We start from the raw sequence: 144,179 nt of genomic DNA, 5'->3' as shown, positions 1-144,179 counted from the left end.
GATGGATTCACAGAATAATCCCATGCCTCATGTTTTGGGTTATTAATTTAATGATTTCAGTGACTCCCTAGCAGCTATACAATCTTTTGAAAAAGTCTAATCACGTCAATCATGTCAAAAATTCAATTGTGTCACCCCCACAACATTTGCTCTTCTTTTTTTAGTATAAATATGTGTACTTGTCTATAGTGTTCTCATATTAGATTGGATATTTTCAAGCCAATCTTTGTAATGTCTGAACATGGCTTGTAAAATAATGCCCCTTCTTATAATATTCTAAATGAATATGGAGTTATTAGTGCAGTGAGTTCCTTTAGACAGCAGTGGGAGCTTTAGAGTCAGACTATTGACAGCAGAGTCTGTTTTCCACTTTTCATATTAAAACTGACTCAGATACAGCATGCTCATGTGGGTCTTCATAGCGGACCTGAAAATTGTTCATTTTATGTGATCAGACTATTTAGAGATGATGGTTAAAATCTATTTCAGAAATTCTCAAGTGTGTGTGTGTGTTTGGGGGGAGGGGGAGGGGGAGGGGGGCATGGATAAAACAACTAGACGTCAACAATCTGATGAGGAAAGTCAACCCTTGGCTTTTGACATTGGTTTTAGGCTTTACTACCACATTGTTTGGGGATCCACAGATCCCACTGCCATAAGTACAAAAATAATATTTAAGATTGCAAAATCAATTTTTTGTCCTTTAAAACGGTATGTACTGTATGTTATCCTTTATTGACATTAACTAATTATCTCGAGTCGATTAGATGCCAGAGAGGTATAACTCCTTAGACCACTTGTAAAAAAAAATATTATAAAACTCCAACAATAGAAATCCAAAATAGACTACTGACAAGTGTGTTTGTGCACACACCTATTTGGGATTTGGGAGGGGGAGTGCTACGCGAAAAGTATTGATGGGGAGCATCTATATGTATATATATAACTATATATAAGAAAACAAGTGCTGGGGTCCCTGAGACCCTGAAGAGACCTAACATGTATTTTTTTTGCAGCAGACAAACATGTCATTTAAAAAAGAAAACATCTGAAAATTAAGTTGATAAAGCAATGTTATGCATGTTTTTTTTAGCTGTAAAGAAAGCCACATCAGCAGTGTGGCCCGCATGCTTCCACATTGGAATGCATCAAAATATCATTACATCAGCTGCATTGAGGGTATTAAAATTAAAGAAATATTTGACTGATAAAAGAAGTGTCCTAAATACATTTAGTAATAAATTGGGCTATGGTCTTGTTGCTAATGTTAATGCCAGACGATCTGGTGGACACTATGAGGGCAGCTCAGTCGCCTCACCTGCAAAACTCATGATTACCTTAACTACCCCCAAACCCATCACTCCACCTCACCTCCACCTACCTGCCCCAAACCTAATTCAAGCGTTCCCTCTCTGAACTCCAGCAGGGGTCCATCGACTTATTGCATTATGTACTATTAAACAAACTTGGACTTCTTAAGAGCAGAGTTAGACTTCAGAGGCTGTGTGGCATGTTTATAGGGATGGACTGTATAGTATACACAGATTTCTCATTTCTCTCGGTGACCTTGGGCACAGTGACATGTACGGTTTTGAGGCTTTGATTTGCCACGTTGAGGTGTTGCGGTAAAGGTGCAATGCAAGATAATTTTGGCATTTTTTCCCTCCTGGGAGCATAGAGAAGTAAGAAATACAGCAGTTCATACTCCGGAGATTACAGGTAATATGGCACACAACCTTCATAAACATTCTTGACCCAGCCTGATGATGGAGATATTGCTCCAGGAGAGACTTTTCACACTTTGATTTGCCTAAAATGAGATGGAGAAGTCAGTGATCAGACTCTTTGAGGTTCCTCACAGAGAAGCCAGCACTGGCTGTATATCTCTCAGCGTTGCACACATGCTATGACAACCAGGTGAGCAAGAAGCAGACTCCTGCAAACAAATAGAGAAAAATATCCTCAAAGAGATGATATTGATGTATTATTCATGTCAGAAAAAAAAATACTAAAATGATCCATCTCAAGTCATTGAAGCCAGGTGATAATCCATGCTTGTGGGGGCAGCCCTGGGCGAATTAGGGATGAGGAAACCATTGTACATCCCTCTAAGGTCAATATGGTTGAACCTGGTGATACATATGTATGTTAATTTGCCTAATCTCACTTCTACAAATGTCTTACAGGCACATAAAGGGTTTAACACTAAGACATAATGATATCAGGGCATCAGATGGGGGGCTTATGAAAACATGAGGCAGCCATAGCTTTAAATCTTTGTATCGGCTGTCAATATAGCCACAGTTCGTCTTTGTTTATCTACAATATTCTTATAGCACACATAATATTGGGAAAGTGATATTGGGCATTTTATTTGCACATTCAACTATTTAAACAATATGAATTAAGGTTTAATTAAAACCACTTAACAGTGTTACCATTTCAGAACCGAACTTGCCTGTTTGTTCTGAATTAAACTTCCATGAATAAAATATGCAACAACTGCTTCAGCAGGTGGACCAGCCTTTATCTCAACACTCTTACTAAATCTACTAAATATATATATACTCTCTATCTTCAACACTCTCAAAATGCCACGGTAAAGGCTTTGTAACTGACGCAGGGCTGCTACCACAGCCCCTTAAGTAGTCTGAATAAGTGTGTTAAATGAAATAAAGTCTTAATTTAATCAGAACAACCACTTGAGTTTATCCAGTTTTTGGCCAAGTGATCACATTGCACAGCAACTTCACAGCTTTTCATATCAAGATGCTAATGGCCATGCAGCAATTTATTCCCATCAGTTCAGCCACATAAAACTTTTTTTTTTACTTTATTGTATAAGATGAGACAACAAAAGCCAAACATGACTTCTGTTTAGGGTATTCATTTGATTTGGTTTTAATAAAATATTTTCTATGATAATCACAAAATGACGTTAGCTATAATGGTATCCTGGGAAACATGTTTTTATTTCCCCTCATTTATGGAGAATCTTGGAATCAAGAGTGAAAGACATTTTGTAAGAAAAAGTTTTCTCCCACTTATTTCCATAGTTGCATCTCCACCTTTCCCATTCAGTTCCCGTCTTCAGAGAAAAAAACACAGGCTATCTATTCAAAAGGCATTTAGTCCATTTCTTTCTTGGCCGGTAAACCTATTCATCAATTGTTCTGGCTTGTAGATTGCATTCTAATGCTAATCTGGCGTGTTAAATATCTTTTTGTTCCCCTTTCACCGTTTTGTCATTCAGTTTATCCAGTTTTGGCCACCCATTTTATTTATTTATGCGCCTGCTTCTATTCATGCGCTCATGTATTTTTTATTATGTTGTTTCACTGTCATGCAGTGTCAACTCACTCTATTCAATGTGGGCTACTTGAAGGGCTTGGGGGGACAAAGCGTGTACACATTGCAGTGCTATTCACTCCGGCCAGCTGGATCGGCTGAAAAAAACCTTGTGAAAAGAAATCCTCCACAACGGACACAGAAGAAGTGCACAATGCTAACAGTTTTCCAAATACCACTGATTGCTTTCATCACAATGAGGGAAAGCAGCCGCTTTTGCTGAGCTCCACTTCAACAAACAACACTCTCACAAAACCTCCCAACCCACGTTTTGTTCCCAGACAAAACCTCCTCGACCGTCTAAACGCTCCCAGAGTTGGGAAAAAAAGTTCTTTCAGCATTCTTCCCTTTTTCCTCAAGAAAAAATATAATAAAAAGGCCAAAGAAAGAGAAAGAAATGGCCACTGAACTCATAATGCAAGTTCTTTTACTGACTTAACGACCTTCTCTGTATTTTGATCAGACAGCTACTAGCTTGCCCTTTCATGACACCTAAAATCATTTAGAAATTACATCTATACGCCTTGTTATTTAAATTACACATTATTCTAATCTATTTCATTTTTTGGCAAAAATAACAACCATAGCACTGTTAATAATAAAAAACATGAAATTTAAAAAAAAGGTACAGGCCTGACCTCAAAGTCACTCAGAACCAACAAAATCTGGTGTCACAAATCACGGGAATTTTCCTTTGAATGTGCTGAGTGTAAATGCCACCAGTTTCAAGACTGTACACGAAAACACAAGGTCACTTGGCCCGTTATTTTCGAGGCCAAGAAGGAAGTTCCGTGGAGAGGAGTGATCGGGGTGTTACAATGGAGAACATAGTGGTGAAAGAGTTTAATTAACCGTGACGGAGATAATTATCCCTGGACTGTCCAAATTAGTTTTGCATAATCGCCCTGATCCTTATGAATTAATCTCTCAGTATGGCATAGGAGGGGCAGTTTGCTTAAATAACATACATTACACGTTAGAGATCTAGTATCAATTAACATTTTGTCCACCCAATAACATACACACACCCTACACACACCGCACTGTAGTGCACGTGAGAGCATACACCCTTAAGACAGTGTGTCCCTTTTCATTTACACTATATTAAATGCACTTTTCTTTTTAAACTTGGGAGCGCACACACTCGGCTCAGTTGTTTTAAAAAGCCTCAAAGACATGCCAATGCTGCGGCCTAAAAGCTGTTCCCTTTTTTGTCCCCTGCATGGGAAAAGAAAGCTCAGAGTACCACACAGTTTTATCTTCTTTCCTATTCACGATTAAAATTGTGATAAATAAGGTTTTGGCTCTTGATTACAATGGGCTGATTTAGATTTCCCCCAGTGGTGCCATTCAAAGCGCGGACAAAAGCGGCCTTTGGAGGATACCTTACACTTCACCTGGACTGAGGAGCAGGAAAGGAAAAAGATAACAATCTTGTTCATCTCATCAAGAACTGCAGCCGCGATTCCCTTCCGTTTAATCCGAATACGCTTTATTGTAGTCCTTTGCTCAACAAGTGAACAGTAGCAATAGATTGAAGTACATAACGGAGGTTAAAGAAAACACAAAACATACAAATTCCATAAGAGTTAGTTAAAAACGTTTTTTTTCTGCTGCACATGATAGGAGGAGTGGGAGGGTGAGGGATCAACAAATGATAAAACCCCGTGAATAAACTTCTGCATTTAAACTGAAACTTGTTTTTACTGCTGGGAGGGAAAATACGGTTTGATGAAACAAACCCCGAAAGTTGCAAAGTACTGAAATTGAACATCACCTTCAAAATAAATTACATCCTCTACGTTTCATGTGCAAATATTACAGAACTAGTCTTGTCCTTTTTAAAATTGCCTGGGTCACCATAGATTCCACTAAACAATAAATATTACAGACATCTATAAAACGGTTTAAAAACTCAAAATATACACCGGATTTCTAGGGAAATACGTAGGTTCCTGGCCCTATCTCAAACACTAAGCCTATAACGGCAAATAAACTAGAATCATTTTTATCTGTACACATTTACAGTCAGTTCAAGAGGGGAGAAATGTTGAGACAGTAGCCTAATTCTGTTATTAATATGCTCTTTGTATATGCTGCCCTTGATTCCAACAGGTGCAAGATAGAAATCGAATAGTGTACCTTTCAAAAGTGGTTTTCACAAGAGCAAACTACTCGGATACCCTTTTCCTCTCAAATTTGTGCATTTCCGCCATCCTTTAGTCCTTTCCCTCTGGGCTGTGAGAGGTGATGGCTGAGTAATAATAGATTAGAGAGTTCTCTAAATAAGCATTACCTTAGATAAAGGTATTAATCAATATACATACACATGTGATATCTGAGACGACGAGCACTTCATCACATGTACAAGTTTGTGCATGCATAATAAAACTCTTGCATGAATAGCTTTTTTTGTTTTTGTTTTCACATTTCATTTTCGTATTAGTCCAAAGTGGGCCTATCATAATGCTGCCGCATATGCAGGGTATGGTTCAAGTTGAGGTTTTCCCATCCCGGGGAGCAGGATGTATGCTAAGGGCGGCTGGAGTCCTGCTGAGGGCCAGCCAGTACAGTTACAAGGGATCATGTAGCCTGGGTTTCCCGGGGACGGATGTGAGTGAGTGTGGGCGTGCGTCCCGCCACCTACACCGCCAGTCCCGGTGAAAGCCGTGGCGCCTCCCGGCGGGTAGCCCAACGGGGACGCGTATGGAAAAGAAGGTGGGGAAAGCTCAGTCATCTTGGATCCTAGGTCGAAAAAGGAATAGGGGTTCGTAGACATGGCCGGGTTGAAGAATACCCTCGCCGCTGCGGCCGCTGCAGCCGCTGCTGCCTTATCAGGGTTTCCCATGATGGACTCGGAAAGTGCTCCTGCAGAAAGCCCGTTAACTTTGAGTGCGTCGTGCTCCCCGAGATTGTATGGCACAGGGAAAGAAAACTTATCTTTTTTCATCAGAGTCTTGGGCTTCCGCCTCGGTCTGTATTTATAGTCTGGGTGTTCCTTCATGTGCATCGCTCGCAGTCGTTTGGCTTCGTCAATGAATGGCCTTTTCTCAGACTCGGTGAGAAGTTTCCACTCCGCTCCCAATCGCTTGCTGATCTCGGAGTTGTGCATTTTCGGGTTCTCCTGAGCCATCTTTCTGCGCTGGGCTCTGGACCAAACCATGAAAGCATTCATCGGGCGTTTAACGTGATCCATTGGTTTAGACATGTTGGCACAAACTCTCTGGAAAAAGAATATGTAAGGGGAAAAAATAAGCATTAGTAGCCTATAAATATCTTGCTAAATCACACACAGGACTCCTTTAAAAGTTTAACAATTACAGTTACATTTATTTTAAGATCACAACTGCAGCTCGTGTTGTTTTGGCTACTTACCTAAGACTTCAGTTCTTCATCCCACCGTTGAGGATCTTCCGTAAAGTACAAGTGGCAGCGTCCTTATGAGTGCTCAACTTATGTTTTCTGCTTCATATTGGCATCCATTAGTGATACGCCTTTAGCAAAGAGGAGAGGTAAAAAAAAAAAAGTACGCTGTCTTGTTTTCCTCGTGTCGCCGGAGACTGTCAACCACCACTCAGCTGCAGCGTTTACGCAAGTGAATGAGAACTCCCGCTTGCCCCATGTGAAATACAGGATTGTGTGGCAGGTAGTGAAAGTGCCACTGGCGCATGCGCGGTTGTGCCGAACACGCAGACTACTCCTGAAAAAAGCCCACCCTGTTTGAAGGGAAAGCGCGTTTCCTATTATATATATCTTTATTTATTCCATGAGTTTTTTTGTTTTTTTTTTTTATTCAGAGCGGTGACCTCGGTGTTGTTCGGACTCTTTAGCTTCATATTCATTCTATTCATTCCAATGACCAACTTGTCAGGTCGGAATTTAGTTCAATTAAATTAATTAACTTCTTTAGGCTACTTCAGCGAGGGATGTAGCCTACCTGGAATACCTGAGGATGGCAGCGTGTACGAGCCCCTCACTAGCGCACTGACAGATGAAAGTGACAGCAGCACACAGGTGCATGTTGATGAAGTTCAGTCTCAACTTGCATTGAACCGGAGAGCTTAATAAAAAAAAAATACACGCACAAGCTCACCCTTATTTAAAACACGCCTATTCGCCTCTTCCTCTCTGTTTCGTTTGTTTAATTGACAATCAGAACAGCTTGAATCTGCTTGTGTATCACTCCACTTTTCTCACCTTTCATCCTCGCCAGTGTCTCTCCGCCTGCCCCTTCCCTTCCCCATGGGTGGCACTGGCATTGAAAAGTAGTGTGTAAGACGACAAGAGGTAAAGAATGTCTTCTTTAATTTTCTGATATTGTGGCATTTTGTCGTAAATACGCAAATGCCGAGGAGGTCTGAAGTGTTTCTAATCGCGCTTGGTGAAATTAATTACTTTTCTGAAATCCCCCTTTTCACTTTCACTTCAAAGGACTTTCCCAAGGGCAGCGAATCGACAACTGAAATTAGGTTGTCGAATATTCAACTAAGCAATTACAGTTATCTGCAGGACTTGTTGAGTAAATTGCAGGTTTAAGTGGTTTGTTCTCGCACCTTCTCCGTTGTACATAATTATATATGTACAAAAAGAGGAAATAGAGAAGGGCTGTATCGAACAATATTATAAATGACGAATTAGGCTGTAGGTCGAGCGTTTAAATTAGGATATAAATGGATGTCAAATTCAATTCACTAGGCTGTTGTTCTCTTTGAACGGTTACGCCTAATATGAGGGTAGTTTACACAATATATAATGTGGAATTTATATTAGTATTATTGTTATTATTAGTTAATACAAATATTGGACTTATAATTACTTTTTATATAAATAATGTGTCGGCAGATTATTGAACGGATGAAAGTTGAGTGATGACGCTGACCTATCCCAAAGTGATGCGTGATTTACAAGAGACAGCGCCCTTTTTGATTGCTGCATGTTGAGCCTGAGATTTTTTTTTTTTTCTGTTAACAAGGATTAGGGTTGTTTTATTGCAGCGGAGAAATAGCTCACTGAGGGATCGCTCTTTTGTCTCAAGGAAGAAACCTGACAAGGTGAGGATGATGCGCGCCAAGAGGACCAGATGAGAGACAAACCTGCTGCCTAAACTGAGTCGCAGCATCTCTCAACACCGTGCGCCCCTTTTGTCGGCTTGTCATTCACCTCGATAACATTACTGCAATGAAGCGCTCCACTCACTCGGCAGGAGCATGTGCCTCTCATGACACAAACGGGGGAAAATTGCTATGAATTATATGAATAAGTTACGGTGGAAAGTTCTTATCGGGAGTTGACAGTTATAGAGGTGTGCAATTCAGTGTCTGCACACATGCGTGCATTTCAGTGGCCCCCTGGAGATTTCATAGTTTCTTATTTCTCTCTGCAGTTTTTTTATTTTATTATTTAAATTTTATAATTTTGTTTAGGATTGTTTCACAATGTAGAGAAACGCTGCCCTGTTCCTAAAGCATGGTCACTGTTTTTTAATAACATGTGTTGGAGGATTTCAGATTATGGCAGGGCCTAGTTGAGCCTGCATTAATGGGAGCAGGCGCAGCCATCCAGCATGTTTTCACCTGATCAAAATGCCAAGATTCCTTGTATGTATTTCACAAAACAGCCTATTATTTTTTGCATACTGACACAACATTAATTCATTCAATTTAGGAATTTAATGAATATCTGATTTGAAAAAACAAAACAAAAAAAACACCAACAACAACCCAGTCTGTGTTTCCCCCACATCTTTTACCTCTGCCTGGGTCCTGGAAATAACACTTAAATAATTCAAGATGAGTTAGTGAGAGTGGGAGAATTACCTGCCGATAAAGCCCGGGTCCAGCCTCTGAGACGGAGCCAGCACTCCCACCTCACAGCACACTGATGATAAGACTGAAAAGAAAAATATCATGCAAATAGAAGGCAGACAGCAGCAACAACAAGCCCATGGGGACATTTCCCTACCCGGAGAGGAGAGATCGCACACAGTTCACTCTAAAGTGCTAAAGCCATCACTCTGAAATAGGAGCCCCTGGAGGTGCAAGAATCTTCATGATAGCACCAAACAGTTTATTCTGCTCAACACTCCACTAACTCTGGGGAGAAAGCACAACAAATTATAAAGCGAGTTGATGAGGATCCCGGGATAATCCCAGTTTGCATAAAGAGGCCTAATCTATAAACAATATTGTAAGATGTGTACTTTGCCTTCTTTTTTCTTTTGAAAGTGTTTACTGATATTCTCCCAAAGTGGCACCATTGGAGGTGGAGGGAGGGGAAGCAAGTCTTACAAATAAATAGATTTGAAGATAACACAAGTTGACCTCTTGTTATCAGATGGTTTGTTTTTTTGACTGGAAAAAAGTGAACAGGGTAAACAACAATCTTCAAACAGAAGAGAGTAGTATTTACAGCCACATGAAAGTTTCCTCATTATCGGGGAGGTTTGAAGAAAGGGAGAGGGAGGGATCCTGATTGTGTACCTGATGTGGTTTCTTTCTGCTTGTCTGATCACAGCTCTGCCTGGATCTTCCCCTTTCTTCTCAGCTATAGAGCTGCTCCCATGCAGGCCGGGGCCAAGAAAGAAGCAATAAATGCACCTCACAGTAAAAGGTAGTCATCTCATTTTCCTCTGTGTTGTGAGGATTTTCATTAATCCTTATATGAACACGCCAACTGCTCCACTTTTTACAGCTGATTTTCAGATTAAGGATTTATACCGCAGATAAACAGCACAAATGTGGACCAAAATATTTCATTAGTTTTGCTAAAAACCTATTTAAAAGCATGACTGATATTATAATACTGAAGCTTTAAGGATGGAGAAATATAATATTGTTTCAAACATAATTCCTGTGTATTTTCCTGTAACTCTTTTCATCATGTAGCCTATTTCTATTAATCATTGGCTGAAATAAATTCCAATTGCGCCAGATTTAGACAAAGGTATTCATATCAAAGGCATTTCTGAACAACAAAATCAAAAAAATGTAAATACATTTTCCAGCTAAGCAAACATGTTACATACACTAAAGGACAACAGTGTTTCCCACATGATGTGGAGAGTATTGAAAGTCAATCTGTCATTATCAGACGCCATTAGCTCTAGAATCTTATCTTAAGAGAGCCTCTGATTAAGTGTTAATGACAAACAGTTTAGTGTTGTAAGGGATCCAATTGATTACTATTTAAAGATGATTGCATTTAGATTAGAAGTCATTTTGTCTAATGAGGTTTCTTTACAGCTCCTACAATAAGTAGAAAATATGCTTAAGTGCAAGGCAATATAATGATCGGATTGGTAAAGAGACAATGCTGACTTCAGCATCACTTCAAATGAGTCACACAGAACGCCTGAATAAATACATAATTAATGTGAATAAAGTTAATATTTTTTTGTGGTTTAAATATGTGACCTATTTTGAACATTGTGTTCTCAAAATATATTCAATAAGTGCCAAATTAGTTGTGCAGTTCTTTAATCATTCTAATTATACAGTCTTTATTGCTCCTTAGGGCAGACTTTCGTGTCTTTGTCTCAGTGGGAATTATTTTGGTGAAGAACCAAAATATTTACTCAACCACAACCTAAATATTATGCATATCAAGAGGAATTGAGAAATAATCCCCTCATAGAGCACAGTATTAACTTAATCACATTAGTGAAAATACTATTGATAGTGGTCATGATCCCTAGTGAGGGAATCTGTAATTCACAATAAAACAGCCATACAAGATAGAGCACACTGTGTGTGCATGTGCGTGTGTGTGTGTGTATTAAAGACCTGGGAGTAAAACAGGCAAATGGCCCTGAGGACTGACTGAATCTGTGCATGAGTGTGTGTAAATGCTTGAATGATGGTAAAGAGAGAGGAAAGAGGAGTGATTGTCAGTCCAATCTTCGAGGACCTGAACTGACACATACAACAAACTTTGAAAGCACATTATGGAAGGAGAATGGCTACACAGAAGATGTGGAGTCCGCAAGGTTGATAAGACCTTCATCTTTAAGCTGCCGCTTGTCAAAGTATTATATGTAATCTCACACTGCAGAATATCTCCACGCCCTGAGGGGCAAACAAAATAGCAGCGGCAATCAAACGACTTCCTGGATCATTAAAAAACGGCCTATCCTACCCTTTGTAAAAAGTCAGATTTTTGAACTCTGATTACTGCTACCCCCCACAGGGTGTATGTTTAGCTTAAACCTTCCACATATTCTCTGTTGCAGAGCCCTGTGGTTCAAATCCGCAGATACTTGTTTCCCTCCAGGCACTGAGATGACTTTTCCCATGATAGACTATTTTGAACCATTTAGCGGATACATTATCGCTGGCCTTTCTTCCTCATTATATTCCCCTTATCGCCACAGCATCGCTGCAAAGCCCCAAATAGAGAGTTGTAATTACCCAGACTGCCACCTGATAGCAGCCCTTCTATCAGGTTTATCACTCCAGGTCCTGCTAACTCATCATAGGGACAGAGGGAAGAAAAGGCCTGCTTGTGGCACAGCCCGCCACAGATAGCTCATCTCTCAGATACATTCATAGTTCCAGTTGGGATCACAGAAAAACTGATGCACCAAGGCAATTTTTTTATCCACCGCTTCCCGTCAACCCGACAAAGACTGCTCTCTCTCAGTCCCCTCCTAGTCTCTCACTCTTTATGTGGAAGCTGAATTGAAGCCGCTCCGCAAACAAAAAGTGATCCAATCTCCTTGAACCCGTGGCATGCTATTTGGGCTCTCATAGTGTGCTGCCGTCCTTCAGAGCAAAACAAAAATCCAGAGGCTGACTTGTTCTTTAACACTGCACGCAGCATCAAACACACTCGTGTAAAAATTAACAGTATAGTGCTGCCAGCTTATTAACCACCTTTGACCCTTATTGGAAGGTTGCCTGATGTTATGAATAGGAAATGAAGAACTGAATCTAAGGATTTGTGTTCATCTAGGTTGAATGAACAGAAGGTGAAAACATTAAATGAAAGTTGAGGTTAAAGGTCAAGATGTATTCAAATACATACCCTTTTCAAAACACAGGTTTATTTTTGTTCAAATCATTGTCTGTCCTCAAAGTCTAGCCAAAAGTGATTTCTGAAAAACAGACTACATAAAATTACAGCAGAGAAAGTTAAAAAAAAACAAACAAACAAACAAAAACCCCCCAGATGATTTAATTAAGCTTCATCAGAACACTGACCTTGACAGCGGGGCTAAACGATACTGTAAATAAATACTTATTTTTTAGGAAACATTATTTTTAAGTATTTGACTGCTTTAAGTGTTCTAAGGAATTTGGGTAATTTGAGTTTAAGTCTTATTGAGTTATGTTAAAAACAAATTAGTGTCCATATATTTTTTTGTTACATTAAATAAAATGTTTGTGTACATATGTGTCTTTGTCTTGCAAAGTTCTTAATTACCTGCTCATGTTGGCATAAAGACAAAGACAGAAAGAGAATCAAGCTGGAAAAGTTCTTGATGATTACCCCCATTTTGCCAGTTGGATATTATTATCTAAGTGTATTATTGTCTGCCAATTAAGGGTGCGTGTTTGCATTTGTATGACACACTCACCTCCCTGCATCTCGTCCTGGCGCGTATTGAGCGTGCAGCCGTGGTCTTCCCTATCACTTGTAACAATGAAAGAGCCTTTGTGTGTGTACTCATCAGTATGTCAAAGAAGCAGCCTGAGTGACTGTGACCTCCATCAAATGGGAAAATAGTGAGCATGCATTGGAGGTCTATGGTTCCCATGGCCTGAGTGCCTTCTGACGGAGGCAGCCTAACACAGCCTGAAAGGACAAATCAATCTTATTTGAGTAGATTAAGTGACCAAGATAATAACCATGTCATTGAGAGAGAGAAAAAGAGTCCCACTTTTCAAAGAGAGAAATAACCGAGTTTCTTGCAGCTCATTGTTGCAGCTGAATGTCTCGTCTTTGTAGGTGAGCCCTTCATAGCGGCGCTATCTGACATACCTCAGGGACAAAACATGTGGCCATTCCAACAGCTGGAGTTCATTATCCTAGACACTTTACACTGAAAAAGATTGGAGACATTTGCACTGCATTTTGTCATTTGTATTCGAACATGTGGGCTGTGTATGTGTGTGTGTGTGTGTGCGTGTGTGCGTGTGTGCGCGTTTCCTAAGCACTGGCTTGAATGACAATATGATCAATGGGAGGGCAAGTGTCCTGTCAGCACGTTGGGGTGGGGTGGGGTGAGAAGTGACAGTGGCTGTCTCAGGTGATCTCATTATTTGATGGACACAGCAGTGGCAAGGCCACATTCATACTAGTCTCTCTCGTGTTGCTCGCTTAATCAGGCCATTACTCATGCAGAGCAGCGGAGGCACTTATAGGAAATATTGATCATATTTTGACTGAGTATTCTCCCCTCCCCATAATCGCCGATTCTGTGCACACCGCACATGCGACAACATCATTAGATGCCATTGCAGAGGAGTTGCACTTATCAGTATTCCAAAGCAGGCAGTCTGTGTTTGCGTGTTAAGATGTTTGCCTAATGATTTTAACTAATCTGTTTATTTCCAATGTTTATCTAAACAGCCTGTGAGGGGAGGGATAGTAAAGCAAGGAACATGGCTTTTCAAAATCAAAGACTTCAAAGCACTAATCGCTTGCGTGAAGATTAATGAATTACTCTTACGATACTCCTCTCAGTCTTCACTCGAGCGTTTTTTTTTTATGTTTGGCTAAAGTCAATACCCATGCAGAGCTACACTCTGAATAGATAGCTAACCCAAAGGCCAGGACCCTGTGTGAGTCAGATCTTTGTCCCATGGGACGTTTGCTAAAGATGCTGTGACACGCCTAAAGAGCAAAGCCCCAGCAGGGGCCCCGAGGGCTGTTTGCATTTGGCAGCACAAGCCAAAAGTATTTTCTCTGTCCAAATTAAGACTCGCCAAGGGTCAAGTGAAATCAATATGTTAATCCATAAATTGTCCAGTGTGATAATTACTAAGAGGAACAGTAATTACAAAAGACATTAATTTACCTCTTAGATTTTGTGCCAGGGGAGAGTTTCACCCAGCCTTGATTCATCTGGAGGCACAATTCACAGAGGAAGCGTCCCTTTTTTTAAAAGCAGTGGTCGATTCTTTTAAGGAACAGTAGGTGCACACAAGCTCCCGGTCAAAGCACTTTTGGATATGCTAAAGGATTGTTTGAAGGTTTTCAAAACCCCTGTGTAGTCAGCTCCAGGGTTCTTACATTGATCAGTCAGTGATGACAAAGGTTTCACAACACACACACTTGTTCCCTCCGACAATGTGTCCTGGACATTAGCATAATAATAATATAAAAAATCTATATGGGCTGTTAAGGGATAAAACCTTAATGTCCTCCGCTAAAGACACATGGCGCGGCACACAAAAGCCAACCTGCTATAATAGGGCGACAACCTGTATACATTTTGATCTTTTTCTTCCCAGCCACTTTGAGGCATGGCACAAACATTGTACAGGCATTCTGTTCTAAACCCCAGGTTGCAGCTGGTCTGCCACTTGCTGTGCACTGCCAAGTGCAAGAAATGGGTCTCTTTTATCAGGATGGAGCAAATCTGGGCTAATGTGTCTGGTAGAGAGTGTCCCAGGGAGCCTCACTCTCTCATTCTTTGGCCATTCTTTCCACTTTTCTCCTCTTCTGCTTTTGGGATAATTGCAGTTTAATTGGGTGACAAGAAATGAAAACTGTGTCCACATTATCTAGGATTATCTCTTTTTCCTCCAGCCTGCCATCAATTCAAAGAAGCCCATTTATCAGCACAGGGAAGCTGATGCTTGGTCAGCGGAGGAGAAGCTTTGAGCACCAGTTAGCAAAATGAAGAGAGAAAGGGGCTGGGAGCAATGGGAGGGGGCTGACAGCTAAGAAAAATACTCTTTGTATCTTATCATAACTGTACATTCATCTTCAAGATGCATATCTTTTGTGCACTCTAAATCAATAAAAATAAAATAATATTATTCTAAATAATTAAATCTCCCAAAAAAGAAAGAGAACCAGTATTAGTCCTGCCATTGTCAGTTCTCCAACTTAAATTCAACAGCAATAGTGTGCAGCTTTGAATTCTTTTATCTGGAGTTTTATCCAGAAACACATCACATCACTTACACAACCTGGACAAAACCTGTAAAGTCTCCCAGTACAGTGGCTTGGATGCAGCTTTGGAACTAGATGAATCTGCAAGCTCATGTTTTATTTGCTCTGGCAGGTGTGTCTGATCCCCCTCCCATTTAGACAGATCAGCCGACCTGGCTCTGGTCGGACAAATCACAACAGTTCTAAGTCTAACAGTCTATCTATCTTGATATGGTGACTGTACGCAGGAGTGCCATTGAGGCATTTTTGTAAACAACCAAGATGGCTGCCACTGATGTGGCTTTTGTTGAATCCGCTATAGTGTCAGCATTAAACGAACTGGACCCCTGGATTCTGATGGCAAAAATGGCAACACTTGTTCACAGACACATCGATGCTACACCACCTACAACTACTACGCTGTAGTCAGTTAAAATTTTTCACTAAGTGCTACATTACTCGTTTTGTGGCTCTGATTAGGTGTAGGTCTATCCAATTGCATCCAGAGGCATTTCTGTCTGTGCCCGATGATAACACCCCTTGGAAATCGAAAATGAACAGACTAATTTGCATTTGGTCTGGCGATGTCAGGCTAGCTTGGATGCGCTTTATAGCCAGCTTCATTCATTTCCTCAGCATTCTTGAATTCTGCACGGCAAGGTTATAAACATTGAGTAATACTCAGGCCAGCCGTAGCTCACATTCCTTTTTGTTTGAGCTACTCAACCTTAAAAGCCTCTTTCAGGGTGCATGAATGAACTTCATTTTCTCTGAGAACTTTGCTCTGATAGATGAAAAAAGGAAGGTTGTTTAGAGACAGAAGGAAGGACAATGGGGGAAAAATGAAAGCTTTCAGATTCCATTATGAGCACTGCCCTCTATTCTTTTCAGCTGTTTATACTGTACATTTTCCTCACAATAATCCCCTTTGCCTTAATATGTTTCCCCATCGTTCAAGCACAATTCTAAATGGCCCTTGCATCAGGGTTATGGTAATACAGTAACTGGAAAAATGAGAGGCAATGTGGGGGTGGATCAGAAAACGGCTTCATTAATACTTTGCTAGCCTTTGCACAGAAGTACATGAGAGAAAAGAGACCTTGCCAGTGCACTACATACTGAACGTACCTATTCAGTCTCAGGTGCAACATTTAAGATGGCCTGATCATTTGGTGGAAAGAGCAGGCTTTGTGTAGCAGTAAAGCATGAAAATCTGCTGTACAATGACCGAGTGCCTTCCACTCTGAATGCAACAGGGGACCTACTCTAAACACAATACGTTTGAAGGTTCCAAGATGTTTTGTCTGCTCTTTGGAGTGTGTGAATGTGTGTCTGCGTGCAAATGCATGGGTTGCACATAGGGGGTAGATAAAATAATTTAAACATTAAAAATTGACATATAAAATAAACTTAGCCTTGCTCAGCGTCTGGAATGCATTAAAGTATCAAATTTGATAAAAGCATCAAAACATTGATACAAAATTGTGTAATATTAGCGTGAATACCAATTAGCATTATTTGTCAAACCCAAACAGATCCATCATAGGTTTTGTAATCATTTTTCACACACTTTTCTCTTCTTATATTATATAATTAAGCAGTTTTTTGACCAGTGCATTCACATTTGGGCAAAGGATTTGGTCTCTTAAGGGCTTAGGGTTAGCTGTGTGAAAAGTGCTACTTGCTTCTGTGGACCTCTGTTCTAATAAATTCTGCAGGGTCGCAGGTTCGATTCCAGCACAGACCACTGTCAAAAGCAACCTGGTCTCATGGGATAAGTGCCCCTGAGGAAGGACCTTAATCCTGCTGCTCCACGGGTGCTGCACAGTAGCTGCTCCTATTTAGGATGGGTTAAATGCAGACAACTAATTTTGCGTGTGTACTGTGTATAACTGTACTTGACAATAAACTTCTTCTTAGCAATAATGTGTGATTTAGTGTCTTCTAGCCTCAAGTACATTTTAAGCAGGTGTTTGCATTACTTAGTCTATTACTTTGTCTTAGCAAAGATTAGCAATGTACATGTCATGCTGCCTTGCTGGAATTTTTATTGTAATTTTGCAATTTCAGATATTATTTCTGCCTGAAGATATATCTGAGATCTACTCAGCACAATTCAAAAGAACACAGTAATAGTTTTAGGCTACAAAATCTTTTCAACTTCAACTGGCAAACTGACAGATAAGATCAAGTTGTCTGAGAGGTGTTGAGAGGTGACAGTTGGCATTTGCTGAATCAGTCAGCCACCCTTAAGGAAATCTACATAAGTGGTTATGCCTCTTTGCTTACTCTATGATTCTATAATTACTTCTATGAGATTTTAATGAATAGGATGTACCTTTTCATACCTGTGATTATACCTGCTGGCTTATAGGACTGATACCTGGTTCAGAATCAGGGCTATGCAGGAATATGGCTGTAGTGAATGGCTGCCACATTCATCCAGGCAGTGTTAATCATTTTTACGCAGGGCAGCAGTATAAAATTGCTAAAGGAGAATTGCTTCAGCCTGGTCAGTGCAGAGAGCAGTTTGTCTAATCAGAGTGCAAATAAGGTTTGATCACTGTCCAGCATAATCTGGCCCACAAGCAGCATTTACAGCACTAAATCAAGCGTTGGGGAAGCTGCAGGTGCTGCCTCACAGACAGGCCTCCCCCTGGGGGCCCTGTGCTGGGGAATAAACAGCAAATAAATGGCAGTGCTGGGAGAGCGATGAGCTGATTAACTCACTGCAGGGCAGTTTCTCATTATCCCCTTAACCCAGACGGAGACCTACCCAATCTTACACCCTGTCTCACTTACAGTAGGGCGCTGTCCTGCGTCAGCCTGGCTGACATTGTCTGGGTTATGCTTTCAGTGAGATACATACAGTCTGTGTAGATGATTTATAAAAAAGTGAGAATGTGTGTGTGTGTGTGTGTGTGTGTGTGTGTGTGTGTGTGTGTGTGTGTGTGTGTGTGTGTGTGTGTGTGTGTGTGTGTGTGTGTGTGTGTGTTTTGTGTGGTCCATCTCTGGGGAGACTGCTAATGTGTCAGCTCCATGGCTCATTTCTTTCAATTACAGCGGCTGGACTAGGAGAGCCCACCAGCGGTCCACTGACAGCTCCATATGGGTCCCATCACCGCTTATCACAGGCCACTCGTGGATAATTCATTTACCCTTCAATGAATATGACATATTACCATCAACAAAGCGGTTATATATCACACAATTCACACATTGTTAATTAAGAGCAGGTTATCGTGACTGTCATTTTAGATGCAAAATTATTCTATTCAAACAGAGGTGGGATTATTTAACTGAGCCTTTTATAATTTACCATAAAACATGAAAATAATGGTATTTTGAAATAATTGCGTTCTAGTATGAAGTTTACTTTACATAAGTGAAAACTTCCTAAATAAAAGGAGCTGCATTCAAATAAAGAAAAGTCTCTTTTTGACGGTCGCTGGCACTCCACAGAAAAAAAAAGTTTTTTTTCTTTATAAAATGTTGATTTAGCATGTCACCTGAATATAAAGCATCCTCAGACATACTTTGAAATGAGCTGCACTGTTTTCCATTGTGCCTTCCCTCTGTGGATTCAAAGCGAATTAATTAACATGATACAGAAATAGGTAGAATGCAAATGTTGGAGCACTCACTTTATGCCTGGGTGTCCTTTTGTTCCCCTTTATTGTACCAAATTATTTAATTGGGTCTCTCTGATTGTGCGCAGACACAGGAAGGAACACAGGCCATTGTTAGCTTCCATACAAGCCACAATACAGTATCAAATTCAATTCCCATCAAAACGGCAGGCTGCTGTAGAGCCCACAGCGGCCCCGGAGATTAATGAAGATCTGCATCAAGGCAAAGCGCTGGTCTGAGATGGGAGATTTCTCCCAAATAAAAGACCCCTTCACCAAGAACAAAGGGAGCCCTGAAAAGCAACGGGATGTTCTGAGAGGGTGAAATAAATCAAAACAAAGACAAGAGTTTGGAGTGGGTAGGGGGAAAGCTCTGAAATAGACCAATATTTTTTGAACATTTGATTTACTTAATTCAACAAGTCGAAATACTCAATAAAAGCCAGGTGTTTCTATAGGAGATAAAATAAATACAAATACTAATACTTCACTATTCATTTATTTCACAGGCATTAACAGAATGATGTATTTAAATCCTATACAAACAGCACAAAAGGAACGATTTCAGAAATATTTTGGAGCACAATCGTCTGTAAAATTAAACTTCAGTTTTAAATGACAAGTATGTGTGAGTATGTAAGTATGAATAGGTTGTGGAGAAAAACATGATGTCTGAAGAATTAAAAAGTCATGGTTCACCTTGATAGCCGTCTGTTCATCAAAGCGTGAGGGACAAACAGCGGAGTGAAAGCAATGACTGACAGGGTCTGAAGTGAATTAATACACGGCATTTCTCTGTTTTGTTCTTTCAAATAACATTCATTGGAAGAGAGACACACTTCAACTGTATTCTGAGTATGAATGGATTTCTTCTCTTCCCTCGCTTTGTATGAACTGCAACAACTGGATGACTTGTTCTCTGAATGCAGCATGTCGACAGGTGGGCTCTTTCAACACAGCTAGCACACAACACTTGTTTTGTTTTTGCCTGAGAGATTCCAGACTCCATGTTGGACTCTCATCATCTTTTCAGCTGTCTGATAACCACAAATAGGAGATGTTTTTCAGGGCAAACATATTCAATTTCCTAACTGATTTTTTATCTGCAGTATGTGCACTCAAAGCACTTAGGCAAACAGTGTTTTTTAAAACAACAAATTATACATATCTAATTATAATATAATAACTAATTCTGCACTATACAGCTGAATTTGGTGCCATTATTCCAAAAGAGACACCACAAAGGAAAGATTTTAAGTTTTTGGTCAGTGCCACTGTACTCCACTCTTTCACATGCTGCACATGGTGTGGCCCAGCCAGCCATATTTACTTCATTTCCCCCGATTCATAGATGCTGCTCGCTGGACCAGAACATTCCAGCTGCCACCTCAACATCTCATTATTTTTTTTGAAATATCAAGCTTGTATCTTCTTGATAAATAATTCGCAGGAGTATAATGTATCAGACTAAAACATATTTTCAGGGGGGCACGGAGGTTAAAGTGCCAATCTCACCTTTTTAATTTTTTTTCGCCCCGAAGACAGAGATTTCCATATATAGAGTGACCATGGTTTGTGTTGAACATGAGCAATCGGGATGAAGCGGACGGCGACACATATTGCTGTCAGAGATTGGAAATGAGGCCTGCTAACCTGTAGGCAGCCTCCCCAGACCAATCAGCTTTACACATTGCCAATGCATTTGCCGCCTCTAAAAAGAATTGTGACTGTGAAGTTTTTATCGGAGTAGTTGACAAACATTACTCTTTAATGCAGTTTTGTAGAAATGCATTCTTATCCCTCTTGGAAGGCATTTATCTACTTGAAACCTGCAAAATGGTTGCCACAGGGAAGGATTTCTTTTAATAGACTACAATAGGCTCAGTATGGGACACATTCTGATTTTTGTGATAGATAGGGGGCCCAGCCATATATTCATGGGAAATTGTTTATCTTCAAGCGGGAGGAGTGAAAGGCATTTTCACAATAGCATTTCAACTCTGAAATGATTCTTTTGACTCATAAATTGTTCTGTAGAAGACAGGTGCTTTCCATAAAAAATATCAATCTGCAAAAAGAGATGTCACAAAACATGAATACAAAGCACCCTGACGGGGGGGGGGGTATGTACAGTACATATAGCAAAAAAACACGTATGCACACTTTTATCATTTATATATTCTCTATAATTTATACACACAAATATACTGTATAATAATGTTTCTGATATTATAATTAAATGGATGTCTTATTTAGTTGGAAAATGCAGAAGAAAAAGAGCCCTCTGTGGGAGGTAAACGTCCCACGACGTCCGCTATTCAGACGGAGCTACATTGTGCTGCGGTGCAGTCTTTCAGGCCTTCGTGTGGCCGAGGCTTTTTTCTTGTGAGGTCCTTGTGGCGCTTGGGCAGGGCCTTTCCCTGGCCTGTCTCTGAAACAGAAGCCAGCAGCCAGGCGACACAATGTAAGCGCAGGGCCTGAAGACGGGGGGTGGGGGGGGGGCCTTGTGCACTCTTAACGCCACTTTCAGGAAGCGGGGACAATAAATCAATAGACTGTCCCTCTCCAGTAGGGGCCAAATGTAAACAAATTGAAAAGGACGGAGAACAAAACAGATTGGTGGCTGAAACAGACATACTCAATAGGGGTACTGCTACAAATGAAATGCCTTTGTGGTTGTTTCCTTCCAGCCTTCACCATGATGTGTGCCATTCTCTGCAAAATGACACGTGACAGCAAGTGTAACCAACTTCCAATTTTGACTAGAAAAACAACAGGTGCAAAGAATCTTACAGAACACCTTATATTTTGCATATTCTAGTCTCAGCACATGCGTCAAAATGAACATCTGCAATGCAATGTGAAGTATTCAACGTTGCAGGTACTCCACTTTGTCAGCGCACTTCTTCTCAGAGACCTATGTCGATGAGCCAAAGCAACATCTTACACCATATAACATACAGCGCTCAAGGGCACAAGCACAGAACTCTGTGCATGTCAGAGCTGCATGCCACAAGTTAAATTAATGAATCTTTAAAAGGTTTAGGTTTTTTTAATGAGAGAATCTGTTGTAGCTTTTTATCAAGCCTCTTCATATTTCACTGAGGTGGAATGGTGCACCACATTTGCGAAGCAGAACTAATGCTATATAAATCTCAAGTAATAAGCAGGCCCTGGGGACATCATCCAAATGAAGATTTTACACCAATTTAAACCTGCCTGAAATTTGATTCCTGCCTTAAGTGCATTTGTTTAACAGGTGCTGGAGATGCAAGCGTTTCCCTCCAAAGTGTCGCTACGTCTTCTTTATTAATTTCTGGATTGCAAATGGGCGGGGGAGTATGAAGAGAAAGGGGAGTTGACAAACACTAATCAAAGGTTCAGAGTGGGCTGATTCTACCATAGAACCAATGTACTTTTGCTTCATTTGCAAACTAATGATTTTAAACCCCCACAATCTGTTTGAGGTCAGCTCCTGTGTATTTTGGATACGCTTGACTATTAACATCACTGAAAGCTTCAGATGTGTCAAGCCTGCTCCCCCTCCAGTGATAGTCACCTACTTTAATTTCCCTGCAGGCCTCAGAGGGGGATGAATTCAACTAAAATCACAAGCTGTTTTGTTGGCAATCCTTTGTGGCCTATAATGAATCTAATGAATATAAAGAGAGGAGAAGGGAGGGAGGGGGGAAAGGGATGGAGGCGAATACATTTCAACCACGCTGTGTTGCTTTTACTTGACGATTTGTGACCCTTAACAATGGGACAATGGCGAGTGTTTTTGTATCCTTAATTTGCCTTTGTGTTTCAGCTTCATCTCTTTCAGCGACCATACATTGAAAGTCGTCAGTTGAAGAATAACTGCTGACTCCACGGTCCGTCAGACAAAGAGGAGGTTTTAAGATGAATCCCTAACTATCAGCCAGCCAGAGAAGCAGAAAGAGAAAGGGGCTCAGAGACAACAACAGGCAAGTCAAAGGTAGAATTAGCCTGGGTTCCCAAACAGGCCTAAGCACTTCCTCTCTCGTCTAAACACACGACAAACAGCGGTTTCCACATTTTAAAAGCTGCTGAACATTTGTACTCGCCCCCTAAAGAGGCTCATCTGATAAGAGCAGAGGCTAGTGAAGGTAGAGGCCCGGTGGAGTTGTGGTGCTGCTGTTAACGCTGGCTTGTTTCTGATTTCACAGGCCCCTCAGGTGGCAGGATCATATTAACAGTCTTGTTGTTCTCAACTCCCACCTACATTCAGGTCAGGACTTAAAGTTAGAGGCACTTTAACTAATGTTTCTTAACACTTGGATCTATTCAACAAATATTCAAAGTAAATATAGAGAAAAAAGCACTAATCACAACTCAAACAATGCAAAATGACCACAGCCAAACTAATGCCATACTAAACATCTTGACATGAACTTTTAAGTGCCATAGTGTACGCTGGGTAGATGATAAAAAAGTTCTGTGTCACTGGTCCATGCCGGTATGCTCCCCAGTCCCTGTAATGATTTCTATTCATAAACATGCAGTGTGCTATCCTCCACCTGGCAGCTGCCTCTGTGCATATGAGATTACTATTATGCATCTTCCAATCCCAAGGATAAACATCTCTCCACTTTTGAAGTTTGCAAGCATGAGGCATATTTTAGAACCATACGACTTAAGCATCCCTTCAGGTATCACTTGCAATCTTTTCTCATTCTATATACATTGTTCAACTTTAATGGGTATCTAATTTGTGTTATCAGCTTACAGGGCAGTAAGTAATAATTTGCATGGCTGCCCTAAGCAAATATGCTTCCATAAGCATCCCATAGTATAGACACTAGAATGGATTAACCTCCATATTGGCTATGCCCCGATGGTCAATGCTTTTTTAGAAATAAGTAGAACAGATAGTTTAGTTTGGTGGAAATCATGCTGTAAAAAATAAAAAAAACTGTCTGGATTTACCACAAAATATTTCTACCTTCAGATGCGCATTGGATAAAACCCTTGAACCCACAGCAACTGTGATATGACAGACAAGAAGCCTTACTGGAACAAAAAAATAACATGGGTTTGTACTTATCTTATTTCAACTGTATTGTCATAAGTGGCCCCTTGTCCTCCTGTAAATCCAGTTGCCATCTATCCTGGCTCACAATAACACCGACTGAGTATGTGTGGCCTTTCTTTGCTATTATCTATGGATCTTAGTAGGTACCCAGGCATTTTCAAGCTGCCATATTCTTGCCTACACAGTGTGATAACAAGGCCGGGCAGAATGAAGGTCAGCGTGATTTTAGAATGTCACCTTTACACAGTAGAGGCTATCAGCGCTGACAGTAGATTCACCAACAGTCCCTAAGACACAGAGAAAAGCTCAGAGAAGCCCATTGAACTTGTCTGAGAGCTCTTTCCCCCCTGACAAGTCCCTTGCGTGGATGACAGCTCTCTCTAGCTCGAGTGGATTTCAAATGCCAGTTGCACTCCGACGTAAACCCCCGTATCGATACCGGTGGGAGTAAAGATCCTCAGTCCAGGGCCGCAATTAATCAACATTTGAAATTAGCCTGCACATGTGTACTGCGTGTTCACGGTGGCACTACAGGGTAAATGGGGATACATCTAGGAGAGCAGCTTGATATTCTACTGGCTTGCATCAGGCATGTGTGTTACGCTTGTTAGCTTAGTAGACAGTTAATTGCCATGGTGGGTGGTTAGAGTGCTAGGAGCCTGATCTTAGGAATATGTCATATTTGTTAATCGGACATGCAGATGCAAATAATGTGTGACAGACTGTGACCAACACTACCGGAACATAAATACTGTTAACTTCAGAAGTGTTCTTGGCTCTGAAATATAACTGCATAAAGGCTATAAAGACAACCCACTGTTTATCTATTTATTTATTTTGTTTAGCTATTTCTGTTCATGGGCCAATATGACAAAAGAAGTGTGATCACAAAAAAAAAATCCCACTGGAATAGTAGCGTGCCAGATTATGCTTTGTTGTGGGCTCTGTGTACTACAATCCCACGCTAGTTGGGAATTGTTGGCCTGATTACATTAGCTGGTACTAAGAATTCATGTAAACCAAGTGAAATCTGAACTGAGTGCAACATGGGGGGGGGGGCACAACCTGCACAACACTAATTCATATTCCTAGAAGAATTTGTAATTTGCAAAACATATCCGATATTTGACAGGAGGGCACAGCCTCTTTAAATCTATGCTATTCAATCTTGCATACAGTTTGAAAAGCTCGTCCATAAAGATTGATTAAAGTTGTAAAGATTTTGCATCAAAGGGGTTCTGATTAAAGCTATCTGCCACGGAGACGCTACTCTTTTGCATCAGTCCTGTAATCTCTCTTACTTGCTGAAATTGTTGTTAATGCAGAAATAATATCAATGCAAACTATATAAATAACTATGGTGTGAGAAGCTGGAGCAATGTCACTTAATCAATGAAAACAAATCATGTACACCTTGCTATGATTATCTGGAGCAGTGTGAATATTAATGTCTCAGCCTAAATCAATGATGGGGTTGCATATATTGCCTCCTGTGTTTACTCATGGTTAAGGCATTTCTTTCTTTTATATTTCTGCTGCATCCCTGAGAGCGATCAATGAAGTACTAAATAGAGATACGATACCAGCTATTATAGTAATTCACCAACAGTAACAAAACGCTAGTGATTCTATTATTGTAAACTATAAAGATGGGATGTTCAAATTTCAATTAACTTTGGTTTTTATTTGCTGATATTAATTAAGAGGGCTTGCACAAGGATACAAAAGAGACAGGTTTATTGTCTCAGATTATTCTCATGAAAGTAGCATTAGTATGTAGCACAACGCTACCTAATTAACTGGCATGGGAGGCAAGACATTACACTGGGAACCTTTTGATTTGTGGGAGGTAATAGCATTGGGCAAGAAACAGATTTTTTATTTCATTATTTGATAAGAGGGCCTTTAATGAAAATATCAGCCCAGGAGCAACGCAAGTCAACATCACTACTTTGGTGTGAAAAAAAAAAAAAAACTTGCTTCAAGGACTGTTGTTGCAGGCAATGAATTACCTCATGACTACAGTTCATTAAATAAAATGTGAAACACACCTGGTGGGCTAATGGAGGTCAAATGTACAAGCAGCAGCATGAGCGTAAGGGGATGTGGCAATCAAAGACAAAGCAACATCTAGCCTCTCTCTGACAGGTTAATGAAATGCCTGCTGCTAAGTGTTCGTGTCGTGAGACTCTGCTCAGTCACAGTGAAGCTTCCCCTGCAGTCTGGAGGCAGCAATGTGACAGTGTTGTATCAGTGTCACTGAGAGCAATCATAACATTCCTTTCCTCCGAGTCCAAAGGTTGTTTTAAATTCCCTTGGCAGTAGATTGCTTTAGGGGGTCAAACACACCAAATCTCAGAACAATAACAGGCCAACTATCAGTTACATCACTCACCTGTAATCATTGGCCGGCATTAAAAGCATCTTTTTTTCTGTTCTGCATACTTGACTGTGAATGCTTTTGAAATGAGGATAATGTAATCTGTGCCGCAGATATCTTCTGCTTTTGTGCATCTATCCAAGAAGTGAATGGTTAGGCCTATCAGTTACTCTCTGGAGGTGGTGTATACGCTCTCTAGCACAATGCTACAAACAGATGAAGGCTATAATATGCTGCACATTCCTGCTATCTCCATTTTCAGGGTTATTTTGTTTTGTTTTGGAAATACATTTTAGGTGCTGCCAACTTTTGTTTTTCTAGGGGAAGAGGTAGAAGCTTATTTTCTTAATCACACTTAACTCACTTTAAGAAAGAACATTCTCCAAGTGCTCTGGCAGCAGCCCCAAGATAACTGAACAGTTAAGGTGTCTTCCAAGAGGAACAGCAAATAGTGAAATATAAAACCTGATGGGTCACAACTACAATGTCTGCAAATAAACCGAACAAAATGCATAGTTAGCATGGCTTTGCTTCTTGTCTTTTACAAATCAGCGTAATCAATAAAGTTGTAGTAAACCCATGGTGTAACAACAGAAAGTCGTGTTAGAGTAACTGATGGGAGTCATGAGACATAAAATTTCCATTACAAGATATATCATTTTGACATTATCTTCAAGATTTAAAAGTTTTTATTCTCTGACCGTGATGTGCGTCAGATTATCCACCTGGCTGTCTATCTGTATTACCCTTCATTTTCACACTGACAGTTTGAAGAATAAAGACACAGGGTTTAAATACATCTCCCCACTGAAATTCTTCACCAGATGTGCCACAGATAGTGTCAGTCAACTTTACTATGTATTTATTGGAAAAAAAAGGAATGATCTTTACAGATTATGATTTAACATCAGCTTTGCGGTTAAGTTTAACTCTCTTTTTCCAAACTTTCTTTAATTATTACATTTCCTTGGGAAAAGAGACCCATAAAATACCTTTAAATGTTAAATTAGAGAGAAATATAAAACAATGGGACTACAAGTTTACATGTACTAAGCAGAGGAAGAAGCCATTTGAATAATTATAGAGGGACATGAAATGGGCCAGTTATTATTCTTTGTTCCACTTTATCAGGCATCTCCAGCATTGTCCATTGGGAGTTAACTTTTAGACTGTTTACTGGCTCAAAGGCCAGGCATGCATCTGAAGCCACATAGGCAAGATAATGTATCCCAGGCTACAAAAGCAGGCAAATCACTGTGCATTAAGACTGGGCACACAATAGACAACAATGGCTTGCATAAACACTATTTAGAACTATTCACATGGCATTGAAGAGATGGGCGTCGACTCACTATTGCTGCAAAGCCGGCGCATTGTGCGGAGGTGAAAAGAAGTCTAATGAACAGGAAGCCTTATTTGAGGGAGCTGACAGTAACCATACAACAGCCGCATTGTGCGCTTGCCACCAACCCTGTGGGTCTCTACATTAGGAGAAATGATGAGAAAGTAACCCGAAAAGACACAGTGGGCCCTTGGACCCACGTAAATGCAACCAGACAATAATGGGGGACACAGGCTGTCCCCACCTTTACCCAAAGCTGCACGTTTACATGCACAGAACATCAACCGCTCTCATGGCCAAGGATAAAAGCCCCCTGGCCAGATGGAACTTTGAAGTACATTTGGGTTAGTTTACCACCAAAGACTGCAATTTTAGCGCAGCAGCAGTTAAAATATATGTCATACATTTTAAATTATATCAAACTCTCCAGGGGAAAGTTAGAAACTCTTGAGTTTGGTGCACTAGGCCTCCTCCTCCTCCTCAAACGCACACACACACATGCACACGCACACACACACACACACACACACACCTTCACACTCAACATTATTCCCCCTGCCTCAAGCTTCATCAATCTTCTACAAAGGGATGACATCACCAATAAGCATAGCCTTTTATACCTTTAAGCAATAAGCCTTATTTACTGATGAGATAAGCCTCTGCTATTGTCTAGCCCTCCACTTTTCTTCTTTCTCTCGCAGTTGAAGAATCAAACAGCACTTTTGGAAGGTGACAGAGCATGCCCGGGATTTAAGGCTAAACATGCAAAGAGCTTTCCTATTTGGTGGCCTTTCAAAGGGCCACATTAGCCCATTTAGTTCAAAGCAGTAGGGACAGGTAAAATAACAAAAAACAGGCACTTTGTCCATTTTTTTTTTAAGTTTTGTTTTCAATAAATGAGACGTTACTATTGAGGATTGCAAAACAATTAATATATATAGATTATCTTGTGTCATTTTCTGTGCAAATGTGTATTAAAAACTTAAAAACTTGAGTGAAACTATCCACCGAATGTAAAACATACTCACACACAGTTTAAAAAACAAACCACAGCCTGGAGAGTTTACAAACCATAATCATCCATTACATGCGTGACCTATAATTACTGTTTGTAGCAGTATTAGTCGGCCAGTTCAGGGTGGTCACTAAACTGCTGAGGCACCATGATACAGTGTGGCTTATCAAACTTCACGTGTGCAAGCTTGGAAGAACTACTTGCCATTAATGATGATGCAAAAAGAGAAACTGCTAGTTTTCAGCCTTCTAATAAGTTGGAAACAACATTTGGTAGTTCTCATTTTTCTACTTTCACAAAGTCTGTCACAGGAAAAACTAGGTCTAACTAGGTTGTTGCGGCAATCTAGAAAATATAGCATCAACGAATTGAGAACCTATTTTTACCAAGATAAAAAGCCATTTTCTAACACACTACATCCAGTGTCACCACATGTATCTTAAAAACGTGCCATTTGGTGTTTGTTTTTCTTAGCGCTACACAGAGTCATGTCAGGTCTTGGGAACTTGTCAGATATTCAGTTTGTAGTCACTTTAGAAAGGCTGAGCGCAGAGTCTCTGGGGAATCGCTCCAGTCTCCCCATCTCCCCCACCCCATGTCACCAGCCAGGAACAAAGCCGCCATAGTCAATTCTCCTAATTTCACTGCAGCCTGTCGAAATCCTGTTCTCCTTTTCTCCTACTCTTCAACAAGTACTTTATGCCGGGATCAGTCAGGTCTGAGTCGTCCACAAAAACCTGAGGCTCTCGCTTCATCGTCTTTCAGCACCGAGTCTGACACTCCCCAACTCCCTGCCATTCAGGCGCCTGCACCATGCAATTTGTTTCCATTTGTCAAACAGCAGTATCCATCACAAAAGAAAATGCTGGCATAACAGAAAGTTTGTGAAAAAACATTGTTTCCTCAACCCAAAATGGCCTTCAGACTACTTGTTTATTGGCCCATAACAAAACAACCTTAAACAATTTACACCACTTTCAGCTGTTATAGATACTTGTTACATTATTCGTCTCTCAACTGACAATAAAACATCTTTAACTGCATAAAACATGCATCACATCCTCAAATCAGCACCAACGTATCACTTCTCTCTCAAAGTGTGGATGGGCTAAATGCTACAGTGTGAATTCATCATTTCATTCACTGCCAACACATTGTGCTGATTCTTATTTTGTGTTTTATTTCTTTGGGATTAAACTTCATTGTGTAGACAAGCAGGTTTCTCAGACATTTATTTATTAAAGCTATATCAGCACTATGTTGATGGCATTGCTATTTGCACACCTATTCAGATATGTCTTAAAATGGTGCTATTATTGGGCAACGTAGGAAGGTATCTGGTTAATAATACTTATTGTGCAAACTTTGTTGTCACCATTCTTGTGTTGGCTGTTATCGAGGGAAGAGCAGAGAGGATATGTGCTGACTCTGATGTAGATAGTGCCATGAGTATTCCTATTGTGGCAGCTGCCGTGTGGTGCAGTCCCTGATAGGGTTTCGAATGCTGTCAATGCTGTGTCAGGTGCATTAGCACCTCAGAGACCCATGATGCTCCAGCTGCTATGTGCCTGTGTCTCCCTGGGCCCTGGCCGCCAGCCTGACACCCGACACAAAGTAATCACAGATCACAGCGTTTAATCACTGAAACAAGCACTCCAGAGGACCCCACTGTCAATATCCCACTCTCTCATTATCTGTTTGGATTGCACATCCACACTGTCAGATAAACAGAGTGGAAAATTAAGATTAAAAATATGGTAATTTCATTTCAGGCAGCAGGCTCCTCTCACTGGCCCATTATGCTATTGATTACCTCTGAATTCAATTTCTCTTTTCAATGTAAACTTTAATCTATTCGCAAGCCAACAATTCAACTCCCAAGGGGCTATTTGAGAGTAAGTAACCATTTAATATGACACTGGCTGAAGATTCACTGGCTTTAATGAATTGTGTAAATCACTCAGCTCTTAAAGGAACTGATGTCCAAATCTGGGCCTGGTTAAATAGTGTCTTTTATACCAAGCTAAGTGTTTACCGACAGCCATCTTTGAATGTGTAATCACCGGCTCTGCTCTTGTCTGTATGAAGGCATATTAAACTGCTCTTTTCTAATTGCACTGGGGATGACAAAATTACATTTTAATTGGAACTTAATCGTGATATTGCACTGCCGACATGTTAAAATAACAAGAGCAAATAGCTACACCACTTTACCACCATGAAACTTGACTCACTTTACTCACCAAAATAATCACTAGGTTGTTTTCTTTAACCACTTACCAATTTGTCGCATCTTGGTTAAGACTAGTTGTAACCACTGACCTGAAGCAAACACACCATTCAGACATCTGAATATAGGATGAGCAACAGTGGGAAATGGTTAGTGACTCAGTGTAACATAAGACAAGACAATGTTTCAAACGCAAAATGAAGACAGTACTAACACACTCGATCAATACTGTTTTATTGTATGTTATTTGAATTTCATTTGCTGTAAATTATAAGTGATCATTTGTATCACCTATTTATGCCTAAACAACTACTAAGTGCATACTCCATGAAATATTACCTTTAACAAAACTGTTATAAACCCATACACAAAGATATATAAAATACTGTAAATGGTTACATAGCTATAAATAGTCATTCTAAATTTAATATTATTGCCAAAGTAAAAAGTGCTACTTTTCAAAGTAATAACAGCCCATTTATCTAAACAGTAAAGAGAGAAAGTTGATATTACACTGGAAAACACTGTTCAGAGGCCATAAACTTTAAACTTCTGTCCCATGTTTCTTGGTGTTAGTCACCGCCGGTACATGGCCTGATACATTTAAACTTTACTGTTGTTTCCTGACAAGAGCTGAGGTAGACATAAAACCACTATCATCAAAGTGCTAGAAGACTACTCAATGAAAACAGTGCAATTACAAAAAAAAAAAAATAAATCAATAGTCTGATTAAGGCACAATAATTACTGAAAGCGCTGGTGTCTGCTCTCAGGTTCTCCTTGTCTTTTCAAGCATTTTCCAAATAATAAAAAGACCACAGTCCTACAAAACAATGTTTGCCTTAAGAGAATAATTTAAGCCACCAATAATTTATTGCACCAGGATTAACACATCTGAGCACCCGTGCAGGATTGAAGCTACCCAAGAGGCCGGAACACACATACATAATCATAGCAGGGTGTAATCAATAAACAGCCATGCAGTAATATGCTGTCAATAAAGGCACATCCTGCCTCAGATACTTGCCTCTTTTCTGTTCCAGACCAAAGCACTATCACTATCCAAGGCAGTACATACTATGCTAGGGGCCTGCTGGGAATCTAAAGACATTTTAATTCACAGTAAGGATTCTAAGTATATCTGGCAAAAGATTTGGTCAGTGATGGCAAACGTGAGGGCCACAGCGACTCTCCAAACTGTCAAAGAGACGTCTCAAAGATGACACAGATGTCCTTGGCACAGTGCACTTCTGTCACTCGCTTTTTGTTCATGTAAACCTGGAAGCGTATCAGGGAAGCAGTGTCACAGAATACAAGCACATAGTCCAATCTAAGCTACGATCTGTTAAGGTCTGATTTATGACAGATCCAGTCAGAGCTAGGTGAAGGGATTTGTCACCCGCTGAAGCATGCAAAAGTGGCTTATTTAAGCCTTATAAGCAACTGTGAAATTCAAGGGAAAAATGTATAATCACTGAAATGATTAGTTTAATTTAAGTTCATTTTTACCTGTGTGTCTGCTCAAAGTACCTACAAAATGCTTGATTTCTTAATACAAAGAGGCTCTGACAGACATACGATTTCAGTAGCAGAAAGTTGGTGAAAAAGAGGCAAAACAGGTGAAAACAGGTTGGCCTCAGAATGAAATATACTGTCTACTCTGGGATTCACTTTCAACATGGACAAAGGAGCTAGAGGTTGATATCAGATTATTGAATGTATTTAAACCTTGACTGACAACTATAGAAACTTGACACACAACATGTGGACCATCTCAGTATTTAATAAGTGGTGCTAGACAGTTATGGATGCTGCAGCAATCTGATCTAAGGAGAGCACCCTACAATAAAGAAAGGAAAACGTAAGGGCTTGAACAATGTCACTACCAATCCGCCAGTGTGCAGGGTAAGACGATACCAAATAATACCACAGTGTGCTGAGTCTTTGAAATCAGTATTTTACTCATTTCACTCCTCTGGCTGAGGAGATACAGTTCTGCTGATAAATTTGTGCGAGGGACAGAGAGAAAATGAAATGATGCCTACTTTTTCTTATTTCACAAAGACCTGTTTGAAGTTGCAATATGGTATCTGTAGTCCCAGACAGATGCACATAAAATGGAATTGAACAATGAATAGCCGACTCTTATCTGTTCAGTGTCTGAAGGGGAAATACATCACAAATGAATTTTTACAGGGAAAAAATATGGACATTCTCTATTACAGTAATCCCCATAGAAAGTTTATCCCAAATCGCGATGAAGTTAAACCCAATATTTCCAAATAGATATAGTGCAAAGAACGTTGCTTTTCTAGAATCATCTCTAAAATGATCTCAAAATTACATTATTGAAATAAGATTATACAGAGAGTTTCTTTGATAAAATCAGAGGATGTTAATCTACAAAAGGGACAATTTCTCTCTTGAAATTAATGTTATGGTGTTGCAATGCTCCAAGTAGGCACTTTAAATTAAAATGGTAATCAAGTGTCTTTGCATTGTCAGGGCTATGCACATCTCCTCTTGCTTAACTGTATTATTTTGGAGGTGAGCAATAGAGTCTGGGATTAGTGTGCCACGACAGGACTCTATTAAGTGACAGCCTTGTCCTGGGACAAAGGTGGGTGTGGTTACCTGTTTGGCTGTGTGCAGCAGCGAGGCGGCCTCAGCTCTACCTGTCTGTTGGACCATCTGGTAAAAGAGCCCGTCCTGGTTCTGGAGCAGCACATATGGCTGATCATACTCCTGGATCCTTCCGGCAGCCAGAACCTGCAATCACACATACAATGCAGGGTGTGTGTGTTTGTGTGTGTGCCACCGCCTGTATACTTTACTTTGGGGAAAACTGACATTTCAGCTGTTTCACTGCTGAGTGATGCTTGCAGACAGTGCAAGATGAATGGGGAAACAGTAGCTCTCTGCACAAATGGAACCATCCATTTTACATGACTCATGCAACAGCAAACACAGGCGCCTGTTTCTGCTCGACAGGGCCCCGGACAATGACCGTAGCCTGTTAGCAGTGTGAAAGTCTAGTTCGCTGACTCTGACAGACTGAAGATCAGTGATTTATCCATGTATTTATCCTGGAATTTCAGCAGCTCAGGGGTGGTCCTCAGTCAAATCCAACAATCGCACCTTTAAGATGCTCTAGAAAATTACCATAATTTCTGTGTCATCACATGCTATATAAACCACACAACGAATAGTGCCAATTCAAGCAGTTTGGAAAAGACTACAATTATATTACAGACAAATTTTAACAAGCTCAATCCCTTTACAGCGGTAATGAGCAGTTTGTTATCGCTAAAGCCCAGTTACAGGGAGTGTTTAGTATGAAAGGGAGACTTCTGCAGTTGCTGTCATAATTAAGGAGTTCAGGAGCAGGATACTAGGAGACGTTTGCATCTTAGAAAACATTCTGCATGTAAAAATGGCACGGCTTAAGATTTGGACATGGCAGTTCAGGTGGGCCCCAATTTAGTTCTCCAGGAGTGCAAAACAAACCGGGGGCATTTAACACAAGTGTAGGTGTGAAACAGTCCCCGCTGCGTGATATTTGGCTTTTATCAGCAACCCTCTCAGTGACCGAGCAGCCACCAGGTCGTGCACTGTCCTCCACAGACGCTTGACAAACGCTGCCACAAATGGCACTAATTGGCACCTCTGCAGGCAGTAGCAGGAAAGGGCCAAAGATCAAGGGGCACGAGCGCAGGCTCAATGAGAGGGAATGCTGTGAGGGAGAAATCAGCCCAGCTGTTGCAAAATAGGGCAAGTGAATTAAAACTGTGAAAAATATTGTACAGTAGGCTCCTTGCAAAGAAGAAAGAGAAAGATTTATTTGGAAGCTCTGAATCTCAGGTGTGTTTGATTGATTGGTGTTAGTGAATATGAAGTACATGTTTTTGCAGGCTACTTCACTTTATACCTCAAATACTGTACACAAAAAGAGCTGAATAGACTGTAGCTGATGAAGAAAGGAGGAGGGTTTCTTAAAGTTTGTGATGGGACAATACAAAATGTTAGGACTAAAATCGCTGAACTTCTAGCAGGTTATTGTTTGCTCAACCCCATTAAATTAGTGGTCTCATTTAAATTACTGACTGAAGTGCTGGACAACGGACATTTACTGCGTTTTTACTTACCAGTATTCTGTCACAGTCAATGATAGTGTTGAGCCTGTGAGCAATGGTGAGGACTGTACACTCTTGAAACTTGTGCCGGATAGTCTGCTGGATGAGGCTGTCAGTTCTAAAGGAGCAGGGAACACAACACCTCAGCACAAAAAAACTCTCTTCCTATAGACCCTTGGGCAGGGATTTTACTTGACACAGAACAATGGCTCATCAGCAGAGGTATGTGCAGTAGTAGGAAAAAAAACCAAAGGATTGCACAGATCCTTAAAGGGAAAGTCAGTGATTCTGGAGAAAGACTGTTGATACAGCCAAACAATACACCCCTTCCTTCAGTGCTCCGTCAGAAGCTCCGCCCCCCCAAATTCATCAAGAGCATTGCCAAGGTAACAACATTAACAACTTGGCTAGCTGACCAAAAGATAAATATGTTGGAATCCAGATCATCTTCTACGGGAGGGAAAGTTAGCCTCAATACGGAGATGCAATTTTTATAGCTATGAAAATACAGGTGGCATATGTTTCTCGTAGTACTGCAGGCCTGCCAACACTCCACTTTTTACCCGGGTTTGACAATTACAATTTTAACCCATCAGCCACCGCAACCTGGCAACTCACAACCCGATTCAAGTGACACGTGCACAGCTGCTCTCTGCCGGACAGACAGGCAATCTAACTAAACGTTAGGTTTAGGTTTCAAAATATCAGGACAGGATTTATATCATATATACATTTATATCTGCTAGTCAACAGAGAACTGTTGACTGTTGTCATGCTAATAGTGTAATTGTTTTGGCACTATTAGCTTTTGATTATTTATTGGTTTTGTGCAGTGATGCTCTGATCTATCGGCCATTCTGTGTAGTAGACATACATACTTGTTTTAGGAATATTTTCAGTTTGAATTACAATTCTGGAGTGGTACAACAATCTTATTAAACCCAGATAAAAAATCTGGAGTAGCACTAGTTTACAGAAAACGAGCCACATGTGCAAAGGACTGTTCAAATATTGATGCAAAATATCATACATTTACATAAAATATTTTACTTGTAGACTCAAGTGTCTCCTGACCTTGGGTCCACATTGGCTGTGGCCTCATCAATGATAAGGATGCGGTTTTTCCGGAGGATGGCCCTGGCCAGACACACAAGTTGCCTCTGGCCCACGCTGAAGTTAGAGCCTGACTCAGTCAGCACCGTATCCAGCTTATTGGGCAGGTCCTCCACCACGGCCTTCATCTGCACCTGCAGAGAGGGAGAGCAGAGCCCCAACCCTTCATTACTCCTGCATAAAGGCTTCCTGTGGGGATGTCTTTAAAGAGCTATCCAAACACACCCATTAACCGCCTGGCACAATGCAGGGCCAGGTCCACTGATGACCTTGGCCAGTGCTCTCTTGTGGCCAGCCTCTAGCTTTAATCCAGGCCACCAAACCCATTCAGAGGCAGGACCAGGAGCTGAAGCCCTTCACTGTGGGGGGAGCCTTCATCCTGGTTGGCCTGACTGCCCAAACACATCTCCCCCAGCAATTTCAATGGTTCCCAGTTACAAGCCGCACATTGAGCTGGGCCCCATGGCCCTAATGGGATTTCCCCCCATGACTTGTGGCGAGCAGGGAGGCTGAATGGCAGCATTGTACAGGGGGACAGAGGGATCCCCCCCTGGGCCGGGCGAGGGGGAATCATTCAGAGCCACGCTGGAGTACCTCTTGGAGTGCATTCCACAGGTCCTCGTCTGTGTGCTGCCTGAAAGGGTCCAGATTCTTCCTCATGGTGCCCGTGAAGAGAACTGGGTCCTGTGGATAGATGGATATAGAAAGAGAAGGCCGTGGCCAGTTAAGATAATGACAAGGGGGAAGATGTATGAAAGGGTTAAGACAAGCTTTATAGAGCACTGCTAGGCTATGTTTGAGTGGAAGATGTCCACAAAGGGCTTGCTACACTCAGGAGCTCTATTCAATGCACTGGCCAACTATGCTTCAATAAGTTGATCTTTTTACTTAGAAAACCAGAGCTTGTGCACTGGTGTTGGTGAAGAATAATAACAAAATGTCTGCCAAAAGTAACAGCTTTAGCTGTCAAACGGGGTTATCACATCAATTGATTACCCTCATGAAAGGACAGCCTCAGATCTCAGACAGCTAGGATGTCCAAGATATGTATTTATGGTGAGCCACACACCTGTAACAAGGTTCAGCCACACAGCCATCTTTAAGTGAGTAAATAAAGCTCTTTATTATAGTGCAGAGGAACGAGCCCGCAAGTCCACAGGCACTGTTCCAACATGCCACTCTGTTTGTGGTGAACCTGATAAACAGGAGCAAGCCGGCATCTCTTCGTGTCAGGTCAGATATTTATTCATAAATCCTGCTCCAACGTTTAAGTGATTTACTGAATGCTTACCAGGACTCTCCCGGGTCGTTATAAAGAGACTGTCCTGCCTCTCATGGCACAGACCTGCTGTAGATAAGACTTTAATATGGCATCATTTCCGCGTTGTTTTATCAGTAAACAAATACAGCTGCGCTTTCTTTTGAAACGTAACACTGAATTTATGACACATAAATAGGTATAATGTGCATTTGGAAAAAGCTTTAATGAGATGTGACAGTCTATCACAACAATGGAGGTGGCACAGAGCGGCAAGCAACTGTCCATAACAAAAACTGATAGACTTCCAGTCAAGGCAGTTTGATAACTCCAGTTTACTCGAGATATGAATCTAACCTCAAATCAGATAGGAAATGTTCACTTGGCAACTGTGAGATTAGACCAGGAGCCAGAGTAAAATACACAATGGTTCTAAAAGGCTAAAAGTGTCCTGGGTTAAGGTTACAGAACTACAAGTCTGAATGTGACTCACTATCCACGCCTTCATCTCTGCTCTGTTACAGGCCAGCTTCAAAACCAGTGCTTTGAGAGCAACACATGCACTCATGTGTGTCAGCACACAGATTTGTACAGTGTACACATACAGCACACGCCCCTCAAATACAAAATCATGTCTCAACAAACCTTCATGTAGGTCAGAAAACTCAGGACTAACTGCTCAATTTTCATCCAGAAAAAAATAAAGCTTCCAGGACTTCATCCCTGCTACCTGTACCTTAGAAAATGTTCCACCTCTTTACTTCCAATGAGCTTTTCCTTCTGTCACCAAAATACCACCTTGTCATTAAGCCAGCTGAAGTCCCAATTCAAACTAGTTTTATGACACACTTTAATTGAGGATTCAATGTTAGGTCAAAAAACTGCTTTCAAGCACAGCTTTCCATAGACCGATTATGTGCTCCACCAATTCTAAGCCCTCTGTTTGCCACAAAATTCATTTTTTACTAAGTCATTCCTGAGAATTCAATAGAAACAGAAATGGATCCTTTTTTAATGCCATATGCTAATAAAAGCTTATCATAATCAAATCTGTGGGTGGCAAAATATGAAACTCCTCACTGGCAATGTATAGTATACATATCACACTCTCAAAATTCCACATGAAAAGGTAAGGCAACTAGCAATTTATATCAAGATTTTTTTCCATGTGAAAGGCTGACTGAATATCACTTTATCTCTGACATCTAGCAGAAAAATAAAAAGGCTTTCAGATGAATATGTGTAAATCCAAGAGACTCCTCGCTATACAAGTTTGTGAAACTAAGAGCATGATACAGAGAAACTCTACTCGTCTGAATGCTGGTAAGACTTCATGACTATGATGAAAATGCCATCCAGTATATGATACAAATGGGTGTGCAGTTAAAGTTCTGACTCCTAACCTGCCACTTTGTGCAAGTCTCCCCTCTAGGAGAGACAGAAAGAGTAAACAAAATCACATCAAACACACATCACATCCATCTCAAACTAGTTTGGACAAGGAAGTAAAACTTTATCTGAAGTAGTAGCACTGCCAGAAACCTATCAAATCCATAGAAAAGCATTAATGAAACTGTTTTTGGGCATCTTGGCTGCACCCTAGAAATGTTTGAGACTTGGGCAAAGTGATGGAGTACAAGGGGACTCTGGCTGTGAGGATGGGGGAGACTTCTTCTATAAGCAGCTTTCCCATGTTTGGGGGGTAGAGGGCTAATCCTCTGTCAGGGATGGGGAACTGCTCTCTTCACAGTACAGGCCGTGGGAGTCTTCTCCCCTCCCTCCACTCTGCTGACACTCACCCGCAGGCTGGCATTTTCTTAATGCCGTATCAGTTTCAACAAGCGGAAATAAAGTTAAACTGTCTCAAGGCATCCGTTTGTCTCACTTTCAGAAATCCCCTGGGAGATGACTGTAATTCTCCTCACTTGTTTTAGCTTTTTAAAAGCCAGGCGTATAAAAAAGCACGTAGGTTTTCTTTACCAGTGTTCATCTGCCATTACTCAATCATAAGGAATCAAATAACCTCACAGACACTATCGAAAGCAAAAGTCCAGCAGTTTTAGAAAAGGACTGAGAGCAGAACATTAAAAGCAGCATAATATCAACTGAAAGTTGAATTGCTGTGTAAGTTCTAATATATCTAATATATTTGCTAATTTCATTCAAATTTTTCTATTAGTTACTGTATGCAGTTTCAAGTGCCAAGACACAACAGCTGAAAGTGAGGGTAATTTAAAAAGGGCACCTGTGGGATGATGGACATTTTCTGGCGCAGGGTGTGCAGACCAATCTCCGAAGTCAGAAAACCATCAATCATTATTCTTCCCTCAGGTTCTGCCAGCCGGAACAAGGCCGAGATCAGAGAGCTTTTACCAGCACCAGTACGTCCAACGATACCAACCTACAGTGGAGAGATGAGAACTATTTTAATACCTGTAAAATTCCACAAAAAAAGAGTAAATGTTATCATGCTCCTTAATCATACTAGTATTTACTGTGTCATGTCACTGAGGGAACATGTCATATGGCTAAGGATAACAAATCACTATTTTTGACAGTATAGTTACATGACTTTGGCAGATATTGGAGAAAATGCCTGTTTATTTTAATGTTTTAAGATAAACATACTATTGTATCTTGATTGTATCATTAAATAAGCATATTCACATGGCATCAAGTGAACCCATGTCACTTTATTTATGAACTGTATCATTTTGTGTTGGACCTTTTGCTTGTTTATGATTCAAGGCAGCTATTTTAAGTGTGCTATATTTTATAAAAGTGCTCAATTCATAGTCCAACAGTTTCACACATTGCATATGCCAATGTCTGTAGGTTGAATTTTTGGTAACCATATTACTCTAGTGCTATGATAACAGGTGAAGCCATTAAACAAGGCTCTATAAGCTCCACAGGCTTAACCACCCATCTTTTTGTATCTTTGTATTTCATGTACAGCACAAGCCACCCAATCAGGATGTAAGAGTACTAAAGCAGCGTTCGGCCCGACAGTAGCCCTGCATGAAAAAATGCAGCCCTGTCATTCATTCAAAAACGTTCTTATTTTTACATTCAAACATTTGCTAATTAGTACTAAAAACAAAATATAGCTGAGGTTGCTGGGAATGTCATAAGTTGGCCAGTGTCCCCCCAGTAAGACCTGTGCATAACTGAATCATGCCATGTACCGCTTTGTTAAACACACAGACCTCATATTAAACACATAAGGCCCTTTTTAAACGATCTCATGGTCTGAAGTGCATGGACCATATGCATTTTGCTAGTTAAACAGCACCTTATCTGGGCACAGAGCATGGCACAACAGGGGTTGTATTTAGTCTCTTAATTAATCATAGGTGTGTTTTGTAACACATCTATGATTTTTTGTAATATGAATTAAAGTGTCATCTCACAATCCTTTGTATCCATAGGTACCTCCAGTAGATGGCGGTCAGCGTTTTCCCACTGAAGCTATGCAATGTACTGTTCTGGACAGAGTCAGCAGCAAAAAGTATTTTAGCCACCTTAAAGAAGGCCTACCTGTTTTGCTTTTGCGCCCAGATTATGCAGATTATGCCTTGGCTCAAAGAGAGAGTTACTGTTAGAGTGCTGTTTCAGTACACCCAAGTGTTGGTGCCTCATTCAGACAAACCCCATTCTGTACATCTAATAATGTGTTAAGTTATTTTAAATCCTGGATCATTGAACTTGATCCTTTCTTTCCCTCCACCTAAACGGGCAAAGAGAAAAAATTGCATTGTTCCATCCTCTCTGTGGCATGTTATGAAGCACACACAGTGGTTCTTTTTTATGCAAGCAGTATTGTTGGTAAACCCCCGGCTAAACAAAAGGTGGCAATGTAATGTCAGCGTGTGGCACCAGCAGCCCAGTTCAGTGGAACAAGTACTGATTTGCCTGGTGGTTCCACTGTTGACACCATTTCCATTTGGTTCCAGACAATCAATTAATCTTGTATCGTGCCTAACTTTAGTGGATCATAACATATCGGGTATGAAATTAATGTGCAGATGCTCCAGTTCAAGATGAGGCCAACTTTTCTTTGTTATGCACCGCTACCGCCCGGTTAAGAGAAGTGAGAGGTCAGCAGTCAATGGCGGTATAAAACAGAGCAGTCACTAAAATACGTTTTCAAAAATTGTAAATAGCTGCAACCACAAAAGGACCTTGAGCATACAGTCATAGATGTGCACAGAAAATATTAGGCTGATGGGTACTATGCGAGATTAGCTGCGGACAGATATACACACACACACACACAAACACATGATCCCCTCCAGGCTTACACCTGGTGGAGATAACAAACTGAGAGAGAACTGTCCACTGGGCTGTAACGGTTCCCACTAAAAGGGCCTCGAGAAACACATGCGATTATCACAGAAAGGACACACCACTGGACCACGCACCACTGGATGTCTTCACCTGGTCCTTGTAGGAAACATCTCAGAAAAGAAAACAATCTTTCCCCAAACCCCTTGTGTCAAGAGGATGTCACTGACACATTTACTGTAACAGTAGAATATGACAGACCTCTCTTCTGCAGAAGCTGCAGCAAAGAGTGCACAGACATGATTAAACTGCTGACAGAACCAGCACCCTCCTTGTAAAATAGAAATGTGGATGCATGCAATGAAAAGGCTACACCACTGTGCCAAAGAAATCCTAGACACACAAGCCTGTGGCTCTCATGATCCAGACATAGGCATCCCACTAGGAGGAAGGGGCTTCCTATCATACCATGAACTCCAACTGGGCTTGCATTGGATCCTCTCATGTCACAGCGGACATGACACATGGACCCCAGGAAAAGCTACCTGATCTACCTAGCCACAACTCCAACTCTGGCTACTCAACACAAAATGAGGAGTGGTCAAGAGACTGTTCATTTGTGAGAGAAAAAAAGTTGCTCATGTGGGAGCAAGGGCAGGCAGTAAGAGTATGATCCTTGCCCACCACATACTGGTTAATACTGACAGTGGATCTTGGGACATACCAAGCAAAGAATTTTGCTCTTTCAACATAAGGATGTTAAGATTGCTGTAAAGATATTTGCAGACTTTTGAGGAGATTACTAGAAAAATCCATCTGCCTTTTACAAGTCTTCATCCCTGAACGATATTGGTCCTTTAAGCACCTTCCAAAATGATCTATGTGGGAATCAAAAAAACGCCCACACACACACACACACACACACACACACACACACACACACATGCTGCCAGCTGCTTTTACTTTTCATTGCACGCTTTAACAAAATATCAGTGCAACCTGCAAAGCGTGCTCTGTCTAATCGGGCCCTTACACCACACTACTTCCCGATGTAAATGAAGGTTATTTTAATTTGAGCAAACTCAAAATAACTGTCTCATAATGCACTAGGAAGTGGTCAGCGTGGATCAGTCACACTTTCTTTAGCTTTTACTAATCAAACTATAAGAAAAAAAGCTTATCACATTACCTTTCCTATCTTATTTCAGAAAAAACACAATGATGTCAAAATTAATAATATTGTGCAGTTACAGTTTAACTATAGCATAAGGAAAGGTAAAAGTGAGGAGTGCATTATCATTGATCTTGGAGATAAGTAACATGCCATTACAATGGAAGGTAAACTGTGGTGTTGTAGTGAGTGGTGTGTTTTGATATGACTATGTGCAGTAGTGAGGGCCAGGGTGAATGGATCTTGTTCTGCAAGTGGTGGGTGCAGGTTTCCTTGTGAAAGGGTGTCAGGGAAACTGTCGGGATGCACAAAGCCTTTCACCCCCATGGCATGTGGCAAGGATCCCTCCCATGGGCTGTCAGAGTCAGGGCGTCTACACTTATCAACCCATCCATTGTGAAATCAGCCGCCCTGGCCAACCATAGCCATGCAAAATACACCTTCTGCATTAAACACAATTTCAATCATCCTCAACCATCTCACTCTGTTTTCCTCCCTTTCTTCCCTCGCCCCTCTCCCTCGGCCTCTCCCTCTCTTTATAGTGAATAAACAGTTGTCACCGTCAGGTAGCTCAAAATGCAAATTGGGCACAAATGGATCCACTTGAACAGTCTTAATTACATGGTATGTATTCCATGAATCACAAATGGTATAGTGCTGAAGATTCAGCAGCACAATATGGTGTCCCTTCAATAATTGATTTGAGAATAATGCCACATAAAAAAGAATCACATCACACCTTCTACACTAGCTGCATATTAACCTATGTCATGGGCTGTGCACCAGTGGGCATGCACAGGTGGGAATAAAGACAAGAACCTTTTCTCTGGATTTGAAGACAACAGTCAGGTTCTTTAGGACCAAACGCTCACTGGCACTGTAAGAGAAGTTGACTCTGTCGAAGGTGATGGAGCCTGTCTTGGGCCAATCATGCGGAGGCTGTTTGTCCGTCTCCCACAGTGCTTCACTCTCCAGCTCTGCATACTCAACCACTCTCTCCACTGATGTCATCTACAAAAGACAAGGCAATTTTTCCATGGACCATGTAGATGTGTACAATACTAATGTGAAGACAGATTTCGGATTTAAGAATGTTGCTATTTTGATCACTTGAAAAACAATTGAAAATGGCAGCACTACAGCTTCAGTAAAAAGTTAATTGAACACACATTAACAAGTGGATTAATGTTTTAGATTAGTACTCCAGCAATTTACTACTTTTATTTTATATTTTCTTTTACAATGTATGCACTTCCAGTCCTACAATACTCATTGAAATTGACTAAAATTTCAGAGAATAAATCATGATAGTGCTTAGTGATGTCCAATCACAATAAAGTGTTCAAATGTAAACGTTCTCACCATGTTCTCGATCTCTGCACTCTGTCTGACGCCCCACTGGAACATGCCTGTAAGTGTCACAGCATAAGATAGAGCCAGACCCACTGCACCTGGCTCAAGTCCTGTAAATACATACAGTCACACATTCATGAGTTTACCATCATGGTTTCACGAATGATGTCTCACATGTCAATAACGCGTCTCATGTTTAACCCAAAGGCCATACAGTACCATCCCTGAGGTAAAGGCAGCCAAAAGCAGTAATGGTGACAAAAACCGAGCAAATTCCATCAAGACGCACCGCAAACCAGCGAGAAGTGGTCAGGAATAAGAACCAGGCCGCTGTTAACAAACACAAACACACAGATTAAATAATACATCTTATTGCTGATAATACATTTTTTAACAACATTAGTCTGGATGGCTTTGGATGGGTATGATGGTTCATATCCTTAAGTGAAATTTATTTTTATTCTCACCTGAATGAAGGTCTTGATATTCATCAAACATTTGCTGAAACCTCTGCTGAACCTTGAAGGCACGGATGGTTCTCAGGCCTTGAAGCGAGGAAGAAAGGTGGGAGAATACGGGACTCCGAGCTAAAAGAAATATAAAACATATTTTTTAGCATTTGAACAAACGTGCATCTGTAAAATCAGCCATCCATGCATTTAACACTCCAATGACATTTTTCAACCCAAATGCATTCCTTACTCTTATACTGAGGACAGTTTTGAAGACTTTTAACCACATTTTTAATGTGAACATAGTTTCAGAATATAAGAAACCACAAGGAACTTTCATTTTGTGTTGAATTTGGCGGTCCCTGTGGACAAAAGCAGTAGTGTTTCCACCGGCTTGTAAAGATCTTGATCTGAGTGTGCATTTGTTTTGGAAGAGAGTGAAAGAAAGATTACATTTACATTTATACATTTAGCTGACACTTTTGTCTAAAGCGACTTACAATTATGCATAAAAATGCACTATGCATAAAAATTACTGGTTTTAGTAGATCTTAGTGCTGCATTTCATATCATTGTCCATCATATCCTAATACAGAGACTGGAACATTTCATTGGCATTAAAGGAACCGCTCTAAGCTGGTTTAGGTCTGTTGTACATGTTAACGATGAGTCCTCCATGCACGCCAAAGTTAGTCATGGAGTTCCTCAAGGATCTGTGCTCGGACCAATCCTCTTCACTTTATATACTGTATGCTTCCTTTAGGCAATATTATCAGGAAACACTCCATAAACTTTCATTGTTATGCAGATGATACTCAGTTATATCTATCGATCAAGCCAGATGAAACTCATCAGTTAGCTAAACTTCAAATGTGCCTTCAGGATGTTAAAACCTGGATGACCTGTAATTTTCTAATGTTAAACTCTTGTTGTTCTAGGGCCCAAGTACCGCGATGATGCATTATCTAAAGATATACTGTAGTTTCTCTGGATGGCATCGCCCTGGCCTTCAGCACCACTGTGAGGAATCTTGGAGTTATCTTTGATCAGGACATGTCCTTTAAGTCTCACATTAAGCAAATTTCAAGGACCGCCTTTTTTCACCTACGTAATATTGCAAAAATCAGGAACATCCTGTCTAAAAATGATGCAGAAAAACTAGTCCATACAGGCTGGATTACTGCAATTCCTTATTATCAGGCTGCTCGACAAAAGTCCATTAAGACTCTTCAGCTGATCCAGAATGCTGCAGTACGTGTTCTGACAGGAACCAGGAAAAGAGATCACATTTCTCCTGTCTTAGCTTCTCTGCATTGGTTTCCGGTAAAATCCAGAATAGAATTTAAAATCATTTTTCTCACCTACAAATCTCTGAATGGTCAGGCACCATCTTATCTTAAAGAGCTCATAGTACCTTACAGCAGGGTTACTTGTGGTTCCTAGAGTCTCCAAAAGTAGACTAGGAGCCAGAGCGTTCAGCTATCAAGCTCCTCTCCTGTAGAACCAGGTTCCAGTTTGGGTTCAGGAGGCAGACACCATCTCCACATTTAAGAGTAGGTTTAAGACTTTCCTCTTTGATAAAGCTTATAGTTAGGGCTGGCTCAGGTGAGTCCTGAACCATCCCTTAGTTATGCTGCTATAGGCCTAGACTGCCGGGGAATTTCCCATGATGCACTGAGCTCCTCTCTCCTCTTTCTCTCCCTATGTATGCAACCTCATCCCATTAACACATGTTACTAACTCGACTTCTTCCCTTTCCCGTAGTCTTGTGCTTTCTCGTCCCTCTACTCTCTCCTCCTATCACTTTCTGCAGGTGTTTCTGGCTCTGGAGCTGTGGAGTCTGGATCTGTGGTTGCGAGTCACCTCCTACCTTCATGTTCCTGCTCGACAACCTCTGTACCAATTATTGTTACTAGTCCTATTGTTATTATAATCATTAACATTACGATTATTATCAAACACTACTGTAAATATCTGTACCATTTTTCAATCAGGCTATAGCAACATTACCTTTACTGTCCTGACTGTCCTGACCTCTGTGTGTATATTGTGTAGGCTGCCTCCCTCCCCTCTCTCTCTCTCTCCTTCCATCCCCATCCCTCTTTCTCTCTGTTCCTCTCTTGCCCCCCCCCCCTCTCTCTCTTTCTCACCCCCAACCGGTCAAGGCAGATGGCCGCCCACTCTGAACCATGGTTTCTGTCTCTTAAAAGGAAGTTTTTCCTTGCCTCTGTCGCCTAATGCTTGCTCTTGGTGGGAACTGTTGGGTTTCTGTAAATATCATCACAGAGTACGGTGTAGACCTACTCTTTTATGACAAGCGCTCAGAGATAACTGTTGTTGTGATTTGCCACTATATAAATAAAATTGAAGTGAACAACTGCTATACATGTCAGAGGTCGCACGCCTCTGGAGCAACTAGTGTCTTGCTCAGAGACACAACGGTAGATGGGTCACAGTGGGGAATTGAACCCGGGTCTCTCACACCAAAGGCATGTGTCTTATCCATTGCGCCATCACCACCCCTCACTAATTTTAATATAATTTTTTGTTTTTTTTAAAACACAGCTGTTTGCATGATGCATAGCAATGAGGTCATGTCATCTATTTGTGGTTATGTTAGATTAACAACTGTAATATGATGATGGTGAAACAAATAAAACGCTTTTTTAGTACTGTTTATACTCCTAGGTTATATGTAAGCCTACAACTTACAGATTTGGTTGCTCATTAATAGTAATTTTTTTTGACAAAGCTCAAGTTATTAACAATCCCTACTAATGTTCTGTCTTCATAATGATGAGCCAACAGCAAGATATAGCTCATTAGCGAGGCTAAAAATGTTACATTATAATCCAGTTGTATTATAATAATGTCCACTGTGACCTATACCTCCATGGACTGTACACAGCCAAATTAAATAGTCATATTACATACCTGTGTAAAAGGAAGAGAGAGAATTCAGGGATGGTTTTGAATCCTTTCAAATTCTCTCCATCTGTTGAATGACCAACGGTGACTCGTGTTTTTGCCCTTGCTCTATCACTGTCCCTCTTTTGGCTTTTTTTTCTGTCTTCTGTCAATTCTCTTTGCTGATCCTGCTGCAGTATCAGCCATAACCACAAAGTATAACATCCAAAATTCTTGAAAGAGGAAGAAAGGAAGAAGAAAATTGTCCTCCTGCTTCCTGCTAACGTACAGCTCCAAACAGCCAGTCTTCCATCCGATGGTTTCGTTTTCTTATGTAGGTGTGACTGTAGGTTTTCTACTCAATATATGTACTTACAGCCAAAGAAAAAGTGATTTGGTAATCAATAGTGTCATTTGTATGTAGACTGCATCATACAGAGATTTAATATGTACCTGGCGCAAAACAGTTTGATTTAGGGAAAGGTTGCAAATGAGTGGTCTTTTGTTTCTGTTTGTTAGGCTTACAAAACCAAAGGCAAAACCTAAATGTTTCCTCTGAGCTTTTTAATAGAACTTTTGTTCTTTAAGATGATGGAACCTGTTGGCCAATGTGCATTTGGGCTCTCAGTCCAGAATAAAATAGATGAACTAAAGCCTGCAATGGCCTAGTCATGCCCACTTGGCATTTTTCCCTTTGTATGTGATGTCATGAACGCCCGTCTCTTGAGGAAACTGCGTGTGGCCGAGCCATAGGCCAACGCCACCTTTAGCCTTTATGCTAATGACCATGGCTTTCTTCAATGGTCTATTAGCATTCCTGTGGTCTGCTTTTGTCTCTTACCACAAATGGACATGCCCAACCCACCAAAGCCAAAAAAAATTTACTGGTAGACTCTAGGCGCTTGATGTCCCTGGAGGTCTGCAGGAAGTAGCATCGCAGACACAGGAAGACAGCAACAAGGGGAACAACGGGAATAAGGATCCAGGGTATGATGATGGCAGCTACTGCAATCACTCCAGTGACTTGAAGAAATACCTGGGATAGGAAGAGAAATGTGAGCAGAATTTAACCAAATAGCAACACAGTCAAAAGCTCCACTGCTACCGTGTGGGCTACCACTGGGGCAGCGAGGCCTATTTCTTAAGGCCAAACAAGAGAAACTCTTTCAGTCGTATTTGTGTGAGACCATCACGGACATACAGAAAGGTAACAGCAGGTTATGGGACTGAGGTTATGTGACTCACAGCGTGAAAGGAAAACGATCACAGCGCTAATTCTCACTTAGTAGCAGGTGAGAATTTACCACTTGGCCACTGCCGCTCATATCCCTGGCTCTCTAGGGCTTTCCCTTCAACACTTCTGGCCTGTATGCCTGCCTGGCAGAGCAGCCAGCCAACAGCCATGGCCACAGTGACTGGCAGAGGGCTCTGGGAACCACACTGTGGGTGTCTGATACATCACACTCAAACCACACAGCCCTCAACAACACAGTGACTCATCAGCCGTGCTAATGCCTCTGTGACACATCTAGACCAGGATACCAGAGCTGCCTAAACAGGATTGGAGGCAATGAGTCTGACAACACCAAAGCACCCACACCTGCACTGGGTGTAGAAAATGAAGTAAGCATCTGATAAAGTATTATTGTGATTATTAATATTAAAGTTAAAATGCTTTTACCATAGCCCATCTGTGGTGGTTATTATCAAGTACTCTAGTACTGTACTCAGCCACCAACCAAATTCTGGAGAAATTATTTCCATTTTATACTTCTACCTAACTACATTTCAGCAGCAAACTTTGCACTTTTTACTTTGCAGATTAAGATGTTAATTTACAACATATATGATTTACCTATAACATGTGATGATTTGTTATAGACTAAACTGCCAAACAGTATATTAAGTATTAGCTCCACCTTAACCAGCTACAACATTAAAATGCTGCTGTGTGTTGTGTTATGCATAGTAGTTTGTGACAGTAATCCAATAATATTTTATATATAATAACTGAAAAGGAGCTATCCTGCATTAAAAATAAACACTTTTATTTTGAACATTTATTGTACATAACATTTCTTGACTTCAACAAAATTTTAAATGCCAGAAGGACTTAAACGTATAACAGTGTAAATGTACGCTTTTATTAATTAATTCAAGAATTGTACTTATCATTTTAGTTGTGTGTACGTTACTTACGTATTTCCATTTCATACTACTTTATACGACAATTCAGGGAAATTCTGTACTTTTTAATCCGCTACATTTATTTGACAGCTCTAGTTGCTAGTTATTTTTCAGATAAAGTAAAAGACAATATAATGCTAAATATTAAAGCAATGGCTCCTAACCTTTTTGGTTTGTGGCCCCTTACCAAAAAGCAGTTGGAGTTCCTTGTCATGTTTCACATCTCTGAGTTGTTAGTGCTTCCAGATCTCTCTCTATATATCGCTTCACTACACTGGCTCCCAGTATGTTTTAGAATTGACTTTAAAATTTTATTGATCACTTTTAAAGCTCTTCATGGTCTCTCGCCTTGTTATATTTCTGACCTTTTAGTCCCATACACACCAGCACGCACCTTGAGATCCTCGGGCAGAGGTCTGTTGTCTGTTCCAGAGTCTCGACTGAAAACTAAAGGGGACAGAGCGTTTTCTGTCAGGGCCCCGAGGCTCTGGAACAGCCTGCCCGAGGAAATCAGGTCGGCTGAGTCAGTGAACTCTTTTAAGTCCCTTCTTAAAACATACTTTTATAAGAGAGCCTTTCCCGATCTTATTTGACTTTATTTTATCCCTTTTATTTTATTCTATTTTACTTATTTCATATTTATCTTAAACGTGTATTTTAGTCTTTTCAATGTTTTCTTGCTTTTATCTTGTATTGTTTTTGTATTATTGTCTTTTGGGTATTATTGTCTTTACACTTGTTAAAGCACTTTGTAACTTGTTTTTGAAAAGTGCTCTACAAATAAAGATTATTATTATATTATAATCTCTCTCTCTCTCTCTAGATAGACAGACAGACAGACATATTATATAGATAATTTTACTTTTGATACTTGATACCAAGTACATTTTGCTGATAATAATTTTATACTTTTACTCCAGTAGGATTTTGAATGGTGCACTGCGTTTACTGTGTGATATTGATACTTTTAGTTTAGTAAATGATGTAAATACTTTTTCCACCACTGAATATGAGAGAGACCATTTCTTCTTAACTGAAAGGTATACTGTGTTACATATTTCATATTCGATTGATAGCTGATAAAACTGAAACCTCCTACCCTGAAATTAGACACATCCCAAGAGATGAATCCTAAGACGTGGAGATTAGGATCGTACTGTTACCTTCAGTGGTCTCAGACTAGCCCAGAGAGATGAAAATTTAATTTAGCACCTTAATTACGGATGTTATCTGGCACTTAAGCACACATTTAAGCATGATCACTTTCAGTGTAGTTTTATGATGAAAAGCTACTCAATTCCATTTGCAGTTCAGATAAGAGGGTATTACTAGTCTAACCATTTGCTGTAGTGGAGCCTACACAATCAAACAGTGAGAGGAAGCTACTGAGCACAACTGATCCCAAGAATTTCACAGTACATAAGTTTCAATCTTAGCCTTGATGGAAGGCTACCAGACTGCAAAGTGAGATGGTGGCACATGAGCCATTACTGCATGTTATCCAGCCTTCCCTAGAGGGGATCAAATATTAACTGAACAAATGTCTTATCATACATACTGTTTTTCTTTCACTCTCCACCTGCTGATTGGCGACACAGTGACACCGCTCATTCAGGTTTGCAGATTGGTTAATTTAAATTATAATTGGGCCAATTTCAGGCGGGGGGCCACGAGGGTCCGAGACGGGCTTATCTGTCAGTGGGGTCATCTGAGGGGAAGGAGGAGGAGGAACAGGAACTATTAGATAGGAGTCTTGCCTCCTCCTGCTCCCCAAGGTCCGCTGTCGCCAATGCCCCGTTTGATGTGATCCATTTTCCTGGTCTGGAGCTTATCATGTCCGCATCAGGAACACCGTGGCCCCCACCCACACTAACACAGATGACTCAGATACGTGATCCCACAAGCATACACCTCACCCCCCCAGACCACATCCATATCTCCTATGAAACCACACAGGAACAGAAACCTCCCAAAGCCACATCCCGCTGCACATAAAAGTGGATAAAAGGATGAAAGGTTTTGTATACAAACAGTTTAAATAAAGAATTACCGCTAATTGCTCTTTAGCAAGAAAAGAAAGCTACCGCACGCATGTGATTCAGTCATTCAAGCAAACTGGGGGCACTGCTGTGTCCAAAGACCATTGAGATCTCTGCTGACCCTAATTGCTTTATTTTCTCAATGATTCCATCAGCTCTTTGATGTCCAAATAAATGTAGAAAATTGAAGTTAATTGCTATATTTGTGTTCAGCAATGATAGCGACTGTTGTTCCGCAGCAGAAAATAAACACTTGCCTTTAATTAAACATCCCTGCGGACACAATGAATCAGTACGCTTTTTAATACAACCCCTTTTTCATCCTCCCTTTATTTACTGACAGTGCGCAATATTTGCCAGTGGGAAAAAAAGTGCAAACAAAACAGGAAATGAGGGGAAAGCATGGCAAAGAAAATTCCTCAAAAGAAGCCCTCTGTCATCGCTGGAATTTTGTTACACTCCACACTTTTCCGTGACAGTGTGGCACAATAAGTTGCAAGGGTCAGTGGTACTGAAACAAAACAGGGCTGTTCCACTTGGGCTCTGGAACAATAGCAGTGACCCAATCCATTCTACTCTGCCTTTGGGATTATTTTAGCATTAAATGCCCAGATGCTGTGGCCTTTCTTTGGGAGAAATGACTGTGGACACCTCCTTCACATTTTCCCTTTCTGGGCCATTTTCACTTCATAAAGCTGCAGTCAATGTGTTTTGTGTGAGGTGAGGAGGGTCTGACACATACTGTGGTGGTCTCAGTCGCTGTCTACATTGGTGGCTCAAGTAGTCCTAGGATTAGGCTTTTGTGTGCTGTGAAAAGGTAAAAGAAGTCACTTATTTGGGCTCAGTCAAGCTGCTGATTTCCAACCCCATTTTGGAAATAAGAGAAAGGCTCTGAAATGCGGTCTCTCTCTCTTTCTCTCTCTCTCTCTCTACTATAAATCACTTGTGTCCAGCAAATTAATTCATTCAGTCATTGCTCCTTTCTTTTCCTCTTGAAAAACATTTTCAAATGTGTAAGAAAACAGCAATTCACAAATACAAAAGTCACTCACAGAAGGTACAGAATTTATTATCTGCGTCATATTGACATGAGGGGAGAATCTGGATTAGATTGGGACTTTGTTGTGTAAGTTCCCAGGCTAAAAGAACCGCTGGCTCTGGTCTGTATGTCTGAGTCAGAGCAGCTGAGGTGCTGGACCGCAGCATCATGGGAGACCACACATACACACACTGGAAGCTTTTGCTGGCCGATGCTCGCCATCAAATGACCATGTGTGGTATTGCTGAGTGGCCAGTTAAGCACACCCATAAGCACACACAATGTTGTTTTCTTGTGTTTTGGTTTATTTTTACATTCATTTGACAAATATGTAATTAAAAACAAGTAGTATAGCCGATCACCTTTCTGTCACTTGTATTTTCACACCTTGTGTAAGAAGACAATGGCACGCTCATAAAACAATGCTCACGAGGAATTTATGGTACAGCCTATATACTTCCACGCAGGATCCTGTGTTTCTCAGGATAACCTGTGTAACGCCTGGAGCCACTGCATTCTTCACTTCTTCTATCACCAGTGAGGTGAAGAAGCAGAGAAAGCCAGTGAAATCCCATCCTACAGCATTCACAGTTACGTCAGCAGTTCTCATATCCCACAAAGCCACTGAAAAGGCCTGACACACAATGTGCCACAATATACAGACTCACACAACGAACCACCCGCCAGTGTTTTTAGACAATAGCCATCTTTACTCTGTGTTTGCGTGTGTCTTCTGTGCTTGGTTTCTGTCTGCACACTGCACACATGCAGTTTTTTCATACACGCTCTCAAACTATTTTCTTTCTCTCTCTTTCTCCAGATGACTGTAGGGTTTACTGCTCTAATTTATGAGCCACTGTTTATATGCCATTAACATTGGTGAGACCAGGCTAAGTCACACTTAAATGAAAGTAATTGTCAGCTGGTGTCCTAGCGTGCACATGCTGACAAACTGAATTTGCATGGATGGTGAAGAAGACCTGTGAATCTAACTATGGACCCCACAGTTAGTGGTGTGACTTGGTCAACAGCCTTCACACGAAATCCTCCAATGAAAGACCCCTGTACTCACCCCTTATTATCTTGCCCTCCTCCTCTGCCCCTTCTGAGAAAATAGAGGCAACTCCGGATTTAAAGGTCAAGTCTACACAAAAGCCGACAGTCCCCAAAGCCTGAGGTGTTTTTAATTGACATTTCTGTCTTTGTCCCCTGACCATAAAGAGCAGAGAGAAAAGCCTATTTCCCAATACACTAAATTACTACTAAATGAGACCTGTGAAAAAATAGGGCTCTGGGGTCTAACCAGGTTCCCCCAGTTTGAGGGAATCCCCTTGTTAGGCGGGTATAGGGGCAGTGCTGAGGGGCTGTGAAGTGCTTACTCCACCATAAAGGGGGAGGCTCTGGTCCAAATCCCCGCACAGAAGCAGCCTCTCCCCATAGAGAGAGATAAACCAGTTAGGGCATTGTTTATGAAGTTTCACTTTATTCCCCCCTGACAGCCATTTAAACAATGACTATGGGGAAATGTCCCTCTGCGAATGAGCAACAATAGTCAGGATCAGCAGCTTTTCTGGGCCGCTAATACTTTGATAAAAAGAGTGAAAATCTTCCTTCCTGAAAGCATTAAAGACTGCCCCATGAAAGACACCTGCAAACAAGAGCAGCAAAGCTGCACAAACCAGTGTTTTGTTCATAGGTTGCCACCTTTGTCTACTATCACAATCACTTCCCACTATCTGCTGCAACAGAAGACAGACAGAAACAATGTGGACATGATATATCCAGTCTTATTTTGACAGTTTACTCTTCAGTTATTAAATGCTATTTTTCACTGCAATAGAGAAACATCGTTTAAATAGTAGTGTGTCTTGTATTTCATTATAACACATGTAATAACTAATATGGGTTATTGGACGAAAAGTCATACATGAAGTACAGTGAGTTCTAGTCTACTTTCACATTTCAGTTGGACCTATGGGCCTTCTGCAAAGTTATTATTTTACTCCAGCCATTATTCACCTTATTATAAAAATGAGGGAAACTAAAGCAGACAAAAAGCTTTTGTGCGTATGATCTTTTGTGCTTTCAGCATTTAAGATGGCTTTTGTCTACTGTGAGATGGGTATCTGCCACAAACATCACTCAGGCATTGTGGAGGGGGGATTCGTTTTCAGTGCGCCTTTGTTCTATTCTTTGGCCCTAACCAAAGAGCCACGCCTGCTCCTCTACCTCGAATTGTGCAGCGAACATTCCCTTCTTTGTGGCGCTAGGTGCATGAGCTGGCTCATCTCCGCAGGCTTTCGTGGGAGATGGCTGTCGCGGTGGCAAGGTGGCATTTGGTAACCCAACCTGGTTATGCACTAGGGTGGCCCTTGGCTACCAGGCCTATAAGACTGTAGAGCATTAGGTGAATTGCGCTGAGAGGGGCAAGTCCTACTCTGGATCTGTTCCAACTGACCTGTCCCCTTCCCCCTCTACCACACTTCCAGCTCTACTCCTGCAAACACATCCTACGCCTGCTGCTCACACTTCTTCTCTTTGCCACTCAACACATCATCCTTGTCACCCCCTCCCTCACTTCCCCACTGTTTTCCTCCACATCGGACCCATCATCCTGTGGCCTTTATTTCCTCTCTGGTACCTTTCTCTCTCTCCCAATCAGTGGCTTAGTCTCCATACACATTCTCTGAAGATGCCGCTTCTGTTGTGTCACACTGAGGGAGCCACGCCCTCAGCCTATGTGCACACTTTTATTAAATCTGTGCAGGCGCTGGGCTGCGCTGGCGGGTAATCCTACAGTAATTGTTTCCAGATTAGGGGACCCGGACCACAAAGCAGGTTTAGCCAGGCATGAAATGGCCTTCCCATGCTGCAGCGCCAGCGACCAAACCTGCCGAGGTGAGACTCACCTGGATAAAGTCCACAAACGTCCATGGGAGCAGAGAGTCCAGGTAACCGATGTCCTTTGAAAACCTGTTGAGGATTCTTCCTGGGAAACAACACAACACAAAAGAAAAAAAGATTAAATGACATTAGAGTAGATAGAATCACACAATTGACAGCAGAATTTCATTTTACTGGTTATAAAGATGTTAGGTGTATAAAGTGGGCAATCAGAATAAATATAGTAGGTAGGTGAAAAAATGTGATGTGTAATTATATACTGTGAGAGAACACCTGGAGTATATATCATGTCATGTAATTTGCAGATCTAACCTAAAATAGTCCTATATGACATCTGGAAGAACAAATCCAAGTAAAATGCTTCCATAAAAAAAAAAAAACATTTGTTTGTTTCAGTACCCTTTAGTCTCACTAGACTATTGAGCAACTGTTACCAAAGTCCCCTCCAATTTAATAGGAAAGAGCTTATACATTGAGTTTGTATCTGATGAAAAACACAGGCGTATCTAGATTAAACAATGAATCATTATTTGTCTAGCATTTCATAAAGACTGCCCTGCTCTTGGCTGAATACGTGAGGGAACCTTTTGTTTGGAAACAAAAGGGCAACAGAAGCTGCGTACCTGCCTTTATGTTCTGACTGGCAGTGTCAGTGACGTTAATTGAGTTGCCTCCAATCTGCTCAGGTGTTCATTATTTTGGCTGGTGCTCTGCAGGTGGTGTGGCAGCCGTTTATTGTGACTCTTTTAGTAACTTTGCTCCACTATTTTGATCCCACAGCACATAAGATTATACTCCAGCTGCTTTCACACACTGTTTACTGCAGGGTCAGTGATAGTAAATCCCCAAACTACACTACCTGAAGGCAAGCAAGACAGAAAGGCTTTCTCTATCTCTGTCCCTGAAGGAAGCCCTTAGACTCAGAGGCAAACAAAAAGTACCAGAGCAGTGCCAGCACTACTAGGACTGGGCTCAAGTTAAAAGACACGACAAAGCTGAGGATCTGTTGTGTGTTAGTCTTGTGTAGTGTATTTTTCCCTGTCAAAGCTCCTTCAAAATAGTTTCATTATGTTTCATACTGTACTTAAGCAATCCATTGTCTACTCTCAGGGTGACACATCACTAAGCAAACAATATCTGTCTAAGGAGAATGTAAATAAAGCAGCACTCACATATTTAGGGTACAACCTCTGATAAAGTGAAACTAACTGTGCAAGCATGCAGGTGAGTATATCTAGGCTCACAGAATAGGCCATGAAGACAGGGTGGGACTTGGTACGGGACCGAGAAAGGGAACGGATGAGCGGCACATTGGCAGAATGTGGAGGCATGGTAGAGCCGTGGCACCACTGACCTAAAAGTTGCTTCCCAGCCTCCCAGTCAGTCCTACGGAGGTGGGCCCTGTAATCACCTCTCTCCACGGCCGTAAGCAGCTTACAGCTTTATCCAAAATGCCGCTCCCGCCTAAAAACATGCATGCAGACGAGGCCGGGCTCCCCATAACAGCCATTGCATAAACCCAGCCAGAGCATTATTCCCCGCAACAACCCAGCAATGCTCCAAATCAGTACTGATTCAAAGTCAAGTGGCGTAAGCATGTTGTACACTTGGAGGCAGACTAATCTTATTCACAGTGTGAGTGCCCCTTTAGCATACAGACATCCCGAGGGGAGGGTTCAAGCAAGGGGGTAGAGCTGCTACTATACTACTGTAGAATATTGCTGCTTTAGTCTGGGAATGGGGGGAGTACTTGTCAAACTGTGTTTGTGGACGATCCAATACTATTTTATGTAATTTTACTGTCTAAGCCATAGATGACCTAAATTCATGCATATCTGACAAACAATGCCAATAAGAAAAGGATAGGTTTCTCTGGGTTACATCATCCCATGGTTAGAGGGTGTTAGAGCAGAGAACATCAGTCAGCTATCAGCTGTTCGACAAGCGGCTCAGTTAACAGAGAGTTTCAGAGGGGATAAAGTAAAGACCCTTCTCCATCCTGAGCAGACTATAGAGGGGATACATTACAGTGATGCAGTTACACAAAGACATTCACTGCATGGAAATGCCTATGAGGTAAGATCGGCATGGGACAATAGCTTCAATCACTATGGGTGGTTGTCAACAATATCACCTATTGTGTAGAGAGGGGTATAGACGTTTCAGGATATCAGCAGCATTAGTATCAAACAATTTCTCATGGTTTAAGACTCCAGGGGTGATTTGCACCACTTTTTCAGGCTCAGGAAATATCAAGGCCTCCCAACCAAGGTGGCCCCTTAGGTGGAGATATTAGGTGAGCAGGGCCCCCAATCACACTTAAAGAAATGGAACAGTGGGGTCCGGCTAGAGCAGAGCGTGTGGCAAATCGCTGTTCCCTGTAAACATCAAGATAAGGGGACAACTCAGAGCCGCTCCATGTGTGGGCCCCGATGCAGTTGGAGGGGCCTTTCAGTGAGGCAAGTGCGATAATGAAGGAATACTGGGGAGGGGGCTGCCAAGGCTGGAGGTGGCACAGCTCACCTGCACTTCCATGAAGGGCCCAGGGGCCTGGGGCAGCCTCCCACCGCCGGCACCTTGCTGCCAATACTAATACATTCTAAATCCATTCTCTTCGCTCACACCGCCAGGCTCCTGCAATCTCCTCTCCTTCCCTTTCATGCAATTAAATAGTGGAAGTGCAGAGCGAGGGGGAGCCCTATCAGCCATACTGCACACACACACGGCTCCATCTCCACATTCAATTTACACACCTCGATATCATCATCCTCTCTGCAGTACTTCCTCCACTTCGCTCTCAACACTTGCATCCCAGACCTGAAATACAGACATTAAAAACATTGCCTCTGTAGACACAATTAGAATCTCACATCACTCACTACAGAAGATCTAATGTTCCCTGCGCCAACAGCAACTGAGTGACACCTAGCAATGAGATGGCCCACTATGCCGATGTGAAAGGGGGACGGTAGAAGTGTGTGTGTGTGTGTGTGTGTGTGTGTGTGTGTGTGTGTGTGTGTGTGTGTGTGTGTGTGTGTGTGTGTGTGTGTGTGTGTTTTGACTGAAACTCCACTCCTTGACTGTGCTGATGAGCTGAAGCCCTGGCCTGCAGTCTCTGAGGGGATTAGCCCACTCAATGACACTAAATTACAGGGATCAACATCAGCTCAACACATCCACCGCTGTCTGTGCTGCTCTAACTGGATCACATTTGGATGAACAGCTGTTTCTGTACATCTTGCTAAAACTGAGCAACATGAATGTATTAAGTTATATAAATAAATATAATAGGGGAAATTGCAGTATGTAGTGTTATCAACATTATCTAGATATCTCCAAACTTATCATATAGTATTGTTAGAAAAGGTAAAGGTTTTAATCACCAAAAGCCCCAACTTGGAAATCAACTATTTCCACACAGCACAAAAGATAACACAGACACATGATTCAAACGGCGCAGAGGCATTCAGTGACTGATACGGAAGAGCTACAATGCCTCTCCATCAATCATAATTCACCACTGCTGTACTCTATTGTTATAAACCACATTCATAGAATAACAAATAAGACCTTTGTGCAGTGACGCTTGAAATGGTAACCTTTAACTCCATGGACAGCTATCAAACACTAAGGTCTGTTCAGCAGCAGCGTACCTATCACTTACACATGTAAACAGTTGTCAAATCCTTAACAACACACAGGTGCACATTTACAAATGACACATTTATTTGACAGATGTGGAAGCACCTGTGACGGAAGTGTCAGCTATTTTATAAAGACAAAGAAAAATATTTTAGACATAAGGAAAACGTGAAAAAAGAAACAAAAAAGAAAATTGAGGGAACCCGTCAGATTCGACAGTCGCTGTCTTTGTGCTGGTCTTTCCTGTTTCTGTTTCACTCAGGTCAATGAAAACATAGAGAGCAGGATAAGAAAAACTATGTAAATAAGTGAAACTTATTTATATTGTGTAAATGTTCATGTTCAATCTACTGTTGACCGGACAAAGGAGAAAAGGTCTCGGAGACAGTTGTCTATAAATCCAGTCAGACACACAGTGTTGTTTGCCAGCCTAGAGGCCAAGCTGTAATGAGTGGACTGGTCATACAATGGTTACTGATAGCAGCACAACAGCAATCAGATAGCAGTGTCTGTTAAGCCTCTCCTTTGCTGCGCTATTAAACAGATTATTACATTATTCAAAGTGTTTGTCCTCCTCCCATGCGTAGATTACCAAGCAAGGCACACCCAGATAAGCCATCAGGTAGTCCAATACGTAACACAACGGCAGTAGTAAAAACAAAAGCCAAAGATTAAGACCTTTGGTGTTTGCTCCAAACACAGCTTTGCAAAGGAAAGCTTTGTCGCTGCACCCACCTCTAATGCCAGAAGAAACCGCAAGCTCCTGAACACCCTCAAATCATATTTAGACTTGTGTTACCAGCTTATTATGACTCATTATACAGATACAAGTTCCCTTCTTGTTGAGAATTCCCACCCGAGCTGATTGTGTTGTACATGCATGTCACTATGAAGAGATTAGGCTGAGTAATTATCTGCTGACAGGTTAACAATGCTCCAGAAAAATTAAAGTTATCAAAGTGGGCCACTTGACAGTTGACTTTGGATATGAATGACAGATTGTAGTGACATTACTTCACCTAATTAAAAAGGGATCTTTGCTTACACCACAAAATCAGAGAGATAAAATAAAGTTTAAATAATTCTGCAAATTATTTAAACAAATCTTAATAAAAACACTCTGTTTTATTGGTTTCTATTTAAACAGGTGGTGCAAAAACACGGCAGAAGAAAATCCAGCAGCCCTCTATGAGTAAAGTCAGACATATTTGGAGTGTTTGCTCACTTTTAAAATCATGTCCATCTGCCCTCTCCATTGACCCAGCAGCTGAAGCCTACAAGACTAATGAAATAATCAAAGATTTCTGATACAGCGCACAAGACAAATACATCTGTATTTACACAGCTCTCTAGTCCAAACACAACACTGTCCAAGATCTAGTGCAAACAGTATTTATTTAGCATGATTGTTTGCTTTTTGTTCGGGCTCACAATAGGAAAGATAGCACTCTCTTTACTCATTTTTAAATACATTATGGCTATATGTTAAGTCATATCACCAAGGTTTCTTGGCTGAATTAGCCTCTTGGTTACACATGCTTTACTTCCCAGCAGCAACTTTTACAATGCCAGCTCGTTCACAGTGAGATATTAAACACAATAAATCCCACAAACAGAAAACCTACTTAAAGCTTGTATGACTACACATACAATCTTTATATTATAGTTCATATTAGATGTTGTGATTCATATTTATCAGTTCTGTATTCGATTTAAAGAGTAAATAACAAAATACAATAATCATCATATAATAAATCATAATAAAATTATTTAAATTTTATATGAACATTTTGTATATTTGGAAATGTAAGTTATTATCTTATATAGAACTTGATAGCGATGACAAACTATGGAGTTTAGGGGCAAATGGTTGTTTGTAAAGTAGATCGACTTACATGACAAAGTAGGTAACAGTCTGCTCTCTAGTGGTGAGATGTTAGAACAATAACCTCTAGAGCAGGTCCAACTGGATGTTAACATCTCATAATCATCTCATCACTCCTGTATCACCTTGACCATGCTATAAATAAGTTATTAGTTATGAGTGATTTTAATGAGAACTTGATTGGGAGGTGAGCCACTTACCAATTGGACTGATATCGAAAAAGTGTACCGGGGTCCGGAGGATGGCATTAAACATGCTGTTGTGTAGGGTTTGAGCCGAGCTCACCAGGACATTAAAGAAGACCAAGCTGCGAAGGAAGCCAAACACTACTGAAGTGGCTGTTAAACCTGAAAAAAGCACAGGAAAAAAACACATCAACACACTACAATGCTATCCATGTGCCTGTTCCAAGGTTAGCTATGCATTTAAGGCGTCATTATTAAGCATGCTGTATGACACAAAAAACAGATATTCCACTTCAGCTTTTCCTTCAATCTTGTTTTTTTGTCTTGAATGCTATCACTTTGAATACAAAGTCTGAAGGAGTAAAGAGGCTGGGAGTCACAGGGAGACAGTCAGAGCAATCCAACAGCAGAGAACAAGAAAATCACTGCTATCTCCCTGTACAGCTGAGGCCCATGTACACATACACTGGGCCTTGAAGGCCTTGGGCCACAGCCAAAGAACTGTGGATCTGTTCACTGAATGGCTGGCGTATTCAGAGCCTCAGCTGTACACAAAAAGCAACGTGCGCTCAGTGAGCTTCACCTGCGTAAACACCTAGGTACAGGTCAAGGTCCAGCTGCCGAGGGATGCTGCCATTGAGGTGCTCTGTCACATTGACGTGATTCTGTTCAGAGGCCCTGCAAATCAGCCACAAAAGAACCACAAATCCACAAGGACAAATAAACACAACGAAGAAAGAAAGCTGCAACATGAAGGCACTATACAAAACACATTCCTCCTATCCTGAAGCACAAGGTCAGTTTCAACAAGTGACCGATAATGCCAAGAAAAACAGTTTGGTTCAGTCGTTTTCTATTAAATCATGAACCATTTCCAGTACGACAACCACTGTCAGTTTGGCTTACAAAACCTGCTATTCCCCATTTTCTGCCTGCATTCATGTTTTTCACCGGATGCAAAAGAAACAAAATCTCACCAGCAAGCAAGCCACCAGTCCTGGAGCACAAACGTAATCTAAACAAACATAAAGACAAGCAAATACAGAAAACAATTATTAAAATAATGCCACAAATAACTACTTATGACAGCGATCCAATTATTCTTCCAATTATTACATCATTTGATTTTTTATAACATTCTCTTGAGATAAATGATGTGGGGTATTTTACTAAACTTATAGATAGAAAATGCACATCAAATGAATTGAAGAAATTGACTCACATGTGCTAGGGCATTGAGTAAAATGAGGATCAAGAGGACCAGGAAGTTGGCGCCTGCCCTGAAATACTTCACATACATATGCAGGCCGACGTTTCCTTCTGAGCGGCTTTCCTCCTCCATTGGTTGCACTACCTACAGACAGACACTAGTGTAAATGCCAGCCATCCAGCAACGCCTCATTCAGATCAGGCTGTAATGAGCAGCAGGGAAAAAGTGAGTACTTTCTGCCCTCTATTGGCTGGTAGAATGCACAACAAGCCTTTTTCCCATAATGAGGTTAGACACATGCTTAAAGACAAGTTTTAGTAATGTTTCAAATATGCCTACCACTGCAAGTGGCTCTGCTCCCTCAAACAAAGAGTACCGAGAGGAGGAGAGGGAGGACATAGAGGACAGTGAGTTGTCAGAGAGCGTATGGGGGCAGCGGGAGACAGACCCAGGGATGGGTGTCGTGCCCTGCATATCCTCCTCCTGGCCCTCCTTCTCCTTAAGCAGGGAGGTGAAGTCTAGTCCAGAGCCCTGCAACTCACTGTAGGTCCCACATGCCACCATCTGACCCTGACAATGACAGAAATGAGATGCAGAACACTGTCATGGGAATTTCAGCATCTGTAAATGACATGATAGTTAGGCAGAAGAACATGTGCCGCTGCCATTAGTACCTATGAAAGGAACACTGCCATACTTTTAAACTCTCCCCGAAACACAAATTCCTCGAATGTGTTTCACACAGAATGTTCTTTAATGTCTTCAACCATGTTGGAAGAGGAGCAGAATTGTGGAAGATAGCAATGGTTGAGATATGAAAAATATTCAAGTAATACATAAGTGTCACATTATATTATAAATTACTAGTCGACATATAAAAGTTAAGTCCTGCGCTTGTCCTGTACTGTGCACAGTGTGGCGTTTTTAATGTTACATTTTTACAGATTAAAGCTGTGATAAAAGCTGAAACTTTAGCCAAAATGAATGTTTGTGAGAGCAACAAGCAATTCTTTTTCAGTAAACAAGCTCTGAAAACTTACTATACAATGCCTGTCCAGCACCAAACGACAGATAAACAAAGTTGTGCCGAAAGGTGGTAAAGGTGGAAACAATTGGTAAAGTTATTGTTGTTTCCTTACATGCGAACTCTTACAAAAATAAATATAAACACACATGTGCACACACACACCTCCTTCAAGACAATGATTTGATCTGCAGCCTTCAGATACTGTAGCTGATGAGTAACCAGAATACGAGGCTTCTTCCTCAAAAGTCCACAAATGCACCTGAAGAAAACAAATATTTTTTACGCACAAATGAAATGCTAACATAATAAATAACGCGTAATTAACTGATCTGCACTTTCCACTAGATTTTGTCATGGAAAACAATGGTGAGATGTTAATAACAATACAATAATAAAGACTTACTCTTCAAAGAGGTGCCTTCCCACTTCAGCATCCACGGCGCTGAGTGGGTCATCCAGCAAGTAGATATCTGCATCCCGATACACTGCTCTAAAAAATGCACACAAATGGAGGTTATCTCTGTCACTGCCACCAAAGTAAAAAGTAAATTACTGTATTAGTTATCCAGCACACCTTGCTAAGCTGACCCTTGCTTTCTGTCCTCCACTTAGGTTGGCCCCTCTGTCCCCGACCATTGTCAAGTCACCACCTGGCAAAAGGTCCATGTCCTGAATAGGGTCCAAATGCAACCTTTACCATTGACATTTCCAATGACATGTCTCACTGTGAGGTAGATGATCTAAAATATTTTTTTTAATACTAGACTACCCAGCATCATGTGATAATAAAGAATGTGACTACTTGTGATTCTCACTCTCTTGAGGGCGCAGGCTCTCAGGACTCTATCATACTTCTGAGGGTTGAGCTCTTTGCCAAAAAGGATGTTGCTTCGAATCGTACCAGGTAAAATCCAGGGCTGCTGAGAAGTGTATGTCAGCTCTCCTTTGACCTTGACCACACCACTTGACTGACTCAGTTCTCCTAGGATGGCACTGAGGAGTGAGGACTGACATGTACAAACATAGAACAAAAAGGTTTAAAGAACAATTTTGAAATTTTGGGAAATATGATTAATATCACTTACTTGCTGAGAGTTACATGAGAATATGGATACCACTGGAACAGAGTACGGAGCTTGAGCCAAGAGGCAATTAGCTTAGCCTAGCATAAAGACTAATGTTTGCAAAGAAATTACAGCAAATAACTCCCAGGAAAACGACATATTGCTGTTTCTGTTTGTGTGGGAATTAAACAAACTACATACAACATGTTAATTAGGAAGCGTTAGAGGTGCTGTTAGGTTGCATTGCTCCATACTTACCACAAAGACACAAGAGAGATATCGATCATCTCATCTTACTCTTGACAGGAAAGCTAATTAGTATATTTCTCAAAAGACAATTAATTAATGGCATTTCACTCAACTAAAAATAAATAAAGAAGGCAAATTTCTGCTGCCTGCATATAAGCTAACTATCCAGCTGCTAGCAGCCCATTGGCTTTAACAGGAATAGCACTATTATAATACTACAACCAGATTAATTAAAGGTAAATGTAAGGAATCTTGATATTTCATGTCTCCACTGTCAGTCAATTTAATGGCCCCAATGAATTTATTATATATAATAATGTGCAACGGTTTTAGGCCGGTGTGGTACAAGTGTACCTAGACGAAATGCGTTTTTGAAGAAATATTTATTTGATTTAGATTTTTCCTTTGTTCACTCACTTTGTATTTTGTTTACTGATAAACAATCTATTAACATGTCTATTTTTGAAAGCATTCTTACTTTACAGCATTTTTCACACCGCCCTAAGAGGTTTGCACTGTACTGTATTTTATAACTATTTTGAATTACTTAACATGTCTTAGGTTTATAATCATCTATAAACCTGAGACTAGAGAACAGACCTGACCTTTCCAGCTCCAACAGGTCCAATTATGGCCAGGAGCTGCTCTGGCCTCACGGTAAAAGACACGTTCTGTAAAGTTGGAGTCTCTAGCATCTGTAAGGAAAAGTAAGTGAAATGAAACACTGCCATGTAGTAACTATTCAGTAAGTCTTGTAATGTCTGGTTTACTTATATTGCTCAAAATCAAACCAGAGTATAATTTGAAAGAGACCCCTTTTACCGAAACTAATTCTCACCTTATCCCAGTAGCATATTAAATCCTGAATATTCACCATACAGTCCTTCTCTGTTACAGTAAGCCCCTGATGCTCAGGAGCAACTTCATCCAGCAGAAGAAAATTCTTACAAGAAGAAACACATTCACAGTTTAAGTTTCCATATAGTCATCAAAACACACTGGTTTTAAATATGGCCTCTGTCTATGGTGTATTTACTTTAATCCTTCTTGTGCTGATGAGAGACTCAGAGACCTTCTCTATGGCAAGGGGAAAGAAGAGTGTGATGGTGAGTCTGACCGCACCGTAGAGGGAAACTGCCATAAACACTCTGCTAGCACTCAACGTGTTTCCTGTCAGAACGTAGATACAGACGGTGATGAAGATGATGATCTTGCTGGCGACAAAGAAAGACGCCATGTTCAAGCCACGCAGGTAGGAGCTTTTCATGATCTTGGAGATTTCCATTCTGCACAATAGCAAGACATGTCATCAGTAAATTCTGTTTTGCATACATTTTTGGCAGAATACAGAAGCATTTGTTCTTTCTATTTGTTATCTAATGGGATATTACAAAAATGTCTATGAAATTTTGTCAAGTTTTAGTAATAGTATTCTGTGCTGCAGATATAAGAGATGTTAAAGTTATTGAACATAAACTTCTGTACTTACTGTATGAAAAAAGTCTGGATAACATCATCATACTCTTGTATCATAACTTTATCATTTTATCCAAAATTGCAACATGACATGAGCAGGAACTGATCTACCTTCTGACCTCATCCACCAATGCAGCGAAAGGCTTCTCCCACCCATACATCTTTATAACGCGGATCCCAGCGATGACTTCATTCATAGTGCGTATTCTATCATCTGTTAAGACTGCTGTTTCGGCCCTAAAACAGCAGACGCAAATTGCAGTAGTGGTACCAGTGCAACACACAACAGAAACCTTTCATAAGTGGAGACAACTGTTATTAATATTTGATAAATCTGGAGAATGACTACAAACCTGAGACGAGAGAACAAGCGTCCGAACATAGTCTGTATTGGCATCAGGATAAAGAAGACGACCATTCCCGCAAGGCATGATGGGCCAATCACATACATCAACAATATTATTACAGTGGCTGCTTGTAGAGGACCAATCCACAAGAAATGCAAATATAAGGTGACCTGTAGGAAAACAATGAAGAGGAAAGAATACCTGAGGTGTGGTCTGTGTTATTGAATAAATAAGTCACACGTAAAAATACCAATTTCCCCACGGGGACAGATAAAAATGATTGATTGATTGTTTGAATGATCCGTTGACTGAAATATCATACAAACATAGACCCTTTCAGCTAATTACCTCATCAAATTTGTTGACATCATTGGACAAGAGGTTTACAATTTGTCCTGTGGTAGTTTTGGTCAGTGCTTCGCTGTTAAGACAAAGAGCCTTTGCAGAACAAAAATGTTAAATCAAGTCATACAAATCACAGAACTATGACAGAAGATGACATTTATACAGATGTCTGATAAGACTGACCTTCCGATAGATCATGTGGCACATGGCCACGCGAATCTTCATGCCTGCTCGCTGGACATGGTAGAAATAGAGATGATGAAGGACGGCCAGGCAAATGGTTGACAGGGAGATGGCTGCGGCATAGCTGTAGGCCTCATAGACCGCAGCTGTGTTGGTGGGGTCATAACTCTCAAAGTACTCAATTATCTTTCCAAGTAGCACCGGCTGAATGACTTTGATGACTTCCTGATGGAAAATTAGATGTAGAGATGAGAAGTGGATCTGCTCCATTAAAACAAAGCTTAATTCTTAATGCAGCATTGTTCTCTGTAGACATTTGGCGTCACTGTGAGATTCCGCTTTACCTCTATAAAGATGTATATTCCAATGAGTGAGTATGATCTCCAATAGCACTGAACAAGAACTTTGGCAAGTCCAGGGGGGCGCAGATCTTTTGCTGCCTTTTGAACCTCTCTGTTCCAATACCTTTCAAAAGTAGAAAGAAAAGCAAAAGTTTCTCCCAGTCAGTAATCTACAATTAAGCACTGTTACTCACAACAATACTCATAACAAATGTTGTTATGAGTCTGCAGTTCTCCTCCCCGACCCCTTGTGTTCATGCTCTCTTCCCTCCCTGTGTCTCCTGTTAGTCTGTCTGTCTCTCTGTGTTGTCTGGGTGGGGTCTCACTCTGGGCCTGGCTCTCCACCTGCACACCTGATCCGCATTCCACTAATCAAGACACTGCAGTATATCAACCCGGTTCTTCACCTCACTCGTTGCCAGATCGTCAGCTTACCTCAGTGGTATTTGCGCTGCGGGCTACAAGTCTCGAGTTGTATATTCTGTTTGTTTCTTGTGAGTTCAACTTACCTTGTCTCTCTGTGCTCAGGATCACTGCCTGCCTGGAGATTCTGCCACTGCCTCACCCAGCTCCCTGCCTGCCTGGAAATCCTGCCCCTGCCTCGCTCAACTCACTGCCCGCCTGGAAATCCACTCGCTGGTCTCCATTCCCTGGTCTGCCCTCTGCTCCACTCTCACACCCTGTTTTACAATAAACTTTAAATTCCTGGATTTAAACCTGCCCCGAGTCCACTCTGGAGTCCGTTCACCTAGTCTGCCATAACAACTGTTCCTCAAAAGAAATCACAAGAAAAATTCAGTTCTATATATTTTAAGAAGAATAATCCATTCTTATCATATTTGGCTTGTGTGGACGTTAATTGACCAAGTATGCAGTATACAGATTTTTTGTGTGTGGCTGTTTCCACACGATGGAGTGTTTACTGAGGTACTGTAATCAATTATCTGTAGCATTGCATCATAATCACAAAATAATGAGATTCTCTATTTTGAGCATTGGACTGAATGCTAACCGGATATGAATCACAAAGAAAGAGCTTTGCTTTGTTGCCCATCTCTCTCTCAGTTTAATGCAAGCAAACCCCACATTTTCTGCAGCTACAGTATCTAACTATTGGTATGTGCCATTTTGAATGTTGATCACTCCTCAACTAGCCAGGTCAAATCTTTCTGGGATAGAACCCTGGCCATGTACGCGGGGGAGGTGCTGACATTTTCACCACGTCACACAGAACAGTATCATCTGTCAGCAACAGAGATGCCCATAATGTCACTAAACTGGGCATCCCAACAGTCCCTTAGTATCCTGTCTAAAAAACATAACAGGAGACGGCCTAAAGGTATATTTATGTTATAGTCGAGTACTCACAGTGAAATAAAGCTTGCCTTTATGCCAAGAAAGAAAATTAGCAGACCCTATTAGATGTAGTGGGATTAGTGTAAGGGGAGGAGCCTGCTCTCATGTGATAGTACTGTCTATATATAGGTGGGCTCACATCCAAGCTCAAAGTCAACTCAGACACCAAACTCCCTCAAAGGGGGTGGTCTATCTAGACTGAGAGGTGCAGTGTAAAGGGACAGGACGGGAGTCTATGGTTGGCTACTACACACTTACTTGGATTTTCTCCCAGTGGGGAAGGGGGTCATTTCAATATGATTGCTGCTTATTATGAGAATAGAGCTCTGCCTGTTGTTTGTCCTATAGTACTTTTGAGTACATGGTAGTTTATTAGTTATTATACAGCACAAGGCAGCATAACAAAACAAATTTTGTAGTTCCTTCATGCTACACACACAACATATTAAGTGTAGGCCTATATTAAAATATGGTAACATTTAAAATAAAATAAAACAGTTTATACAGTTATTTACATAGGCTGGGTGAATGTAGACAGCAGCCACCAGATGATAATATGAAAGTTTCATCTTCACAATGAACAATCTGACATTTGGAATTCCATCTTGACTGCGTTTGAGTCCACTTCCTCTCATCTTGCGCTCACAGCTCGGAACATGGACCGAGTGCTTGACACGGGATGTTGATGGTGCAGGTCTCTGTAACGATGTGGGCACAACAGTCTCTGAATTCTGTTATCTGGTCAGTATGAGTCCCATTTTGTCCAGACCGGATCTCTAGGAGCAGAATTAAATCCAAGCTGGGCCAGCATGGCTCCTCTCCTGGCTCTCGAGTACTATCCCTTGCTCAAATGGTGGATCAGGCCTTGGAGAATTCCCCAAACTGTGTATCATTACACTTCAGGGGTACTTCAATCGCAATGACTATAAACCTTGAAGTTGCATGGATGTGAAGAATAAGAATGGCGCCTCTGATCTAAACCTGAGCAATGTGATGCTGGACATTTTTTGAAACTAGAAATCAGGGAAAATAATGCAAACAAGCTAAAGAGGTCTTCAGGGCGTTCAGCCCTGCTGCTGACTCAGTTTGAACGCTGCATTGATGCTTGAAAGGTTGAATTTCAGTAAAATACATAAGATATGACTGTGGAGTGGGAGACTCGTGGAATCTAAGCCTATTTATATTGGTAGCGACTTCAGACTGTGGGAGAATTGCTGTGGATAAGCCTTTACTAATACATTATTCAGTGTCTTACCATTGCAGCTCCTCCCCAAGTCTATCGGATCCGTCCTCTGGGAGAATTTCATACATGTCATCTTCCTGCAACTTCCTCTTGTACCCGATTCTGAACAAGGGATTCAGCCAACTAGAGAAAAAGCGTATAAAAGCACGTTCAGTAGTTGAAAATAATAAATAATTATTGAAATTATCTCCAAAATGTCAACTTCTAAGAAACTATGAAAATCTTGTTTATTGAGAAAGCATGGAAAACCCCAACAAAAACAACAATTCATCAGTCCAGCTGCATGAGCTGCAACACTTGTTTTGTTAAGATATCATTTAGAGTAATATTTTTCCTACTATAGCAAACTGCATGAGTGTATTACTTTTTCTCATGTTCTTTACTTAAACACCTAATAATTCTTGATAAATTGCTATACAAATAAAGTTATTACTATAGTTTAATTTCAGTAGGCCTAAACGTTTAAACAGTTGTAATGGAGCACTGCTACTTATACCTTACTATTGGAAGAACAGTAACTTACTATTTGAAGTTCCTTCGCCATGCTCTTCATGCAAATCTACAATTAAACTGCAACTCTAGCTATTGTGATATAAGACTGCAAGAATCAACTTGTACCAAAAAGGCTGAGCTCTCTCTTCTACTTTTGAGCAGTGTGGTTTATGTTTATACATGAAAAGGATGCTCATGCAGCTTCCTGCTATCGCATCACGGGGGGGGGGGGCGGGGGGGGGGGGGCCGGGACAGCCTGTCTGGTCTTGAGTGGCCACAGACAGTCACACAAGAGAGCTCTCCGTTCAATTAATGTCAAACACGGCTGTCGCTGTGAGGCCAGTTTTCTTACCAGAAGAAAATCTTGGAGAGAAGATTAGCTGAAGCCGACGGATTATCCTGCGCCTCCTTCCGCAGAGGTTCCATGCCCCCCAACAGTAAAAGGTACCTGAGGACTTTCTCCGCGGGCTATGTGGCAGAGGGATATCGATAAAGACTCAGAGGAGAGAGAAGAGCTGCAGCAAACTCCAGTGTATGTCAATAACGACATTCAAAACAGGATTACTACAGAACACGCGCAGCCGGTGTCAGGTGAGCTGGACATTCCGTAACCCCGCCCACCGCCTGGGGATTGGCTGACAGAAGTCTCAATCTCTTCATGAACTTCATGTCATGACCTCTGTGGCGTCTGACCCAAACAATCATTATTTACATCATCTTTAATGTGTACTGTGAGTGGGGAACTCATTAACACTAAAATGTATTTAAATAGCCTATCAAAAGTAAAAGTAGGGTATTCATGCAGTATTGACCCTTATATTGTTTATGATTATACAGTATTATGTTAAATGTCAGGGACCAAACAGACAAGCAATGAGGAGAACAGGAGTTTTTTGAAAAACAGGGTTTTTTATTTACCCCCAAAAAGTTGAACAATAGAAACCAAAAACTTAACATCTAGGCCTATAAAAGAGGTCAACAAAACATAACTATACACAAAACAGGATATGAACTGAACAAACTGACCTAACTGAATGAGACACAAGGGAACATATATAGTGGCTTGGCGAAACCAATTTACACAAACAAAATGGACGACAAATACAACAACTACAAAGTAAAACAAACTAAACCCAAAATCCCCCTCCAATATGGCAGCCCATGGTACGGCTTGATTGGCAGGCCACTGGATAAAACAGTCCTCCACCCTTAGCCACACCTTTCTTCCCCCAGGACAGACTTCTCACCAACATTGTACCAAAAAAACAATGATTAATAGAACAGAAAATGTTTAGGCTACATAACCATACAATGTGAAAATGTGTGCACTCCATTTAAACAGTGTATGGCTAAAGAAAATAAATGTATATTATACCTGAAATAAACTATGTGATCTGTGTTTTGAAATCATGAATTGTGTGTGGTGTGGCTAACTGCAAAAATAACTTAACTTGTGTACTTAAAACATGGCTTGTGTGCGGTATTACCATTGCTGGCTGTTAACCTGTGTGGCTTAGGCCATCACACACACACCCCTTCAGGACTCTCGCTGGAACTGCGAGAGAGGTAGTCAGCTGTGTTGTTATCCTTGCCAGGGATGTGCTTGATGATGAAGCAGAAAGGTTGTAGTGCCAGATACCACCGAGTAATCCGGCCATTGGTGTCCTTCATTCTTTCCATCCACTGAAGAGCTTTGTGGTCTGTCTCAAGGATGAATTCTCTGCCCAGGAGGTAATAACGGAAGGAGTCAAGAGCCCACTTGATAGCCAGTCCCTCCTTTTCCACCGTTGAATACCTAACCTCTCGGGGGAATATTTTCCGGCTGATGTAGGCAACTGGATGGCGGTCGGCTGGTGGTCCCTGGAGAAGCACCGCCCCCAGACCCCTGTCGGAAGCATATGTTTGCAGAATAAAATCATCATCAAAGTTTGGGCTGTAGAAAACTGGTTCCTTACTTAGTGATTGCTGGATGTCCTGGAAAGCCGCCACCGCCTCTTCTGTCCACCGGATCTGATTGGGACACCGAGATCCTGTCATGTCTGTGAGAAGAGCTGCCCTGGCAGAGAACTGTGGGATGAAGCGGTGATAGAAGCCTGCCATGCCCAAGAAAGACCGAAGTTGCTTCCTTGTGTGTTGCAACGAACATGACTATAGCCTGGATCTTATTGACTTGCGGCCTTATCACCCCATTTCCGATGATGAGGCCCAGGTACTCTGTCTCTGCAGCGGCGAAGACACACTTGGAAGAATTTGTGGTCAGCCCGGCAGAGTGGAGACGATCCAAGACAGCATGCAGATGTTCCAAGTGCTCCTCCCAGGTGGTACTGTTAATGACAATGTCATCCAGATATGCAGCAGCAAAATCAGTGAAACCACACAATACCTGGTCCATGAGCCTCTGGAAGGTGGCTGGAGCCCCATGCAAACCAAATGGCATGACCGTAAACTGGAAGAGACCCCATGGAGTCCTGAAGGCTAGCTGTCAGCTCCCTTGATCGCTTAGTGAGTGGAACCTGCCAGTAACCCTTACACAGATCTGTTGTGGTCAAGCACTATAGGCTACTACTAAATATAAAAATATATACTATTAGATTCGTAATTATCTATACATTCACTTGAGAGCAATTGAAACTATTTAAATGCTATTTAAAACAATTAATTTCATCTGTAGATGAATGAGCCAACAAAGTTCTGTTTAAACACATAAATGAAAGCTTCACATGGTTTTCATATACCTTTTCTTTTTTTTTCTTCTTTTTGACTGTTTTAGCATTGTTTTGTGTAAAATGCACTGAATCCCACTTCCACTTAACAACAAATTGTTGGAAAACTTTGATGATTTTGAGATTTTCTTCATACACTGCATCATACTGTAGCCCCTACACATTTTCTGTGTTAAACAAACAGTACATATAATACTGAATGTTTATACCTGCTTGTTAGTATTTTTAAAAATGAATTTAAAAATAATACAAAAAAGTGGCAAACTGCCGCCAGATGTGCAATCTTTCTAACAGTGTCAAGTTTCAAATTCACACTGCAGCTGATTCAGTTCTCATCTCTTTTTATAAATGGCTTAATTTTCTCTAAATGTACCATTTTTTTAAGAAAAAAAACACACTCTATGGGATGAGAACAAACTACATGTCCACATATGAGCTGACGATGATTAGTCATTAATTTTCTAAATTGTGTCCAAAAATAGATGAACCAGTAGCTGAACTGTCACATTTCTTCTTGTTTTAGAATTACTTATTACTCCTTTATTATTGTTAATGTTAACATAATACTTGGCCTTATTTTTAGACCAAAATGTGAAGGCACAAAAGGAGTATTTCAAATACTGCTGCTTACCAACATGGAACATGACTAACTGCCAGCTCGTGCTTTCTTTTTACTTTCAGACACTTCCACCCCTACTCAGGCAAGATGTCCTATCTGTAAATCATCTCTGTGAAACACATCTACAGTGTAAATAACCTGCCTAAAATGATTTTATGTCTTCTCATTTTCTTGAATATTTCTTGATATTTTCTGTTCAAGATTCTGGCTCACGTTTTGTGTAATCCTTTGCTGGAAATGTCAAACTGAGCACTTCTTAGTCACAGGCGCTTCTGAGGACAAGTGGAGAGGAAGTAAACAAAGACTAGTAGGCAGAAAGAGACCAGTAAAGAAGAAAATAATAGACTCCATTCAATTCAAATCATGATGTTTTGTGAACCCTTTATCACCCACATTTTATCTATTGTAGTTGCATTATTAGCATTTTGCTTGCGTAAATTTTTGGCTATGCACCACCTGTTTCCAGTGCTATTGTTTTTATCCATGTGTTGACCAGTTATTTTTTATTAGCATGTCATTTCATGGCTAGATTTTGTCACTAACTCATGTTATTTTGTTTACTTTTCTGGTCATTTTCCCATTTGCTAAACATATTTCATCTTGCCACAGTATTTAAAGCAGAATGGGTAGATACAATACAAAACATTATTTTCTCTATAAATGTACATAATTTAGAAACATGTTGTAATAAGTTACAGTTTTAAAAAAAAGTTTTTAAATGCAGTGCTTTGAGATTTTCAGCTTCATCTGATGGTGGCAGCAGTGTGTTGACAGACACGTTACATCCACTAGATGGGGCTCTAATTCACACTATAAAAGCTTAATAAATTCCTTGTTTGGATGTGATCTCCCTCTTGTTTACTTTTGTCTATGTTGCCCCAAATTTTTATTTATTTATTCTGTTTTCACTTAATCAACACGTTACAATGTAACAATGATGATGAAAGTTTGTTTGCCCTACCTGGCATCAGAGCGAGTGACATGCTGTTAATAAGTTATCTAAATCCTGCTTTTATAGGTTACTAGGAAGTTGAAGCATTGTTGTTGTTTAGGTGGCAGTGCAAGGTGACAGATAGAAGGTGACACATTCACCACTACATTACTGTATTTTTTTCTGCCAATACTGTAAAATACTGTACATATCCATGCCCCTTATATTCATATTTTAGATTTCTCTAATTTTAGATATTTCTGATTCTGATTATCTGTTCTGTATCTGTTGTTTCTCAATACTGTTTTCTTGAAACTGAAACAAATACTTGAGTAGTGAGTAACTTGAGAAAGTTACTCCCAAGTCTTTTATTTGATTTGGCTGTGACTGGAATAATTTCAGCTACTGATGGTCTTCCTCAGGTAAAAGTAAAGAAGCGAACATACACTTGTATTTATTTATTTATTTATATGTTCAAGTCACCATCTCCTTTTTAGATAACCTGCCACATATACAGTGCACCAGTTTTAGTTTTTTTATTACACCCAGTATGTAGCTCTCAAGTGTGATTTCAAAATGCTACATTATAGTCTGTTAAGTATGTCAATAAGTAAATATTGTTGTCTCATATGGGCTGTAAGATTATTATTTAGCAAACAAATCAATTTAGGACATAATGCTTTAATGTTTCATAATTTAATGCCTATTGAATACAAGTGTGTTCACTTCTTCACTTTCACCTGAGGAAGATCATCTGTAGTTGAAACATTATCAGTCACATCCACATGAAATAAAATAAGTTTGTCTTTTTTTATGTGTGCATAATTTGGTCTCACTTCATCAGGCTGCACCAATGAGCATGACTAGTTAAATGCACACTCCTCATACACTGTTAGCTTGAATATTTACATTATGGCAGAAAGCAGGAGTAGGCTAGTATTTCTGAAGCATTAATTACTGTGTGTAGCTATGTATTAATAAACATATTAACATTAACACAGCAGACACTGCTCTCTGTCAGCTCAGTGTCAGCACAGTTCTCTGATGTACTGACTTCACAGCAGTAGCCCGCTGTGCTGTGCACTAAACTTTTATCTGTAAATATCAGCTTTCAGTGTTTTTTGAAAGCCATACTACCATGTTTTAGCTTCTGCAATCATTCTGCTCTGAAATGATTCATGTGGATGCTTGACTGCGGCAGGATAAGAAAGCACTGGCAGACTTGGGATCACCTGACCACCTACCTCTTAACAGATCATGCATGAAATAGTATGCTAAATAAGAGTAGCAGGATTAATGTATCCAAATCTAACAGAATAAAAATAATGATGTTTCTCTAAAATTAACTCAGGTAAGTACAAATTTAATGCATTAAAACTACTCTGACAAGTACAATTTACTCAAAAAAGTTGCTTGAGTACATGTAATTGAGTAAATGTAACTTGTTACTACCCACCTCTGGCTAAAGTTTAGTTTGCAATTTATATATGGTTCATACAATAACCATAAAATACTGTATGTTTGATGCACGGTTAGTTTAATCTACCCCGGAGCAGGAACGCCAGAGACCACTAACAATACATTAACAATGTAACACAGCTCAGAATAAATACAATGCATTTCAAACATACAGTAAGTGCATTCACTTTTACTTAAGTAAAAATTTTAAATCCAAAAATACCACTTTTAGCAAAGTCTTTTTCTATTATGGTATCACTTCTTAACCAAATCATTAAAGTATTACACTTCACACCCATCACATTGTACTTTGAATATGCCCACTCATAATATGAACACATACACAAACACAGGGCAACAGTAAATGTGCCTACAGCTGCTTTAATTTTAAACATCACTTTCTACATCCACAACTTTCAGTCCCCTCAGACCCCATCATCTATGACTGGGAGTCACAGTGACTTGTACTGGGGTGAGAGGGTGCAACATGTTACAACAGACCATTGGCCACTTTAGGACCAAACTCCTCCCTACAGAATATAACAGTCCGCAACACATTAACTATCAATCACAGCCTATCCATTGAACTTACCAGTGCAGTGTCTTGCTACATTTTAGTATAGAAGTGTGGAGGTGTCCTTTCTGCAGCATGAGCAGCATGGTTCAGGAGATCTTGGCCTTCGTTTTAACCACTTCGGGGTGGGTGCTGGTGTCTTCCACCTTGCCGACAGAGTACTGGAAGGTGTCTTCAATTGATGGATCAGTCATCACCACAGTTACCTTCTGGTCCAATCTGTGGAAGACATGTGTCACTGATTCAACTGGAGTCACCAGCTGCAAAGAGTTTCCCTCGTTGCTGGCATTGGATGGTCAGCTCTTTTTTCCCTTCTTCCTGGATGCTTGGTTTTTCTGCCTTTGACCTTTTTCATGGTTCTGGTCAATCATGTTGAGTTTATCTTATGTTTTGTGTTTGTTTTTCAATGAAAGAGCACATGTTAATGAATTTTAGTTTTAGCCTGTTTTAGACTAGGGTTGTGTCATCCTGAGTTTGTAAGAGCCTTATAAGTGTTCAACCTTAGCTCCTGTCTCTTTTGCTAAATTCAAATTGAAGCTGCAGCTACTTAGAACTAAAAGATATCTTACAGCCTAATGTAAGTCTTCAAGGAACAACTCATTTACCTCCAAATATGTCAATGTTTAGCCTCAGTTCTTGGAGCTTGAAAGTGATAAAGGGGATTTACTGGGAACCTCAGGCAGTTTCTCCCACAGCTGACTAGTTTCAGTGGTTAACTACCAAGGTAATATTTGCCTCAAAAAAAAAAAAAGGTTTCCCACCAAGACAATCACCACTGAGAACAATTATGGTCACTTATGACAAATTGTATTTCTTGCTTAATGTGTAAATTTGTCACAAGCTCAATAACTCATTGACCTTCCGGTGTGCAGATGTAAGAGAAAAACCACAGAATGGAGCCACAGAACGTAACACTCTTTTGACTGCATGTAAGCTGACCTCTATTTTATGTTTGTAGGCTACATCCAAGCATGCAGGGGACTGATGATTGCAGCCGTTTGTCTGGGGTTTTTCGGTTCTATAGTTGCCCTTGTTGGAATGAAATGCACCAAAATTGGAGGAACTGACAAAAATAAAGCCAACATTGCCTGCTTTGCCGGTGTCATTTTCATTCTTAGTGGTAAGTATAGATGAAGTGTATGTGTAACATCTGTGTAATTATCTGTGTGATCTAATTAGATTCCATTTTTTTCTTGTTCTTCTCAGGCATCTGCTCACTCTCATCGTGCTCCCTCTATGCACACCGGATAACATCAGAATTTTTCGACCCAATGTTTTTAGCACAGAAGTAAGAACTGTGTGACTGAAGAGGCACAGTGTTTTAATGTAACTCAACTAATTAAGATTTGTTTTTAATTTTTTTTTTAAATTTTAAACTATTGGCTTTATCTGCAGGTTTGAACTGGGAGCTGCTCTCTTTATTGGCTGGGCAGGTTCTATACTCTGTTTGCTTGGAGGCATCATGTTTTGTTTCTCCATCGCAGATTCTTTTACCAAAAGGTTTGTATGAGTAACACATAGTATGTTATACAGAAGATACATGTTGTAAATAGGCCAACCTGCTGTATGAATCAATTTTGTTGACTCATATAGGTATTTGATTTGTGAAGATGAACATGTGTTCTGTCTTTTTTTTACAGCCACAGTCAGGCAAACTATATCTACAAAGGTGCTGCTTCGCATTCTCATATCTCCTCCTACCCGAGAGGGCAGGCAAAGTCTGTAAACCAGAGGCCGCCTCCAGACTACAACAACTCCTCCAGGACGCAGCACTTTGATAAGAATGCATATGTGTGAGGGATGTCAATATAAAACACTTTCAGTTGAGGCCACTGGTGAGTCTTAAAACATATACTGTATACTAAGCCTAAAAGATATAGCACACTGTATAAAACTTGGAGGTTTCTGTTTAACAGCAGCAGAAGTTTCTGATGTTGATCTGTGGCTCACCAGGAATTAAAATTTACATGTGTCTTCCAGGGGTACAAATTTAAAGTTGTATGACACAGTTTACTCTCTGATCTTGGGGAATTATATTTTCTGTAAAGCAGACAACTTCTGTTTGTGTGTTATACATATTAATGTTCATGGGATGTTGGGATTAATTTAATAAACAGAAAATTTAAACATGAAAAAATAAAACATTTGGTCCAAAATGGACTTTTCTAAAAGATCTTTTTGCATGTGTAATATTGTGCAAGAAGTTTTAGTTGTATTTTTAACTGTAAGTAACCTGCATATGTTGTCAAACACAGATTCTCTTGTTTTCCATAACACAGCCATTAACTATGACTTTGTAATAAGCAAACTCGAAGAAGGTCAAAAAAGGGTGCATCCTTCTGTAAGTAGTGAAATGTGTGGCGTATGATGACAAGGCTCTGTTTTTTTAAGCAGAGTATATGACTAGAAATAAAACAGATGAAAACGTTTGCAATTCAGCCGATTGCGTTTTGCTTGTTTTGTCAGCAGATGATGTCATATCTGCTCCTCGGTGGTCACAGCAGGTCTGAAGAGGGCAGCAGTTTTGGGTTGTGATCCCTTAAGAAAATCAGTGAGAGTCAGCTTTTTCACTTTAGTGGTACTTCAGCCTTTTAATACGTTACGGTTGACAAAAATAATGGTCTGTACTTGTACACCTTTACAGTCTTTCTGAACACTCAAAAGCTTTTACACTAAATCGCGTTCACCCCATTCACACGCTTAGGTGCCTCTGCCCTCACTAACAGAAATATACATTCACACACCAATGGCACAGCCATCAGGAGCGAATTGAGGTTCAGTATCTTGCCCAAGGATACTTCAACATGCAGAAGGGGGGAGCCAGGGATTGAACCACCGACCTTCTGACAAGTGGATGACCTCTCATCCACCGGAGTCACAGCCACCCACAATATGTATTTACTTTAACTGTAAATATAGATTAAATTAATATTTGCAAGATACTAGTGGATTCACAAGGGATGGAAACCTGAAAAGGTGGGCAGAGGTAGTGTGGGTGGCACACTCCAGAAAGTTTACAGTAAACATATCACACAATTGCACTGAGCCCTCATCAACACTAATGGCACACGGCACAGACACAGTCATCCTTGTCCACATTAAACAAGAAATGACTCATCATCCTGCTTACCACTGAGTAGACGTTTAGTGTGTTTTGTGCTTCTACCTGGTTTCCTTTAGTGATTTCAGAAATGAATAACCGTCTCATCCAAATATCTGGCTTCTTGATTTCATCACTGGGGTGGGTGTTTGTGATGTGCACCTTGGCCATGGACAACTGGAGGGTCGCCCAAATAGGAGGAGAAGGAGGCTCCTTTATCATCAAAGTGGCCTGGCAATGGTCCAACCTGTGGAAGGACTGTTTTACCGACTCCGCATCTATCACTAACTGCAGATATTTCCCTGTGATCTGGAGAATCACTCGTAAGTGCTCCACATGTACATACCTCAGCAATGATGTCTCTAATACTGACTCTGTTAGCCTTTTACTCTGAATGAACAGAAAGATTTTCAGTCCTGTAATTCAACAGGTAAGAGACAAGTGTTCACAGTGACACAGAGTTTACACCAGTGCATAAAGTGTGATTATGTAACATAATCTTTGTTTTAGAAATTAAAAAAACTCAAAATCATGAGCAATAAAATGCCCCCTTGTTAATTTCAATACACTCTAACTGGTCAGTAGCTTTTGGTTGCTAATATTAGCTAACTTTAGGTAGATACTGTCATGTAAGTAAAATTACTGGGTCAGTTAGTTGATTTTATTATTCTTCTTTAACATTATCCCATTATTGTCACTTCCCGTGGCCACAGTGAAAAGAGCAAACGCCACACTGACTCACTTTAAGGTGCGAGGAGAACCCAATAAAATGAAGATTTGAGAAACATTCTGTGTTTTATTGCAATTTAACCAGAGTTGATAGGAGAGGTTTGGTGTGCTCACACAAAAAACATAAAGTGACCAACTTAGCATTAAAAGTAAATTAGGTAATAATATTAAATAATTAAAAAAAGCATTCACATGGGGATGCTATGACCAGCTCTGTATACCATTGTATACATGTCCGTACAGTGTTTTACAGACAGGAATAATAATAGCAGCACATTGATGATTTAAATCTTTGTTACTGCTTTGTCAAAAAGGAGAAAACAACTCAATAAATATTGACTTCTACAGAAAACACCATACTACATCAATAAATACTACATCAAGGCATTAGAATGTATTACATTTCAATATACTTTATACTCCATAACCTGAATCTAATGCCTTGATGTACAGTTACTGTGCATGTTAAGGTTTTCCACTCTGAATTAATGAAACATGTGAAGTCTTGTGGTTCAACAGGTAGAGTGAGAGTGTGGTCAAGTAGACCAAAATAAATTATCGACAAGCAAAAAGCAAAATATATTGAATACTGGAAAGAAACGACCCAAACAAAAAATAAATTACAATGTTATCTGACCCTTCAAAGAGAATTCACACTGGCAAATTACCTAAACTAAGAAAAGTGTTGACTACATACAGACTGAGTCTGGCCATAAAAGGGTCAGACAGAGCTGCCTATCAGAAGAGGAGAGACTCTGCTCCCTGCACTTTCTAACCTCATGTCCTTAAAGTAAAACCTTAAGAGAAAAAAACACTTCCCAAATGTACTCCCAATTCAAATTCAAATCAGACACACAGAAACTCCCCATACTACCATGTTTAGCTTAACCAAATGCCAAATCATGGCAGCAAAATATATCACTTCATGCCATGAACTGAGGAGAACCAGGGGAAACACAGACTAGAGTAATAAATAAATTAAATCATTCTACTGTAACATTATTTTTATTGTTTGCTATTCTGGTAATTGTTCCTTGGAAAAATGCTACTGCTTGTCAAAAAGCAAGGCATATTTTCAATACAAGATACATTTTGTGTTCAGTTAGTTTTATTTATTTTAAAATGTAATTTTATTGTTTATAAGATGTATATACATTTTTATTGTTTAAATGTGAATTTTGTTGTTTGTATGTGAATTTTTGACACCAGAGCTTAACCTGTGAAGACACTAAAAGGGTGGACACAACAAAACAAGTTTTTTATAGGTTACTGTTCGTTATTACAACTTTGTCAAAAGGGTGACTAATAGACTACATAGACTATAATCTATAGAGACTATCATTTTTGAAGCTGTAGCCTACTTTATATTTTTGTGTTGCCTCGCATTACATTGTAAGTTTTGACTTCACTCAGATCAGCTTCTTTTCTTTCTGAGACAAACCAAAAGCTGTCCAAGAAATTGATTTTTTTCTGTTGAGAAGGTTCTTTTTTTTCTAGCCTGAACTATTTTTTTTATATTTCTATATATTTCTTTCTGTTACTCGCAGCTTACCTCCAGGGAGTACAAGGATTGCTATTAGGTGGGATAACTCTTGGATTCTTTGGTGTAGTACTTTGCTTTGTTGGGATGGAGTGCACTTACATTGGTGGTGCTGATAAAACCAAGGACAAAGTCCTTTTTGCAGGAGCAGTGTTTCATTGCGCTGGAGGTGAGTACAGAGCACACACGGGTTTGTCTCTGTAAATGACAAAATGTTTTGCCCTCATTATTTCTTGGTATCAATGGAAAAACCTCTGCACAGGTGTGTCAGATGTGTCTGGCTACTGCTTGTACTACAACTCAATTGTCAGAACAACCTTTACTCAAACTGCAGGACAAGGAATATTACGGTACATTTTGCCTCACTGATCTACATCACCATGTAGTTTAAATCTGATATATTTAAAGTATGTATGATGTGTCATTTCTAATTACATTTTAATTTATTCCAGATATGAACTAGGACCTCCCATATTTGTAGGATTGGTGGGATGTCTTTTCATCCTTTTAGGGGCTGTGCTTTACACTGTGACGGTCTACCAAGTAATCTGCCCTGAAAGGTATTCAAATTCCTCCATCTTCACCCTTTTTCCTGTGGCTGCTGAATTCATTCCACATCATTGACTTTGGCAATGTTTTGATCTTACAGTGAAGTGGTATATGCCCATGGAGGAGGAACATACATGACCCCTCGCTCCAGAGGAAGCGCATACTACAGACCCCCCAGGCTGCATGAATCTTATATGAGCTCCAGACGATCCAGCAGCTCCAAGAGCTCAAAGCTCTCTCAGACAACACCGACAAAAATCTCAGAAAGAGATGCATTTGTGTAGTTCCTATGTAGTTTGTAGTTATTTGTTGTTTTTTTTTCATGCTCTTCATTTCATGCTATTTAGAAAAAACAAGTCATACTCTACATGTATGATATACTGTCTTGTGTTGACTCATAATTTGCTGACTTTATTGTGATGTAACCAAAGCACATATTACAAATACGACTGTCACTGGAATATGTATAACTGGATATATAGTAATTTCTTTTAAAACCTTTGTACCTATAAAGAAAATATTGTGTTTGTCCACTTATTTTCCTTAAATGAAGATAGTGTAATACTTAGTCCTTATTTTGTACCAGTATATCCTCAGTTCAAACCTTTTATACAAATAGAAGTGTGTTATTCTGTCAACATCATCAATGCGGAACAAAATAGTGCCATCATTACTAAATGGTACACAACACTGAACCCATGCTGGTGGGCTCATGTGTGCCATAACAACAACAAACACGAGTAAGTGACCTTGACATAATATGAAACAAAAAGGCGAACCATGTGATGATGTACACAAAGCAAGATCGGCCTCCTGTGTGTGTGTATAAGTGTGTGTTTCCGTATCTGAGGAGAGGCAGCGCCGGACACACAGACGTCCTGCAGTTTGTGTTCAGGAGCAGTTGCGTGTTGCTTGGATTTGCCCTTTTCACCGTCTGGAAGCTCAACTTCTATGAGTCAACTTCCACTGCCATGAGTTACAGGACTGTGGCGATGTACGTGGAGATCGGATGCTTTGTGCTCTGTGTATCTGGATGGACCCTGGTCTGTTCCACCCTGCCCACAGAGATCTGGACTTGGTCCGAGGTCAGTACCATAGTATTGACCGCTTCAAACTACTACTCCAACCTGTGGAAGGATTGTGTATCTGATTCAACTGGAGTGTCTGACTGTAAGATAATTCCATCGATGCTTGCACTGAACTGTAAGTAAAATCATGCAAGACACTCACATCTTTTTATCATGCATCATAATTGTGTGCTCAAAACGGTTTTGCTGTTCTTGGACAGCGGGCATTCACCTGTGCCGTGCTCTCATCATCACTGCTATCATCCTGGCCTTCTTTGGATCAATTCTGGTCTTAGTAGGAATGAAGTGCACTAAGATCGGGGGATCAGAGATTGCTAATGCAAGAATAACCTTTGCTGGGGGGATGAACCACCTCATTGGAGGTAAGAAGTTACACTGAGAGCAATTTTAAATAAGTCGCATTGCAATAAGGTATATGATTAATCTTAAACTGAATATGTGCCCATTGTCTCAGGGATGTGTTCTATGATTGCTTTCTCCTATTATGGAAACAAAATTGTTACAGAATTTCAAGACCCCAACTACAAAGGTCAGAAGTACGTACAATTTTTAAGTGACATTGATAAAATATATACAACAAACAGACTTATTTTATGTATCAAAATGTATTCAATGATTCTTTAAAGGAAAAGCAGTGGATTTATGCATTATTCTTGTGTATTCTTACTACCAGGTATGAAATAGGCGTTGGTGTCTTTATCGGCTGGGGAGGCTCAACCTTACTTGTTGTTGGAGGCCTTATTTACAGTATCTTTGCAGGGAGGGAAGCGTGCTACTCAAAGTAAAATTACACTATTGTTACACAGACCCCCCCCCCAGCATTTCTATTATTTGCTCCCCTCCACTTACAGAAAAAAACAATAAACATCCATTTCTTGAATCTAAACCTCACAGGTCTAAAAGATCCCCTGCCTACCAGTTCCCTGATACCTACACAATTGTTCCGACACAAAAGAGCATTGCGACTTCAGTTCGTACAGACATCAGTGGGAGCAGAAAATGGAGGACCAGCAGTTACAGCAGAGCCAGCAGCATCTCTGAAATCACCAGTACCACCAAGACGTCAGCTACAAATGCATATGTATGACTTCTTTTTCAAACAGGTGGAAAATATTGTGATTCCGCCCTTCATGAATATTCTGTGTGGTCCTATGTTTTCTTTTTACATTTTCAATCCTTGCTTGAGCATTAACAGTAGCTTTTAGAATAGTCATTATAGTGTGACAATGAGCCAGCATGCACAATACCAAGACCCTAAAACTGAAATGGAGTTAAATGGAATTCAGCCATCATTTATTCCAACCTTTCACATAACATGGATAATAAAATGATACAATGAAATCATGCAAAAGATGACATTAAGGGCACATAACATGTTTATTATTTATTTAAATGTTTAGTTGTTGCTTTAGCCATTTATGTTTTCAATGACACTATTTTGTCTGAATATATGAAATATTATGCACTCTTGCTCTGACCTGAAGCAAAAATGATTGACTACATATAGAAATGTAGAACGATCTATACGTGAAGACAGAACTATTAATGTCAGGGCCTTATGTTGAGTTACCTTGTAAGATATGCATGTCTAGATTAATTTGCTTGCAGGCTGCTTTGAAGGTTGCATGCTTTCAACAATGTCAGATGTTTCTGAAATTTGCAATAAAACAAGATTTTGATACTGAGTCATAACAGAAAGAATGGCTGAGTCACTGGCAAAACAAAAAAGATTCTCACAACATGGTTATGAGCTGAATGAATGTAAGGATGTACATGTGATTCATTGTATCTTTAATCCTCTCTAATTGTACTGAGTTTTACCACAGACATTCATGGAAATGATCCTTATTGGATGTGTCACATTTAGTGCAACCGGGGAACAGGGAAACAAAGGAGTGGATCCAGACGCAGACTCAGAAGGCAAAGCAGCTGCAATTCACATGTTTTAATAATCAAACAAAAAGGTGTGCAAGCAGTCCAAAAGACAAACAAATCCAAAGAGGGGAAAAGAAATCCACATGGTCCGAAAATTCAGGCAGAATAGTGTTTGAAGTGGGCCGGTACGCACCGATACGCGGTAGGCTACTCTCCTCTGCTCTCCAGAATGCAGGAAGTATATAATGCTCAAAGTCGTTAATGTTATAGTATTTACTATTTTCACCTTAAGGTTGAGGATAGTGCGGGCGGGGTGGGTGGGGGAGTACTGGCACCTATTTTTGTCCACTTCAAGCACTGCCAAAGACCACAGGAAAACACTAAGAACAGGCTGGTACACTTGACAAGTTGACACAGAAAAGGGGAGCACACAGACTTAAATACACAAGTGAGGGGAGGATAGCTATACAGGTAAAACTAATTAGGAAAGGGCAGACATTCAAAATGGGCAGGAAAGCACACAAAGTCAGGAAGCAAATACACATGAGGAAGGATTCTTAAACAGGAAATAACAAAAAATGATAAGGTCATAAAACTACACAAAAGCACATAAAGCAGTTAATACTAGCTCCACCTTGACTAACTCCAATATTATGATACTGCCTGCATGTTAATAATAATAATGATCCAGTAATATAATAATAACCCTGACAGGGTTATTCTGCATGGAGTAATTAACTTTGGATAATGTAACTACATTTTATTGCTAAGACTTGTATTTGTAATGATTTTTTTACATTGTGGAATTGTAACTTTGACTATTTCTTCCACCACTGTTAAATGTCTGCTCCCTAATATACAACTCTCATAAGCACCTTACTTCAAGGTATACTGTCTTTAGGCTACATTTGACACTATAATGATTTCTGCTGCTACTGTATTCTTGCCAAAGTAACATTTTGATGGCAGGACCTTTTTGTGGCAATGATATACATGACTAGATGATTGAAATACCTTTTCCACCACTTATTCTCTCTCTCTCTCTCTCTCTCTCTCTCTCTCACACACACACACACACACACACACACACACACACACACACACACACACAGTCACAGTCATGATGTGTTGTGCTGCCGTGGCTCCTCTCTGTTGAACCACTGGAGATGGGCGGGGTTTTCCAACAATCCAGCCAATCACAGTCACCCACGACCGGTCGGTTGAGTTCGCTGCTCGGTTGTGACTGGGAAAAGAGGAGCAATGCTGCTGACTAGTAGCAAAGTCTCTGCTAGCAGTCAACACATGGGACTGTTGAGAGTTAACGTTAAGTGAAACGTTAGTTAAAGTTACATCGGCTGACATTAGTGGGACAAAACGAGATAGGACTTGTCTGATGCAAATCTAACCATGGTTTCCATAGACCATGTTACTCAGAAGATACTGACTTACATCCCCTATGTTCTTGTTTTGATTGACATGAGATATGAAGGTAAGAAGCTGGCTCTAACGTTACTTTAGTAGGCAAGTTAATGACATCTACATATTTAACTTTACCATTAACAAAGTGAGAACTTCGGCCAAGGATAGCCTGCTTTTAGTTAGAGTAACGTTATATCGCTAATGTCAATGATAACGTTAGCTAGCGAAATTGACAACTGTTGGCTAACGTTAAGCTAGCTAACATTAAACAGTGGCAAAGAGTCAAAGCGTTTTAAATGATTAGTTTAAGTAACCATTCTTTTTTAGCATACGTGTGATTAAAACGACGGCATGATACGTCTTTAGTAACGTTAGTGTCTTTTGTGTAAACTAACCAAACTTTAACTTAAAACATAACGTTAGTACGTAACATTAGCTAGCTTCACACTTAATATTCAAAGTCTGTCTAACCAACTCATACTGATTTGATTAAGCGTCACATGCTGCCGCCTGTCATTGGCATTGGTAACATCAATTAACTTGAATAAATTAGAAATTGAGTAATGTACTGTAGTTACTAGTCTGTGTTAATATTCTCAGTTTTGTGGTGGAATGTGTCACGATTGTGTGTGTTTTTCAGGAGTGAAATGTGGCAGGGATGGGAGTGTGGACAATCATATGGAGATGGGGAAGAAATTGCTTGCTGCTGGCCAGCTAGCTGATGCCCTCTCTCATTTCCATGCTGCTGTGGGTAAGTTGTAACTATACAATGGTTACCTTGTTTTCACGCTACAAAATACAATCCAGAAACCTTTATAGTCATGTTTTCTTTGTCCTTTTGTCAGATGGAGATCCCAAGAACTACATGGCCTACTACAGGAGAGCTACAGTATTTCTAGCAATGGGGAAGTCAAAGTCTGCACTGCCGGATTTAAGCAGAGTCATCGAACTCAAACCAGACTTCACATCTGTGAGTTGTTGTTCCTGAAGTAATTTATTTTCACACAGTTGGACACAGTGTTGCGTCATACTGCAGACTTGCACCGCAGGTCTGACAGAATTGTGTGAAAAACCCATCTACACAAAAAACTGGAAGGTTCTGCCATATATGTATATATGGTATAAGTGCAAGTTTTATAGGGTAATTTTGGTATTTTTAAATCTAGGATCCATTTTCACATGTTTTGGGGTGCAGAAAAAAAGTCTCACTCAAGGACAGTCCTTGCTCTGGCATCTAGTGAGAAGCAAGTTGTTGCAGGAAGAAGCCAGTGGAAACATAAATCAGAGTTGCAGAGAGGAGTTTGTTGTGTACATAGACGAACTGCTAGCAAGACTTTATTTTCTAACTTTATTTCTAACATAACTCTCCAACTCTGGTTCTCCATCAGCGTGTTCCTGCATCAACTCACATCTCACTAGATTTCAAAATGTGAGAATTGTCCTTGAGTGAGACTTCTGTTTCTGGTTAAAAACAAGAGGTGTTACCGGATGTTACTCGTAGGGATCCTTTCCATGATGCTGTCAGACACCTGGTGTAAAAGTCTGAGCCTATCATTGGCAAAAAAGAAGCACTTCTTGGGGTCGTAATTTGAAGAGTGAAATTGCCCCGAAAGAATATGTTGCAACCATTGAAGCTGGTTTGCGGCGGCCGGCTAAAGCCATCTACTACATGGATTATAAAACTTTTTGTACCTACTAGTCATTTAGACCCCAACATATGTAAGAAAAATGCCAAAATTACCCTTTAAGGCACAACTGTGCTGGGAAACCGGTCAGTTATGTCAGCTGTGTTGTCTATATTTGTAGTCATATGCAAAAAAAAAAGTCTCTCCTCCATCTCCTTAACAGGCACGGCTTCAGAGAGGAAACCTCCTTCTGAAGCAGGGGAGACTAGATGAAGCAGAGAGTGACTTTAAGAAGGTGGTAAGTACATCAATATCCTGTTTAAACACTACAGCAACAAAACTGAGAGGGGTACCCCCTACTTTGTTAGAGAAGCAGAGTTCACCAGAAGGTGTCAGTGTTGTTCTGTAGCCTAGTTATGTAGTGAAACTAGACTGAAGCATGTATACTGGGTGTAATGTTTTTTCAATATGATTTAAAATAAAGACAATAGTTTAACTTATTAATAGTTTAATAATTGTTAATAATTGTTTTTCTGTGTAGTGTGCACACTTAGTGACTTGTTTAACTATACTGTACAGTATACTTTAAACTATAAGGAAGACCGTAGGATAGGTTTTGTTATTTATGAGTGGATGGACTTAACAAAACTCTTTGAAGCCAAGTAGCAAGGAAGTTAAGACTGACATAAAATGTAAGAGATCCATAAGCCATCTTACAAGATATAGATAGTGAGTAAATTGGCAGTGAACTCTCATTTGGGCCTTCAGGGATCATTTTTAGGTGCTCGTTAAGGATTAAGACTGAAGCTCGCTAATGCATTTTCCATTAGAATTTCCATTTTACAGTGAAGTTTCACAACACTCCCAGAAGACATCAATGCCCTTGTTATATCTACTATTAGTTCCTAGATTCCATTTAAAGCTGCTGTGTTCTCAGGTGAGGTAATCATGCAGGGAAACATTATGTCCCTCTTCTATACGGGAATAGGATGTGAATGTCAAACAGTGTCACACTGTGCCAAGGGCATGTGGCAGGCCTGCAGCCTAATAGGCCTGTTTTGATCATTAGTGGCCTTGTCTTTACACTTTCTTTTATTGAACACACAGAAAACTAGTAAACATGTGTTTAGCTTAGCTATTATATGTAGGATGAGGCTCAGTGGTATGTCTTGTATTGCTTTTTGGCAGGCTGTAATGAAATACCTCAGGTGGCTACTGTGAAAGAGTGCAATGTGCCACAGGCTGCTAAACTGTATGATTTTTAAATACAAGTTAAAGAGTGACTTTCTAGGAGTGACAAAGGAATAGAAAGTTTTTAAATTGCAAACAAGTGTGACGCCTTCCCCTTCCACATTCCCAACAGAGCCCAATGGGTATCTCAGCTTGAGCAGATTTACGTGGACAAAACCTTGGTGGTATAATGTCAAGGGATCTGGCCAGAGGTGCATGCTGTCTTGCTGTTTCAGCAGTTTGCACCGTTGGCCTAATGTAATGCATCATATTTATGCATTACACTCTTTCCTGAGATTAGCTAGCAGGAAACACTTAAAGGGTAGCTAGATCTATTTGTAAAGGATTAGCTGAGATTGCACTTGTGTATATGATGACCTCCATGATGAGGACGATTATGATGTAATTGGTTTAGGGAATGTTAAGGACTGCTCCTGCTGTGATAGCCCATACTTTAAAGAACCTCATCAGAAATATAAACGCTCATACTGGAATGCCTTGGTGAAGGACTGAATCAAACTCGTGCTTTTTTGTCCAGTTAGACAGCTTTAATCTTGACTCTTAAGTCTGCAGTGTAATACCTTGCCTTGCAATGTTCCAGCTGAAGTCCAACCCCAGCGACAAAGAGGAGAGGGAAGCCCAGAGTCAGCTGACAAAGTCGGATGAAATTCAGCGGCTGGTGGCTCAGGCACACCGCAGCTTTGACAGCCAGGATTATGTGACAGCTGCTACCCAGCTCGACACTATCATTGAGGTAAGATGCCTACCTTGTCAGCATTGCCTAATTTTCCTGCAAGCACAATATTGTCCCATTTTATCAGCACTGCTGAGTGTACTGAGCATTTGTATGGTAACTAGTACTGCAGTTTGTAAGAGTTATTGTCCACCTGTTGCAGACTTGTGTTTGGGATGTGACCTCTCGTGAGATGCGGGCAGAGTGTTTTATTCAAATGGGAGACATGGGGAAGGCCATCAGTGACCTTAAAGCTGCATCCAAGTTAAAGAGTGACAATACCCAGGCTTTCTACAAACTCAGCACCATCTACTATAATCTTGGAGATCATGAGATGTCCCTCAAGTAAGACACTCTCAGACTGCTTTCTTTGAGGAAGCTCCCGCACTGTATCAGACACTGTGACAAGTACTAGGATTTAACAAAGTGTCACTATAAGAGAACTTCCTAATTACTAAAATGTTTCGTCCAGAATCAAACATGGAACAATCATATCAATAGATTACGTCTAAATTATTTTGTACATCGACATTATCCGTCTAAAGATAATACATATTTTTGTAAATTGAAGCTGTAATGCTGTAAAGGTCTGTTAGCAAGGTGTTGCATTTGTCTTTATGTGATAGGGAGATGGACAAATTAAGAAAGATATTTTTTACGATACAACACAACCCTCCTGCAGGAAATGGCTTATAAATTTTGTTTATTGCTGAGACTGTTTTCTCTAAATTTGATGGTAATGTTTTTGGTGATGACACCTCAAAGTCTAAATAATCTTTCAGTTATTTCTAAGAAATTTCCACTCACCAAATGATAAATATTTGTGGTGAACTGCATGCGGTAGTTATCTAATCGGTGCTTGCCACTTTCCACCTCCTGTAAGTTGTTTCACGTTGCCTTGAAAAGTCACATAAAAATGATTCTTGTCAGATTTTTAATAGCTGGCACATACTGCTAATTAGTATTCAGCATATTATGACTTGCTTGCACTATTATGCCTAGCAAACAAAGGCAGTCATGAGCATTGTAAAAATAGTGAGTGTTATATGGCAAGCAATAAAGGCAAAAAAATAATTTATAACAACAATACATGCTATAGCTTCCAAAATCGATCATATAGCGGAAATCTAAACAGTTTGAGCTTCACCCAAGTGTTTTTACTGCTGTTTTTAAAGGGCAACATTGGTATTTTTTTCAACCTGTACCTTACTTTCCCATGTGTCTGTGACTAATTGGGGACAACGTTTTTTGAAATATCGAAGTTACCCTTTAAGGTGTTCTTGTTATTTTTGTCCACCCGTTATAAGTTGACACTATAGCACGTACATCTGGTAATATGGAAAATTAGCCTGTTCTTACCTTTCTCCACCTCTCGTCTGATCTACAGTGAGGTGCGCGAGTGCCTGAAGCTTGATCCTGATCACAAACGGTGTTACAGCCATTACAAGCAGGTCAAGAAGCTCAACAAACAGATCCAGTCTGCAGAGGAGCTCATCCAAGAGCAGAGGTGGGTGGGTGGGTGTGTGTGTATGTGTCTGTGGATTTGGGCAATTGCATATCCCTGTAAATATAAAATATCCCCTCTGAATACCAGGGATTGCATCAGCTGTAGAACCACTGCTTCCTTACCCTCGAGCACTCAGACTTTCTGGTCTTACAAACCACCGTGCAAATCCCAACTAAATGTGAATGGATGTTGCATTATATTTGACACACACAAGATATCATATTCACAAGACTAAACCGAGCAAATAACAGAGTGGCATGATGTTTCTGGGTGCAGTGGTCCATGTTGCATCCTGCTGTATCAACAGCATCACAGTGGTGTTCAAACACCTACCTGCTTCTTGCTCTTTTAGGTATGAAGACGCAGTGAGCAAATACGAGGCAGTGATGAAGACTGAGCCCAACGTGCACCATTTCGCTCTCCTTGCCAAGGAGCGCATCTGCCATGCGCTGGCACAGGTAAGACCCCTTACTGCTGCCATGAGATGTATCAGCTCACTATTTGACTTCATTAAACAATAGATCCAGGCATCGTGTTTTCTTTGTGTCATGACCAGGGCCAGCAGGCTAGCAGAGCGATCTCGGTGTGTAGCGAAGTCATCCAGTCGGACCCAGAGAACGTTAACGTGCTGAAGGACAGAGCTGAGGCCTATGTCCAAGACGAACAGTATGAGGAAGGTAAGCCTGTCAGACTTAGCTATATGAAGTTAAGGTGTATTTATTTTTTCAGTTGCATGGAGTCGGTCGGTAAAAGTTTCACACTCCGAGTCAGGGTCACACTGAAAGCTGGGAATTTATTTATTGTATTATTTCAGTTGAGAAAGTCCATGGCCACTCTGTGTTTTTGTTGAAGATGGACTGAATTATGTAAGTGTTGTATAGAAGACAGTTCTTCTGGAAACAAACTGTATAGATTTATTTACACCCATATGATTTTAATTCCAAGTAGCTTCTTGCACCATTTTTTTTACGTTTTTATTAGTTAAGTTTTGGCAAGAAGAATGCAGTTATTTAAATGAAGTTACTGAAATCTACAGTTAGTTGCCATATTATTAGGTACACCTAGCTAAAACTAATGCAGTCTAACAGTCCTGTAATAAATCCCCTCTTCGTGAAGGTTTTAATGTTAAAATTTTGTTGAAACTGTTTCAGAGATTCAACTGTATGATCATTTGGAATGCAAACTCTGCCTCATTTACACAATCTTTAACACAGTTCATCACCAGATCCTTGTTCGCTTTGAAATAAATAAGCACAATAAAGATTAAATGTAGATAAATACAGCAATGGTTCATATCTAATTTGGTAAAAGGATATAACTACTATGTCCAAAATCTGAAATAGACAAATGTCATCTGTTAAGAGTGCTTATTCCATAGAGTATAATTAGAATGAGGTGTGGAGCACAATGTTTTAGAAGTACAGCCTGCATGACTTAGAGCTGCCCTGAACTACTGGCTGAAATTAAGCAGAATTTCTTGTTTATCAAGCCTAAAGCCATTCTTCAGTGGTGGTGCCAAAACACACAGGGCACTTACTATCTCCATAAAGCCTCTGTTGTCAGGGAAGGGATTAGGCTGAAACAACGTTCTCCCCTATCTGTTGTCAAATCGCAGAAAGTCCAGTGCAGCAGATGGTGAAATCCCCAGGAATAGCCTTGTCTCCCCGCCATCATTTTACCTGTCACCTGATGTTCTGCTTCCACTGCGCAAAAAAACAATGGATATTTGTGTCAAAATCACTGCCTACATTTTATGTTTATCTGTCAATTAAGTTAGAAATTTGGTGTAAACCATCCCACCCATCTCACTGTCTTTTTGTACAGATTGCCAATGCAAGGTCCAAGCCCTGGTTCCTATAGAATAAGTTTCACTCCAGCTGCTCAGTGCATTACAATTTGAAACCCTCACTTTGGCTGTCAGTCTGATACTAGCTAAAAACACTGGATCACTGGGGGTGGGGGGGTACAAACGATTGGTATTGTTAAATGTAGATACTTCTTGTTCTGGTAATGAGTGCCACGGTGATACTCCAAACCAGGCCAATCAAATATTTTCATTTTCTATCTTCTCAATTTTATGACAATTTCCCCTGTTTCCACCGAGTCAGGCTCCAGCATTCCTATTGATTTGCATTTCATAAACTAAAAACTGTAATGACTCATAAACAACCAGTGTACTGCACTCAATGTAGAGCTTTTCTGTGGTTATTTTTCAATAGCCTGCTGCTAGTTGAAGCTTGAATCGAGGTAACTACAGTGGATCTGGCGCACGCACGCGTGTGTGTGAGACCACAGTTTGACAGTGTGCGTCATTTAGAGACTGCAAATGGGAAACATTTTTACCTCACACCTGACACTTTCAAATGGCTATGCAGGCAGTTAATCAGCTAAAGGGAAAGGCTGTCATGCATTACAGGCTAGCTGCTGCAGATAGGAAATCTTGGTAAGAATCAGACAGTATTTGTTTTGTCATGCTGGCATTATTGCTGAAATAAGTACACAACATTTAAACATTTGTTTAAATTTACATTTAAAACCTTTTTTTAAGTATTTGTTGGGGCGGTTTTGCCTTTTTTAATTTGATAGTATCTTGCAAAATGCTGAAAAGCAATGATGAGAGAGACGCGTAGAGGCGGGTGTTCACCGGCTAGAATTGAACGTGGGACACTGAAATTACATGGTACTCTTCTTAGACCCTTAGGCCACCATTGCATCCCCAGAATAAAGTGCAAATAAACATGTCAAATAGTTAAACTAAATAAAGTTAAACTGGCAAGAAAAGCATGAATAAAAAATGTTAGTTAATTTAAACTTTATCCATAATGTTCCCATTTATGGCATAGAACACCAAATATGGTTATGAAAACATGTCCCTATGGATGGTATAATTAAAAAGGGGGGGGAAAGCGTACACAACATCCAATTAAACCCACAATTAACATCACCATCACTCCAGGTAGGTCTGCCCCAGAGTAATAACATCCTTCACTAAGATGCCGCAACCACCGCCGAGCTGAGGCTGTGTATGTTGTCATTAACATGGCATGAACACAGTCAGCAGGTGGGAAGGCCAGACCTCATCTGGGCTTTTAAACTGTCAGAAACCATGGGAGTTAAATTCACCTCAGTACACCTCACAGAGTAAACAAGCTTCAAAGCACCCAAACGTGCGCGCACAAACAGCCTGGAGCTGCTACAACATGATCTGAAGGTGATGGGGCTTTCTTAATGATTTAAAGTGGTTTATTTATTAGGGAAAGATCAAGCATTTTCACAGATAGGATGACTAAGAACACTAGTCAAATAATGTGATGTATGTCATAATGTTTGTTAGAGTGATGGAGATGTAAAACTGTCAACAATACCGATGATTCTGGCAACATTAATATTCTTAAGTGTCTGATATTTGTGTCTGTTTGTGTTAAATATTCAAACATCACATCACTTACTTCACTACAGATTATTAAATCTCTAACACAACAGTCTCAGCAAGCCTCAACAGTTGAAAAAAATAATACAATAAAAATAAAATATATTTTTCAATAAAAATATCCTCTTTTAATGCAACACTTAAGTGCAGTTATTTGTCTTTAGATAAATGTGACAATATCTCAGATATAGTAGCCTGTTTTATTTATAAGCCATGCTAGCGGCATCGCTCAATGTCAGACGGCCCAGACTTTCATGGTCCCCTCAGGATGAATGTTATCACTTCCTCTGACTTTTCTTCTAACGCAATCATTAGGTCAGAATTTCAACTTGCCAAAAATGTCATGACTAAATAACTGCTGAACTCCATATTATATTCCCATAAGAATCAGCTTTACTTTTAGTTTAGTGCTAATTAGCAAATGTTAGCATGCTAACACGCTACACTAGGACAGTGAGCATGGCAATCATTACAGCTGCTAAACATCGGCATGTTGGCATTGTCATTGTAAGCATGTTAGCATGTAGATCCTGACTGAGATTTTTAAGACCGATACCGATTTTTATATTTGATGGTTTTAAAATCCAATGTATCGGCCGACGTTCCCTTTTCCCCCCTGCTCTGTGGAAACGCATAACATAAACAAAGATTATCCCCAACATTTGTTATGTGTAGTTATGGGACTTGACCAAGATAACCTGACATAATGCAGTTTAAAAGTAAACTTTTTATTGTTATAAATAGCACTTTGAACTAAAGTACAGCTGATTATGTGTATTGAGGTGGATTGTGTGTTGCCAACAGGGGAGTTGCAGAGCGCTCTCTGATGGACAGACTATTTAATGACAACACTTATAACATGATTGAATGATCGGTCTCTCATTTAGCATGGCTGATTATTATTTTTTTTTTTAATAGGTCACATAATGCTCACATGATCACATATCTGTTCTGTTGAGGTCACTTAAGACAAAACAGATGATCAGACTTTGATTGAGTCAACAAAGTGTTTCAGTTCTAAACTTTTGTTTCCCCTTCCGGCTGTGAGAGTAATAAACACTGTCGACGCATGCTTATGACGCCGACACCGTACTAGTTGCTGTAGCCTACTCTGTCGCTACGGTAGCTCCAGTACCATGTAGAGAGTCGCGTCCTCTCCTTTAAATTTCAATTCACTTGGTTTTTTTATCACAACTGGACTGCATACAATACAATGTTGCTAAAGCATGGCAAGCATCATTGCCTGGCAGAAAGACACTAGGAGCGTGAATGCTTGCCATAACAAGGTCTTGAAGTCTTTTTTTTTTTTTTTCTGTCGACTGTCTTTAAGTACTGTACTTTACTTCCCACTAGCCGCTTTAAATGAGTAAGCAATACTGATTCTGTCTGCTATTTTTTTTTCAGCTATTAAGGACTATGAGACTGCTTCAAAACACAGTGAGAATGACCGTCAGATAAAAGAAGGCCTGGAGAGAGCTCAGCGACTTCTCAAACAGTCTCAGAAGAGGGATTATTATAAGATCCTGGGAGTGAAGAGGTGGGCACTGATCACTGGATTTTGGATATTTCTTTCCATCTATAGAGGCGTTTCCCGAACAAGACGTTTTATAGATTCTTTGGGGGAAATCAGGAAGAATCTGGGTATTTTTGTACAAATTACTTGCTTTTACAAGACTGCATCAGAAAGCAGTCTGTTTTTTTTCTTTTATATTTTGTAAAACAACCGCAACTCCACTAAAAAAGCCCTATTGCACTGGAAGCCACATCATTCCCCCCCTTTTTTTGTGATGAAAAGTTCTATTGAGAATTTGAGAGAGAATACATTTTAAGACAATGAAAGCACTCTTATTTATAAAAAGTAATCATTTATTACATCAGAGAATTTGATAAGTATTATTAGGTCCAGCTTGTGTTGAAAACAAGAGGAGCTGTTTTCATCTTTATAAATGTGCTGATGATACTCTCCCTATTGTCACAGAACTGCCCAGAAAAAGGAGATTATCAAAGCCTACAGGAAACTGGCACAACAGTGGCATCCAGACAACTTCCAGGATCCAGAGGAAAAGAAGAAGGCTGAAAAGAAGTTCATAGACATCGCTCAGGCTAAAGAGGTTCTCACTGACCCAGGTAAAAAGCATGCGGTCAGCAGAGTCAGAAGAAAGTTGTTCTGCCAGTCTCCCAGTAAATGACAGGCTTCCGAGGGGCTGCTGTGAACAGCTTGCAACCACTTACTGTTTTGTCCAAGTAGCTTGAGACCTTCATTATTTTACTGGGCATCATTTTCAGTGAAATGATGAACCTTATTTCCCCATGTTTTTTTGTATGACTAATTGGGACAACATTTATTTTAAATTGGTCCAGATATGAGCGAGCACACTGTAGTCAGCGGCAGCGAGACAGGGCTGCAACGTGATCCTTCCTGGCAATTGCACCCCGTCAAAGTGCTACCACTAAAGTGCTTGTTTTTACCCCTGAAATACTTAGATTTTTATTACATATGTCTGACAAGATTGTGGAAAGGCTCCATACAGAGAGAGACCTTTATTTATTTCTTGAAGAGACAGTCACTATATTGCTGTCATCAAAGCCATCATACTCCATTGATTAAAAACAGTTGTCAAAATATTAATTCTAATTCCTGGAGGGATTGAATTATGATCCAAACGCTATACATGAGGATATATTCAATAAGTTGTTCTGAACTAACACCATCTGTTTTTATAGAGCTGAGAACCAAGTTTGACCACGGGGAGGACCCCATGGATCCGGAGAGTCAGCAGGGTCACAGCCATCACCACTTCCATGGAGGCTTCCAGGGTTTCAATCCATTTGGCTCTGGACCCTTCAACTTTAAATTCAACTTCAACTGAGGAAGCTCATATCCAGCACCGCTGGAGTGGATTTTTGTATTTTCCTCCCTATTTAAAAGGGAGAACACTGGCATAAGGAATGTCAGTGCATACTGATACATCTCACAAAAATGTGGAGCAAATTGTGGCTTTAATTCAGTGACCATAATTAAAGATGCATCTTTGTTGTTGAATTATACAACTTTGAATTCCATTTGGGGAAGGTCTGTTGCTATGCTAACAAATATCTTTCTGTGTGAAGCAGCTTTTATGTGTCAAGTGTTAAGCGGTTAATTCTGACACTTGCATCCTTTCCACATATTGTACACTGCAATTCACAGGATTCAATTTGTACATAGATACAGTACTATTTTTATATGAATGGAGTTTTTCTCATTCTGAACTGTAAATAAAGACCTATTTATGTACATTAAATTAAACTGAGCGGCAGGGGTGTTGCTGTATGGGCAGGTTGGAGAGTGACTTGGCTACATTTACATACTGATGCTACAGTTTGAGAAATGGTACCTTTCCCTAATTGCAATTGCATCTTAAGTGCTTTTCTTCCTCACAAATGCAGTTTTACAGTGAAATGGTTTACGGTGAGGAACAAATTAGTGTAAGAATCTCCCTTCAATGTAGACCTTTCAGTTCATGAATCACACATCCACTGACCACATTAGGGGGACAACAGAATTCACAAACCGCTTTTATAATGACTGACTGCCAGTCTCAGTAAATTTTGTAGCAAAGATTTATTTTTTTCCACCAGACAGTAATATAAACATGTCTATTTGACACAGCACAATGAAAGATGGGTACCCTGAGAGCAGACTTCCTGCACCCATTTGTATTGACTTTTAAGACAAACACAAAAAATACTGTTTGCTTCAGCAGAGCAGCAACACCCATCTTATTCCTGAGACAAAAACACTGGTCCATCGTGGAATTAAAACATTGAAAGATTCTTCTTAAATGTACATATGATGTAAACATAATGTAATAAGTTAAAATCCTATGTTCTACAAATGGCCTTTAGTGTGCAAATGAGGATTCTTTGATCTTTGAACTTGGTAATCCAGTCTTGCCAGGTCTGCTGAGCCAAAGTCACATGACAGAGGGCCAAGCCCCGCCCACTTAATGTTGCTACAAACTTGTTTACCATAGTAGTGGAAGACTTACCACTCAAAATTTGCAATATTTCTTTTGAACAGCAAAAGAACAGCATTTTAATTTGCCTCCCTTCCTGACATGGCGGGATCTGTATAGCATAGGACCTCCTCCCTAGTGGACACGAACTGGAGGTTATTAAGTATGTCTCACAGCGGTTATGAAGGAAATAAATATTTTGTGGTTTTCCCTCTGATCCTCCAGCTGCTCTGCCTCATCTCTCTGTGATTTACGGTTGTTTCCTTATTGACAGATAGCTTGATGCTAATGCTACAGTAACAGCTAGCTGCTGCTACATGTAGCTGCTGTTATCAGCTGGCTCTGCCTGAAGCAGCGGTCCAAAGCTTCTGTTCTAACAGAGGTGTAAACAACAACACACCAAGCTTCAAATCCATGAAGTATCAGTTTATAGGACGGCTAGCTGCATGGCTGAGCCAACAAGCTAGTGGCAAACAAGAAGTAAAGCTATGTCCATCAGCAAACTCCTTGATACACAGCAGCTGGAGGGTGTCAGAGGAAAACCAGTTGGCCAATCAGAAGAAAGTGGGCTTTTACAGAGCGAGGCCTTAAAGAGACAGGAGCAAAAATGGAGTGTTAAGACAGAGGTGCAGAAGCAATGGACAGAATGAGAAAAAACAATGTGTTTTTTGACCATTAAAGCATGTAATGAGATTCTAGGAAAAACCCAAAATGCAAGTAAGAGCCTAAAAATGAGTATAATATGGGACCTTTAAAGCTAGCTACATGTCCCAAGCAGAAAATTAGCATCCCATTAGCTGATGAATCATGTCGCACCAGCTTTATGTGTAACATTAACTGTATTGCAGGGTGAGCTAGAGCTATTTAGCCCTAACATAGTACAGTATTATAATGCAAGTGTAATTAATGTTATATTAATAACATGACCTGCGAAGTTAAAATGCTTACTACAGAAAAAGGAATAGACCCTTCAAGTCCCTTCATACTGTAGGTACGTAATAATACCCCTTGCCTTTAGAAATAACACTAGGTTACTTGTTTATGTAATGTTAGCTACAGTAGTAAGCTGGATTGCCAAGCATGTGAAGTTGCCAGTTTATGTTAGAGCAGATAAACATAACGCTCAGTCCATTCTTACACTTATGTTTTTGGTTTTGTAAACAAATGACCCTCCAAACTCTTCACATACAAAGTACCATTCTTACAACAGCACCCAGCACATCCATGGTGGATGTATGAGCACACTGCTTAGCCACATGGAGAAATCCAAAGTTTGGGGGGTGTCTAACTGCTGTTCTAAGGGAAAGCTGACTGTGGTGGGGAGGGGAGCTGAATCTTATATTTCATTTTATACAAAAGCTAGATCCTCCCCAGCCTTTCATAAAAGGCTCATTTCATTTAACAAAGCAATAGCCTCCGAAAGGCTAAATAACAACATAAGGGGGTGTGTGTCCATATAGCTGTTTTTCTCTGGCAGAAAAGCACTGGCACCCTGCTGGATAGTGCTGGGATTAAGTGTTTGTGCTGTGAGAGAAACGCTATATGGACACAAGCCCTAAGGTTAACTTTTCAAAATCAAAGAATACATTTATTAATCAGAGCCCTCACATTTTTTGAATGATTCTGTCAAAATCAGCAGGGGGAGCAGCGCAGAAACTGCTATTTGCAGCCGACAGCTCCCCCTCTCTCAGCGCTGTCCATTGTTCTGACCAGGTTCTGACACAACAGCTACCCAATTGTCACGTGTATCTCAGCCAATAATTTGACGTAGCCTCTGGGAGGGCACAAAGGAATGATCTAATATCACTTCAGATAATGCGAGTTTGCTCAAATATTAGAAGGGACAATTCTGTCCTCCCAAAATATTGGTAGGGGTATATCCTTAATGCCTATATGCAAACCTACGCCCACTGCCAGTAAATAGTTAAGGTCACTGCTCACAGACAGCTCTGTATGGCACACACTCCCACGCTGCGCCACCTCTCAGCGTCTTTCTTGGTAAGAGTTCGATTAAATGTGAAAGAACCGATGATAAAGTCCAGCCACAGTCAACATGTTTCATTTCTTTGATCAAAAGAACAATTAGTTCAGCTTACTATTAGCATCCAGCAACTGTACAGGGTAGTGAAAAAAGTATGCCTCTGCTAGAGACAAAAACGGACATTAGATATTTGATGGTGAGGTGGAAAATGTTTTGTGTAACTATATGATCCCTTTTATATAATAAATCTTGCAAGGGAAGACTGAAACAAAATAACTTATGGAGGAATAATTTTCCAACCCCTCCAATAATAATGTACAGTCCTAATGTTCTAATGTAAAAACCTCTGTTGTGAAGTTTAAAACAGGACTAGTTTTATGTCAGTCACATCTTCAGTTTGGGCATTTCAGTCAAAGCATAGTGAAAGTCTTCATGTTGTTTACAACATCAAATACAATATCTAAATATATTAACTTTTAGAAAGTTTTGCATAAAAAAAAATTCAACTTTGTCATAAGAATCTTAAAAATGTGCCTTCTCCATTTGATTCTTTGCATACATTATCAGTGCAATATATGCCAACTATTTACACTCAAACATACACCAATAGAGGGTTGTGACTGACTTCACCCCTTTACACTTTGTATTTACTTCAATCTCTGGTAAACACACAGTAACCAAGACCTGAGGCCTGTTTCGGAAAGCAGGTCCAACAAACTCTTGACTCTAACCCTAATCTCTGAGTTGAGTAACCATGAGATGGTAAACTGAGTTTTCCATTCCAGAACAGCTAATCTGGGTTAATGAAATTAAGTCTGATTATGTTCCCTCTATGTTTAAGTGCATCCCAGGGAAAAAAACGCCCTCATCAGTGGAGGTCTGATTCTATGATTCACCATGGCAACAGGTAAATAAAAAGCAGAGCCCCAAGGTAAAACCCAGTGGAACTAGAAATATGAATGCATGCCAATGCAGACCATGATATTCATCTTAAAAAACAGGAGTGGAGAAAGGAGTCAATAACTTTACACTATTAAATTTTATTCAGCATAGTCCACTCATTCTTCATTTACACTAGAACCGCCAGGGTTCGTTGTATAGGCTACCTTTACCCGCTATAAAAATGCAGTGATTTTGTTATTATTTCTGCTACATGTTGCTCCAACACACTTTGGGAAACATTTAGCACATTGGCTGTGCATTTCCTATAAACACCATCCCCATATTTCAGGCATTTACAGAAAGTTTATTCTATTCTATTCATTGTCTTCACCGTGCAGATCGTTCGCCTGCGATGCGCATCTGTGAAGGGCACGTTCACACGCGGCGGCTCTTATGATGTCATCCACTTGCCGCTGTTATAGATGTTATAACCTAGTTATATTCTAAATACAGCTTGAATTTAAATGCAGCATACAATTTACAAAAAAGACTGACTGTTGTAGTGTTTTATAGGCGGTAGCCTAATAATAGCCTCATAATGTCGGCTACTTCTTACTGTTCTGCTTGTTTGTACGGACTCCATCGGGCATCTACAGATTAACACATAGGCCTATGCCTAGTAGCTACAAAAGTTTGATAGTTCAAATAAAAGTAGGCTATTTATTCGAAAGAAACGATTATCAATTCCAAAATTCATAGTAGATTTTTACCCAACGGAAAAATGTATAATGATCATTTTTACTAAAAAATACACAGCACTGGAAACGTTATAGCCTTCAAAAAGCACATGAGGGAGCCGCACGCCCTCTTGAAGGGACCGCAGGACACAGCTCTATCACAGGGAAAAACTAGGCTACTGCAGCATTAGTTTTGATGATCATGTATCCTACACAAAACCTATGAGCAGCGGCTTTTATGCATATTTACTTCATACAAGTGGATCGCTGTCAGGTCAGATGCAGAATCAACCTAGGACACATCGCTCCGCCCCCACCATCGGACTCTCCTTCACTCACTGTGCTGAGCAAGTGTAATGCCTGTAGTGGGAAAGGCGTTGCCAATAGCAACATAGAGTGTTTATCTAAACGCGCGACATGAACAGCGCTAAAATGACTGTATTCTCTATAGGGGTAAATTTTACCCGCTGGCGCTTATAGGTATAAATGGCATTTTTTAAATCTAGCTTTGACATTTTTTAACAATAGGGGGTGCTATATAACACACTTTTAAAGTTAGAGACTGGGGGACTTGAATATTATATTGAAACAAAGACACATACAATCAAAAAACAGCCACAGGTAAATTTGACCCGTTGGCGGTTCTAGTATTGAGCTTGAATTTCCATTAATCATGGATGATAAAGTGCTGGACTCCTTCTGTATGTTACATTAGATTTTTAAATATATTTATTTAGCTGTAACCTGATAGGCACAAAATGCAGGTGGCAGCAAGATGAAAATATAGCTCAAACAACTAAGACATACTTATGGACCTATGATTGTAAAGTTACATTCTGAGCAAGTAATAATAATTTTGATGATTTGCAGTTTTATTCCGAGCAGAAGATGAATCCACGATGTCAGGTTCATCATAAAAGCGGTCATGGTTCTTGAGTAACGAACCTAACCAGGATTTCGATGTTTCCAAAGACGTAAACATCTGCAAATGAATGCGTTCCATGTGTGCTTTGATATGGACTGTGTGAATGAGGAAAGGAAACCGTGTGTCAGACAGCTCCTTCAGGCTCGGCAGGAGAGGAGGAGTCCAAGAGAAAGTCAGCCTGCCAGCAAGTTGCCATGGTAACTGACCCAGAGTTTAAGTTACCTCTCTTTCTGGAACGGAAAACCCAGAGTTTCCCCTCATCTCAGGGTTAACAAACTCAAGAGTTTTCACTAAGCCCGCTTTCTGAAACAGGGGCCTGACTGTAGAGCTGCATGCGCACCACATGTTCACAGTTGGCAGTTAACACTTACATCACGTGTTAATTTTGTAAGGCGTATTGACTGCAGAAGCAGATATGGCATCTCTGAAAATATCACATCCTTCTCCGGCTGGGGATGTAACACTCCATCGCTATGTTTAGATGGAATTGTCTGTCTTCAAGCTTCACAGGTGGCCTGCATGTAAAAGGTGCTGCCTCCTTCCTCTTCAGCATGGTGCTGGCAGGCACTAAAGTTCATCACGCTGGTCGTCTACTGTGTGTGTGTGGGGGTGGGGGTGGGATGGGGGGGGGGGGGGGGATTTGAAAGAAATAATGAAAATGAGCAGAGTGGTGAGCCAAGAAGAAGGTTGTTCATGCAAGAGTAGAATGGACGACGTTACATACTTTTCTGTCTTATAAAATGGGCAAACTGTGTAGACAGAGAGAAAAAAAATAGTGCTTTTCTAGTTAACCTTTTTTATGTTGTGAAGGCGAGGGAGTCTGTTTTTGTGGTGCTGTGTCTTCCTGTTCCTGGACCTGTCTCAGTAGCTGTTTTATCTCATTGTCATATTCAACCCACTCAGGCACAATCCTCGCTGCAGCCGTGAGCTTGGGCTCCTTGGTCTTTGGGTTATTGCACTGCAGAAGAAAAGCAGACAAAACACATCACTCACACCACCCAGTGCCACTTTCTCCCAACAAGTCATACTGTCATTCCCAGCACTGTCTGTGGCAGGCATTTGAACCTAATTTGATTTCCAATTCTGTTAAAAGGACATTAGCCCATGTCTTGTGTCTGAATTACTGAGTGGTGTCCTATACCACAATGAGACAATGCTTCCTATTCCAGTCTACTGGAGCGAGTCCAGTAATTCCCTAAATGAGTTTAGGAGACTACAGGATTGCACCTCAGTTGGATACTAAATGCCAAGTGCCTCACTGACATTAGTGGATGGGAATATGCTCCTTCTTTGCAGTGCTGCAGAAGCTTCAGTTGACTATTATAACCAACAAAGCTAAAAACATGGCATAAAAAAGTAAGTGGTATATTAATACTTTATCAGCATGTTCCAACACATGAAAGAAGGATTACAATGAAGACGACAAAAGAGACTTATCCCATCTCATTAAATAAAAGGAACAATTAAATTTAATGACGATTTATTTATGGTAGCAATTCCCAGGCACGCCAGTTAGCTTTCCTGACTGATTAGCGTTCCACAGTCGGATCTAATTAATCTGGGACTCACCAGGTCTATAGTCTTAGCAGTGACTTTGGAAGAGTCATCGCACCATGTCTCACACCATAGCCACTCCTGTGGAAGAGACTTGATGACCACCTGGTGGATCATGTTGTTAGGAAGGTCCTAAACATATAATAAAACAAAATATTAGGGTGCATTAGAAATATGATACACAGTGCCAACAAATCATACAAGGTGCTAAATAGATAAATCTCTGCATCCTGTAACGTAATGATGTAATTGCTGATGTTACATACCTGGTCCAGGTTGGACAGACTGTTGGGGTCTTGGCTCAGGGCTTGGTACTGGCCTCGTAATCTGTCCCCGGCTGCAATCTTTCGAAACTTCTTTAAGTCTACTACATACAGAGCGCTGGTTAAAACATGGGAGGAGAGAGAGAGAGGACACAGGGATCAGGTGTGAGAAAACCATGTCCTGAAAGGGAAAGCCCAAATGAATGACTTAATAAAAATAATGACTCAATAAAGAGAAATACCCCAGGCACATTCAGATATTGTGCCTAAAATGGAATCTTAATAAAACCAACGGTATAGGCTGTGTAGCTTCACTTATTAGATTCAATTCTGAGACATTAAGACATTCACTACCTTATGCTTTCCCTGGGCTCACTGATGCGGATCATTCCCCCTCACTGCTTTTGTCCTGCCACATAGAGCTAATCAGCACACTGGCATGAAGTCAAATCACTGTGGTTTTCTGACTTTTCTTTTTTCCCATCCTCATCAGCAAGTGGTAAAGTGGAAGGTTCTGCTCTCTTTGTTCAGCCACTGGCTGCTACCTGATTAGCCGTCACATTGACAGGGAGGAAGAACTTAGTGCCACACTTTTTATTCCATACCTCTTGCTTCATTTAATGTGTACCATGGCTGTATACATAAATCAGATACTAAAACATAGCCACAGGAATTGCACCTCTAATTGGTGGGGTCCAATCACCATGGAAACTGGATGAACACAGTACTGTTATGTAGCCACAAATACTTTATTTTCCAAAATAGTGCATAATCCAATATGGGAGAATTCAATAGGTTTCGATTTGAGCTTGCACAAATATTATCTATATTTATATATTTTCTATTGCCTGAGAAGGGTGAGCTTTTAAAACTACATGAAAGGTTTGGCATTCTTTTGGACTTCCAGTTTCTGAGATCAAGATAGATTAAAGGAAGCAGAACTACAGCACTTCCAGCCTCTAAACACAAGAATACAGTCCCTCTTTCTTCTTTGTAATATTTGGGACTTGGGAAGAACTTTACACACACACACACACACACACACACCCTCTTGCAGAATAATGAATAATTCCTCTAGATGATTTACTGAATCCAAGTGAAAGATGTATTTTCATGATTGTGAGAGATCTACTTTATTTTGCAGTATGGTCTATTTTAGACTTCTGTTTATTTGTAACTCCTTTCATTCCACTTTGCAAAGTACAGAGGGAAGTCATAAAAGTGTCCGCCTAAATAAAGTGGGTGAATGGCCTACAAGGAAGAAGTGACTGTGGAAGTGCAATGTTCTGAATACTAATATTTTAAAATGCATATATTTATTCTGGCGCCTATATTGCCAGAAGTGGTTACCTATATTTTCCATAAAAATAACAATAGAGTGAAAGAAATAAAGAAGGGGATTGTGGTGTCATTCTAGTGTGTATATGATTGAACAGCAGGTAAAATACCCGAAGTCCTTGCCAGGAATTCAAAACCTTTTTGTGCTGCTATATTCCATTTCACAGTTTTTTAAGGAAGTATACCTGATGTGGTATTTCCTGTGTCCTAGATGTGAGGCCCAATAGCCAGTCTTCCAGAAGCGATAGCCTTCCATCTCTCTGCGGCTGTCACAAAATGGTGTGTAGCCATAGGGAGCGCCTTCCAGGTCTAAATCCCTCAGCTCCGTCAGATCAGCCCGCACTATCTGTGAGAGAACAAGGACATCGGTAAGTACAGAGAAGACTGACGACACTTCAGGGGTGTTCAAAATCTCATCCAAACTTCACACCAAGGCTGGGACTGATATAGACGAGTCTCTCACTTTAAGCCACTCACACATAGCTCTTTCTCTTTGTCAGTTCCATTAGATCCTTACCTGGTCGGCGTCCACAAATATGATCTTGTCCACAGCCAAAGGGAACAGAACGTCCAGGAAGAGGATCTTATACCCCCAGATAATGCGCTGCTTCTCAGTCTGCTGGTGGAGCCAACGGGGCCACTTGTACTGTACCAATTCATACTGGAAGCCATATGACTCTGCCATGTGAGAGATGGTCTCCTACCCGCAACAAAACACAAACACCAGTGGTTAAAGAAATCAAAGACACAAACACTAAACATTTAAGAAATGTGCAAAATTCAGTTAACAATTAGGTGGAAGCCCTCACATAAAAGACTACACCATTGATAGGTGACTATGTTACAAGCCTTTAAATGCAGAGTGATGCAGATGCAGTTGGACAACTGTATTAAGAGATACTGGTATTAAAATGCCTGTTAGCCAAATCATAATGCAAGGCTGAAGCCCAACTATATAATATATAGTGCAAGACATTTGGACATACTTGATAAATAAACCGGATGTCATTAACATACAACATGAAATTTCACCCCCATTAAGCCATTTTTGCAACTCAACTTGTGTCAGGGGCACTCAAAATAGATTCACCCCTATAGAAAATTTGAGATTAAACAGACCAATACAAAGGAGGAAACAACCCATGGATCTTTTCTTTGCTTGGTAAAAATAAATCTCTCAGGAATCGGGATAAAGTTATCTTGAACAGGCAGAAAACTAAATTATGTAGTCATGTCAGGAGTCATGAAGTACCTTGAAAGATGGAGAGAGGTAATTCTTGAGGAACCAAAACTTGACCGGGGTTTTGGTATGCCGAAGGACGGACAGCATCATTATCCTGAAATAGACACAAAGAGTGAAAGATCAGTTTCAGGCATCAGGGCAATAAGGAACTTGAAGCATACGGCCTTAAAAGTAAGCGTGCGAGTGTTTGTGAACTGAAAGTGACCCACCTCAGAAAGCGTTCGTACAGATGGCCCGAGGCCACAGAAAATATGTTCAGAACATCCTCTTTCTTCTTCTCTCCCTCATCCTTCTTGGAGCCACCACCACTGATGCTGTAAATGAGACCATAATATTTCAGTCTCTTGTGTTTTTGATTGATGCATTTTTTTTCATATAGTGACAGTATATCAGAACAAAGCCAGTAGAAACCATGCTTTTGTAGAGCCAGCAGAAAACATTTTCAAACAAACCATGCAATATTGTGTTGCAAGCTGGGGCGTTTTATTCAAATAAAAAAAAGAATAAAGTAAATGGCAATGCTCAGAAAAGCCATAATTTTGAAGTGATTTTAACAGCAGTCCTGCTGCTGGCACTCCTCTAGAGAACTAAGTAATCACTGTGTTAGAAGAAAAACAGTTTAAGCAGCTGTAACATTAAACCGCAAATATCTCCCTTATAGAGTCCATAATTTATAATAATTTAAAATGAACCATTTGAATCATAGATGCACTGTTAAATGGTAACACTGTGTCATGGGATCTAAGTTTTTGGTAACAGCAGAAATTAAATAAACACATCAGGCCCCATTTTGTGAATCAAGTTGCAAGTATGTGTTGTCATACATTATAGTTAATTGTGTTAGGGGAGTCCAATCACATCAGCTCCTCTCATTCCCTGCTCTCCCAACCATAATGTACATAATGACAGTGTGGTAATGTTAAGGAAAGCCTAGAGGAGCTTATATACTAATATTCTCCTTTGTGGCGTGCAGACTTGTAGGTAAATGTACAGCAGCCCATTCTGTTTCTTTTTAATACATATTTAATAGTGTAAATCTTGTGGTCACTATGTTGTCGACACATTTCTTGGGGTTTTATTTGGAATTATGATATTCCACACTATCCAAATCCAGTTATAAAAAACATTGTGAGTAGTAATGTATTCCAGTACAACCAATAAATAAAGGTTAAAAAAATGTTGCTGGTTGTCTTTTTTTTTTTTAACAAACCTTTAAGTGAATATTTGGATGCATTCAATTTAGATTGGACTAAATGCAAAAACAACCACATTGCCTGTTTAAGCCTTTATGTGGTCGCATAATCCAACCAAAACATATATGAATAGCCATGTCCCTCCTCTAACACGTCATGTTGAAATTAAAAACGACGCCTGAGCCGCCATTTTGCCAGCCCCTTAGACATACACAGCTGTTGTGTGTCCAGAGGATGGTACCATTGTCAACACTGCTCATTTGCACAGCATAACCTATTGTCACAACAATTAGTTCAATTGATTGCTTGATTGTTAGAAAATTTATTAATGCCAATTTTGATAATAGATTGTCCAGGGTACCCCCAGGATTCTCAAAGTTAAATTTAAGATTTTTTAAGACCTTTTTAATACCACCTAGGATGAAATTTAATACCAACTTCACTGTCATATAATGAAAAATCTGTATGAATTTTAATGCCACAGAAAGTTATTTACAAAGTTACATGTATTTAATAAAACATTTTATTATAATACATCAATATTTAACACGCTATAGCTTTTTGGGGTGTGTTTGTACTTGTTGTACTGTAATATGAATCAAGGACGTCACTTTGTGTTGAAAAGTGGTGGGGACATAGGGGTTCGAATTAGAGGTGTGACGATACACTTAGCTCACATGCACGATTTACAATATTGGGTTCATGAGAACAAGACAAGAAGATATTTTAACACTATTTTGATGAAATATTCAATGCTGAAATATATAAATGTAGAAAAAATTTCCTGCATTCTGGAGAGATTTTCTGCACCAATTTATGGTATAATTGTCTTTATTCATATAAAGTCATACAGATGACAATGCACATTTGTGTCTTCTCTCTTATTTTCTTATTTCTTATTGTGAAAATAAACATTTATCAAGTATTTCCATTTGTTTTTTTTAACATTTCTTGTTGCAAGCCATTTTTCAGAACATATTTAACAAATGCTTCGAAAAAAGTGATGGAGACATGTCCCCAGTATCCCCAGCGTAAATTACACCTATGAAATGAATCCAATATTTGTGCACTAAGAACTCATAAGGCATGAAATCAAAAATACAAACAAATTGTGCAGAATGAGTTACAATCAGTTAGACCTTGGCTAGATAAGGTAATGTAATTTAATATGCCAATTGCTTTAGTGATTATTCATCCTGTTCGGTTTGTGCATCTTAAGGCTGTTTGAAATATAGTGTTATATAGTATTGGCTTGAAAGCAGCGGGGATAAGGAGTTGGGCTCCGGTTTGGTTTTTCCTCATCCCCGTGATTAGCACATCGGGGTGATGTACTGTGTAATGTGCGTTAGCATGTCGGATGTTTCCATTCACATAACGTTAACTACAACAGCAGCGCAGCGCCGACACACAGACACGGTCCTCGTCAACTGTCTCGCTGTTGTAACCACGTTCACTGACCAAGAACCTGCAGGCGGGTCTTCCAGCTCCGCTGTTTCATTGGCGCTCGCCATAGTGTGACGCCACTGTCCTCGGCCTCTGAATTTCAGACACTTTCCCATTCTCAGGCGACGAGCTAGCGTTAGATGGTTAGTAGCCCGTCAGAGACGATTTGTTTTCTTTCCTTACAACTTCGCGCAGAGCTGGATGCCGGAGCTCGTGCACCGCGAACACTTCACAGTTCAGAGCGTACAGCTGATCACCGTAACGTTACCTGTACTGCCTATAACATCAGAGACACACCAAACGGAGTAAATTATAAATTCACGCACATAAAAAGTGTTTATTTATGACGTTACGGCATTTATTTAATCCTACGAAAGGACAAGAACAAATTTAAGACCTTGGTAAACGAAATTTAATACTTTGGTAATGAAATTTAAGACTTTTATGGCCTTATTTTTGAAATATGAAATTTAAGACTTTTTTAATACTTGTCATTTACCAAGTTGAATGCCAAGTTTGCTACTTCAAGTTTCTCAAAGGAGTAATATGGCTGTCTTTTCACTAATTAAAGTGATGAAAATAGCACAGAACATGAGTACAGCGTGTACTTTTGACATGGTCCAAACACACTGGAACTGGAAGCTGGCAGCATGAAATGTAGTTAATTGTGGGACCTCTCCTCCCACTGTGGTGTAAGGTGAGCCACCTTAATACCAAACCAGCCAGCAAGGAAATAAAACTCACTGCACCTTTGGGGGGAAAAAAATAGCCCAAATTGTTACTTTACACAACTTGCTGTACAAAAGCAGCACCTATGCAATCAGTCCATGATCGTTCACAGTGAATTAAACTATCAACTAAATGAGTATATATTAGCAAAAATTTTAACACAATTTGAAAATGCAGGTTACAAACTAGATTAACTAAAAAATTATATACAGCTACAGATACCAGCGCCGAAAAATCCAAAGGTCATTCTCAACACTTCTGAACGCAGCAACATACCCTAACCGCTGTTGAGGAGGAGTGGCTCATGATGCAAGGCACATTTAGCGGACAGAAATCAGGACTTGTGCTGGAGGGTAGATGTGTCTGCAGTCAAACTGTGTGTCCTTGTCTGTAACAGACTGCTGATGAGGGAAGGAGTGTCTCCCCCACACTCAATCACAACCACAGCCTCGGCCCCGAGGCTCCAGGAAGACACCAGTGAGTGAGAGGGAGGTGTGAAGGGAGGAGAGGGAGCATACTGTTTGTCTCTACGTGTCCTCTAAAACTCTGACACACAAAAAGAGACTGACTGGTAAGCAAGTCACATCCATACAACACAAACACAATGTTGGCCCAGGACACATAACTCTTCTTTTTTTTTTTTTTTAACCATTTTGTAATAATTTGTTGTTTGTCCTTCTGAAAAAATTTGGTGCATTTCTCTCCCTGCGCTCCTTCTCAAACCAAAGCAATGCTTTCTCTAGTTGGGCTGTTGGCTTCTGGGGAGTCACCACACATCTGTAGGGTCTGGGAATACCGACTGCCTGCCTTGACTAAGCCTGCCATTATGACGGGCCTCCAGCACTATAGTGGGGCCCTCCAGATAAGCAGCTTTAGATGGTCAGGTGAGAGCCTGTTTGGCTGACTCACTCGAGATAATCTGGACCTCTGGAATGATCAACAAAGCTCTGGGTAAATCCTGAGCAGTGGACAGCACTAACCAGACAAAAGTCTACTTCTGTTTTTCCTCCAACTCTGTAGACTGAATAATTCTAACATCTGTGTGGAAATCATACAGATAAATTTACAATATTAAGCTGTGTGGCAATCAGCATACAAAAAGATAGTTGATGTATAGGTACACATGGACTATAAAGCATAAAGTTGCACTTTATTTTCCATTATTTATACGGTTATTTGCATGCTGTTGCATGTATATGGCTTAATGGACAGTCAAACCAAAATAGTGTAAAACACTATTAGGGGACAAAGTCTGGGTACAATACTGCTCAAGGCATTCAGTCTACAGTGTAAAGTAAAAAGCAAAAGTTGTCAACACAGGTCGTAAACGGGAAAGCAGCAGCAACTGACGAGTTTTCGGTCAGGAATGGAGGAAACTGATAGCAAAATATTTTCCAAGTTACACATGGTTTGAGTTATTGTTAGTTAATAGGTCACAGGCGACATTTTAATCATGAAGAAAATGGCAAGAAACGAGGAAAGGAAAAGCAGAACATGTGCACTAAAGAAAAACAGATTAACTACATGTGCATTTTTATATATTTTTTTAAACTCAGACACTGTAACGGCCAACACAGCGACTCACACTTTACCCACACGGCACACAATGACAGATAAAACCACAACATTCACATCACAACTTACTACTCTGCAATTCTGTTCATCTTCTGAGCTACAGTACGTGGACACAACCGTTCTCATCTTTCCTAAGCACATAGTAAATATGTGTTATAGAACAACCCCTGCCTATTATCGGGAATCGGTTTGGAAAAACATTAACCGCCAAGGCCCCATCAAATACTCTCCAAGGTCCTATGACCACACGGGGAGAGATAGCTTTTACAGCTTCCTCCGCCTGATTTCTAAGCACGGCATAAAAGAATACTGAACCCTCAAAGTTCCCCAGGCTGAGAGTAGCGAGAAGGAGCAACTTCTCTTCATCTTCCACCCAGCCAGAGACAAAAAAAGAGCGTGGGAGAGAAAGCACAAAACCAATTTCACCAAAACCAAAACTATTTTCACTCAGGCTCATTATTGCTCTACAGAGATAAAGTTCTCTCTAAAGATGAGAGAATTTGTAACAACTCTGTCACTTAGACTCACTGATGCCTGCTGATGCATGGATCCACCTCACTAATTCTTCAGAGGTGTTAGATCAATATATGGCCTTCAGTCCCGCCCTTTACAACGAATCCCTCAAAGCATTCTGATGTTACAAATGAAGTAATGGATATAAAGACCTCTTTGCTTTCAAACCAATAGTATTTTGTAAGATCACTGGTCAAGGTCTACACAATGTGTTAGCTGAAATAGTCAGACACCTTTGCAAACCAAGCGTTATTATTCTGCTGTGCAGTCTTTTCAAACTGTAATTTTCTGGGGCCATCATTCAGAGTCCTGTGAAAAAACACTTAGATCTATCAATCAGAATGTGAGGATTTAGCTTTCAAACAAGCACATATTTTTTCAACATTTTGTAACTCTGACTAAATTGTATTTGTCTTTTAATTAGTAATTATTTCCAAACTTCACTGGATGTTTATAGGACTGAGTGGGATGGCTATGGTCAGGTTCTGCAGTGCAGGTCTGTTTAAGGTGGACAGTTGGACAGATAATATATATATATAAGAAAAGATATATGGTTAGACTTTTTTTGATGAGTGGCTTCTAAGTCTTGACATCTGGGTACTGTTGTCTTGAAAGGAGGATATGCTGGAGTCATGCCAAAAGAAAGTACTCCCCTCTCTCCAAATGCAGTCAAATTCAAGTAAATTTTAGATTCATACCTCACAGGCACTTAAGGAGCATTATGTCTCTTGAAACCATCTTATTCAACCCTTTATGAGTATTTTGATTACTCAAAAGCATACCATGGGAAATGGTCTTAAGATTACATTCAGTTGTAAATGTATTCACCCATCTACCCAGCCACTTTCAGCTTCTAGTCTGGTCCTGGTGATGGCAGAGGTAGGCTATATACAGGGTGGCCAAAATGTCTCCCTAGAGATCCTAACAGCAGTTGTAATCCCTTTAGCTTGTTCTGGGTCGCATTCGGTGTGTCCTCCTAGTTGGACAAGCCTAGAATACATCTACAGGAAGTTTCCTGAAAGCACCGTGATCAGACAGCCGAACCACCTGAATTAGCTCCTTTCAACATGCGGGAGCAGCGATTTTACTCGAAGATACTGAGTTTGTCCCTGAGGATGAGCCCACCAAGAACGCGCCTGATCATTTGTGGAAAGACCGGATGGCTTGTAGAAACAACCCGCCACAAGGGATATTCCCTGAAACCATGAAGGTCATAAATCTTCTAATGTCCTTACATGACACGTAGACTGGATGGGCAAACTCCCAAGACCCCTCCGATGTTAGAGCAAGAGTACAGAGGAGCTGGTCCACTGTTCCATGACCAGGACAGAGTCTGCACTGCGCCTCCTGAATGTGAAGTTTCAGCACCCTGGCATGGCTAGGGAGTCGTCTTAGCCAGCTAAGCCCAAAAGGCTTCCTCTTTTAGCTTCACGCCTTCCTGCACTGCTGGTGTTGTCAAAGAAGTTGCTGCTGTGCTAAACTCTTTATTCCAGTGTCCGAGACATACAAGCAATTTAACTACAAAGTCAATCATCCATCTTTGATCTAAGGTTTTCTGATGCCTGGTAGACTTAAGCTTGAGCATGGTGTTTGTTGTGAATCGCCCATACTTAGCACACAAGTTCAATAACAAAACAACACTTTCGTTTACATAAGGCAGGCTGTTTCTCCCAGTCAAGCACCTTCAGGGCAGGGTTACCATATGAGCACTGAGGTCCTCCAGCAGAACTCTGGCGTCCCTAGGTGACACCTCCAGGGCCTCAAACAGAGAATCCAACAAGGCCAAGTACTTCAAACCACTGTTCAGCACACAGGCACAAAGCCCATACAAGTAGTCCTCCTGTTCTCCAGGGAAAACACCCACACATAGTTGCTTCACCAAGGGCTCAAAAGTATTCCCACATCGAGCTTCTTTCCCACCAGACAGGTGACAACCCAAGTTCCAAGAACCTTTTTTTGTAGCCAGGGGATCGCACACTAAGGCCCGCACCTTTACCTGCCGCCTGATCAGCAACATAGCTGATGATAAATCCAAAACATAGTTTGTGAGTTTAAGCGACAATATTTAAATTCACATTACAGTTTTATAACCAAGTATGGCCCTGTGTATGTGGGTACAGTGTGTTATGTTTGTGTACATACTGTAGTTTTACGCACTTGTGCATGGACACACACATATGCAGGTTACAACACTAGTAGTGTTTCTTGATGTTCTAAAAATGGCTGCATAAATAAATAAATAAAAAAGTAAACATCCATCATTCTCATTCATTGCAAAAGCAACCGATAAACACTGCATGCTAAGGAGTATAACAAAAAAAAGTTCCAGGTGCTAAATGAGTTGCAGCAACACTGCCTACCTTTTCTCAAAAGTGCTCCAAACACTTCACACAGCAAGCATTAAGTGAGGAGACAGGATCACACAGTTAGGAAGTATTGGGGGAAACACACAAATGCACACACATACCTACAGAAGCACATATTTTTGGCAAGACTAGATCTTACAGCATAATAGTGCAGTCTGGATCGAGGGGAGGAATAAGATCTCCTGAAAAGGCAACGTATAATTGACAAACAGAAGGCACACGAATAAACCCACCAATCAATGACCTCACAGTTGTTACAGTCAGTCAGCTTGGGGGAGAGTTTTAAAACAACTAACACTTACCAAATTTTAGCTGTATGTGAGCATAGATTACACACCTTGCTATGGAGTCCCATATGCCTTTGCTTTCACTAGCTTCACTTAAAAGATCTTCATTGATCATCTCTGCCTTTTTCTGCACCTATAATGAAAAAGGAGACATAAAGTGGAGATTTTCTCAGTGATTTCAGACTGTAAAATCATTCCAACATCCTCAATCTGTGACCTGCTGAAGGGCATTTTACTGTATATTGAATACTGCCCAGTGCTATGAGAAATCTAATATACTTTGCAAACATCTAGGAAACATACTCACTCTGACTTTGATGATCTTACTGTGGAAACTGTTTAGTAAAACTATGACATCACCAGCATCTGCAGGAGAATCTGTTCCATCATGCCTGAAAGGGTGGATAAAGAGTAAGAAAGTGATCACTGAGAGTGAAACTCAATGGTTATGAAATCTGGACAATCGATCTGCAGCTAGTTAGTTTAACAAAGTGAATTCCCATTTGAAGATTTAAACTCATCAAAAGACTGGAGAATAAAGTTTTATAAAAATTACATAATTCAATTTAATAGCATTTCAATACAACCCCAGAAAATATAACTTCAGCCTTATTATGTAACCTGGACACAAAGAAAGGTACTCCTTAGCCCTAAGCCACAGACACATGAATTGTAAGACAAAATAATTAGTTTTTGAAGAATCTTTAGAAATCTTTTGAACTACAAATCAGTAGCAAATTCAATCCGGCAAACTAATTAATTGGCCATGATAGCGATAAGTACTATAATTTGTTTTTTACAATTCAATTGACTGTACTATCATACATTATACAACTTTAAATTCTATAGGTTAAACACTTTTTTGTTGTAACATATCCTAAAGTCCAGCTGAAACCACAAAGGGCCAGTGTATAGAGTTTGATTGACAAGTGAGCTGGCAGCAGCACAGAGATATAGTGTAAACAGACAGCATTTAGCAGTGGAACTGTAGAATAAGGCCCAGACCATTTAACAACTAAAACCAACCAATGCTGATCTACAAATATCAGTTTTTAGACATCTAAATGTGATACAGCCGACTACCTACCTTTAGGCCATTCGCTGCAGTCTGTACATTAATCACTTCTCATTGCTACAAATATCTAAATCACCACTTATTAAAATGAGTAGTACTTACAGAACTGCTCGACCAATCAGATTTCCGTTTTAATATTGTGTTAAGAGTCCACCATTTAGGTGAAATACATTTTTGTGTATCTGTGAAGGAGGCTGATTCACATGTTTTAGCCATGGCAACAGTGCAAGAAAAATATACAGCATAAGCACCTCTCATGAAGGAGACAACAGCGGCTAATGGACAGACCACTGACAGTGAGAGCACACACTTAAAAGCAGATACTGGGACAGATGCCAGGATTACACTCTGACCATATTCATTACCCTCCATCATCATTAGGAATCACCTTACCATTATTTTATCCATCACTACTTCCCAGCCATGCTGTATATACTGGTAGATTTAATGAGAAAGTCTGTACAGTATTGATTGCGTAACACTGGCCTTTCACTGTAATTGTTTTAGGGCTGATTTGCCCAGTGGAGAATGTGTTTTGGCAGACAGGATCTGCACGGTCTGATGGTGAAACACCAGAGACCCAACTTCAGGAAGACATGAGCAATAGGCCATGATGCACAGCAAACCATTACGATCCTAGTGCTTACTAAAGGCAAAAAACTAACCTTATCACTATGATAAATGCCCCCTCCTCATTGGGCCCAAAGAGCATTTCCACCCCTATGCTCATGTGCTGCTTGTGTTTCACCCCTCTGCTGTCACTGATGCTGATGAACTCAGCCTTTAGGGCTCGTGTTAGAAAGCATCAGAGATCAATCTGTATCCTTGCTCTGAGGAGAGGAGAGCTGGCCATCTCATTCATCGCTGTCAGGGCAAGGCGCGGTGGCAGCACACAGGGTGCAAGAGGAAAACGCAGGCTCTGGGACCGGAGAGCACAGACACTCCCACTAGACTGTGATCGGCCACCTAACCAGAGCAGAGTGCCGCTAACCACAAGAATAATGACACTGCCAAGGTGAAAAATGACATCACCTCTTAGCTTCACCTGGAGGATTGGAGAATAAATCTTAGTTGTCTGATATGATTCCAGAAGAACCGAGGGCTGTATGTGCCCTAAATCTTATGTGAGGATAGCTAGAGAGGACAATATCTGTGATTGTAGGGACATCTAGCTCCGCCGCGCTACATGCCCATGCAGACTCACATACATGGTCGGGATTTGAGCAATTATCGCAACTTGGCAGAGAGGGATTATCGTTCTTTATTATGTTATATAGACATGATACAGCTCCTTTGAAAAATAATTTGTTTAAGTATTTGTTTAAGTAGAAGGTACCACAGTACATTTTAATGTAAAAAGTGCAGAATTAAAAGAATACAAGGCATCGTTTAAAAATTCATCAAACCCACCAAAAGCACAATACAGTTTCTATTTGCCCAGGGAAATTAGGCAACGCCCACGCACTCTGTCTAGTATATGCAGCCTTTGAAACCTACGCCGTCCAAACTAAAACACATTCTGCTGTTGATGTTTTGCAGCCTGAGGTGGATAGCATGGCAGGTGACCAGCTGAATCATCCCTCCACTCTGTCTTCTCTTTAATAGCACCCCTTTCCTCCTCCTTGTCTCTCTCCCCTCTGCGGTGAGCAGAACTCCCTGCACTCATCAAAACCTTGAGCTGCTACAGTGTCAGCAGCTCTCCGTGTTACCATAGTGATGGGTTTCGTAGCTACCAGTATGAAATGGAGAGGTAGCCGAAAACAACCTTGATGCTGAACTACTGATGAAGCCGCCTAATTGGCATCATTAACTATTAACTAACTTCTTTCAAATATATTAATATCTGTGAGGAATGAGAAGGGAAAGACAATGCAAAAGTCTTTAGACAGTGGTGAACACTCACGTGAGAATCTGATAGATGTCCTCTGACCTCCCTTTACGTAATCTCAGGATCCAGGCACCGGGATTGGCTTTCAGCTGGAAATATCCCTGTTGTGGTTGAAACAGCAGTCTGAGTATTTACTGTAAGCGTACAATTCACACTTGTTCTCTCAACCGTGGCACTAATGCAGTGCAAGAAAACTACTGTAAGATTAAGTAGAGAAGGCTGCTGACCAGGTTAGCCATGACAATAGTGTCATACATGAGCGCGTCCCGACTCATGCCCAGGGTGAACTGCAGTCCACGGGGAGGCTGGCCGCTCGACAGGTCAAAGCAGTGGCCCTCCAGCAAGAGATGCTCCAGCTCATATTCTGCTGTCACAACCCCGCTCACCTGGAGTGAAACCGCAAATTACAGAGGACAAAAAAACAATGTGGGGACAGTTAATAGAAAGCGCCTCTGCCCTAATTGAGGGATGAGAATGACACGATTGCCTGTAGCCGTGACAAAGGAGCAATACACCTCCTGCAGGTGGATGTTATCCAAGTCATGGGGGCTGCGGACAGCCTGCACCATCCAGCTCTCTGGTGTGATCATATTAAGAGTGAGAAGGGGAGATTCTGGGAGCTCCAAGAAGCGGGCAACTGGTCCTGGAGACACTGTGTCATTGGCCATGAAATTCACATCGGACTCCAAGACAAAGCGGTAAAAGCTGTGAAGACAGACAGAGAAAAAATATTTAAGTGCTTGTCCATTAACAGAAAATTAACATCTAACAACAGACACGAGAGCTGAAAGCCCTAAAATGGTGGATATCCTGCAGGACTTCTTGCCATTGGACTGAGTCAACACTTCTATCCAACTAACGCATTGTCCTCTTCAGCAAGCACTAAAATGATGACACGTTGTGCAATAGTCTATTTTCTAGGACAGGAGAGACGGGCTCTGTTGTGACAGCTGGGTATATACAATCTCTTCAAAGTGAAGAATCTAATATTATTACTGCCAGTATTCCTGCTCAGGCAATAACAGAAATATGTGCGCTAGTCTGTGCACCAGAAATGTTCCCTTTCTACATTATTACTCAAAGTTGTCGCAGAGGCTAGTTCTGGGCTAATTTATTTTCTTCAGTGTGCCCTCTGACACCCAGGAATCATAATGAGTAAAGATAACATAGCAGATGATAAACAGAACCACTGCAGATTATTTTTATTTAGAGTGCCTTCTTATCCTCAAAAGGTGCATCATCACATTTTACATTCTCTTTAGTTAATTCCCGCGACAGCAGCCATGTTTCTGTGCAGCATAACGGAGCAGTTACATAGGGGCTGTTGACTCCAGGGTGAGATGGGAGCTGCTGCCACAGCGCAGTAAGGTGGTGAGGGAAAGGCTTTAGTTAAGGAGGAGAAAGCCAGTACACCAGGGGAAAGACAATTTTCATTTGATTGGTTCCCATATGTGAGATGACCAATTCGGCATAAGAAGAAAAGTGAGAGAAAAAAGGTGAGCTGCCCTGTGGTCTCACCACTATGAGAAGTAAAGTAAATGAAATGAACCCACTGACGCAGAAAAGGATTCATGTGCAACCCCCAGCAGGACTATCCCCAGGGCTTGGGCTATAGGATTAACAAGCAGATGGCTCTACAAGGGACATCAAGAAGGGAAGTTGTAACTTTGCGGTTACAAAAATCATCTACCGAGTTAAACTAGATGTCACCCTCTCGTGATCAGGATCTTTATGATGAGATTAAAAAAAATAGGAGAGATGTCCATTATCCAATATTTTGTATTTTTTAAATTACATTTGTTTGTGAATTTAAAGGTCATTAATTCCCCAAAGTGGAAGATTTATTTTTTACTGGACTAGTGGAGCTGCTAGTAGCAGCTTGATTGCAGACATCCAGCTAATTTATCTCTCATGCGAAAATATCATGTAGCATATTTGTGTGAATTACAGTCACTCAGGAGGGACAGGGAAACATTTTTTCATTTTTTTTATTTATTACTTTTGGTCTCTGACAAAGGTCATACTGTAAGGTCATACCCCCCCCACCACCACCTTTTGGTGTTGAAAAACAAAATACCATAACAAATTACTCAGTGTTGCTCAATTCACTCAATGGTGTGAATGTTAATGGGCAATTTCAATCTTTATTTTGTTGTTTTTTTAAATTACTTTGTTGTTTTTACTGCATGACTTGAACCGCAACAGTGCAAGCTGTAAGCAATTTGCCCAGAGATGCAAGGGGAGGCCCAAAGCAATAAGGTAGTGTTATTAAGCAGATTGCATCTGTGCAGTGTGTCTTACAAAGGGAAAGAGCGAGGCAGAGATGCTACGTCTGCAGGGGTCAGAGGATACACAAACAAGCCGAACAGGAAAATTTAATTACTGTTGGAGCCAGAGCTTACCTCTTAAGGGGCATCTCGGACAACTTGGCCCGGCAATTCATGAACACCTGCAGTCTCACGTTGACCACTTGACCGAGCACCTGCAGGAGTCACAGAAGAAGAGACCCAGCTAGAAACCAGGAGCAGGGAGGTACAAGACACAAGAGACCACCGCTGAACAATAGGACTGAAGAGAGCTTGTAGTTTCATTTACCTTTGCCCTTACCATTACTGAGTTTTAAGAGGTTCTCAAATGGCTAGGCACATATTTTACATCTGTCATGATATTACAGCGGTCAAAAATAATGAGCCAGTGGTTATGACCGCTACCTTCCTTCAAACCAGCTGTGACGCTGATATGCTGGCATTATATTACTGCATACTGCAGTGTGCTACAGAAAAGTGTACACTGTAATACTACTGAAGGTGGCTGTCTGTAAAGGCATGGTGAGTCATATGTTCATGCTCACCCAAGTCAAATCCTCACCACACCAAGCCTCCAGCAATATGCAGCAGACAGCCCATGGGATACAGTGAAACTAAACCATGAAACTGATCATTAGCATCATGTAACAGAAAAAAGAAAAAGAAAAATTCTATCTGAAGTGCACCTTGGCAAGCTTTGTGTTTCTGTACTTTTACTTTCAGTGAAAGTGATTCTAAAGTGTTCTTGCTGTATCAGGAATCGATGGAAAAGAGAGGAGTACAATACAAGCGAAGAATACAGCTTACAATCAGGAGAGGGGACATCTTCTGTGCCTGCCTAGTGAGGGGGTCAACGATGGCGACGACATCATAGAACACCTCGTTTTCACGCGGGGAGAGACGGAGCACACTGAGGACGAGAACAGCGCACCAAAGTGGATTCAGCAACAAAAAGGTTATACAACCCTTATTCAGCAGAACTGCAAATCAAAAGATTCGCCTTTCTGGACTGCTTGAAATGATGGCGTAGCGATTTTCACATCCATTGTAACAAAAGAAAAGTAAACACTTCGCTGTGAGACTGCAGAGCCAATAGGACAGTAAACAAAGAAAAAACTTTGCCCACCTGTGACTGTCTCTGAGAAAGTCAACATCCCTCCTGACCTCTCCTTTGGGGGCAGCAGTTAGGAGGGCATCAACTTTCATCACTAAGTCACTGGCGCTAAGGGAAAAGAGGTGTTGCAGGGTCAGTCCATCATTTATTAATGCTACTACATGTTAGGAGAGATGTCAAACGGGGCTCACATTACGTGATGTCAACCTTTCAACGCTACCTTCAAACTCAGAAACGGATATTTGCTGCATTATAGAACACTTATTTGAGCAGCAAGATTTTTTCATTCAAGGGGGAAAAGAAGAGGACTGTTTGTAGAACCTTTAAGACAAACTCAAGAAAAGTGTAAAAAGGTAAAAGGTATTCCACATCATAACAACTACTGCCGTCATCCTCTAATGACGGGCTGCTCCAATATTTATCACAGACAGTTAAAAAAAGACAGAAGGAAGAGACATTTTTCTCACATAACAAGGCAGAAAAATACAAACATACTGCTTTGGCTTCATCCCCATCTGTTTAACTTTGGCTTTGACTTTCTCTGCAGAACCGCTCAGTGTAATCTTCTCCAGCAAGTGGAAATCCTCCACAGTGAATTCTTCCTGCTCTTCAAATGGACCAAGGATCTAACATGAGGGAAAAATAATGCAGTCAGAACACGACTTTCCCAATTCTTATCTCAGCATGTATTATTTACCACTTGCCAAGGGGGGTGTTAAATGTAATGTGATTGTAACACAGGGTTTTATCCACTTAAAGGCATGGGATTCAGTCACGGTGCCTGTGTTTTCCTCCTTTCTATTTTTGGGAGTACAGTCCTGCCACTGCAGCAGAGAAATGTAAAATGATATTAATTGTTACTGCCATCTCAGAGGCTGGCCTCTTCATCCGCGGCTGTCAGCATCACTGCTGCTGAGACATCAGTCATCAGCTCCGTACTCACATTCAGTCAGCACATACAGACACACACAAACATCCACGCCAAGTGCAGTTTGTGCCACCTGTGACCTTTGAGAAACAGTCTCGCTGATCTGACAGTACTAAGGAAGCACTCTGAAAACACAAGAGGGAAAATCCACCAAAGTGCAGCAGCCTACGCCACTGTACCAAAAAATAGCAGCAACATTTAACCAGTGTTTTACCTTTCTGGCATCAGAATGTGATCTAATGTAGAAATTCTGAGGTAACTGAGAAGATGCTAATTGAACTGTGTTGTGAAAGTCCACTCACCCTGCCGTTGCTGATCACTGCCCGCTGTCCAGGACTCAGTTTCAGGACGTCTCTACAAAACAGCTGCTGACTACGGATAAGATCCACCTCCAGTGTGTTGAACTTTTTTTCAAAGGCATCTTCGGCCATGCCCTGGAGCCGAATAACAAAAGTTTGTTTAGGATGTTAGATAAATTGTTGACTCACGTATTTCTGAAGAATCTGTGATGTAACTTTAAAGTCCAATAGTCCAAAACAAAATCGGAGTCATGCATTGGCACAAAGAATGATGTATGGGAGGCAAAACAAATATTCACAATATCATTGATGCCTTGCATCATCAGCGCAATTACTGCAGCTTTCAAACCTAAAATATTTCAGCCAGAGGAGAGAGCTGTAAGAAATGCACATTTTTGAAAATTAGATGAATCAATTTGTAATTAATATAACAAACTTAATTAAGCCTCAGCCATTTTTGTCCATAACAAATTAGGTGTGGGAGTGTGGAGGGTTTGTGGAGTCAGGTTATTAGTTTCTCCAACATCTCTCCTCAGGAGAACAGGTGAAATACCAATAATGTCAGCACAATCCAGTCAGCAAGTCTGTCTGGCAGCCAATAATAAACTCATATCCCTCGACTCTGGGTCTCAACTCACACAGCCACCTCCAACCCATCTTTCCGTTGCTATTTCCAGCCCATTCTCTCCCCATTGTTTAAGGCTGGTATAATTGAAGGGCAGTTTGTTACTGATGGTCCCCAAATGTAACCTGTGCTGTGTGACTTATTCCTGATGGGAGAGATGGGAGCTTTCCTGTCAGATGATTTGTTGATTGGTGCCTTTTCTTATGTGTAATGCTGTGTGGGTGGATACCACACACCACAGCATGGAGAACACTAGTGCCTGTAGACTGCTTACAGAGCAGAGTGATGGTCAGGCTTGGCTGAACACACGAGGCTCACACAACCATGAACGGTGAGCAGGAGCTCAGCTCCAGGTCCTGAAGACCAGGTATCCACCATCGCTTTTTAGTTAAAGATTCAGCGTGTGGAGCCCGCCTTGTGCTGGCCCCTGTGACAGCTCAAGTGGAACTGACAGGGAGTAGGCTGATTGCCTTGGCATCCACAGGCTGTGGAGCATCATGCGTGCTCTAAATGTATTCTGTTAGTTGATGTTCAGGAGAGGAATGAGAAGAAGGGCTCATCAATCACCATTTTTCCCTGACTGTGCACTTAAATCATGATAGCAGTGGCAGGCAAATCTCTTCAAGTCGTTATATCCAACCTTTGTTTTCCTCGTTTTTGCCGCCATGCTCATCAATTCTGCCTAATACGTTCTCAATTAGTTCAGTGGTGACAACATTACTCCAATTTTATGAATTAGTAAAATGAATTAGTTACTTTCAACACAGTTACATTCACACTGTAGTCCTGCATATCTTTTAGGGTTGGATGATATGAAGCTGTTTACCATAAGACAATATAAATGTATCAGCTGTTAGAGCTTTTGCTATACTTTTTATACTTAGGTAGCTATTTAATATCTCTGGGTGTTTAATCCATGACAGGAAGGGTTGCAAATCACTGAGCAGGGCCGTTTTATGGCAGTATTGGATTTATAGGATTTTACATCAATGTGATGAAGTACCTCAGGTACTATACTTCTTATACCGGTTCAAACTAAACAGGCTAAATGGTTTATCAATTGAATTTCCAGAAAATTAACTAACACAATATTTATCACTATTGTAATATAAAACTACATACTATATACCATGACAGAAGATTTTATGCATGTAGCCCTCCTCTAATATCTATATATAACTGACAGCATCTCACTTGTCGATTTGATAAGTTTTGGGAGTGGAACACACAAACGATACTTTTGTATCCTATAAACATTTCTATGTTTACTGCTTGTGTTGACACACTTCAGCAAATTGTGGTGGCAGGTGGGAAATTCACACATACCTTACTTACAACTATTTGATCACATAATAAGAAAACCAGGATGTGAAATTGACCAGATATCTGATGCCAGCTTCCGGTTCTTGACCGTTTTTAATACTCTGTGTAACAGACATGTTTCAGTCAGTATCAGTGAAGTATTAAGGTGGAATCCCTAAAGCACTGTACTGCAGCTTTAAGGAGAGGCAAATAAGCACAGTCATTTCAATCACAAAAATAAAGATCTAATTTAGTCATAACCCAATATAATCAGCAAATCAATATATTGCAAAGCTGTACCTGAAACTCAGGAAACTTTGATGTAATTGCAAAAAATATAGAATCTAAAGGGTCCAGTTTGTTTGAAAAGAAAAATCAACTGATAACTGAATTTCTCTGAATTGACCAAAAAACAGACCTGTGTTACTAAATCCCTCGTTTACCTGGATCAGTAAGTCCTTCATCTTGGTCCCCTGTTGGAGGAGCTGGATGCTCTCCTCTTTCAGGAGTTTATGCGCAAACTCTGCTGCAGCCTTATATTTCTGGGTGAGGAGAGAGGCCCAGATAGCCCTATACAGCACAGTGTTAACTCCGCTGGGCTTTCCGCTGGGGTTATCTATCACCCCTACACGAACTCCGCGGCTGGACTTCTGCTTGCGTGCACAGACACAGACACACACACACATAAACTGAGCAGTGATATAAATTCACACAACAATCACACATTCTCATACTTCCACAGACCACAGGTGTCACTGAGGGAGAGCACTAGGAGGAAAGAGCGTTGATTGCTTAAAAGCAACAGTAAAGGTTTCTCCTATTCTGCTTTTTCTACCAGCATGGAATTTTTTTATGACAAATACAAAATGTCTGTTTGCTTGTATTTATGATTTTTGTTAGCACACACACGCAGAAAAAAAATTTTCAGTGTAAATTTACTTTCTTTTGGGTCATCCCGGCCTGCCATATAAAAAGTATCTCAATGTACGTCATCTCTTCCACTTGTATGTGAGGTACAGATTTACAGCGGGTGCGTTTTGTAGCTGTAGCTGCAAGATTTGTGAAATGTGAAAAATGTTACTGATTGAGTCAACATTCATTCCTTCTAAGAATTTAAGGCTTGTGGTATATTGTAAAGACTATATATATATATATTTACATTTTTTTTGGCACTGGTATTGGGATTCATTCATTCAATTTCACTTCAGTAAGATGAATATTTATGTTTTTAATGCATAGAGGTGAACAGAACAGACAGTAAAGGATACTCACCAGATGTTTCAGAGCATTCAGCAATAGTTTTCTTCCTGAGACCTTCTCAAAATCTCCGGCTATCCACATGGTCACAGCACTCATCCCATCCTCATCTAAGGTAAAAAAACAAAAACAATAAATCTACTGCACTCTAAATACACATGGTACATATCACATGACAATTCAAACTAGTCCAACCTGCCATCTGCTGCGGTTTCCTTTCGTTTGTATGATAAACGGATATATAATTAAAGTACAAGTGGAGGGCAAATGTATGTTTGAGCAGTTTTTTTTCAATCTCAGCGTCAACCTTAATCCTTATGTGGCATTTTTGCAAGAGCTGCTAATCCTTTAAATAGGTTGGCTTATGCTTATACACTGACAATCAGTTGAGAAGTGAGAAGGAAAATTAGGTACCGGCGTTACAGTGAATGTTCGGCTTGTGAAAAGTGAGAGCGACTGAGGCATCTGGCAGAGAGCTCAGTATATCAGTGGAGAACTGTGCCACCTGTCATAGTTATATGCCCCCAAGTCAGTCAGTCAGTCAGTCAGAGAAGCAGGAAGTCATCCGGTCAGCCGGTCCACAAAGGGAGGATGGCAATCAGCCTCCTCAGCCACAGCGAGACAGCTACACTCCAGGCCCGAGCAGTGAAATGCAGCTCTGACGACCATTTAGACTGTTGGCTGGAAGCCAGTCAGCAGACCCAGCAATTATCTTGCTGGAGGCGCAGCCTGTCTGTTCTACAAAGGTCAATTTCACACTTTCATAGATCAGTAAAGCAGTGTAGGATTCATTTTTGTTTAGATACTGCTCTTTTTTTAATAGATTTTCAACAAGTAAATGCAGAATGGTTGTTCTGTTTTAGATCCAGATACGATTTCAGATGCTTGAATAAGTGACTGATATTGTTGCAAGTCACTGTGTTGCTGAAAATGAAATGGTGCGTATTCATCGGAAATTGCTGAAACTGTTTTAATTAGGCATAAAATAATACTTGACTTCTTACCACTATTTGTAAAGTACTTCATTCTCTTAGCCACCACAGCTGTTTTGTCTCTATAGTCCAAGTATGAAAACATAGTTGTGTCCTCCCAATCATCTACAACTGCAAAGCAAGACAGAAAAAGAAAAAAATAAATAAATGTAAATAAATAAATATTATACGTATATGGAGCCAGTGAATCAATAATGCAAGATGAGTAGCACAGTTCACCTGGGGTGGCAGTGAAGTCGAGGTACTGTCGGTCAGTGCTCAGAATTAGAGGGTTCATCCTGGGAACCACATTGGCCTGCTCCATTAGATAATCCACCACATCTGAACTGTCGGTCAACTGACCCTGTAGGCATAGGACAGAATGGATGAGAGTGATGTCATTGAGGACATCAATCTATAAAGAAATACTGGATCTTGGGTATGCCCTATTTCTGAACAGCTAACATGCAGTTAAATGTAAACATGCCTGTGAATGCAACAATGTGGGCCAGGGAGGAGTATTTATACGCTATAAGCTGTAAAACTGCAAACTGAAATGCCCTGCTATCTAGCAAAAAAAAAAAAGAAGAAGCTGGCTATTGGTCAGTTAGTTAACATGCTTTTCACAGTTTACCACATTATGTTAAGCACACAGTATTAGCTCTGTTTTTATCTTTTTTCAGACAGAGATCATTTAGCATCATGTTTTTCATATGTTTCTGTGCTTTAGTTATCGAAGAACATCAACGTTCACCTCAATCTAATATTAATATTAAGCAAATAGTAAATACTGCCTAAGAACTGCCATAGGTCCAGTGTTTATTCACTTTCGTTCACTCATGTACAGTATACTGATCCAAAAGTTCTACTTCTAGCAGAAAGCAGAGGTAGGATCGGTATGTTGAATATGAAGTGAGTGTCTTTCTGTATAGACATGTCCTACCATAAAGACAGCTCTCTGGAAGGAGGTGGTGGTGTCCATTATATGCTGCAGGATGATGGTTTCCAGCTCATCTGGGTCCATCTCATCTGGGTTCAGAGGGACTCCGTTGAATAAAGCCAAAGGTAGGGCACCCAAGCCACTCTTTTTGTAGAAGGCGGCACCATCCTGGAGCACACAAAACATGGACTGAATCCTTGGATGCTCCTAGTAAGTAGTTATTCTTACTTCCAAAAAGCAGAAAGAAACAAGAGAGAGCTATTTCTTGTCCTTACCTTTCTTTTGTCATCATACTCAGATTCTGCACCTAGAATCCTTTCAGCGTTGGCTTTAGGGAATTTTCTCTTCAGGTAAGCAGAAATTGTATCAACAGACAGCGTCCCCCCTACATCTACTTGGCCGTACAACTGCAAGAGAGTGGCAAGTCAGATCAGATTTGACCATCACTGTCTTCCAATCCCTCCAACTGTCAATAATTTCCAACTCTATTGAAATAGCTGATACCAGAGGTACAAACAGGTATGAGCTGGCGGGGAGTGTCCTTTGGTTAATCTTCAAGAAATGCCTGCTGAAACAACACAGATTTATATATGTGACATACTTACTGAGAGCATGGACATGAGAGCCTGGGATAAATCGTACTCGTCTGCAATGTAATTCAGCAGTCGGTAAAATCCAACTCCTGCATCTGAGAAGCCATCAATCTCATCTTTGGTGTTGACAACAAACACAAATCCAATTCTATAGGAAGGGGGCAAAAACAATTATTCAATTTTCAGGTGAAATGAGAATCACTACCTGGTAAAGATTATAAACTCCAAGAGTGGACCATATAAAACAGCTGTGAGAAATAACAGCACTAACCTCAGGGGGATCTTATGCTTGTAGAAAAGATCTGCTAGTTTCACTAGCTCAACACTTTCTTCCCGTACTGGATCTAGGAATAGCACCTAACAACAAAAGGCATCCTCGTCAAATCTGAATCATAATACATGGCTGACTTGAATCATACATGACTTAGAGTAGAGCAGATACAACAATACATCCAGTCCCAGGCAATTCTGATAATCAGAGGCAATGTTAAGTAGTCAAAATGTACTCAGTGTACTCTTCTGTGAAAGTGTGTCTCACTGCGCTGACTGAAATGTTATGATAGCAGACACCCCACAATTTGACGCTAGCAGAGTCTGACATAGAGGAGTTTCATAGAGTTCAGTTGAGCAAGTCGAAGTTAATAACTGAACTACAATGAAGACCTTTGTCGATTCCATCCCCGTCATCACCACTACCCACTCAGCATTTCTGGCCTTTAGGAGACTCACCAGGTTGAAGAAATTGCGTCGGATCTGCCGGATGACTCCAGGAAAGGTGGCCCTGAGGAGCTCCTGTACACCCGCTGGCCAGTTGCGGTACACTGGGTCATTCTCTATGTCATTTATCCACTGGAAAGTGCATGACAAGAATAGGGCTTGTGTGAAAATGATGATATTCATGAGTTAAGTACAAGGAACAGAACAACAACCCTGGAATCGGTAGCTCTGAGCACCTCACCACCACCACCACAATTACGAGTGGTGGTGGTGGTGGAGTAGTGTTTTCTACATTATGGCTACATTTCTGCAATGGACACGTGTCAAAGAAATCAAAATACTGGCTTTTGCTTTATATATTCAGTGATGCCTGAATTGTATCCAATGCTGGATTCACTGAATATATGGCCATCACTGAATTTCTAACAGCAACTACACCCTGTACTTGACATTAATGATTCAGTGTGGTGTTAAGCAAATCCTGTTATTTCTCAAGAGCAACAACATATCGCACAGTTACATAAGGTAACTTTTGACATTACACTCTCTTTCCTGTTAACTGCATTATACCTGAATAATAACATCACAAGGTGTAAAAGGTGCATAGATTGAACTTGCATGTGCTTTAACGAGAGTAACCTACCTACTCAATAAACAGGAAATTACACATAGAACATGGGAAAAAAAGCTGTTGCATGACACATAACCGAACTGCTATGTGGACAAAAATATGCTGGATCTGATGAATACAACATTTAACATGTACACTTGATATAACGCTCTACCACCCACCACCAGAGAAAGCTATTAGATATGACTTTTTATGATAAATGACCAGAATCATAGCTGCAAAATTATCCATCATCCATCACCAATCTACCACCAACAGTGGTCTTCCTCTCCATAACTTACAGCAGAACCTCCCCACAGTGCAAACGTTTGCCTCGCTAGCACACAATCATTATCTCTCTTACACTCTCACTCTCTCTGTATCCTTGTGTGTCTCTCAGACACACATGCATACTCTCCCTCTCTAGAAGGCGAGATGCATGCTGAAATGACAGACCTCTTGGTTGAATGTGGAAAGGCTTAAAATCTTAATTTCTTTGGCATTTTTATAGCACCTAGAATATTAAAATGGCCAGAGGGGCCAAAATGAAAACTTGCAAGTTTTTAATTTGATAGCTTTTCTTGGCTAACTTCCCAATTAATAATCAACGTTTCTGGCAGGCTCGAGACTTTTGCAAGAGCCTGATGAGTGATCCACTAATCCACACCCTGGTGCGAGTACACAAAGAAAAAACAAAACACCTGCAGTGTTGATCTAAGCCAGAAGAATAATGCTTCTGGACAGGACTCACCATTATAGCTGGATGTTTGATATCTAAGGCATAGCTGTCATCCACAGCATTCACGGGTAACCTTAGCAGCTTGCCCTGATGTTCTCCTTTAATGCCTAAGTTATGAAGCCCCTCCAAGACCCTGGCCTCTCCTCTGAGGATGTCCAAAATGCTGTAAATACAAAATCATAGCTTTGTTTTATTAGCTGTGGCAGTGGCTTTGTGTTGCAACAATCTCTGATCTTGCCGCAATGGGATTACTGAGCCAGTGCATAGGTCTGAGGCTTCCTGGGGAGAGCACAAGCAGACCACTGCTCCCTCCCGCTGGGTTCCTACCTGAAAGGGTTGTGAATGTCCAGATCAATATGCAGTCCATTGATGAAGAGCTCCCCGTCTCCCGGGTGAACACCAATGGTCTCACTGAGACGCTGAAAGAACAAGCTCAAAGTGTTAGTCCAAAGCCAAAACCCCTAAATGAGCGGTTCTGCCTTTAATGTCTGATCTTTTGACAAGAAAAGATGCGCACAGAGACTACAGCAGTAAGCAGAAGACATAAAGTGTGCACACAGACTAGGTGAAAGGTAAGAATAAAATGTCATGTTGTTATGGAATCTATTTCAGATAAAGATTTTAAATTCATTATCTAAACTAAAAACATGTACAATGGCATCAAAATAAACCTGCACTATCAGGTTGGGAATGCTCCTTATGATCGCACCTTTTGGTTCTCCTCAATTTCTTTTCTCATTTCCTGCTTTACGGCCACTCTTGTCAGTGATCTGTGGGAACAGTAAAACACAATGTACAGTCACCATCAGTTTTTAGCACATCCCCAGCCGGCAGTAAAATGTCAGTTTTAATCTCCAAAAACCTGTGGGCCCTCAAGATGGTACGTTTTCATTCAATTCCCTGTAAACACCCAACTCTTACTCAGCACTTTTTGGTGTTATTACAGTGTGCCCGAGGCCAAATAAGCAAACATCAAAAAGTTGATTAGATCTCTGTGTTGAAGGTGTCATTACTGTGGATAATGCTCAAACAAATGGGTTTTAAAAAAGATATATTTCAAGTGAATAGCAATTGTTGTGCCTGAATTCACACATTGTAACACAGAGTAAGGGTCCTAAAAATGTGTTAACCAGACAGCGGGAAAGACAAAACATGATGATTTTTCTTACCTGGCTTTGCTTGGAAAGTTCTGACTGAGGTCTCGCATGAGCTTCAAAGCGTCAAACTTTGGCACGGACATGATTCTGGTAGCTGCCTGGAAACTAAGATCTATGTAGATCAAATAATGAAATCATCAACATTTACACATGTACAATTGCACAGTATGACAAGACAAATTAAATCCATGCAGGGCAATCAAAGGACATTACAATAAAAGTGTTATGACACTGTTTTAACAGTTAATCAAAGAGTACAAAACAAAAGCCTATCCAGCCACAAATGGCGTAATATAGTAACTCAAAAGCTAATGCAAAAGTCCACATTGCAGTAAATATACATTCCAAATGTATTGATTTTTTTTCTCTTGTAATCATTTAACAACTGAAATAGAAAATCAATACCTTGCATTTCCCACACTTTGAGAGGGACCATGTCATTTGTGCTCTCCAGGAGATGTTTGCGAAGCTCACTAAGTTGCTCCTGGAGTTCAGGGTGAGATTTCCTTAAGAGCGGTAAAAGAGGAAAATACAAAATAGAATGCGAGGACTTCTTTTATCTCTTTATCAATTCACACCAAGGACAGGACACCCAGCAGCAACAGCAGAAACTACTAGAGATCAAAAAATCATTAATGCAATTAATATGTTAGAGTTAAGCTACTTACTTCAATGGTCCAAAAAGGAATCCTTGGACTTCGTCAATATTATCATCCTCAGCCTTCATAGCTGTCTTTGAATCTATAAAGTAAAAGATTTGTGTTTCATTGCCTTGGATATATAGCCAGATCCAGCACACAATGTTTGAGAAGTCAACAACTGACCTTTTACTTTGGTGTCATCCACAGCTTTGTATTCTGTGCTTTTGATAGCCAACTCCACTCCATACCCAGACAAAAGCATCTTTCGTGGCTTTGGATCCTGCAAGCAGTTAGAGGCAGAGTAATGGCGTGAACCTTAACACAGAGTTTTATCTTGTACATTACTGCCAAAAGTACTGTGATAATTATCAAGACAGCAGATCCATCCAATGCTTTCTGCCTTTACTTAGTACTTACACTATAACAGGGTTCTTGCACTTGCTTGGATTTAAAGTCAGATTTAATGCTTTTTAAGACCTTTTAAGACCTCAACAAATATAAATTAAAGACCCCAAAATTTTGAAACAATTTCTTTGATAGAAAAGAGATGCGCTTAATGAACGAGGCAATGCCATTTTTGGCAGTTTTATTTTCACAACAGGTGAATTACTTTGCATATTCCGAATCGGGGAACATAGAGGCTGTTTACGCATGGCATTAAAATGAATTTTGGGTGATCAGATTGTGATCGGTTAGCACTTGACTACATGAAAGTACATGTGTAAATGCACCCAAGACACTTAAAGGACAGATTGTGATCCGATCAGCAAAACAACCTCTGGAGGTGGTCAGGGACTCCAAGACCACATGACTGCAAATGCGTTGTCTATCCACATACAACAACTACTTGGGCGGAAATATGTACCGGTTGCCGTCTTCTCCAAATAAAATACAAGGCTGACAGCGTAGACAGACGCCTAGACAGTGTGTCCATTCAATGTTGTGCTCAAATAGTGCGGATAATTGATCATGCTCATGTTTTTGGTGAACTGATTGTGTTCACTTATGAATGGGAACTAGGGCTTGGCAATAAAATAATAATAATTATTGTGATCCAGTCTTCCTCAAAAACAATATAAAAAATGTTCAGTAAATATTTGATTTAATTAATTTGAATCATGAATGAACTAGCACTTTATTTTCCAGTAAGATATTTATTTTGTTGAGGAAAAGGAGCTGAAAAAAGATTTTACTTAATTTTTCTTCAATGTTTCATTTGAATGTTCTACCTCAGATTTGTAAAGTGATCCACTGTTTGGCATCAAGGTTTTGTCATGTTCTGACCATAAAGAAAAGTTTAAAAGCACAATGAACCATCTGGTTTCTTCAACATTACCTCAGAAGCAAAAATCAGCCTTTAAATTTGACATTTATGATTAAGTTACTAACTCATGCAATGCTGTGTTAAACTCAATATAAACTACTGAAACAACAGAAACGAGTAGCTTGCACATTATAAAGGAAGCTAGCAAAACTTTCACTTTCACTTTCTGGCCGGGCTAATACCGCTGAAGAGAGAGGTAAACATGGATAATCCATGGAGGAAAACTAATAACGGTGAAAGACAAACTTTAGCTATTTTAACCTGTAGTTATAGATAATTTTTTGGACCTGCGCAAATGAAAGGAGGATGTGATGTAGGCCCTGTTTGAGCTAGACAGAATGATCGGATCCTCCAACCACTTTAACTTGTGTCTCCCAGTCTTTCAGCCACGACTGACGATAATGAAATACGCAGCGAGATGTCTGCAGCTAATGTGAATGTAACATATGAGTAATATTAATGGCGAGGTTGTCAAATATAAAAAAAATCATACACATATGCGCTAATTAGGCGTCTTTGGCAACTGTGCGTTACAATTTTGCCACCAGCCTTAAACGCACCATCGGCAAATTTAATACCTGCAGCAAGTTTACGGTAAATTTAAGACAATTTAAGACCTTAATATCTCTGATTTTATTTTAAGCCGCGGGGACCCTGTATATGGCCACAATTACATTGACACCCATTCTAATTAGTTGGTTACTGTAATGTAGTTCATCAGATCTCTGATCTGCTAGATTTGCCCCAGTACGCTATTACTGTGAAGCACAGTCTTCACATTCGCTCCACATTCTTCTGGCCATGTAAGTTATTATATGCCCAATTGTGTCTGATGTATAACATAAAACTACACAGTCGGTGAAAGTTATCACTTCAAACATGCTTTACCAGCGGGAATATGAAGCACATGGATAGCCACATGGAGATACACTGACACCTCGAAACTAATGTCACCCAGCATCAAAGCACTGCCTCAGTCTCAGTCACAATCAGAAGACTTTCACACCCACACTCTGCTTTTCTTCAACACACGTCTTAAAGGCATCAAAGGTATCTTTATCCAAATTAGTATTTGAGTTTTCAGTTCGATTTGAGTGAATCTGTTAATTTTTGCTCTTGAACACTGGTCAGTAAATGCAATCTGTTCAGTCCATCATTTTGACGATCCCTGCTTTTGTCAGTGAAAGGAATAATATGTCACAATAGTGCCACCATCTCACTAAATATGACACAATGCAGGTATGAGGCAAGGATGAATAAGCTATTTTAGCTGTTTTGGCTGCACAGGCAATATTTGTCAGTGGGATAATGTCTCTTCTGTGCAGTAAATAAGTCAGATTACTTGACAACGTATTCACTGAGAAGGACAGCAAACCACATTATTTATTAAAATCTATATAATATATTAAAATGGCTGCAAAAGCATTGCTACTCACCACTACAAAATGCCGCAGCACATATAGAAGTGTGCCCTCTTTAGCCTTCTCTGATAGCACCTTATGAAAAGAGGTGAACTTCTTGGTTCCAATCTCAGCGTAGAGGATAACAACTGGCACATCTGTTTTATTGACTCCTGGATATGTATGATCATTCTTGTATAAATATGGTTTTGGCCTGCAAACATTTGGGAAAAATTGTTAAAGAATGACCATTTGTATCAACAACATTTCTATGTTCATCACAGGCAAAATGAAGTCAGTGCAAGCATCAAAGAATAACATTTTAATAACAAAATAACTGAAAACTTTTCATCTTCTGCTCATGGATTGAGTTTATCCACAGAGGGGAAGACAGAGCCATTCCATGTTACCTGCCTGCAGCTGCCTTCAGGAGCTTTTTGATGTCCTTGGTACTGCAGCTATGTTGACCATGGACGGAGACAAAGGCAGGGCAAGCCTCAGGCGGAGGCTCATCACTGGCTATCTGTTAAGAGCAGGAAGGAGAATAATGTTCTATAACACAATGGCTATAATATGACACTAACACTGAGGATCTGGTGATTTGTCTCCACAAGAGATACTCACATCAAATGGCATGTCATTTTGGACTAAAAGAAAAATAGCAAATGGTAAGTCTGTAATTACAGCATCACTTCTCACTCTTAATCGTAGGCCAAAGTTAATCATAGTTAAATCAATTACGTGATTGGTTCATTCTCAATATTTTCCAGCGATCACACTGTGGGGCACAATACTTCATTTCACCGGCAAAAGGCCATCACACAACAATCAACACATTTTAAAATTAGAGATTAGATAGAATTCATCAACCACTGCAAAATGAAATTTCGCCTCATCATTGCTGAGACCACAACAATGTAAAGGTTGAGAGGACTTGAGTGCACTGAAATTGCATAAGACTTACCCAGTTTTAAAGTCAAAGTCTACAGCCGACTGAGAAGCATCCATTTAAAACTTGTGTTATATCAAATTTACATAAATAAGGAACCATTGCAGTGGTCACCCTGCAACCGCACCGTCCATCTAAACTCTCCTCTCTATCGTGCCACAGCTGTGCAGCTATCTCACATATAAATTTTGTTGATGGTGGGATAATCTTTTGGCCTCTGCTGTAATGTGCTCACATAGAGCATCATCCACTGCAGGTCTTGCTTCCATGTTCTCTGTGTCCACATTTCCCTTACCAAACCATCATGAATCTGGCATGCCTTTCTCTGATATCTGCCCGTTTCATATTCAGGAATTGTGGTACCAACACTCCCTTGTAGTATAATAGTGTTTTAAGAAATGACACTCCATGAATTGCACCTACAAGCTACTGTAGTTTTGACAACATGTGATAGGCTGAACTAAAATGTCATAATGAACTGACTGGATCTATAGATTGATTTGTTTTTAATCCCTTTGGCATTAAGACAAGGCCAGACTGGAAATTTACTGTCTGGAAGGTTAGACTGAATATGGAACATTGTGCGCAATGAGAATGCTGACAATGCATCTGAGAGTAACACAAAAAGGATTTTGATCACCAGCGCCAACTCTGTTTGCCACTGGATCAATAACAGATAATCAACCCTACACATTTGAATTCTGTGAGAAACCGCAGAGATATACAAGTACTGTTGTGAGAAAATTAGTTATCGATGTGGAGTATTTCATACAGTTGTGCCCAAACAGTTGAGAAAAACTGTATGTAAGGTCTGCATGGCACCCTGGGTCAAAACTGGGGTAACCGCCTCTGACAAGAAATTGAGCTGGCTCTCTTGTTTTCTCAGGCTGCTTTAGAGAAAGTTTTCTAATAGTTAAATTCATTCTGTTTTAATCACAACATACCTGCTGGGACGCATGAACAGCTGGTGAGTATGACCGTAGAGCCAGAGCAAATTTGAGGAGATTAACTTGAAGATCTGTGAGAAACTGGCCGGCCTTCTTAACGATCAAGTTGTAGTACGAGCGCACAGACTCTGCAAGACACATCAACATTAGGAACAATGAGACTTTTTAGAAGAGAAGCATATCTGTCGTGGTTCAAAATTATATAAAATCTGTTTAATACAGAAGTTGCACCTCTACAATCTAAGCAAGTGCTTGGTTTCAAACAACATACCTCCTTGCTTGTATACAGTGAGCTCTTTCACAGTGTCAACAAACTGCCAGAATTTCTCATTCCCATCTTCTCCAATAAACTCACTACACAAAAGAAAACGGAAGTATTAGTCAGCATTAGTCAGTTACCACAGTATGTCCCTAAGTAACCATTTTCTGATTGCCCAACGATTAGCACTACAGACCACATAATCATTTTATATTTTCTGGTAATAATTGTGCCCAACTTGTCTCCAGTTGTGGTTTGACAATGTCCTTTATTAGGTATCACAGAGCATTACATAGAACTTACAGCCATGAAATAGGTTTTGATTACAATCAGAATATTTTGACACCTACACAAGAAACACAACAAATCATATGTTCATAATCAAACGTTTGTAGAATAAAAGAGATAAAAAGAGAACTTTATACACAGCAAGTTGTTAACAGTTTTAACAACAACAAAAGAACTTCCATGCTATTTATAGCTTCCTGCTATTTAAGACCATTACGTATTAATACTAAAGCTATGATCCACTTATTTACAGAATTGTTGTCTTTTAGGATGGAACGTTTTTTTGACTAATGAGAGTCAATTTAAGAATTATTTTTCCCTCGATACACAACTTTAGGGAATTACAATCTTAAGATGTTCCCAGCCAGAAGCAACAAACAAGAAAAAAAAAAATGTATTCAAACAATCTGAATCATTTGTGTTTATTTCCAGGGCCATAGCTTCTGTCAAGGACAATTAGGTCATGATCTCTGCATTTTTAGTGGAGATGTTTGAATATCCTGGGAGGAGTTAATATTCTACGATTTAAATCCTATACATGATGGGGGTTTTTTAGTACTGGCAGTGTGCAGAAGACGCTGAAAAACCATTTCACCAACATGCTGGGAAATTAAATTTAAACAAAATATAACTTAGCAATTAACCCAACAAACAAAATATGGTGAATAAATTTAATCCTGTTCAGTGGTGAGTTCATTTTTTGAGGGTGTAACCTATAAGGTGCATTTTTGTATATCCCTGTTTTTGTTTTGAGTACCACATAAAACGTTACACGTCCAGGGATGAGTACCTTGTCTCCAGGAGGAAAGGCGTCATGCTCCACTTTGCTTTTAGACTGGCAGTGACATCTTTGGGTGCTGATATGACATGATGTATGTTCAACAGCAGCAGTGACAGCACAATGACGTTCCTCATTATATCCAAAGCGACGTAACATGCACCTACAGTGGCAGAAAGCAAACACCAACGCCGTCAGCACGGTTCCTTTGCCTTTTGAGATGTGCCAGTCAGTGCCACGTAGAAACGTTACTCTAACGTTAAGTTGTCTAAACCACAACACCGGTGCACATTAACGTCTACAAAACACTCACAGTACACCAATGCAGACGATGCTAGCTACATGAGAAAAGCACGACATTAGCTAGACCGACTTATAAAATACCGAAGGTTCAGAGGGGTCAGACCGAAGTTTACTTAGCTGTAGCACAGAAGTAAAGTGCCCTGCCGTGAATGAAAACGGTTCACTAGCGTCATTTAGGGAATAAGGTCTAACGTTACAATAATAAATAATAATTAATAATAATAAATTTTATTTATAATGCACTTTACATTTCAGGGAAATCTCAAAGTGCTACAACAACAAGGGGTTAAAAACAGTTCCAGAAATTAACAATCGCAATCACAAAGATCTCTTGCTACAAACATATAACAGATGAAACAGGTATGCAGAAACATACATAACCAACGGTTACGGTGTTGCAAATTATTACCCCTCACCCCGTTAGAGATGCTGACCGCTTCCATACAAAGCAAAGGGCTTCAGGTAGGTATTTTGGGCAGCTAACAACCCGTACAGCTAACGCTAGCAAGTTGCCGGGGCGCCACGTATTGTGGTGGCTCCTGCTTACCGGTATTCGTTTATGAACAACCGTTACATGAAAAATTAGGGATGGCGTATAATTATTTTAAGGACAACTTCTCACCGTGTTTACATGAACACAATTAGTGAGAGCGAGGGTAAAGTTTTTATAAATCGGATGATAAAGTTGGAATTTATTCTGGCACAGCGGTAGACAGCTAAAGAGACGCTGGAGCTCAAACACTTGTACTCCACACTGGCGCATGATGTTGGACCAACACTGTGAGTGAGTGTACAGAGCTGGGCAGAAGTAGGCTACTACAGCAAAATGTATCTTAGTAGCCTACCCCTCAGATTAAAGAATTTAAAATGAGACAAAATACTGGTGTGCTTTAGAATAATAGGCCTACATGTATTTTGTTTTTTCAAAATACAGGAAACATTGGACATTCTAATTTAAGTTACACAAGGCTGTTGAGAGTTTAAACCCTGCAGGAAGGAAGAACACAAAGTTGAATGCTACTGTATCTAAGCAAAACTGTAAAAACAACAACAACAACAACAATATAGAAAATACTCTTGTACAGTAGGGAATGTTAAAACGTGTTCTCTGCCATTTCAAAGACATGTCTGTTGAGACCTATGGTTGAGACCACCTCCTTTTAGGCTTATAAAACGTCTCTGTTTTTATATACAGTCTATGGTTGAGACCCACCCACTACAATTAGGAGCTTATTTAATTGCCTTTAAGAACAATAAACTTTTCAAATATTTCTGTTGTTAACCGACTCATGTACAGATGGAGTATTATTCCTGCAAATGAGGACAGTCTCAAACGGAACTGAAGAAGGGAGAATTGTGTTAAATTAGAGTAAAAAGGCTTGATCAGTTCATACTTGTTGCACGGTTTCATATTCAGTCCAGCCATTATACAGGCTACGTTTTGACCGGGTCTGGGGTTTTTTGTGTTTTATGAATTATGAAGAAAGTATTTTGAAAATACAAAATTACTCCACTCTGTATCTTTTATTTGTACTTTTATTTTTTTCAGCCCTGTCAAAATACAAACAAAATTCTTTCATTCTTCATTGAAATAACTTGAAATAACTTACTACAATTAGGAGCCTATTTAATTGCCTTTAAGAACAATAAACTTTTCAAATATTTCTGTTGTTAACCGACTCATGTACAGATGGAGTATTATTCCTGCAAATGAGGACAGTCTCAAACGGAGCTGAAGAGGGAGAATTGTGTTAAATTAGAGTAAAAAGGCTTGATCAGTTCATACATGTTGCACGGTTTCATATTCAGTCCAGCCATTATACAGGCTACGTTTTGACCAGGTCTGGGGTTTTTTGTGTTTTATGAATTATGAAGAAAGTATTTTGAAAATACAAAATTACTCCACTCTGTATCTTTTATTTGTACTTTTATTTTTTTCAGCCCTGTCAAAATACAAACAAAATTCTTTCATTCTTCATTGAAATAACTTACATATTTCAAATACAAGTAACAGAAATAGGCTTACTGTCCATCTTTGTGAGTATGTGTAGCGTTCTTGTGCAGTGTTATAACTTAACAAATGATAATAATAATAATAACAACAATAATTATAATAGCCTAGTTATTTTAGTTATTGAGTATTGTATATTAAACTATTTGTGGATCAAGTCAATAGGCCTACTTTGAATATTTAGGGGGTAGTCCAGCAATTTTGAATCAGGTGTTCAAAAAGTTGGTGTATTAAGTAGATGAGGCTGAGATATTCTGATTTATAATCCTATGGGTGGAAAAACTCATGCAGACTGGACCGATCTAACAAACTGTGTGACTGTCATTAAAGATAAGATGGGGGCCCAGAGGAGTAATAGCCTGATTGTGAGTGTCTGGTGCCCCGTGATAAATAAAAAATGTAACTTTAGTTTTGTCCTGGTGTAGGCCTAAATTTGCATTGCTATACTGCAGCCTATATTGAACAGTAAAATGAGCAGTGACTGATGGGTTGGGTACTCTCAGTGTTTACACTGGAGTCCTATACTGTAAGAATGGTAAATCAGTGCAGGAGAGGCTGAGATATCCTGATTTATAATTTGTATGAGTAAAAAAAAATTAGGCAATTCCACTTTCATTAGATCCTCCCTTCCTGGTAAAAGCTCACTTCTTTGGAACTCCATGTGCCCAGCTTGCGAGGCAGGCTTTACAAAACCTGACGTTCCCCATCCCAAGCAAAGATAACAGTGATGGCATCACAGAGTAATGTTCGCAGACTTTGGAAAGCTTCCTCCAGAGCCACAGAAGACATTATACAACTGTTTTCACAGGCTGAGTTGTGCTTCCAGTAAACTGATCCTCGCAAATAAAACAGGTGGAGAAGGGTTTAACCGGTCACTTTACAGTTTCATTTAAAATAGGCTATTAGCATTGATGTTTTGGGTATTTTGGCAGCTGGCCACTGGCAGCATTAAATGACAGATCAATTAATTAAAAAACAACTGAACTCAAAAAGTATTGGTAGCACTGCTTAATTAGGCTATAAGTCTATGATAAAATGAGCTGTAATGAGAGAAGAACACAAGAAAAAATTATGATAGATAGATAGATAGATAGATAGATAGATGGAATTTGCTGTATCTGAGTTAAACTGAAATTATTTCATCACACACATACAACTAAACTTTCTTCTGTAAATGGTTCCAATAGACTATGACCATTATTTCTGCAAAGAATGCAGCTGTTTCACTTTTAATTGGTTCTCCCACTACTGTCCTTTCAACAGATATTAAACATTAAATTGGGCTATTTAAAAAGACTATAACCTAAGCAGAGGGATAGTGCTATCTCTTTAATCACCAAAGGTCACACTCAGATGAATTCAAAAAAGTTACAGGGGATTTGATAGGTTTAGGCTATGTGTGGTTAAAGCTACATATTGTCTCAGTTTCCGTGTGGGCTTCTGGCTTTGTACTGTGTTCAACAAGATTATGGGATGTACGGGATGGGATGTGGGCTAGAGCTCTCTCAGCCCAACCACGACGAGAGCATAACGCATATTTGTCTGCTCCGATGCAGCAGCATCCTCTCAGAAAGCACTGCTTCAGTCAGACCGCCTCAGCCCGCCGAGGATGCT

At 40.3% G+C, this 144,179-nt stretch overlaps 7 protein-coding genes across 16 annotated transcripts; 4 read left to right on the top strand and 3 right to left on the bottom strand.

Annotated features, from left to right (window-relative positions):
- Positions 1 to 4,818: 4,818 nt before the first annotated feature.
- sox21b (SRY-box transcription factor 21b) lies at positions 4,819 to 9,236 on the bottom strand. 2 transcript variants are annotated; one of them, XM_046053995.1, is made up of 2 exons: positions 9,165 to 9,236; positions 4,819 to 6,571 (listed from the first exon to the last, which is right to left on the bottom strand). In XM_046053995.1, the coding sequence occupies exon 2, from the start codon at positions 6,554 to 6,556 to the stop codon at positions 5,810 to 5,812; it is 747 nt and encodes a 248-aa protein (XP_045909951.1). In that variant the 5' UTR covers positions 6,557 to 6,571; positions 9,165 to 9,236; the 3' UTR covers positions 4,819 to 5,809. The 2 variants fall into 2 exon arrangements, with proteins under 2 accessions (XP_045909951.1, XP_045909950.1); XM_046053994.1 differs by lacking the exon at positions 9,165 to 9,236 and adding an exon at positions 6,724 to 6,845.
- Positions 9,237 to 31,432: 22,196 nt separating this feature from the next.
- LOC123974012 (ATP-binding cassette sub-family C member 4-like) lies at positions 31,433 to 71,562 on the bottom strand. 5 transcript variants are annotated; one of them, XM_046054431.1, is made up of 31 exons: positions 71,340 to 71,562; positions 70,508 to 70,618; positions 67,900 to 68,020; positions 67,556 to 67,780; positions 67,376 to 67,465; positions 67,034 to 67,197; positions 66,792 to 66,917; positions 66,241 to 66,490; positions 66,043 to 66,147; positions 65,810 to 65,899; positions 64,707 to 64,898; positions 64,466 to 64,560; positions 64,295 to 64,381; positions 64,054 to 64,150; positions 63,204 to 63,434; positions 62,877 to 63,008; positions 62,632 to 62,669; positions 62,238 to 62,332; positions 61,670 to 61,816; positions 55,948 to 56,027; positions 48,659 to 48,809; positions 44,882 to 45,001; positions 44,634 to 44,744; positions 44,424 to 44,524; positions 43,881 to 44,072; positions 39,849 to 40,004; positions 36,940 to 37,029; positions 36,307 to 36,479; positions 35,245 to 35,350; positions 33,734 to 33,868; positions 31,433 to 32,377 (listed from the first exon to the last, which is right to left on the bottom strand). In XM_046054431.1, exons 1-31 carry the CDS (start codon positions 71,411 to 71,413, stop codon positions 32,300 to 32,302), a joined length of 3,963 nt encoding a protein of 1,320 aa, XP_045910387.1. In that variant the 5' UTR covers positions 71,414 to 71,562; the 3' UTR covers positions 31,433 to 32,299. The 5 variants fall into 5 exon arrangements, 4 of the variants coding, with proteins under 4 accessions (XP_045910387.1, XP_045910384.1, XP_045910385.1 ...); XM_046054428.1 differs by lacking the exon at positions 31,433 to 32,377 and having other exon boundaries at positions 32,995 to 33,868; XM_046054429.1 differs by lacking the exon at positions 31,433 to 32,377 and having other exon boundaries at positions 32,995 to 33,868; positions 66,079 to 66,147.
- Positions 71,563 to 77,306: 5,744 nt separating this feature from the next.
- On the top strand, positions 77,307 to 79,724 carry LOC123974013 (claudin-10-like). 2 transcript variants are annotated; one of them, XM_046054433.1, is made up of 5 exons: positions 77,307 to 77,587; positions 78,251 to 78,412; positions 78,499 to 78,580; positions 78,688 to 78,792; positions 78,933 to 79,724. In XM_046054433.1, the coding sequence occupies exons 1-5, from the start codon at positions 77,368 to 77,370 to the stop codon at positions 79,087 to 79,089; spliced, it is 726 nt and encodes a 241-aa protein (XP_045910389.1). In that variant the 5' UTR covers positions 77,307 to 77,367; the 3' UTR covers positions 79,090 to 79,724. The 2 variants fall into 2 exon arrangements, with proteins under 2 accessions (XP_045910389.1, XP_045910390.1); XM_046054434.1 differs by having other exon boundaries at positions 77,573 to 77,663.
- A 759-nt stretch (positions 79,725 to 80,483) lies between these two features.
- On the top strand, positions 80,484 to 83,494 carry LOC123974345 (claudin-10). Its single transcript, XM_046054972.1, has 5 exons — positions 80,484 to 80,715; positions 82,669 to 82,830; positions 82,924 to 83,011; positions 83,114 to 83,221; positions 83,311 to 83,494. Exons 1-5 carry the CDS (start codon positions 80,484 to 80,486, stop codon positions 83,492 to 83,494), a joined length of 774 nt encoding a protein of 257 aa, XP_045910928.1.
- Positions 83,495 to 84,181: 687 nt separating this feature from the next.
- On the top strand, positions 84,182 to 85,385 carry LOC123974066 (claudin-10). The gene is made up of 5 exons (XM_046054502.1): positions 84,182 to 84,413; positions 84,499 to 84,660; positions 84,753 to 84,834; positions 84,972 to 85,079; positions 85,193 to 85,385. The coding sequence occupies exons 1-5, from the start codon at positions 84,182 to 84,184 to the stop codon at positions 85,383 to 85,385; spliced, it is 777 nt and encodes a 258-aa protein (XP_045910458.1).
- Positions 85,386 to 87,382: 1,997 nt separating this feature from the next.
- Positions 87,383 to 99,401, top strand: dnajc3a (DnaJ (Hsp40) homolog, subfamily C, member 3a). The gene is made up of 12 exons (XM_046053378.1): positions 87,383 to 87,662; positions 88,233 to 88,343; positions 88,438 to 88,562; positions 89,441 to 89,515; positions 91,049 to 91,201; positions 91,344 to 91,525; positions 92,568 to 92,687; positions 93,040 to 93,145; positions 93,244 to 93,364; positions 97,522 to 97,654; positions 98,096 to 98,244; positions 98,842 to 99,401. The coding sequence occupies exons 1-12, from the start codon at positions 87,581 to 87,583 to the stop codon at positions 98,985 to 98,987; spliced, it is 1,503 nt and encodes a 500-aa protein (XP_045909334.1). The 5' UTR covers positions 87,383 to 87,580; the 3' UTR covers positions 98,988 to 99,401.
- Positions 99,402 to 102,158: 2,757 nt separating this feature from the next.
- Positions 102,159 to 141,195, bottom strand: uggt2 (UDP-glucose glycoprotein glucosyltransferase 2). 4 transcript variants are annotated; one of them, XM_046053376.1, is made up of 42 exons: positions 140,565 to 140,583; positions 140,264 to 140,414; positions 139,198 to 139,280; positions 138,924 to 139,054; positions 137,441 to 137,553; positions 137,067 to 137,244; positions 134,490 to 134,586; positions 134,334 to 134,406; positions 134,071 to 134,171; positions 133,678 to 133,777; positions 133,218 to 133,278; positions 132,836 to 132,927; positions 132,521 to 132,671; positions 131,172 to 131,291; positions 130,714 to 130,799; positions 130,455 to 130,590; positions 130,125 to 130,256; positions 129,853 to 130,017; positions 129,150 to 129,273; positions 128,943 to 129,041; positions 127,954 to 128,048; positions 127,125 to 127,331; positions 124,758 to 124,889; positions 124,023 to 124,153; positions 123,540 to 123,635; positions 123,221 to 123,323; positions 122,510 to 122,589; positions 120,623 to 120,812; positions 120,335 to 120,493; positions 120,123 to 120,208; positions 117,452 to 117,536; positions 117,195 to 117,277; positions 116,953 to 117,039; positions 116,852 to 116,875; positions 109,248 to 109,352; positions 109,048 to 109,132; positions 108,313 to 108,495; positions 107,981 to 108,141; positions 106,461 to 106,575; positions 106,210 to 106,326; positions 105,433 to 105,598; positions 102,159 to 105,233 (listed from the first exon to the last, which is right to left on the bottom strand). In XM_046053376.1, the coding sequence occupies exons 2-42, from the start codon at positions 140,386 to 140,388 to the stop codon at positions 105,208 to 105,210; spliced, it is 4,683 nt and encodes a 1,560-aa protein (XP_045909332.1). In that variant the 5' UTR covers positions 140,389 to 140,414; positions 140,565 to 140,583; the 3' UTR covers positions 102,159 to 105,207. The 4 variants fall into 4 exon arrangements, with proteins under 4 accessions (XP_045909332.1, XP_045909330.1, XP_045909329.1 ...); XM_046053374.1 differs by lacking the exons at positions 116,852 to 116,875; positions 116,953 to 117,039; positions 140,565 to 140,583 and adding an exon at positions 141,177 to 141,195; XM_046053373.1 differs by lacking the exons at positions 116,852 to 116,875; positions 116,953 to 117,039; positions 140,565 to 140,583 and adding an exon at positions 140,971 to 141,083.
- Between the last annotated feature and the right edge of the window lie 2,984 nt (positions 141,196 to 144,179).

The sequence above is a fragment of the Micropterus dolomieu genome, linkage group LG07 (genome assembly GCF_021292245.1).
Source record: "Micropterus dolomieu isolate WLL.071019.BEF.003 ecotype Adirondacks linkage group LG07, ASM2129224v1, whole genome shotgun sequence".
In the NCBI taxonomy this organism is placed as follows: Eukaryota; Metazoa; Chordata; class Actinopteri; order Centrarchiformes; family Centrarchidae; genus Micropterus; species Micropterus dolomieu.
The sequence above is the reverse complement of the archived record's forward strand: the minus strand, read 5'-3'. Positions and strand labels throughout refer to the sequence as shown.

Excerpts from the sequence above, each read along its gene's own strand:
- sox21b (XM_046053995.1), bottom strand. The coding sequence starts at position 6,556 with ATGTCTAAACCAATGGATCACGTTAAACGCCCGATGAATGCTTTCATG.
- LOC123974012 (XM_046054428.1), bottom strand. The coding sequence starts at position 71,413 with ATGGAACCTCTGCGGAAGGAGGCGCAGGATAATCCGTCGGCTTCAGCT. Across the intron at positions 48,810-55,947 it reads CGTTTGTGGACTTTATCCAG|GTATTTCTTCAAGTCACTGG; the intron begins GTGAGTCTCACC and ends TTCCTATCCCAG. Across the intron at positions 36,480-36,939 it reads TGTGGAATGCACTCCAAGAG|GTGCAGATGAAGGCCGTGGT; the intron begins GTACTCCAGCGT and ends CCCTCTCTGCAG.
- LOC123974013 (XM_046054433.1), top strand. The coding sequence starts at position 77,368 with ATGAGCAGCATGGTTCAGGAGATCTTGGCCTTCGTTTTAACCACTTCG. Across the intron at positions 77,588-78,250 it reads CTCGTTGCTGGCATTGGATG|GCTACATCCAAGCATGCAGG; the intron begins GTCAGCTCTTTT and ends TTATGTTTGTAG. Across the intron at positions 78,793-78,932 it reads GCAGATTCTTTTACCAAAAG|CCACAGTCAGGCAAACTATA; the intron begins GTTTGTATGAGT and ends TTTTTTTTACAG.
- LOC123974345 (XM_046054972.1), top strand. The coding sequence starts at position 80,484 with ATGAATAACCGTCTCATCCAAATATCTGGCTTCTTGATTTCATCACTG. Across the intron at positions 80,716-82,668 it reads TGTGATCTGGAGAATCACTC|CTTACCTCCAGGGAGTACAA; the intron begins GTAAGTGCTCCA and ends TGTTACTCGCAG. Across the intron at positions 82,831-82,923 it reads AGTGTTTCATTGCGCTGGAG|GTGTGTCAGATGTGTCTGGC; the intron begins GTGAGTACAGAG and ends ACCTCTGCACAG.
- LOC123974066 (XM_046054502.1), top strand. The coding sequence starts at position 84,182 with ATGAGTTACAGGACTGTGGCGATGTACGTGGAGATCGGATGCTTTGTG. Across the intron at positions 84,414-84,498 it reads ATCGATGCTTGCACTGAACT|CGGGCATTCACCTGTGCCGT; the intron begins GTAAGTAAAATC and ends GTTCTTGGACAG. Across the intron at positions 84,835-84,971 it reads CCCAACTACAAAGGTCAGAA|GTATGAAATAGGCGTTGGTG; the intron begins GTACGTACAATT and ends TCTTACTACCAG.
- dnajc3a (XM_046053378.1), top strand. The coding sequence starts at position 87,581 with ATGGTTTCCATAGACCATGTTACTCAGAAGATACTGACTTACATCCCC. Across the intron at positions 89,516-91,048 it reads AGAGTGACTTTAAGAAGGTG|CTGAAGTCCAACCCCAGCGA; the intron begins GTAAGTACATCA and ends GCAATGTTCCAG. Across the intron at positions 93,365-97,521 it reads AGACGAACAGTATGAGGAAG|CTATTAAGGACTATGAGACT; the intron begins GTAAGCCTGTCA and ends TTTTTTTTTCAG.
- uggt2 (XM_046053376.1), bottom strand. The coding sequence starts at position 140,388 with ATGAGGAACGTCATTGTGCTGTCACTGCTGCTGTTGAACATACATCAT. Across the intron at positions 132,672-132,835 it reads GACATTCACAACCCTTTCAG|CATTTTGGACATCCTCAGAG; the intron begins GTAGGAACCCAG and ends TTGTATTTACAG. Across the intron at positions 127,332-127,953 it reads TGAATGCTCTGAAACATCTG|AAGTCCAGCCGCGGAGTTCG; the intron begins GTGAGTATCCTT and ends GCACGCAAGCAG.